Source organism: Protopterus annectens, chromosome 2.part1 (genome assembly GCF_019279795.1).
Source record: "Protopterus annectens isolate FY-2018-M chromosome 2.part1, PAN1.0, whole genome shotgun sequence".
In the NCBI taxonomy this organism is placed as follows: Eukaryota; Metazoa; Chordata; order Ceratodontiformes; family Protopteridae; genus Protopterus; species Protopterus annectens.
This window is the reverse complement of record NC_056729.1, coordinates 930,276,238-930,420,416: the sequence shown is the minus strand read 5'-3', so window position 1 is coordinate 930,420,416 and position 144,179 is coordinate 930,276,238. Positions and strand designations below refer to the sequence as shown.

General features: G+C 39.2%; 1 protein-coding gene across 5 annotated transcripts in view; it reads left to right on the top strand.

Annotated features, from left to right (window-relative positions):
- Positions 1-142,918: 142,918 nt before the first annotated feature.
- The window catches only part of CLCN3 (chloride voltage-gated channel 3), a 1,613,231-nt gene continuing 1,611,970 nt past the window's right edge, over positions 142,919-144,179 (top strand). For 3 of the 5 annotated variants that reach the window (XM_044062565.1, XM_044062560.1, XM_044062562.1), the window contains exon 1: positions 142,919-143,240. The gene's annotated coding sequence lies outside the window, so the exon portion shown is untranslated. The remainder of the gene's footprint in view (positions 143,241-144,179) is intronic. The other 2 variants (XM_044062561.1, XM_044062563.1) reach the window with 1 other exon arrangement.

The window sequence follows — 144,179 nt, the reverse complement described above, 5'->3', positions numbered from 1 at the left end:
TAAATACTCCTGATGATTGGTTGGGAGATAGGAAATACACCCTGGGAATTATCTCTGTGGCTCTGGTTGACAGGGGCAAGTGAAATTAAATTACATGTGTGTCAAAGGTCAGGGTAGCATATGGCTAGGCTGCTGTAGGCCCTAGGGCCAATATCGTATTACCTACTTATGACATGATGCACACACACATGTACTTAGTGCAATAATTGCTATGTGAGGTTGACTGAGTGTGATGGTGAATGTGTGCAAGGTCTGTAAAGGTGTGATAGCTTAGTGTGAAATTGTTTCTGTCATGGTAGTTTGTTTCCTAGCTGTGATCCCAGCAAAAGATGTGTATGCTATTGCTAGTCAGAAAAAGTAGTATGGAATACAGTGTGACGTAGTCCCTTGTTGTCGACTGTGGTGTCTCATTGTAGGCTAAAGCAATACATGTATGCTTAGTGAGTGGTACTGCTGGTGAATCCAACTCCCATATGAACTACCTGAAGCTGTAGGCCTAAACAGTACAGTATGGTGTATGTTCACATTGCTTGGAAACACTGTTTTGTGTGTTCCCTGTAGTCCTCACAGATTACATACCTCAGGCATAAGTTTTTTTAAGTAGTGACATACAGTACTGTATGGTACACAGGTAAAGCTCATCTGGGTTGGCATACATGTGTGTGTTGTATGTATGTCTGATGTGTGTGTAATTATGCCTGTACCATGCCCTCAATCATATGTGTGTTACAAGGTATACATGTGTATCTAGCAATGCCACAGTTGTGGCCACTGACAAGCTGTCTCACCTATATTAACAACTGTGCACATATGTTAGGCAGGGGGTTGGCATCAATGACTAGGGTGGTATACTGGTAATACTGTAACTGTACTTTACATTCATTGCAATGGATGACATCTTTCTTTATGCATTAGCTTGATATATACCTCCTGTGGCTAGGTGGAGCATTGTGTCACATACAGTGTGCCATGTACTGGTGTATAGTCTTACATAATGGCTTCTCTTTGTTGCTGTGCAGAACATGGTTTGATATATAGAGCATGCCAGGCACTGTCAGCCAGTTGTGGCCTTAGAACTAATATGTGGTATTGAACGTGTGTATCCCCTGACAGCCAATCAGATGTTATATATGACAGTTAATTGATATCTGTACTTTAGAATGTTAAGTGTGCCACATGACTTGCTCACACATATTGTTTAATTGTCTTCCAGGGGCATGGCCCACCAACACAACCCATGTTATACAGCTGCAGAGGAACAGGAAATACACAGCAGCCTGGTGCAGCACTACACCCTGCTGTTCTCTAGAACCAGCCAGGACCAGCATGAGCGGACTGCACTGTGGCAAGATCTTGTTTGTTGGGTAAATAACATAGGCATGCATAACTGGACATATGAGCAGGTATGCCATCACTGCAGTGATTTAATTATACATGTCCGGTGGCGTGCATCTGATATCCATAGACAACAGCTTGCCACAGGTGGTGGGGTAGCCATTCATCCCCTCCTCACCAGAGTGGAGGAGCTGCTCATAAGTGTGGTGGCTCCTGGCCAACAACAGGAACAGCAGCATACATGTGTCATCATGGAGGCCGGAGCCACCCAGCATGTTGACATGGAGCGTGCAGGTAACATGCCCTATCTGTAGACTACTTTTACCTGTATTGGTAGATTATGCATATGTGAGATGTATACTGTGTGTTTAGCAGTTGTGCTGCCTAGTGTTGTGCAATACTGATATTTGGAATATAATCTGTACGCCTGTGACTGTCGACTGTTGTACTACTGTAGTTTAGCAACTCACAGTAGCAATGCCACAGTTGTGGCCACTGACAAGCTGTCTCATATTCTTGTAGGTCCAACTGGTGTGACAGCAAAGCAGCCACTGTACAATAGCCATGTTGAGCAACGGTATTCCATCACGTATACATGCACCACTCATCCTGTGTGTATACACAGCATGCATGTGCTAAACCTGTGTCCACAATTATCTGCTACAGACACTGTAATCAGAAATGGATATCTATGTGACACACAGATACACATCCAGCCATGGTATGTATACCTGTGAGTGATGGTGCACAGGACATTGCAGACCTTTTAATACTTGCACAGCAATGTTGTGTCCATGTACACATTGGGTTCCAGGGTGAGGCCAATCACTGAACAACAACACACATGCATCAAAGTCATGTATACTGTTATTAACAAGGGCTGTCTTCACTCACACTGCATGGTCTTGAGCAACAAATTTTCTGCATGCTGACACGTGTGATATGACTGTTTGCCTTGTGATACTGTAACCCACCTTCAACCACTATTGAGTATGTTTTGGATTGCTGGTGGTGTGTGTGGGTATCTGCTGTAGTGAGGAGTGTATTTGTGTGCATGTGTTCATGTGTGCATGTGTTCATGTGTGCATGTGTGTGTGTGTGTTCATGTGTTCATATCTGCATGTGTTCATATGTTCATGTGTACATGTGTGCATGTGTGCATGTGTGCATGTGTGCCGACATCATGTACAGGTCGTAAAGTGTGTTTCCTGTCTTCTTTCCACAGGGGCTGTGTTAGGGCTGGTTCACTGCTGCAGGGAAACTGATGTCACTGTGCCACATAGTGATAATGAAGATAGATGTGTTGAGGCACAGGCGTGTTTGCCAGGGTCTGTCTTTGGGCCACCAATCAACAGTACACAGCTGTCCACCCCATCCATGCATACAGTCATACTGCCAATACATCCATCACCAATGCCCATAGCTGAGGGACAGCATACAGTTGACATTGGCCAGGACAGTGTGGTATCCATGACACATGCATCCCAACACAGCAGCCATACCCAGATGTCTGGAAGGGTACCACATAGGCATATGTCCAGGGTTTCTCATAGGAGCACTGCTGCTCATCATGCCACTGGCAGATGTGCCACAGGTCTGACAACGTCACGCATGTTCCAGGCTGTCATGGAGGCACAGGCACATATGGAACGGTACACCAGACAGGGACTAAGGGCACAGAGGGCACATAACACTGCCATCATTGACAGTATCCGTGACCTAGCAGGTGCCATCCATCATTACACCGAGGTCACTGATAGACATTGGGGAGAGACATTAGATATCCTCCACAATGTCATGTCCATGTGTCAGGACAGTGCGGGGTGGTTGAGATATCGACGTGGACATATGCCAGCAATATCAGCAGCTTGCAGTCACTGCGGATGTCCGTCAAGCCACAGCCACTCCTGTAGTGCCAGTACCAGCCCCAGCAATGTTGGGGGTGGGCTGTCCATAGAACATCCTAGAAGACCACGTGCACATGGCTCTGGACAGTCCCAGCAGGGACCTGTGTCCAGTGTACATCCATCCACCTCTGGGGATAGTACCCAGTCTGGCTTAGTACCTGATAGTGTCAGTAACACCCCTGCCAGGCACAGGTACCGTATCCGCGGCCAGAGAAGGTGATCTGTAAACCCTCACAGGTACAGTCTGTGGCTGTCCCACAAATACCCATATATGGCAGCCACATGGTGGAACTGTGTGCATGCAGACACACACACATACTCCAGACACCTAGGGCTAACACATACCTACACACATTACAACAACATTGGCCCATTCCAGTATTCTTGCCCCCCCCCACACACACACGCACACACACACACACACACACACACACACACACATACATGTCAATTGGATGGCTCACTGTAGGCCTCTGGCAAAACAACAACACACCCTGTGCATATGATGAAACCTGTGCCACCTCCTGTCATCTGTAACATCGATGCAGGAACAGGCTACCATGGTGCTGATGCACAGGGTGTCTATATAGCATTATAGCAATGTTAGCATGTTGTCAGCAGTAGGGTGTAATGATACGCTTGAAGGTGTAGCTGAGCAGGCATGATGCATTAAAGCTATGATTGTCATTGTAGTGCTGTTTACATCAGTGTTGGTTCCAATTGTGTATTGTCTGGCCATGTGTCACTTGACTGATGTGTGCAGTATTGGCAGCATGTGTTAGAGAGTGGACAGTATGTGTGGGATGTGTGTAGCACAGATTTTCAGGTGTACAGTTGTGAACATGGTGGAGGTGCACTGTCTGCATGTACGTGCATAGTGGACACATGGCCAGGGTGACATGCTCTGTATTACACAGTAACACTCCATAGTTTCTATTGGTGGCCAGTATGCATTGTACTACACACATTCCGGAACCTGAGTACACATGTGTGCATGACATGGTTTAATACTGTGCTGTGGGTGATACTGTTACTATCTGTCATTGTTTTGCATTCTGGTAGTATACATCACTTCAACAGCCTGACCATAACCAACCAACACACAGATGTAGGACACACAGCAACATTTGGATCCTTCAGGTACTAGACAATGACAGTAACCACTGGTATTCACCTGCACCTATTACTGAGACCACTCCTGTTTGGCATATAGCTCTCTTAGGTACAAGCAATCACAGTAGGGATATGTCCTTCAACTTCTGGTAATGCATACTGTGGCCTATAATGCATTCTCCAGATGACACACACATCCTCCACAAGGGTAGCATACAGACAGATGCCTGTTGTCAAACCCATGCTGTAAAGCTATAAGCCAAACTAAGCATAGTCATCCACCTTTACGGAACATATTATCCCCACAGTACCACATAGGTAGTAGCCACCAACATGATGAACAGGTACCGATGTGTACATGCAACCAAGTGTTATGTCATCTCTCCTTTGTTAATCACATTTCCAAAGGTATTTTGGAATCCCTTGGTGGATCACATAAGCAATGAGGGGTCTGCATGCATATCCACATAGGTTGTTCTACACCTGTTATGAAAAGTCATCATTGACAGACTTTGCTGCATTTGAACAGGTCTGACATATACCTTGGCCATAGACCCTCACTCACACATTCCAATAGGAACCATAATGACTTTGTGTGACACAGATGAACTAGGCCAGGGATCACTGCAGTGGCTGGGCTTGTCACAAGCATACAGATGTGACCTAAGGTCTGTGAAGCAGCAGCACAGTCTGGCAAAGATGACAGCTGTGGTCTTGGAGAAAGCAGGGTTCCCACACATACATTCATTGAGATAACATGTATGGATATGTATTTGCCACACAGCTAGCTCACATGTGCAATGCATACTGATATGTCATACAGTGGTAAAAGCAAAACCCACAACACATTGACCAACAGTGTCACACACATACAGCACAGACACTCACCATGTGCAGGAGTCAAGCCCCTATGTAACTATTTCATGATACTAGAGGAATATGCATTAACACAACATGCTATGCACATTACTCGGAGTTCTCTTTTCGACAGATATATTTGTAGGATGGTGACATCATCAGACTTGACAAAGGTTAGTTTACTGCTTTTGAGGTCTCTTACTACTCTCCTAAAATGTTGCTCCTTCCCAAGAAAACAACACACAAACACTTGTCCAGTGCAGGATTCAAATCCCTACCTCACTACTTCATGATACAAGAAGAGTACGCATTAACACGACACTCTATGCACATTAGTGGAAGTTCTCTTTTCCACAGGTATATTTGTAGGATGGTGACATCATCAGACAAACTTACAAAGGTTAGTTTACCACTTTTGAGGTCTCTTACTACTCTCCTAAAATGTTGCTCCTTCCCAAGGAGACAACACACAAACACTTGTCCAGTGCAGGATTCAACCCCCTACCTAACTACTTCATGATACGGCAAGAGTATACATTAACACGACGTGCTATACACATTACTAGGAGCTCTCTTTTCCACAGGTATATTTGTAGGATGGTGACATCATCAGACTTGACAAAGGCTAGTTTACCATTCTTGAGGTCTGTTACTACTCTCCTAAAATGTTGATCCTTCCCAAGGAGACAACACACAAATGCACACACAGTTGTCCAGTGCAGGATTCAAACCCCTACCTAACTACTTCATGATACTGCAGGAGTATGCCTTAATATGACATGCTATACACATTACTGGGAGTTCTGTTTTCCACAGGTATATTTGTAGGATGGCGACATCATCAGACTTGACAAAGATTAGTTTACTGCTTTTGAGGTCTCTTACTACTCTCCTAAAAGGTTGCGCTTTCCCAAGGAGACCACACAAACTTGTCCAGTGTAGGATTCAAACCCCTACCTAGCTACTTCATGATACTACAGGAATACACATTAACATGAAGCGCTATACACATTACTTAGAATTATCCTTTCCACAGATATATTTGTAGGATGGTGACATCATCAGACTATATGAAGTGGGTTACATTAGGTGACATTAGATGGGCTACATTGAAGGAATGTCTAAACACTTTGGGCATGTGATCATCAAAGGTGAGTTTACTATCTACCTATGTCCCCAGGGCCATAATGACTTTCTCCGTACATGCTGGATTACCACCTATGTGGTAATTTGTGTGCACTTTGTTTTACCCAAAGGGAATGACTATGCATTCTTTGCCATTCAGCTTGAGGGCATTGTTTTGACACCAGGTATCTGTCTCTGTAAGACAATTCTGGAGGATGTCTGTGTCAGCTGTACAGACGATTATGGACCACAGTTACCATTGATCTGCAAACTTGTTCAGTCATACACCTGTCATGCTTCCCTGTACCTCTGAGCAGTATCTACTGAACAGGTGGGGTCCCAGGACCAAGACCTGTGTGATGCCATTTGTGACTGGCTTAGAGTTGGACATGGCACCCACAGCTATGAACATGTGTGTTTGATCTGTGAGCCACTTGGCCACCCATCCTGTGATATAGCTGTTAATGTTCAAGCTGGTACACTTGTCCATGATGACAGAGTGGGGAATGGTGTAGTAAGCCCTTAGTGAGGTCCAGGTGGGCTGTGTGGACTACTTTCACCTCCATCTATGTTCATGGTAACTGTTTTAAATAACTCAACTAGGTTTGGGAGCCAGGCTCTGCCTTTAACAAGGCAAAGTTGAGTAGAGTCCAGTATCTGGAGATCTCCAATGTCTCAGTGTATGGGTTCCATGACAATTGGCTCAATAGCTCTGTAGACCTGGCTGAGTAGAGATATTGGGCAATGGTTTCCAGGTTCTGTTTTGTCACACCCTTTGTGGAGCTGGATGACTGTTAGTGTATGCCATTCTTTGGGTACATAGCCTGTGGTACGGTTGAATCTGGACAGTGAATGTAGGTGAGTGTGTAGTTCCTTAATGGGCCTAGTGTAAGACACAGCCTGGGACAACATACAGTCACATTGATGCTATGTTCTTAGCTTTGGTGAGGGCTGTCTTTACCTGCATGTCCATAACATCTGAGTCTCTGCACCCTTCTGTGATGGACACAGGCCCTTTTGTGGGTGATGGGGGCGAGTTTACACTGAACTTGTCCCCCTGGATGTGGGCAATGAAAGATGGTTTGGTGTATTTCATTCCTTTTTTCAGTAGCTGACAGCATATTTGGAAGTTGACACCTACATGTCTGGTATAGCTACCGAAGGCTTTGTGGTTGTTATTCTTACATTCCTTGGCTATTTGTCTTTAGAAACCATCCTTGGATTATTTTATGAGAAGTCATTGTTTCTTCCTGATAATGATCAGTGATGCCTTTCCTTTAGTGAAGTTGGATCTATCATGTGTTCGTTTCCTCCTTCTGTTGTATAGCTTTTTTATGGACAACAAACACCTGCTTGTTGTCCTGTTTTTGGAGGAGTGCATCTTGGTTTTATTTGTGATGTCTCATTCCATGCATCCCTGTAGATGCTCATAGGATGCACTTGTAAATGTTTCTGCAGATTGCATACCATTATCCTATAGCAAGAGGTCTTCAGAACTTTCCACTTTGGTCTTGGGAAGTGTGCAGTTTGCTTTTGCAAATGTCTTCACAGTGGTTTCATTGACTGGGTGTGGGGGCGGGATGTGGATGTCCAGTGTGATTACTTCATGATCTGATATTCCCAGTGAGGGGTTTATCTCTGTTGTGGAACACTGGTACCCCATGTTGGTGATGATCATGTCCAGTATGTTGTTACCTATAGTGGGCATGCTGACCAGCTGTTCCAGGGTGTTAGAGTTTCTTAACTGTAGGACATATTGGGCAAAGGACGTTGTATACGAGTAATTCAAACACTCAATGTTTGGGTAGCTGTAATCTCCTCATATAATGGTGTTTGATAGGACCTTTATATTTGCCATTGTTCTCCAGAATACTGAGTGAGGTTCCTGAGACAAGGTACATGATCTGTAGCAGGCTACAATCTGATGGGCAGCTTTGCCCAATGTTAGTTGCACTTGCATGGTCTCCAAGGCCTCATGCTGTGCAAGTAACCTGAAGGTCTGGATATCCATAAGGTACATGGCTACACCCCTTCCTTTGGTATTTCACTTGTGGTTTTGGGTCCAAAGGTGAGAGAGATTGTGAGTGCTTTACATGGATCATATCCAGCAGCTTTATGTCTGACATAGCTTTGTATGTTAGGCAATGAACACCTCTGAGTAGGTGATATGCAAAGGAGTACAGATAGAGCATTTTACGATGGTCTGTGTATGGCATGTATTTCAGGCCACTAATGCTCTTTGTGAGGTATTGCTGCTGGCTTTCCAGTTGTTGTAGTTGTCTTGTGAGGTACATAGCAACAGTGGCGTTGTACTCTTTTATAGTTCTAGTGAGTGGTGAGTAGAGGGGAACAATGTCCTCTTTTATTCTGCATGAGACACATTTTGTGATGAGGTGTGCCACATAAGAGGGTTTCCTGACTACTAAGGGAATGTGCTTATCACAGTTGTATCCACTGTCCACCTATGACCCAGGGTCTCTTGTCACACTTACAGTGTGAGGTATACTACCACCTATGTTGTAGTTCTTGGCTACAGAAATTTTAACAAAGGTGATGATAATGCACCTTTTGGCATTGAGCTACAGCCCATGGCTTGGACAATAGCCATCTGTCTCAGTGAGGCCCTTTTGTAGGATGTCCACATCTTTAGTGTTTACAATGATGGCTCCTAGTTTGCAGTCCTCTGGAAACTTCAGTAGCCACAGAACTTCCATGTTAATGTTTACTTCAGGGAAGTAGATACTACACAGCATGGGAAGTTATCTAGTCCCATGGCTGCTGTGATACTGGCTTCAGAGAGTGTTTTTTACATGTGCAGCCGTGATGACAGCAACTTTGCAGTCTTCCATTATAGACATGTGCTCTTTCATAGGTGAGAGGGGGGGGGGTAACGTTAACACTGATCCTATCTGCCAGGATGTTGCCAATATCAGTTGGTTCTGTACATTTAGTGCCATTGAGCTGTAACTCAGAATAGATCTGAGTGTAACCATGACATAGACCTGTCTGTTGGGCAGAGATCTCCTGCGTAGACAGTATGCAACAGAGTACAGCTTGGGTTACATTCATTCTTGTTGCATGGGGCAACTATTTGAGGCCAGTAATCCTCTTGTTAAGGTACTTCATTGGTCTTTCTAGCTGCTGAACGTGCCTAGTCAGATTCATTGCAAGTGTGTTGTGGTACTCTCTGACAGGTCTGATGACTGCTGAGTAGTGGCAACCTCCTTTAACCTACATGCACAGACCTTGGCAGTTCCTGTGAACACATAGCAGGATTTTCAGACCACTTTGTGAATGTGTTTCTGGAAGTAGAGATGACTAAACACATTTGTCCATAGATCCCTTATTATCACATCCATATTTAGCCTAAGTGTGTGAGTATGCCCAGTATAACCTTTCAGTATCTTCCTGCCTGATATTTGCTTCGTTTCTTTGTGTGTGAGCATGCCCAGTATGACCTTTCAGTGTGATGCTGAATGAAATCCACTACATTTGTTGGAGTGTGTGAGCACGCACAGTAAACACATTTATACTATATGTGTATGGTAAATCAAGGTGTATTTTTACAGCAGGGCTCACCTTTGTGTCATAGATCAACAGGGATCATGCTGTGCCTGCAGGGCTTCCATGAGACACTTTGCATAGACCTATCAACATTTCTACATACAGGGGGGACAGCTATTCTTTGTACATTTCTACCCGTGGGCACACCGGATTGTTACTGTGGGTGTGCATAGGATGTGGGTTTCACCTGACACTTATATACATTTGCTGTGCCTGCACTGCTATGTACAGGACACCATTACAGTCTGTACTGTTGCCTATCGTACTGGCTTGAGGCATACTACTATACTACAGATCTTAGCTTCCATTGTCACATATATTAGCTTGCGACTTCATAGCTTACACAACCCACATCACAACGCCTGGCCTGATGTTCTCTGTCTGCATAGGCGTGTGGGTGAGGTTACCCATTTGCCTCATTAGGGGCATGATACAGCATTGCTTTGTGTTTGCATTAGTGTACAATTGTCCTGCTGTGTCTGTGCCACTGTAATGCTATCATGGCTTAGTGGTTCAGTACTGTTACTATAGTGCACAGTATTCTGGGTTCAAGCCCTGTCACTGCTTTTTATTTTCATGCTGGCCAGACCAGACTGCTTAAGGAACAGTAAAGCAGATATGAGCATGTTTAACTGACTTTGCTTAACTTTGCCCGACCTTGGCCAACATTGCACGAGTAATTTTGTTTACATATACTAGATATTGGTAAAAGCTGCTTAGCACTGCTTTATATTGCTTAAAGAATGGCACTCATGCCTCAGGTGGTGCTGCAGGGCTGTCTATGTCAGATGCACATACTACACTCCCTATACATGTTTGGAAACAGGCAGTGTCAAGTTAAGCATCACTTTTATTTTATGTGTGAGTCAGAGAGAGAGGTATCATTTCCAGGGTTCCTACTGAGCCAGTGTATGTGCTATGTGTTGCCTCTTTGCCAAGGACAAGACATACTGGGCATGCCTCCTTCTGCCTACTGGGGCAGGCTTAGGTTGTTCCTACTCTGAGTCACGCTGTGCCTCTGCAGGCCTTGGCAATGGTGGGGGACTGTTTGGCCCTGCCCCATGCTGTTCTTGCTGCAGCTGTTTTCACAGGATCATATTGTGTAGCATGACACATACCATGACAATTTGGGTACATGTAATTGATGAGTACTGCAAGGCTCCACCAGTTGTGTCCAGGCACCGGAACCGTGACTTGAGCATCCCAAACACACTCTCGATTACATTTCGTGTTTGTGCGTGTGCCTCATTATGGAGTTCTTGTTCAGGTGTTTGTGCATTTCCGATGGGTGTCATCAGCCATGGCTCCAGTGTGTATCCAGCATCCCCCACTAGGTGACTGTCAGGGATGTCCCCATTTGCAAATGTCTGGTACAGCTGTGACAGATGCCAGATATGGGAATCGTGGTAGCTTCTAGGGCAGCCAGCACACACATTCAGTATTATGCCCTGGTCATCGCACACGACCTGGCAGTTGATGGAGTGGAAGCCCTTGCAGTTGATGTAGGCCCTACCCCGCTCACCAGCTGGTGCTTTGATGTGTATGTGCGTGCAGTCAATTGCACCCACTACCTCAGTGTATTCCGCTATTTGCTGGAAGAGATGCATATTGCTGGCCAATACCTCACGGGAATTGGGGAAATATACATGATCACCGACATGTGCTGGCATGGCATTCAGGAACTGGTGCAGTACCCTTGATGCTGATGCCTGTGAAATCCCAATCATATCACCAGTTGGTCTCTGGAAGGTACCTGTTGCTAGTATACTTAGGCCAACACATACCTTTGTTTCCACTGGGATGGGTTCCGCTCTGTTGGTTCTGTGTGTGAGGCGTGGCCTGCACAGCTCAACAATTTGCTGCAGGAGCTCTCTGTCCACTCTATAGTGCTCCACTATCTCCAGCTCATGTAGCCCCTGGTAGGTTACCCTGGGTTTGTACACTCTTCTCCGTCTTCTCACTGTGGGTTGCTCAGCAGCATTCGCAATGGTACCACCCTCAGCATCTTGCACATGTTGCCTTATAACAGCAATGGCAGCCCCTAGCATTTTTATGTCTCAGTTTAAGCTTTTTAAGTTTTCACTTCTCTTTGTTGACTGCAGTGTTGCAGTGTTTCTGAGAAAAACATGGGGGAATGTTGTTTGCAGAGTTTTAGGTGCTGGGTTGGGCTGGGCTACTATACTGCCTGTGTAATTGGCTGATTCTGATTGATTTCACCTGGCAGTTCTGCTAGTTCTCCTTGGTTAACTTCCTACTACTTCTTTTCCTTCATTTTCCCTTTCTGTTTCCACAGGGGCAGCGCCACGCAAACAAGCACAAACACACGCACACGAGCGCACACATGCGCACACAGGCTTACACAAGCTTACACAGGCTTAGGTGGGTGCACATTCGTGTATATATTTTTAGACGGCCTAACACAGGCTTACACGGGCACACACCCGCACACACAGGCTTAGACGGGTTTACACGCGTGCACACGCATGCACACGCATGCACACAGTGTAAGCAACTTTGCAAGAAACTTCAGTGATAGCCACGGCGTACACCTTCAGTTTCTGGATTTCAATTTAGACAACTGTAGACACACCTCTTTTAGTCCTGAGTAACTCACAGCAAACACATGCCACTCTGCTCCAATAAGCTTACAGTCTTTTTGATACATGCCCCCTCATGATGTCACCCATCTTCTACTCTGTTACTCCCCTTATCCTACTCTTACACTCTAGGGACATGGTTCACATAGCAGGAAAAATTGGGATTCACTATCCTTATCCTCATTTGCATAGGATTGCCTATTAATGCTTGGTTACATCTCTCAGACTGAGCTTCCCCCCCTTAGCAACCTCTACTCAGTAGGCATGTTGTCTTCAGCCTGCCACTCACTTGCATGGCAGATGAATATTTTGAATAAAATCCCTATTTGTGGCTTTTATTTTTTGTTTTTCTGTTTTTTAGAGCACAGCACGTTTGTGAGGCGCTGCGCTATGCTTAAACATCGGAGATCGAGGAAAATAATTTTTTTTTTTATTTTGCAATGGAAAAAAATGCCAGTGGCCATATATTTGGCCACTGGCATGCTTCCTCAACTGGATGCATCCTTTATTTGGAGCTGTCATGGCTCCGTTTTGCTATTTGCAGTATGGTACTCAGTTGCCAACCGAGTACATTTCTACAAGTAACACTACTCTTGCTCGGAAAGGTTAGTGTTTCCTGGATCGCAAATTTACCTCATTTGCATAGCTTTCAGCAGCAAATGAGGTAATTTGCATAAACTAACCCTGTCCGTGCAAGAGTCATTTTAGGAGCTCTCTTGCATGCCCCTGCCGGCTGTTCCTGGATCGCTCGGCAGATGTGTTGGCTGCATGGAGTCTTACTCTAGTCTTAGACAACGTGCAAGTCTTCGTGAATCCAGCCCACCATATTTTTATGGCCTGGCCATAAAATAATTTACTTTCAGCTATTTTTCTGAAGTTAACCTTCTGTATTCCAGTTCCTATTGTTAAAATATATACATCTAAACAGTTACAATAGTGCAGGTATGTTTCTGTTCTATTCCAGTAGGGCATGCTGTGGTTACATTTCAAGCACTTTGAAAATACCTTCAAGCAGTTTGATATACACATGACATACAGTTCTAATACATTTGTAACACAGGCATCTTGTATACATCATGTTGATATTCACAAATGACATATAATTATTTAAAAAATTCCATATAGCTGGGCTGGCAGTATCTCATTTGTGACAAGGAGACAGGCATTCTATAACACCTGTTAAAAGTAGAACAGTAGGTGGATGGATGGCAACTCAGATGTTAAGAAAAAAGGTCAATCTTATGTATGCCAAGGAGTGTGAAATTTGGAATTAGAATCTGAGATTAAGGTACAGACAAGGGGCTGTATCTAGAAAGGAATGTGAAATTAAAATAAGAACTGTGAGATGCTCTCACTTACACATAAACTAAGTATTACATAACTAGATGTACTTGAAGTAAAATAAGTGTGTGTGCGTGTGTGTGTGTGTGTGTGTGTGTGTGTGTGTGTGTGTGTTTTTGAGTATATATATATATATATATATATATATATATATATATATATATATATATATATGTACACATATATACATACACACACGTATATGACAGCCACTGATTCAGTTGACTTTCGTTACTGCTGGCATCTGTTGATACAATTTGTCAACAGATATTGGAGATCAACAAACTCCGGTGGTGGGGAATATGACCATTCCCGTAGATTGTGCAGTCTCAGCATTTGTATATATTATTAGTAGGGGGTGTCAATGTTTTAGACATTTTTTGTAGATTTATTTGCATGTTCCAAGGGATTTCCTCTGCATATGTATAGTAACATGTTGACATTTATGTTGTCAGCCTTCTTTGACAATGTTAGCAACTTCTACATTATGCTATTTTGATTGTATTTAGTATATATAGGATCATAGGAGGTTACTGGGTTAATGGCCTTGGGGCCCTTACAAGCCTAGCCAAAAGTTTATCCAACAAAAGAAATCTCAGTCAGCACCTGCCACCCCTATCAATGAGGGACACATGTGGAACCCCTGGGACAAATTTGTGGTTTCCCATCCACTCATCAAGACTGAGCTTGAAGAGGGTCAGTGAGGTACTCAGTTTGACATGTATAGGAAGTCTATTCCAGAGACCAGAAAGCCTCTGGGAGACAAACCTGTCTCGCCAGCAGGTTTTGTTGATGTCGCATATTAGATTCAGGCCTTTTGAGTGGGTAATGCGCAAGGAGTTAGACTTATGGATATGGAGCATGTCTAGCAGGGCAGGGTCCAAGATTCCCTTGTAGGTGAGACACAGATCACCTCTGAGCAATCTGTACAATACCAAGTAGAGTGATAGTGATTTGAGGCTGTCCACATAGGACAGGTTTTGGAGGCCATGGATTCTCTTTGTGAGGTATTTCTGTGGCTTTTCAGTTGGTGTAGATGTTTGGAGAGGTACATACCAAACTGGGCATTATACTAAATTATTGGTCTAATGAGGGAGAAGTATAGAGAGGTAATAACCTCCTTTTTTCTGGATGCAATCCTTTACTTATGAGATGAACCAAGTAAAAGGCTTTTCTGACCACTGCCACTACAAGATGGTCGAATGTGAGATTGTTATCAACCTGAGTACTCAGGTCTCTCACCACAAGTTGTGAACTTAGGGGGTTGCTATTGATGAGGTAATCAGAAGGGACTGTGTTTTTGCCAAATGGGATAATGATACAGTTTTTTGCATTTAGCTTGAAGCCATGACTTTGGCACCAGTCATTAGCTGCTGTGACACCCTTTTGCAGTATGTTAACATCATTTGGGGAGTCAGTGACAGCACCCAACTTACAGTTGTCCTCAAACTTGGTCTGTCACAGGCCTTTGTCTTTGCCTGGACCTCTGAGAAGTAGATGCCAAACAGTAGGGGTTCCAGGATAGATCCCTGGGAAACTCCACTAGTGACAGGTCTGCTATCAGAGGTGGAGGCACCTATTTTGACAGCCAGTTGGCCACCCACCTGATGAGATATGGATTTACGCCAAGTTGTGTTAGCTTCTCGATGATTCCCAAGTAGCGGATTGTGTCAAAGGCCTTGGCCAAGTCAAGGTAAGCTGTATGTACTGACTTTCTCACATCCAGGGCCATGGTGACAGTCTCAAAGAAAGAAGTCAACCAGGTTCAACAGGCAAGATCGGCCCAAGACAAATCCGAACTGGGTGGGGTCAGTGCTTGGAGATTGCCTATGTCCTTGTTTATGAGGTCCATAATAATAATACACTCCATGGCTTTACAGATCAGACTTGTCAAGCTAATGTCCTATGGGTGTGTGTGTATTATTTATATGTATATATATATATATATATATATATATATATATATTTATATATATATATATATATATATAAATATATATATATATATATATATTTATATATATATAAATATATATATATATTTATATATATATATATATATATATATATATACACACACACACACACACACACACACACACACACACACACATATATATATATATATATATATATATAGAGAGAGAGATTAGTAGTGTGTTTGAATGCTCAATAAAATGTCGGATTACAGTGCGAAACAAATCTAAATCCAAGAAAAGCAGATGTCATTCTCCCATCACATAATTCATGTGCAAGGTAACACCTGGAAAGCTCTGTACTATTTTGAAGTCTTGAAGCAATGTTCAGTGTCTACTAAAAGTCTGCAGGTTTTGAAACAAATTAGCTATTCTTCCCAGGATCTTAGAAAAAGGAATGAAAAGTGAGAGAGATCAGTAATTAGTTACTTTGTACATGTGAGACATTTGCAGATAAAAATAACTCAGACAGCTCCTTTAAGAGTCCTGGAACACAGTCTTCTGTAAGATAATGATTAATAAAATGTGGCAGAAGTGCAGCATGCATAAAATAACTGTATATAACACAGCACTCTTCTACCCTAACTGTAATGAAATCCTTGGAGCACAGTGTTCTTCTAGCACTGAGTTATGTGATCATTTTCTTTCTCAGTCTTATACTGTCTCACTGAATGAAAAAAAATGAGTTAGAAGAGTTAAATTCTCCAAGGGTTTATGTACTCTTCGTTTTTCATTGGTGTTCTGTTTTAACTGAAGAATAAGCATGATTATGTCATAATGAGAATGAACTGTGTATTACTTAAGCTAATATTTGTACTTCAAACTGGCATGCAAGAGGTACCTATATTAATATGCTGTTTTCTGAATATAAAGGGTGACAGTCATTTCAGTTACAGACTTCATACGCTTCAGGAAATGCACGCTAATGCAAAACCTGTTATTCTTCAAGCCTTCTAAGTTTATAAGAGCAATATTTAAAAATTGACCTTAATTTTGGGCCTTAGTCTCCCCATTATTTTTGCCTTTGTTCATAATTCTTGTGCCAAGAAGTCAAGAGGTATGATTCACGGCATGATGCCAGCTGCTTCCTCCCTCCTTCCTTTTCTCCCACCCAGCTATGCATCACTGTGCTACCACCAGAGAATGCCAAGGTGTTACTATTGTACTGGACCAGCACTCCTCCGGGGCTCTGGAAACACCATGATCACTTGGATAAAAAAATTATATGCCCAGAGGTCAAACTCTGCTTTATTGAATAAAAACACCAGTACGTGCTTTTGTTTCTGGTTTCCTGAGACTTCAGCAGACTGATGAAATTTCAGGTAGAAGAGAAAGTGCTTACTTGTGCGTTTATTCAGTAAAGCAAAGTCTGACCATTAAGCATCTGAATTGTGTATATTTATCTATTTATTTATTTTACTAACTCAGCAGCAAAAGTGTTGATTTTTGTTTAGTTGTATTATCTCTAGGATGTTAATCCTCACAGCAACACAAGGATTTAGCTGAGCAGAGCCTTTAAATTTGGCAATAACATGTCATGTTATGTGTGAACAGGTTATGAACAAGTCAGTCAGTGAGCATTACAGGGAATTATTTTGGCTGGGATATAAATAACATAACATTCCAAGAGCTGATATGAATGTTTCTGTAAAAACAAAAATGTAAATGTCCCACCAGTTACGCTAGAAATAATAAATATGCATTGTTTATCTATCTTGAAACACACGAGATGCAGGAAAACTAGGACTTTTACTAACTTACTGAAATTCAAAAGCTGGTCCTTAGCCTTAGCTTAACTCAGTTTCATTCTGTTGACAATATGGTGAATAAGTAATAAAAATGAATCATTTATTTATTTATTTATTTTACATTTGTTGACTGGGAAAGTCCGACTGGGTATATGCCTATTTTCAGCGGAGGCCCGGGGAGAAAAGCTCCATATATTCAGACATATGAGATTTACATAATATATGAGTACAATCTAGCATATCAGATGAAAAAAAGAAACAGTATAATTATAGTAAAGACACAGTTCAACAGGAGAAATGACCTATATGTCAGAGTATAATATCACAAGGAAGGCTCCATATATTCAGACAAGCAAAATTTCACATAATATAAGAGTATAATCTAGCATTTCAGAGGGGAAAAAAAGCTTATTTATAGCAAAGAAACAGTCTGACAGGTAATGACATATGTCAGAGTATAATAACAATATAAGGTGCAAGACATTTGCCTAGTAGTATTAATTTCTCACATAGAGATAAGAGTAAACATCATACTGCAATCATCTGCTAGTTAAAGGATATGTAATACTGATAACCTGTTGACAGCTAATAGTAGAGCTGGCAGCTAATTAGTGGTACAGGAGAAAGGGGGGGGTTAGTTGGGGTATGGACAAGGACATAGCCAGTGAGATTTTAGGTGTGCTTTAAGAGCATTTTTGAAGATACTGCTGGAAGGGAGGGTAGTTTTGGCAGTGGGAAGTGAGTTCCAAATTTTGGATATAGAGTAGGAGAATAGCGCTTCCCCTGCAGAGTTGTTGGGTTTGGTGACTTGGAGTAGATTTTTGTTGCAGGAGCGAAGGGGTCTGGAGGATTGGTAGAGTTGGAGAAGTGTATGAAGTGAGGGAATTTTAAGAGGGTGGTTTACAAGTTTATGAGCAAAGGTAAGATGGGTTAGGTGTAGGAGTTGAGGGAGCTCAAGCCATTGTAGGTTTCTAAGAGAGACACAGTGGTGATTGTAGTGGGAGTCCTCTGATGCAAATTTTGCAATTTTATTGTGGCAGGCTTTGAGTTTCCTTAGGTTTGATTGTCGAAGATTTGTGAGCATGGGTGATGCAGAGTAGGGTTGAGATTAGTTGGGAAGTTGCGGTAGAGATTCTGGCTGGTTTGGTTAGGTATTGTTGGTTTCTATACAAGGCACCCAGTTTTTTGTGGACTTTTTTATTGTGAGTGATATGTGAGTGTCAAATTTGAGTTTGTTGTCAATCTGTACACCGAGTAGCTTAGTGTGGGCTGTTGGTGAGATAGAAGTGTTGTCTTTGGCAATTATGTTGAAATGGGGGATGTTCGGGGTAGATTTTGAGGGTTGAAAGACGAGGAGTTTGGTCTTATTTGGGTTGAGGAGGAGTTGAGCATTTAATAACCAACTTTCAACAGAAGAGAAAGATGCTTGAGTGATCTGTTGTAGTTTTGTTAGAGTTGGAGCTGAGCAGATGAGAGTGGCATCATCTGCATACTGTATGAGGGAGGCATGTTTGGTGGCGGTGTGCAGGTCATTGGTAAAAATGGAGAAAAGCAAGGGGCCAAGGATGGAGCCTTGGGGAACCCTGAGAGTAACAGGGAGGTGAGGGGACAGATCATTGTGCCAGGCAACTGACTGCTGGCGGCCGTGTAGATAGCTGTGGAACCAACTGATGGCAGGTATGGAAAAGGAGAGGTTGGAGAGTGCAGAGAGTAGAAGATCATGTGATACAATATCAAAAGCCTTTGATAGGTCAAGAAATACAGCAGAGGAGAAAAGGCCATTGTTTTTATGTTGGAGAATGGTGTTAGTGAAGGAGAGCAGAGCAGTTGTGGTGCTATGGTGTGGTTTGAAACCATGCTGTGTGTAGGAGAGGAGATTATTGTCTAGGAGATAATTGGAAATCTGTGAGTTGATACATTTTTCGAGTATCTTGGAGAGAGGCGAGAGGATGGCAATGGGGTGATAGCTGGAGATGTCTGTTGAGAGGCCACCTTTGTGTAGGGGTATGATGTGGGATATTTTCCATAAGGCTGGCACATAGGACTCAGATATGGAGCAGTTGATTAATATGGAGATGGGATAAGCTAAAACATCAGCTGCTATTTTTAGGTATTCTGTGGGCAGGTTGTCAGCTGCTAGTCTTGTGGGTTTAAGTTTTGTCAGTAGTTTTTTTATGTTGGAGGTGGGTACTTTGGAAAGGAAGAAGGGAGGGAGGGGTGGAGTTGGTTTGGGTGTGGGGAGTGTTGATGTAGGGAAGTGTTTTTTAGTTAGGGATAGAACGGTCTCTGTAAAATGTTTGTTGAAAGAGTCAGCTATGCTACTGCAAATTGTACAGCTGAGTAACTCAAGCAGTAGTCACTGTAGTTACTGAATCTTCCTGGCTAAAGCTATTATCAATCAACCCTGGCAGCTCCAGGTTGTTTTTCTTGCTGGGCACAATAGGGGTACAGTAACTAGATGGCTGGGTATGTAGGACATGTGCAAACACACACACACACACACACACACACACACACACACACACACACACACATGCTAAAACACCATATCAGTACAGTAGAGAAGAACGGATACATGGTAACAACTCACCCATAATACACTGTTAAAAATGAAAGACCATTTACTTGTGAAAAAACAGCAAATGCCATAATCTTACAAATCAAGGCAATGTTTACAACACAGAGAAACAACTATTTTGTTATCCTCATGCTCAAGGATTCTAGTTTGGATGAAATGTTGGTATGCTATAGTGTAGCAACCTAAGAAAACAACCCCCTTAATCAGAACGAGTTCACTATCTAATCTCATAGTAAGTCTATTATTGAAGTCGTCAACCACACAAAGCTCACTGGAGTCACTATCTACAAACACATGAAATTCGACCAGCATATCCAACACAACATTCGCAAACCATATCTTAAACTTGGAATTCTCTATAGACATAATCACTTCCTAAGCTCAGCCACAAAAATAACCTTCACCATAAATTACCTCCTACCCTCTCTCATCTACGGTGCCCCTCTACGTACCAATATCCAAAGCTCTGCTAAATCCAAACTTGAGGCATGCTACAATAAAACCACCAAATTCACAACCAATTCCAAATACTTCACCCATCACTGCACATACTGCTCTGAAGTCACTGAAATGGCTAAAACTACCAAACTATCTCTCCTACTTGCAACTATCCACAGCTCACAAAATACTCTTTAGACCCCTATATTGTCCTGCCCCGAGCTCAACATTCAACTACTACCATCGTAACAGGCCTCTTAGATCAGGGGATCAGAAGCTCTTGGAGGTTCACAAACCTAACCTCCCACCTGGCCAGCTTTTTTATTCATGCTCAGTAGCCAAGAACTGAAATGTTCTGCCTTTGTCCATTAGAACAACTCAAAATCCTACCTCTTTCAAGACTTCCCTTCACAACCACCTAGCCTCAAACTGGAAGTGTACCTGCACCAAGCCTCTCTAGAAAATGTAAACCATGCTATTTCTTATCAACATTATTATTTTTTTTCTTTTTTCTTTAATATTTGATAATACTACTGTAGATAGAGATTATAGAGATAGCACACTATGTAGATCTTTACTCTGTACTGATTGTTCAGATTATACAACTGTACATTTTTCTCATTGTATTTGCTCTAGATTTTTTGTACATACTTTTCTTTGTAATTAGCTGCGGTGGTGGTGCTGCGGTAGCGTTGTCACTTCATAGGAAGACGTCCTGTTCGATTCTCAGCTAAAGCGTCTTCTGTGTGGAGACATGCGTAAATGGGCGTACCTTCATTGAAGGTTGTACGTCAGACCTGGCAACTCGGCACATAAAAATCTACTGCCAATCATTAGCGGACCGGAGTTTCGCTGTGGCGACCCCTAACTGGGAAAAGCCGAAAGATACAACAGCAACAACAACTTTTCTTTGTAATTCAATTTTGTAATTCAAACTGTTAATTTCTTGTACTGTGGAGCTTTTCTCCCTAGGCCTCCACTGAAAGTGGGTTCTGTATGGCCCAGTGGACTTTCCTGGTAAATAAAATGCAAATAAAGAAATTAATTAATTAATGTAGCTACGCATACAACAGAGGTTGGAAATATGCACAAAGACATATGTGCCAAAGTAGAAACGAAAAAAAAAATCATTAAACCAACTTCAAGAACAGAAAGTCAGACGTATTTTGTTGTGTGCTACATTGTAAGGAAAATATTTCTAAAAAAATACAACACATTTTGCCAACATGCAAGATAAAACACACATCTTCCCCCTGCAGACACTGGTGAATAACAAAGTAGTTTAAATGTCTATTAAAATTTCTTTGACGTAGAAGCAAGAGTGGTCAGTTAACAGCTAATGCATTACAGTGATAGTTTTGACCCCTTGCAAAGACCGTGGGAGAGGGTCTGTCAGCACTTGAACTAAAAAAGTGGAAGACTTAAGACATGCAGTTCAGCTAGTTCATTTTGTTGAGCATTTACAATTATTGTTAAAGAGCTAAGAGCTGCTCTGAGAACACAGCAAACACATGAAAATGAAAATAGGTTCCAGAAGCTATGTAAGATGCTTGTGGCACACTACCAACAGTCTGTTTTTTTGGAAGTTAAAAAAAAATTATGTCCTTGTGTCAAGCATGACTTGTATGAAGGGGGCTTTATTTGGATTCTGGGGAAAAAACTCCTACATCACTTTACAGAGGCAGACCCAATGAGATAAACAAACATAGCCATTTAATGATTCTGATGCTTTAAAATAGAATACAAAGATATAATGAAATAATGGAGATATAGTGGCAACTATAAATAAACACATTAGATTTCCAGCCTTCTCCAAGGAAAAGAGCACCAAAAAAGACAAAAGCTGTGCTAAGAGAATGCAGCAACATAAATACCTTAATACTCTGTTTCTGGGTTGCTGAAATAACACCAAAAGTAATAATTTAGATTTGAATGTTTTGGGGTGGCATCATACTTCTCATGTTATTTGGTCAAGAATTCTGGTCAAAGTCAAAAATAAGGGTCTGTATTAGAACACAGACAAAGCCATTAATCTAATGGCCTTATCATCGAAAATGCTAGTGATAGAAGTGTGTTTTGTGAGATCATGGTACAGTGAAGATCGGAAAATGTTCCCATTCCTCACTGTAGTCCGATCTCAAAGTTGTTATATATATTTAGAGGGGGTTGTGAGGGGCATAGCTCCCCACAAAATTGAGTTCTATCACCTGCATTTTCGATGATAAGGCTGTTCAATTAACGGCTTTGTTGGTGTTCTAATATAGACCCAAAAATAAGGGGGGAGGGGATAAAATCAAGAGTAATTTTTAAATATTAAGCTAAAAAACTAAAACCATGCTGTCCCTCTGCAGATCAACTACCTGTCGATTTTCTACAGCTATCAGCCAAATCGATAGCTTTCCCTGTTTCCATTCTGATCAATAGGACAATTATCGAAGGTCACATACCTAGCCTATGGAAAGTCTCTCATATTATCCCTCTCCATAAAGGCGGAAACTCTAATGAGCTCTCCAACTACTGTCCTATTGCCCTTCTCTCCCCTCTAGCAAAGATCATGGAGAAATGTATCCATAGGCAATTACTTGACCACTTAACAGAAAATAACTTACTTTCCAGCTGTCAACATGGTTTCAGACCTTCACACAGTACTACCACTGCCCTCCTTTCCTTTACAGATTATATTAACAAAAATCGTAACCTTAATAACCTATCCTCTGCACTATTCATTGACCTGTCTAAAGCATTCGACATGGTCAATCATCAGATTCTCCTCAACATACTAGAATCACTATCATTTGATGCACCTTCTATAAAATGGTTCCAGTCCTACCTAGATAAAAGACAACAGGCAGTTATTTGGCATAAGACTCTTTCTACCCTCCAACCAGTTTCACTGGGTGTCCCTCAAGGGTCTATACTTGGACCTTTCCTCTTCTCAATATTTATTAATGACCTTCATCTAGCCATCCCCCAAGCCACATGCATACAATATGCTGATGACTCGACACTTATATGCTCAGCCAAATCCACATCTGAACTTCTCTGTCATACCCAGAAAGTATTTAACACAGTTGAACAATGGTTTACACAACGTTGTCTTCTTCTGAACCCCCAAAAAACTAAACTCCTCCTCTTTAATCCCACCCACAAGTCCTCTCCACTTGATTTCTCAGTTATATCCACTAACGGCACCATCATATCACCTGACACTTTTACCAAACTACTGGGAATCACAATTGATAACAACTTGAGCTTTGACATCCATATTAACAACACAATAAAAACTTTCAACAAAAAACTTGGCTCCCTCTACAGAATTAAATCATACCTTTCTCCCACAGCTAGAACAACTATAGCCCATACTCATCTAATCTCTAGCCTCCTTTATGCCTCACCTATTTTTACTAACCTTTCAAAAAATAACCACAGCAAACTGGAAACTTCCTGCAATAATATTGCTAGATTTGCAACAGGTAACCCTTACAGAACCCACCACTGCTTAAATATAAAACAGCTGGGATGGCTGGAACTACAAAACTTGATTAAATTCCATCAACTAACCATCGCCCATAAAACTCTGTATAAACCTTCCTGCACTCCTAGTCTATCTATCCTCATTCCTCATCACTCCATACACAAATCTGAAATCACTGCGTTCTTCTCACAAAACTCTTTTATACATTTCTAAACCTAACAACAAAGCTGGCGAATCTCTCTTCTCCAATACTGTTGGAAAAACTTGGAATCTTCTCCCCAGTGACCTCTCCTCTCTTCTCTCTCTATCACTCTTCAAAAATAGACTAAAACCCTTCCTTAGAACACACTGGTTGTGCCCCTGTACTAAACCTGACTAGGCAACTATCTATCTAATTGAACTAAACTCTGCCTAGCCTTCACTACTCAGAAATTAGTACATATTTTATCCCTATAAATTCTATTTTCCTCCCAAACTTCACTATGCAGAATCTCCCTTTACATTTCCTACTGAAATATATACTTGTTTTTCTTCCTTTTACATTATGTATATACCTTTCCTGCCTCCCCTCTAGACCTTAGTCTTTCTATTTATAAATGACCTATAACTGCATACTGTATAGTAGAAGCATTCTGGCACTACAAGATGTTTTGTTTATCTTCACAGAATAATATGTTTAACCGGCGATATTGTTTTTCTTTTTATATATAATTAATTCTGCTATTTAGTTATCTTTCCTATTTTTTTTTGTGTTTATGTACCTGAAATCTGCTAGTTTAATATGAATTTTTTCATTTAGTCTTATTTTGTATATTGATTACTAAGCTTTTCATTTATCTGTATTGGAGCTTATCTCCTCGGGCCTCTACTGAAAATGGACATGTATCCAGTTAGACTAGCCCAGTCAACAAATGTAAAATAAATAATTTGTTTAAAAACTTAATAGAACAACATGCTTTGAATCAGTTTGCATTTTTTGGACAATAAGAAGTATAAAACTCTAATGATTAGCATTACTGACTGACTGTAAACATGAGAGATTTTCCAGAAAATCAAAAATGTTATGACAGAACAAACATTTGATGCAAAAATCACATACATTCTACTAGAATACAGAGGTAATCCTGAAGGCTTGAATCAAGTCTGTTATCCCGCCTGTGACTCAGAGGGCGACAAGACTAACAAGAAACAGAGTACAAAGGATTAGTCCAGATAAAATCACTTTAGCTAGCAAATCTGGAAACTCTTCTTTCTGATACCCTCACTGTGGGAGGAATAAATACACCTTGCTGAAGTTTCAAGTAGTTTATTCAGTTTAGTAGATAGATGTATGAGTGTTTTTGATCTACTACATTACATTCAATAAGTCAGTTATTTAAAGGTAGTTACAAACAATTTGGGTAGGGTCCAGGGGAGTTGATCGGAGGAAAATCTGGGAGATGGAAAAACAAGGAGCCAATCCCAAAGCTTAGAGGTTAGTTCTTTATTTGAATATTCCTGATAGAACTGTGAGGGTTTACCAGCTCAGCATCCAGTGAAACCTCATTCTTAGTTACAATGTTTTTATTTTTACTTTTTAGAAACAAAACATGACAACACACCATGCATACCTCTCAACATCTTAGTGCAAAAAATCTGGACAAAGCCTGACATAATCGGGGGACAAAGGCCCAAAAATAGGGACACATTTTAAATATTGCTCTTATAAACTTAGAATGTTGCTAGAATAACAGGATTTGTGTTGGCATGCATTTTCTGAAAGATATGAAGTCTTAAACTCAAATGCATGTCATTATTTAGTGACTTTAATCCTTATCTCAGTGATTTGTAAAAAAAACACAATTTTTATGAGGAGAACAGACCAAAAGTATAAGGCAAAAATCTGGACATTCTGCAAAAAACTGTACAGTTGAGATGTATGAATGAGCTACCACTATATGAGTATATTTAAGAAAACTTTTTTGCCTGAGCTTCATCAGGTCCATCTAATACAGTGGTTTATACCTTGATCATTGAAAATGCCTGATTTTATGAGGCTATCACCTGACTTTATTAGCCTGTTTTGTAATACATGTAATATGAGAGACTGTGTCTGCCTTTGTGGGACTCATATTCCTTGGACCTAATTATGAAACTTGTTCTTATCATTGCTTGTAGCGCATATATGAGAGGTTGTACCCACTTTTAGGGGGCTCATATCTCTTGAAATATAGTATGAAAGGAAATTTTCTAAAAATTGATTTTTTTGCTTCAGTAAAGGAAATTTTCTCTTGTATAGCAAAAAGGTTTACAGTGCTGCTTGTAAGAGGCTCATATACATGATAAATGTGAAAACTTCCCATCTTCTTCCTGATGATGACAGGCCTTTTTATCTGCAGAGGAGGTAGTCACTTAGAGCTACACTAGGTTAGTCCCATATTTTGAACAATACATGAATCCAGAAATAACTTACAGTGGAAACAAGTCACAGTGTTCATTTTTATAGCGCTCATGGATGTGTACAAGTAGGTAAAAAAATACCTCCCCTGTTCATAAAAAGGTCTGCTATCATGTTTTAAATTACACAGCTGTAATTTTCTGAATGTATTCATAGCCAGCCTTAGGCATAGACCAATTAGGCAGCCACCTAGGGTGGCGCTTTAGCAGGGGCACTTTTCCAGTATTTATTTGTTGTAGGTAGACTAGGATGGGGGCACTGAGTGGTGTGGGGGTGTGCCATGGACCCCTTTTGCCTAGGGCACCAGCTGATCTAAGGCTGGTCCTGAATGTATTATAACTTTCTAAGAGCAAGTTTCAGAAAAAGACTTTAAGAATTTGTAGATTTGATAACTGAGGAAATGGTATGTATCTTTACATTCCTCAGTTGAGGCTTCTTCATTTTCAGACAGTTTAGAATGGCCTGATATTACCATAACATCCATAGCACCAACAAGTAAAAGGATTAAAGAAACTGTAGTGATAGTCATATTTCCATCATCAAAACACAGAACACTGTATTATCTCTCATAAAGTGAAATAAATGGGCAAAATGTGCAACATTTATGAACAACTATGGAGGGAGGTCATAACATGGTTAAAATATTACTTTGTACTTGTTTTAACACATATTCAGTTCTTCATAGTTCTCTGCCACAAGGCCCTACTCTTACAAGTATACTGAGAATTTTGTCATGGTATAATAGCCTGCAGTCAATACATCTAACTTCAATGTTGCAGGAGTTCTGCTAAAAGGCTCTACTCTTACAAACATACTGAGATTTTTGTCATTGTATGATAGCCTGCGGTCACTACATCTGACCTTAATTCTGCAGGAGCTCTGCCACAAGGCCCTACTCCTACAGAAATACTGAGAATGTAGTCATTGTATAATGTAAGTACATTTATTATGAAGGACCTTGCTATGTATTAACATTAATCAGTCAAATACATGCCTGCTGTGCGATGGAAAGTCTCTGTGAAATAATATATGCACTCTAAAGACCTCTTACTAAGTTGGCCACTGTCCCATTTTTTGACCAGTAGACTATACTGCATATGCCAGTTATTTAGCCTCAAGAAATGACAGAAATCCTGTTTTACTTCATACCTGCTTGTTAATTGCTTTGTACTGGCTATAATTTGATTACTCTTTGTTATATTTTGACCTGAGGGTGGGAAGTCCACTACATTTAGCCTCACTACTCTTGGCTTCTCTTTGTTCCCTTACCCTATCCCCCAATTCCCACCCCCTCTTACTCTAACATTATACTTTCTATATACATATTTCACCTGTGACTTTTATTCCAAAACTCTCCACAGATGACCTTACTACTTCAGTATATACACTTCTGTTTCTTGTTTCCTACTTCCCTATCTCCATTTAAATTTTAATCCCTTTCCCAACTGTCTTTCTCCCTCCCATACTGCTTCACAGTATATCTGTTCATAACCACAACCCTCCCTAATAGTACCTATCTATTCCACATTGTATATTTTTACTTTTCCCAAATAAACCCTCATTTTGTCTTATTTTGACTACGTCATTATACTCTATCCTTTTATATTCCTCTATTCCTTACATTCCACAGAAGATTCCAGGACAACCAAACTCTCTTCTTTTATAGAAACTAATTATTTCATTACCTGTCTTCTACCAGCTTTCAGAATTCATCATCACTGAATTTGCTACTTCCCTGCAACTTCTTCTTTCCATCTTTATCGCTACTTCCCCCTACCTGAAATCTATAAAATACAGATTTATGTACTTAATTATGCTACTCTTCAGCTTATCCTCTATTGTTCTTCTCCTACTATGCCATCTTCCATCATACCATGGCACAATAATATATATTAACATCTCTCCAACTCTTTAATTTTTTTGTTTTGTTTTTATATATTTTTTTTTTTACGAACATTCGATATTTTAACAGTTCGATCACTAAAGGTAGACCTTTAGTGGTTCAAACTGTTAAATGTTTGATGTTCTACTATAGACCCAAGCTGAGATATATTTATGGGCCATTATTTTTTAATTTATTTATTCACTTACTTTCGAGCAAATATCTGATATGCACAGTCGTACAAGTGTTTGTAATTTGTGTTTGTGTGAATGTCTGTGCATGTGGGTCAAAGACCAAAGTATTAGCAAAGTAGCAGGTAGAATGAATAACTGAGATGGAGATAAATGCTAAAGTTGCTTGTTACTGAAAGATTATAACTAGAGATGCTAAATATTGGAATAATTTGTTTCTTTTTGTGTTTGGTGGGCTGGACTTTTCCAACTTACTCTCAAGTCTCTAATGTTTAAAGAGCTGGATGTATAATAAAACACCATATATTACAACTGTTGTATAACATTTTTGTCTTATAAATAATGTAAAAGGAAATGTTTAATTTGTAAACAAGTGACTGTTCTGGCAAGCAAGATGAAATTGGGGTGTATAAAATAACTTTTATAAGTGTAACGTCCACAGTTTAATCATGGTGTGAGTTTCCTTCCAAGCTGGTAGTAAGTGTCACATTTTACCCATCTATTCCACATTGTGTAAAACAGTGTAGTATTTAACCTTTTGAAGATAATAGGTTCATTATGGCTATAGTTTATTTAATTCTTTTGCTTGATGATATTATGTATATTATGGTATTCATGATGCTGCAAACCTGTTTGTATTGTTTGATTGCTCAATGCTGACTGAAGTTGATTGTGTTTTTTTTGGGGGGGATGGGTGTTTGCTTGCCAAGCTGGGGCCTTCTACTTTTACAACTTGAGTTGTTTCTCCTGAGGGCCTCTAATAGGTGAATTTATTTATTTAATATTTATTGACATTTGATTACCGGGAAAGTCCAACTGGGTAAAAGCCCATTTTCAGCAGAGGCCTGGGAAGAAAAGTTCCATATTATAACAAAACATTTTAAGAACAACAATTTTATAGTTTTCAAAAATAAAACAAAAATATGTGCAGTTTAAATAATTATAACAAATTAGTGCTAATATAAAAACATTGGCTTAGAACTGATACAAGTTATGTGACAATCATTTAATATTTATAGAACGTGTAGACAGTTTGTATAGAAAATAAAGGTAAGTTAGTGTAATACAAACAGTAATTGCAGCATGAAGTGAGGGAAAAATAGGGCTATGGTATATTTAGAGAGAAAGTCAGGGAAGAGATTTTGACAGAAATAAGGAAGTAAGTGAAAAAGGGAGAGTAAGGGTGTATGAAGAATGAAAAGATACTTGTTCACATTTAGGGATATAATTTACCCTGTTTTTTTTTTTAAACAAAAAACATCTTTATTAAATTATCATATTTGACATAGGCCATGTTACATTTATATAAATGACAATAAAGCATAGTGACACAATATCAGTTGCAAAACCGTGCCGACACAACTGTAGCTGCAAATATTATACATCACTTTTAACATATCTAGTTATCAGTAACCATTACATATCTCATTCAAATCCTGCATTCTTTTTAACCTTGTTCCTCCTCTGCATGTATTGATCCCACAGTTCCCATTTTCCATGTAATTAGCCCCTACCCTTTTCTAAACATCCAAATTCCAGTTTTAACTCTGTTACTGTCTTCACTACTTCTAATAAAGTCGGTTTAGATTTTGATTTTGATTTTCTAGTAATTGCTTTTTTGGCAACAATAATAATTAGACTCAGCAAGGCCTTACTATGTCTAGGCAATTCCAAGTTTGCATCATTGCTCAAAAAAAAATAATTTCCCTAGTCACTCCAACTTGCTTAGCCAGCATCTCCAACGTAGCAGTCTGTGTGGAATCTTTAAAGTCTACCAACTCATTAACACTCACAGAAAATATGCTCCCAGTTACTTCTTTCTGTCCCCATCACACCTCCAACATTTACTGTTTACACGAGGAAAAATTCTTTGAAGTCTGCTTGGGGTATAAAAATACCTATGTAAGCACTTCCAGGCAAAGATCCGAAATCTTCTAGATTTTGTTGCATATTTGGGAGACATACATATATCTTCTCTTTGTTTCTTTGTGAATTGCTTATGTAATCTCTCTTGCCAGTCCTTCCTAATCTCCTCATTGATTCTTATAGTTATCATGCAATATTTTAATAGCAGTCTTTCTAAACTCATGCATAATATCAAGGTAATCCCTTATTTTCTGTTTAGCATTCTGCACTTATTCCTTATTGATCTGTGGGATTCCCCCTCTTTTGCAGTACTTCAACATTTGCCAGCCCCTCTAAATATTTTTTGTTACTTCTTAACCATATCTCCCTTTCTTTTATTTCCACCCTATTTTAAATTCCACTTTAGCTATATTTTCAGAAGAAATTTCTATCTTCTCTAATAGTTCCTGAATAATTTCCACTACCCATTCCTTAAATTCCTCTCTTTTCAACAGATAGGTGGGAAAGCATCAGTGTCTCATTTTTATTTAATTACATGTGTTTTTATTTTAGTTATTATTAATGCATGATTTGAAATAGTTATTGGGTGCATATCAAGATCTTCAATTAAATGCACGTATTCCTGTGAAATGCAAATTTGTCTAGCCTAGTCCAGTTTTTTTGTATCTTGAGAAATAATATGTAAATTAACTCCAAACTTCTAGCACTGAATTTATATCTTCCTCACTAAATGTTTTCATAAATTTCTTCAAAAATATGTTATATTTTATACAGTCCAAAAGAAAACGCTGTAGAGGCAGGCTACAATATGCTCCAGGATATAAAAACCAAAAACGTCTCCAACTTAATAAAACCAGTACTGTCTTTAATGCAACACAAGCGCTTTCACTCACAGCTTCTTCAGGTGTAATTAACTTAAAGTCATATGATCATTAAACACATCAAAGAACATAAAAAACATCAAAGACATACATATAAATTCAAGAAAATAATATGCATACTGCACTCAGATAAAAACATTGCAACTATCTACGTAATGTTCTTTTCCTCAGTGCTGATTTAATAAAATAAATAAAAGTTTTTATTTATTTATTTATTTTATTAAATCAGCACTGAGGAAAAGAACATTACGTAGATAGATTTAATAATGAAGTAGTTGCAATGTTTTTATCTGAGTGCAGTATGCATATTATTTTCTTGAATTTATATGTATGTCTTTGATGTTTTTTATGTGCTTTGATGTGTTTAATGATCATATGACTTTAAGTTAATTAGTCATGTGCTTTTATTTGAATATATAAGAAGGTGGATTTTATTGCTGTGTATATACACCTGAAGAAGCTGTGAGTGAAAGTGCTTGTGTTGCATTAAAGACAGTACTGGTTTTATTAAGTTGGAGACGTTTTTGGTTTTTATATCCTGGAGCATATTGTAGCCTGCCTCTACAGCATTTTCTTTGGGACTGTTTTTTACGTTTTTTTTCCTGTCTGTGGAGGTACCTGGTGTTTATTGGGCATTTTTTGCATTATTTTATGTTATATTTTATATTTTCTCTTCTGGGCCCCCTAGAGACATCTTCACTGCTGCAGATCAAATTCCATTCTCCACCTATAAGTAATATTCCTTGTTGGAAGCTAATTATTTCTCCCAGAATTTTCTTAAGCTCCATTATTGCAGTTTTCAGTGGGATATAAATACATGGCAGTGTAATCTTCCTCCCTTGCCAGTAGCCACTTAATACTACAAATCTACCATTATTATCTTTTTTATCCTCTTCTATCACTGTTGGAGCTCCTCTTACAATTAATATAAGTACTGCTCTTTTTCTATGCCCAAGGTATTACACTGAATAACCATCCTGGAATCCTTTCTTTATTAAATTCACATATTCATTTCTTTCCAAGTGTTTCTCCTGCAGCATAGCTATTTGTACTCTACATTTTAATACAGTTAACTACTCTTTCTTTTTTGTATTTATCTATGAGACCATTGATGTTTAAAAATATTACAGAAAACATCATTTTCTTGAAAAGTTATTATTCACACCTTTTATGTATAACAGCCTTTTTGTTAAATATCTAGTTCCAGCTTTTGTGCTACATGCATATACTGTTTGGCAGGTTAATCTTTTATACAGCTGTCTCTTGTTATCTCCATTTGAGCCTATGTCACGTCTTACATAACTTTTTGTTTTATTGAAAGCCCACAAACATAAAACAAACACACCTACAATGCTCCCTAAAACGTATTAACTTAATAATAACACACAAAACTATGTACATCTTCAAATATTGAAGTTTTACCCTCCTAATAGGAACAAATGTTCTAAACTGACAGACACACACACACACACACACACACACACACACACACACACACACACACACATAGACTTGAGATAACCTAAAAGAAAGGTTATCCATGCTAAGCTGCATGGTATAGCTTGTGCTTCTTTTAAGTGCTGTCTGGTTATGTGTTATCTTTATAGTTCTCTCAGCTGGGAAAAAAATTAAAATGCTTTCAGAAAACCTTTTCTCAGTCCAGTTCTCTTTATCAGATTGTCTCCTACAGACATGAGAAACAGACACAAAACTACAAAGCATACATTTTTTAGTATTAAAAAATCTTATAATATTCAATATTCTTTTTCATTTATTTGCTTTCTCTTAAAACGTGTTACTAAATTAAGCTAAGGGCCTTAACCCAGTTGCTCCCCTATACAAGAATGAGAAAAAGCACATTAAATTTTCTTTTGTCATGTTCTTTTAACCAAATGTTTCTTCTTTTTTTTAAAATTGCAGTGCTTAAAGTTTTTAAACTGAACAAGGAGAAGGAGAGAAGGAGAGAAGAAGGGAGAAAGAAAAAAAGGAGCTCCTATTTACATTAGTATCCCCATTACACTTAAAAATAGCTGAGAAAACTTTACTTCCATACAAGGGAGCCCGCAGGATTTTTTGCAGGGGGGTGCAAACCCAGAGCCCCACCCACATAGCTCACCCCGACCCCTGCCAACACAGCCCCGCCCAAGTCCACCCACCCAAGCCCCGCCCACACAGCCATTCCAGTGTCCCATTACTTGGCTATTTCTCCCCATTTACTGTAGACACTGTTCAAATCTGTGTGCATACTGTTTTATGCTTTAGTTCTACAATGATTACAGGCAGTTGGATTTAATTTACAACTTTTATTTCAAACATTATAGCCCAAACACTGAGACATTTACTAAACCTAAACAAAGCAATAGTCTTACACTGAAAACAGACTTGGCATTAAAGCTTCTCTACTTTTGAAACTCACATTCAATGAAACAGCATTGAAACCCACATTCAAAGAAAATGCATCTGGCCAGTGGCAGGTTATTTACCTTTGAACTGTTTTCAAGCAATAGGCTCCTTGCACACCGTTAGGGCCATGCAAAAGTTATTAGATTTACCTGATTGTATTAATTATAATATATAATTGAATTATATCCCTTGTATTATACAGCAGCACTTGTTTGAGTGACTCTGCTGAAGTAAAAGTAATCTGAATAATTCCACATTAAAGATATCTGAAACTAATGAAGATGTTGTTGCTGTATATTTCAGTGTTTCATTTACAAATTCAGTGCCTGTTGCCGTCAAAGAATAAATTGCCTATGTTAAATTTAAAAAAATGGTAAGCTGGTATATTGCAATAGAAAATGGATGACAAGCTGAAAAACAGGTTCATAGTTATTAGGCATCTCATCCAAAGGAGGGCATCCTGAGGACTGCAACATACAAATGTATATGCTGTAGGAATAGAGCCTCAAGCCTTTACATTAAGATGCAAGTATTCTACTTGTGGTGCTACTAACATAACTTTAAAACGTTATACCACAATAGAGATACCATTTGCTAAACAAAACAGTTGCACATTGTAAATAGACTTGGCATGAGCAGCAGTGAACTTAGCTTCCCTTAAAACTCACAGTTCCTTGAAAATGCACTTGAAAATTCCACCTGTTAACTCTAACTTGGGCATTTCACTTTCTCACAAACATACCATACCCTCAAGGCCTCAACCTTAGTGCAAGAAATCTGGACAAAGCCTAAAATAAATAGGGACAGATTATAAATATGGCTCTCAGAAACTTAGAAAATTGCAAGAGTAACAGGATTTGTGTTGGTATGCATTTTCTAAATGACATGACATCTAAAACTGAAATGTCTCATTTAGCAACTTCAATCCTTTTAGGAGGAATATGGGGCAAAAATCTGGACAGCTGAGGGTATGCTACCTCCTCTAATACACACACCAAATAATTCTGGTCAGACAAATTAGTTCTGGGAAGGTTGCACTGAACGGCACCGTGCTTGAGCTGAAGTGGGTGAAATCCTGGTAGCCAGTGATAACTGATCTGCAGCTCAGCATTGTGGAGCATTAAAGCATTTTTAACAGAGCATTGTTTCATCACTACCTATTGTGTTTGCACATAAGCTGTAGTTATTTTAAACATTTGCCTTTTTTGATTACTACAGAGTACATTTACCCACCAGAGCTATTGTGTTTTGACTTCAGTGTGGAGCTAGCTGTTGCAGGGCTTGGCTTTTAAATAAGGTAGCAATGCTTATTTACCATATACCATTAAAGCCACCCTGACCCAACTACAAGTGTACTAACACACAGACACTGCTATAAGACACTGGTCTGCAATAAAATGTAATGAGCTTCTGAAAATACTGTAATCCTGTCCTTTTATTACAATGAATATAAAATACTTCAAAATAAGGTAAAAAAGCTCATAATCTTAGACCGACAAAACTACTTTCCCACACTTCAAAATAATAAAATCAAACCCTCAGAAATTTTGGAAAGGTATCTCTACTCTACTTAACCCCAGCAAACCAGATACCCCTACCCCAGACCCAAACGCTCCTGACCAAGACTTGGCTACCCAATTTAACTCTTTTCATTGAATCCATTTCCAAATTAACGCCATCTTTCTCTAACACCACTACACTGCTACTACTTCCTCATTCCCATCTACTAACTCCCATCCCTCCACTCCTCCTACTACTTCATCAGCTTCATCTGCCCCTAATTCTCCCTCTTCACACTCCTTTTTCTCATTTAAACCTATACCCAACTTCTACTATAAAGAAATTCCTTATGAAACTGAAGCCATGCACCAATGCTCCTGATAACATCCCTTCTTACTTTCTTGGCAAAGCTGCTGAAGCAATCGCTTACCCTATTAGCATTTTAATCAACTGCTCTATCCAAGAATGTATAGTACCCCAAGTCTGGAAAAGGGCCTTTATCATACCTCTACATAAAAGGTGGCAACAACAACAATGTTACTAATTTCCGCCCCATCGCTATTCTGTCCCCCATCTCTAAACTCCTAGAAAAGTGTATCCAACTACAACTCCTTCCACATCTCTTAGATAATCACCTACTAACTCCCACACATGGAGTCAGACCACATCATAGCATTATGACCGCCCTCCTCTCCTTCCTTGAAACTGTAATTAAAGCCCGCGACTCTGGCCAAATTGTTGCTACCCTACTACTCGACCTCTCTAAGGCCTTTGACACACTCTCACAGCCTGCTACTAACTAAACTTTACCCATCTCCCTCCTCCTTGAACTGGTTCTCCAGCTACTTATCTAACAGATCTCAAGCAGTCAAATGGAAAAAGGCCACCTCCTCATTTCTAAATACTCCTACTGGGGTACCCCAGGGCTCTATACTGAGTCCCCTTCTCTTAAATATATTTATAAATGATTTCCGCAACTCTATCCCATTCTCAGACATCATCCAATATGCCGATGATTCTGCTATTATCTGCTCTGCCACCTCTATCCCCTCACTCCTAAAACTGACTCAAGATGCTTTTACAACAACTGAGCAATGGATGAAAAGGAATCACCTAGCACTCAATGCCTCTAAAACCAAATTAATGTTATTCAACGCCTCAAAGGCAACTTCTTTCAATATAAACACATTCCACATCTCTAGACAAAATAATCTACTCCTGGAACTGGTGTCAGAGACCAAGTTACTTGGGGTCCAAATTGATACCAGCTCAAATTCAACTCCCACCTACAGTTAAATATCAAGAAAACCCGGTATGCTTTACCGACAAAATCATTACCTTACACCTGCTACCAAAATCACCCTCTACCTCATTTCTTATTCTGCTCCTTCTCTATGGAGCTCCACTCCTAACTAATCTACAGACCTCCAACACAACTTTCCTCTTGCTACAACAAAATTGCCAAGTTGCTACCAACCACAAGTCCTCCACCCACCACTGTTCCTCTCTCCAAAACTAAAATGGCTAGAGCTACCCAGTTATCTCACATATACTCAACTAAATCTTGCACATAAGCTCATTTTCAACCCCTCCCTTTGTCCCTCCCTTTCATCAGCCTTTAAAATGCACCTTCCTGCAAGAGTATCAAGATCCAACAATCAAAATCTATTAGAAGTATATAAACCAACTAGTCCCCCAGGCAAAAATCTTCTCCTTGCATGCCTTTGGAACTCCCTACCACCTTCCATTCGCACCATCCCCAACCATTTTATATTTAAAAGATCTCTTCACTCACATCTAGTATCCCAGTGGGAATGCTCTTGCTCCCACACCACATAACACTTGCAAACTCCATCTTCCTTCTTCCTCTGTTTCCTCCTGCAACTTTCCTAATTACCCACCCTAACTCATACATATTATTCCTAGAATAATCAGAAAGAATATACTAGGCCACACTTCCCAAGTATTGCTTCCCTAATACGTTATTGCTTCAGTACTTTTGTGCATTGCTTCCTAATATGTTATTATTCCTCAATATTGTCATGAAATGCTTCCAAATATGTTATTTCTCAGTGCTTTTGTGCTAAATTTCCCTTTAGTCTGTATTACCTATTAATTTCATCACTAGATTGTACTCGCTCTAGTTGTATTATTTTCAAATTGTTATTTCTTGTATGATTAACTTCTGTGTAATTGTATAATTTGTATATCTATTAATAACCTACTTAGTTTTGGAGCTTTTCTCCCCAGGACTCCATTGAAAACGGGTTCATTTGGCCCAATGGACTATCCTGGCAAACCAACTGCAAATAAAATAAATAAAACTGTCATATGCATTTCAATACCCAAGGCTTATACATTATCTAGTCATGTAAATATTCTCTGCATGGCAACAACGAAAAGGCTTTCAATGCTGGTAATTCTTTAACAATATACTTACTAAAGCTTACTTGCATCTTACAATATCCGACAAGCTTACTAAAGCTTACTTGCATCTTACAATCTCCGACAAGCTTACCTGATGTTCATTAAACCATGGCTACTTAAACAGAGCAACAGGGCACTGTGACAGCATACAGTTCCAGAATAAGAAGCATAAATCAACAGTACAAAAATCTGATAGAAAACCAGAACATTTTGCAAAATCAAGGACAGATGAAAAGCCACGGTCGTATTTGTGATCTACTTTGGATGGGGGAATACTCTGCACATTTACACTGCATAACTGCTCCTTGCCTTCCATGGACACATCCAGAGCCACTACAATGGGGAGAGTGGGGTGCAATAAGTATGTCACAATTTGAAATGTCTCTGGCAATAAGTATGTCACAATTTGAAATGTCTCTGGCTGACAGTGATGGCTCTGACACTCATACCTCTCAACTTCAGAGCAAGAAATCTGGACAAAGCCATACATAGAACTAGAAGTGTGAAAAGCCCAAAAATAAGGCCAATTTTTAAATATTGCTCTTATAACTTAAATAGAACAGGTAGATCTTGCATTAGTACAAGTTTTCTGAAGGGTATGAGATCTGAAACTCAAATGTCTGCCATTATTTTCTAACTTCAATCTTTAATGACTTGCCACTAATTTGCCAGAAAAACACAATTTTATGAAAAACGGACCAAAATGTGGTGCAAAAATACCTGTCAAAAAAGGGACACCTTTTAATATTAACAGTTAACTTGAAGCAGCTAACAAAATAAGAGCATCCACATGCATTTCTGAAATAAAGGTAATCTATAAGTGATCATTACAGTTATATATAATTGTAAACCCTCCACATTTTCTTCCAAAATTGCCATTTTGGAGGAGGGATTATTAGGGAGAGCAACATTTTGAGCCAGAATTGGGGACAATTGAGATGTTTGGATATTCCTAATCTACAAAGTGATTTGCAAGTACCTCTCAACCTCTTAATGCAGGAAATCTGAACAAGGCCAAATATATTGGGGAACATACAAACACTACTAAAAATTGCTCTTGTATAAACGTAAAGACAGTCTTGCATTAGCATGCATTTTTCTGAAGGTTATGACATCTGAAACTCAATGTCTGTCATTTAATGGCTTCATTCCTAAATGATTTGCTAGAAAATCACAAATTTGAGAACAAACCAAAAATAAGCAGCAAATATCTATTCATTCTGCAAAGATATGGACAACTGAGAGGTATAGTTCAACCGGGGCTGTCTGAGCTTGCTACCCCCCCCTCACAAAATCATGGTCAAATGGAGCCTCCCCCCTGCAGCCATTCCAATGTCCCATTTATCATAAACACTAATGTACATACTGCTTCACTTCTGCGATGATTTAGGATTTCATTTGAAAGTTTTATTTTGCATTTTACAGCACAAACCCTAATACATATCTGTTAAAGCAATGCAGTCTCACAATGAAAATAGACCAACATTAAAACTTCTCTGCTCTTGAAACTCGCATGCATTGAAACAGCACTGAAACCCACTTTCAGAGAAAATACATTTTGCCAATGGCAAATATTAACTCTGGGCTGTCTACAAAATCATAGGCCCCTCGAACATAACATACACATGCTCTTGATACACCTTCCTGACTGTATTACATTATATTCCTTGTACAATACAGTACAGTTGTTAGAGGGCATTTTAAATTTATTGTTTTGAACATTTTTCCAGTAAACAATGAAACAAAAGCATCCACTAATGACAAAACTGCCCAATTCAGAACATTTCCATCATAAAAAGTCTACTCAAGTCCACCAGTATCAGTAAAAAATACACAATCTCTGAAGTAGTAAACTCCACATTGAAAAAATTTGTAACTAATAAAGAGGTTGCTGCTAGCAAACACTTTATATGTCATTGTTTAATCTACAAATAAAGTGCCTGTTACTCTTGAAGAATAAATTGCTTTTGTTGCATGCAATAAAAAAATGAAAAGCTAGTAATACCGCAATAGGGAATGGATAGCAAACTGTTAACAGGTTTATAGTTACTAGGTATCTTTGCCAAAAAGACTGCAGCATCCACCCCCTTTACAACACAATACAGCATCAGCAATGCATTTACCTACTGTGGGAGTAGAACCCACAGCCTTCAGCATCTAAAGCAAGTACACTATCTGTTGTGCTATTAACAATGCAAGCAGACTAAACACAAGCAGCACTAAACTTTTGCTCCCCTGCAGCTCTCAGCTCCTTGTAAAATCTACTCCGACACCCAGCTGTATCTCTGAACTTTTCAGCACAAGAAATCTGGAAAAAGCCAAAATTTATTGGGGGCAGGGGGGGGGGTACAAAAGGCCAAAAACTAGGGACACATTTTAAACATTGCTTGTATAATGTTTGAAAGTTGCTAGAATAAAATGCTGCGTTACCACCATACATTTCACTGCCACGTCTTGAACCCAGGGGACCCCGTGCAAAACAGTCAGAGCAACATACCACTACGCCAAATAAACTGTTTTGTGAAAGAGGAAGACTGAAACTTAAATAGCTACCATTTAGTGAATTCAGTTCTCACCATAGCACAGCTGTCAGCCTCTTAGCACAAAAAGACCTGAACAAAGCCAATAATGGGTGACTACTACAACCACCAAACATTCAGTGAATTCAGTTCTCACCATAGCTCTCAACCTCTTAGCAAATAACACCTGGACAAAGCCAGTAATGGGAGAATATAGCCCCAAACATATTCAGTGAAATCAGTTCTTACCATAGCTCTCAACATTAGCAAAAAACCTGGATGAAGCCAATAAATACCTGAACAAAGCCAATACTGGGTGAATACAGCCCTCAGACATATTCAGTGAATTCAGTTCTTACCATAACTCTCAACCCTAGCACAAAACCTGGACGAAGCCAATAATGGGGATACAGTCCCAAACACAGGGATACATTTCAAATATCCATCTTGTACACTTAGAAAATTGCTAGAATAAAAGCTTTTGTTAACATACACTTTCTGAAGAATATGAAGTCTGACAAGTGTCCATTTTTTTTAACTTTTGTTAACCAGGAAAGTCTGACTTTGAAAAAAAAAAAAAAGCTAAGTTTTAGCAGAGGCCCAGGGAGAAACACTCCAGACAGCCAAGAATAAAACTAGAGAACATGTAGCTGTCAGGCAACAAGGACACAAATGCAGAAACCACAGATTTTATGAAGAACAGAAAAAGTATGAGGGAAAATCCTGCAACATTTTCACAAATGGTGGTGGGTAGGGAATTCAGGCTCTTGCCACTTGGGCCCAAGGTACAGGGTTCAAGCCTTATTCACTACCCACCACCATGTACACCTGGGGCATTTTACACACACACACACACACACACACACACCTCTGAAAGTGCCCCATCTTCCTTCCTTCCGTTCGTTTCTGCTAAGTGTCCGGTCCCGCTCCCATCTTCTCTCTTCCGGTTGTCAGGTCCCGCTCCCATCTTCCGGTCGTCAGGTCCCGCTCCCATCTTCCGGTCGTCAGGTCCCGCTCCCATCTTCTCTCTTCCTGAAAGTGCTGCCGCTTGCTAGGTCCCGCCTGTGTGAGTTCCCGCTCACAAACCTTAAACTGACAACGATGATGTCAGCACGCCTGCGACTGGACTATTTGGACTCCTTCTTAAAGGAGAATGTGCGTAAAAAAAAAAAAACTTTTTTTTTTTAATTATCTAGCCGTAGCCGATTCCAGGGGGGGTGCAAGTGCACCCCCTTGCACCTGCCTGCGGGCGCCCTTGCTTGCATACCATACAAAGAAAATCATGCACTATTAAAATAGTACCATTAAGGAAAAAAATGTTTTACTTAACAGTTAACTTTCTCCCTCCTCTTTCCCTCTCCTGAGCATTTTTCCAGACATTAATGACATGAAGTAGGGCATATGCATTAGAGTCCATTACAAGTCTAACAGCATCCAAAAAAGTCCAATATTTCCAGATTTTCTTGTTCTGTTATGTTTCGCAAATATAATTATTACTTTCTAATCCCACATTTATCAACTTCCAAATTACTGTTTTTAATCCTGTTTATCTCCATCTCCCAAATCCTGTTTCTGCTTCATTTCCAATGTACTCTCATTTCGTCTGGTCAACTCTTGTGCTTTTTCCCTTCTCTCAAGCATTTTCCATTGCAATACTGGAAACGGTTTCACTGGCATAGTCTCTCTGTGGTCTTTTTTTTACCAAAAGAACAAGAAGAATCTCCAGCTTACTTTTTGTTGGACAAACTTTTGTAATTCTTCATTAGAATGCTCTTCGTGAAAAAAATATTTTGTTCATCCAGGGAAAAAGATTTTGAAGATAGCTGGGTACAGCAGTTTGAATGTCTCACATGCTTCTTGACATTCCCTGAATGATAGAATAAATGTACTCCTCTTCTGCCTGGTTTACAGTGAGTAGTCATTTTCCACAAACACTCTGCTGTCCCCCAATTTTAGTACTTTGTCCTTCTGCCACATGTTTGTCAGACTCTACTCCTTCTGCTGGTAAGATTGCATCTTTACTATAAAGGTTTAGGTTGCTTTCCTCATAGCCAGGTTTGGAACATTCACATGATGTGCCCTTTCAATTAACAATTTCTGTTGTGGAATATTCATCCATTTGTTTATTTGTGCTTTCATAAAATTAATACAGTCTGTTCCTTCCAGCTTCTCTGGTACAGAAGAAAATCTCAGGTTTTCCCTACGTGCTCTGTCCTCTAATTTTATTATTTTTTGAAACATGTCTTCTTTTGCAGTCAAATATTCAGCTAGCCTTTTCTTAATTTTGACCTCTGAGTTTTGCAGTTTTATCACCTTATCTAAATATCTAAAGCTTCTTTCATTTTTTCCAGCCTTTTATTGTTTGAGTTGATATACTCAATCATGTTTCATTTCTTTTAATCAGTTCTATGTGCAGTTGCCTTATACTTTCCTCTAGCTTACTGGAAGTCATGTCTGGAGCTTGCACTGCTCTTTGCTGCATAGCTGCAGTACTTTTCCCATTCATTGATTCCTCATCAAATTTTGTTGCTGATTTTCCTTCAGGTCCTCTTTGTTTCTTTTTTCCTAGCATTCAAGCAGTGCACTTACTAGCCAGTTACTGAAATGTACCCATAAATTTAGGTCCACCATCTTTCTCTGCTAAGTTTCTGTTTTCATACCAGGAGAGCTAGAATTAAACTATTACTCAATGTGCAGCTATCTTGGAAGTCCCAGGAAATTTATTACTATTATTATCATTTTTATTATTGTTGCTATTACTATTATTATTATTTATTTTTGCTTGTCTTTTGACCAGGAAAGTCCAACTGGTCAAAGCCCATTTTCAGTGGAGGTCCAGTGAGGAGAAACTCCATCACAGTACATTTATATTAACAAGTAAATTTAGACAGTTCTCAGAAAAACAACAGTTAACATTTTGCATAAAAACATACATAGTTACAAGGCAGTTATATAGAGCAAAGTATTTACATCAGTGTGTATAAGTGTATATAGTTCTGGTAGATCTGAATTCTTGCAGGAATTATATTGGTTTATACTTTGTTGTAGTATAGGGTTATCTAGGCAAGCATTTCAAGGAGGTGCAAACAATTTGAAAATATAGCTAGTGTTTAGAGTGTGGTAGAGGAGGTAAGAAGTTAGAAAAAATTTAGGTGAAGTGAGAAAAGACAGAGAAAAAGAGGTCTGTATAACTGGAAAGGGAGTAAGTTAAGATGGATAAGAAAGATGGAGGAAGTGCTGGGATATTGGTGGGTCAGCCTGGTGCCGAGCATGAGCATGACCAAGATTTATTCAGATATAGTTTGAAAACACTTTTTAAAGTGTGGTGGTTTGACAGTGAGTTTGATGTGTTTTGGGATGGTGTTCCATATTTTTGACATGTAGCAGGAGGAAAATGAGTCTCTGGCTGAGTTATTAGACTCAATTGTTTTTAATACAAACTTTTTAGTAGAGAGGAGGTCCCGTAAAGGGGAATAAGGCAATAAGACCTTTTTTAGTGTGGGGCATTTATCTGAGTAGTAAATAAGTTCACATGCAGATACTAATTGTGAATGTTTTAGACGTTGCTTAGTATGAGTCAGTTAGGTTGCCTTGAGGCTTGAGAGTGTTGGGTACTATGTGTTGAGCTAATGGCAAATGTAGTCATTTTATTATAGCAAGAGGCTAGTTTTGATTCATAAGATGCAATCACTGATGATCTCTGCAGACCCTTTGAAAGTGCAAACTACTCCATTCTCCTACATAGACTAAGTGCTGTAGGCTTTTCAGATAACTCTGTATTCTGGTTTAGGAATTACTTTAGCAGAACTATTGTAATACCAGCTGGTGATCAACAAATTGATTATGGTTCCTTTGCTGCTAGAGTCTCTCAAGGGTCTAATCTTGGGTCTGCCTCATTTTCTATTTTAATCAATGGCATTTCCTCTTCTATCCCTTCTGGTAAAATAACATTTTATGCAGATGACGTCCTCATATACAGGCGCCTAACAGAAATTAAAAGCTGCTAGATCACCTCACCCCAGTTATCACTACTGTGAGTAAACAAACAATAAGCATGGTGGAACAGTATAAATACCTTGACCTAATGCTTAAAAATATTTTTTTAGAAACCACATCAACAATGTGATTGCAGAAATTGCTGCGCAGCTAAAATTCCCCTACACCGTTTCACATCACCTCAGCAAAGAAGCCAAAAAGGCTCTGGCAAAGAATGTATTTATCACCAAGGCTAGAACATGCCCTACCAATTATTACTCCACACTCTGCATATAAAAATTCTAAAATACAAACAACTATTATTGTTGTATGCAGATTTTTTTGTCATTCACTCCATCTTAAACATAACTGTCTCGCCCTGGAAAACGCAAACAGGCTTACAGTCAAAACCCATTTTACACTCCTTCTATCCAGCTTTACTTTTAAAATACTAAATAATTATTTATGCCCAGCCATAAAAAGTAACTTACAAATTCAATTCTACCTCATTCTCTCAAAAGCCAAGACAACAACACCGTAACTCTAATTGAGCCCCATTTGACCTTGCCAAAGTTGAAAAGTCCTGTAGGTAAAATTGTCCCTGCTAAATGGGATCATCTCCTAACACAACTCTGGCAACTTACAGAGAACTCACAGTTCATGAAAGAACTACTAGTGCAACTAAAAACACATACAAGTGTACTTGTTTTATAAATAAAGGAAAATCTCCACTACACAGCTATACTCCTCCACCTTGTTCCTATATTCATACATAAGTCATAATTTTGAAAGATTCTTGTCACATGACAGAGGAACATTTGTCTATTGCAAATATGTAAATTTCCATGTAATTTTTCCTGTAGTAGAGTGTATCTACTCAACTAATCGCTAACCTTTCTTCTGCTTTATCTGCTTCTTTCATAACTTTGTACTCTCTCTTCAGTTCTCAGGCTATGCTTTTCTTTCATCTGACATCTCTTCTGTAGAAATGTCTCTGTACAAGTATTATTGCATTTATATGTATCCTTAGTACTCTAAAGTCTTAGATTGTTATACAATAATAAGCTTTAGCCTGTGGAAAAGTTGCACAACCAAATTCTGTGTACTAAGGTAATTCATGAAATAGTATATATGAATCTTTTGCTTGTACTTTTGTGAATTCTGCATGTGGGTAGTGTCTGAAAAAGGCCCAAGGACCAGCCCACCTACCTAGTGAACAAAGACTAAACAGAAAGATAGATTGAATAAAATAAAATAAAATATAATTTCTGCTGCAGGCACTATTTTTTTTTTCTGTAAGGTTTAATGTGTCCGTACTGTATAAGGTTATTAGTAAAGTCTATGCAAAAGGATCTACTATAAACATCCAAATCCTAGGCACTTAAAGATCACTGTCTTACAGCCAGGCAATCAAGTGTCTTCTAACACACTCACAGACTACTGTTTACACTCAAAGTAGAATATGTGTTCATATAAGGTACAGAAGCTGTGAGGATGGGGTGGGAGAGTATGAGTGTAGCTTAGGTTTTCAGACTGAGATCATGAGGGAGATATAGGTTTAAGAAGCAGAGGGGAGATTTAGGATTAAGGAGCAGAGGGGAGGTTTACTGTAGGATTAGGGAGCAGGAAGGCAGTTTAGCTTTAGGAAGTAGTTAGGAGCTTGAGGTTTAGTGATCAGGAAGGTAATTTTAGGTTTAGAAAGCAGGAGAGAAATGTAGAGTTAGAGAGCAGGAGTAGAGCTTTAGGTTTAGGGAGCAACTGGGGACTTTACAGTTAAGGATAGGGAAGTGGAGACTTAGATTTAGAGAACAATTGGGGATTTTAGGTTTAGGGAAGGAGAGCAGAGTTTTAGGCTTAGGGAATGATTAGAAACTTTACGTTTAAGGAGGGCAAGTGAAGGTTTATGTTAAGAATGACTGGGGGTTTTAGATTTAAGAACAGTGGAGCTTTAGTTTAAAGAGTGATTATGGAATTTAGGGCTAGTGAGTTGGAGTGGAAGTTTTACTGTTAAGGTTAAGGATCTAGGATTCAGCTTAGGTTTAAGTATTGGGTAGTAGTTTTAGTGTTAATGTTAAGGCTCTGGTAGTGCTATGCTGTTTAGTAGGGTCAGGTGGTTGGAGAGCTAGGAAATTATGTAGGATTGTGCTAGTGAGAGCTACAGAACTTGCCATTTACAACCCCTGGCAGCAAGCAAATGTGTCATGAGCTACTAGCACGTGAGCACTTGTAGAAGAGTCATGCAAAATTAATAGGTGTACATTTTAGTAAGTTCAGTTCACTGCCAAAGCGATAGTAGTATGTTATGCTGCAGCCTGTGTAAAGATGTGCTTAAAAAATTCTTAGATTCTTGGAAACTGGGTGCATGATTTGTGGTTTGCTTATTTAACCCAAGACCTGAGGAAGATGTGTTTTCAGGTAGCAGTATGTGATACCAATGCGTCATGTTGGTGAACAACTGGCTAATTAATTATTCTTTGAGGAAGGCTGCTGCTTTCTATTGATTTTTCCTGATCATGTGAGATAAGCACTCCTTCATTACTTTTGGTACTGACAGTTATAGTATTTGTTGCAAGAGTTGTGGTAAGCCAACTTTAGCATTGCTTGCCTCTCTCCTTTCCCTCTGAGTTGTCATTCATTCATGATGAAATTATGAAAATATCATTAGTGGGGCTCTTGATGCTTTAGAAGCTGATGTGTTGTGTCTTTGTATAAATGCTACTCTGATTTTTTTTTATTACAATTGAGATTATGTGCTTACAAAATGGGTGGGGGGATTTAAATTGGCACTTGACTCTCAAGAAGCTGTTCCTTCTTTTAAATCCTATGTATGTTTGATAGGATGGATTAGACCAGCATTCCTTTTAAAGAGACTCCTGCTCAACACTTAGTTGAAAGAAGCACAGCAAACCTATTTTGAAGAACATTTAGTTAAGTGTTGAATTTGGTAGAACTAAATGCCATGCAGAGCAAAGCAGGGTTTACTTAGAAATTTCCATTGTTAAGCTTATAACTGTACTGTTACACACCACCCCCACATTAAAAAAAGTGTGTGTATCACAAATGCATGCTTCAATTTTAACAATACTGTTTTTAGATAAACTGTTGCATCTCTCTGCAGTAAACACATATTTATGTGGCAAGTATTTTATGACAGTACTCAAGTATCCTTTTGGCTTCTGCAAGTCAAGCTTTACTCTGGCCAGCACTGGAATAACAATTTGATAATTGATCTGCTGTTATGGAAAAAATGTTTCTACTGCAGTGTTTGTAAATGAGTGTTACAAATATGTATTTTCAACAGTTAGATGTGCAACCATTTAAGATGAACAAGCTAAACTCAAATTGAAAGAGATAGTAAAAATGTGTAGAAATGGAAATGAGTAAGTTAGGACTAATGAAAATGATTCTGGAAATCTGTACAAAGTTCATGAGAATTATATGGGGAAATTGCTGAGATATAAAAAACTCATATAACGGCAGAAATTGTAGGATATAATTGTGAGGTATGGGTGATAGAAGAGAGTTAGTAAGTTGAGGGAGGTATGCTAAAGTTTTAAAAAGATGCAGGATAAGAGTGTTATCGCAGCCAGCATAACTAATTTGCATTTTCATTTTGGAAGCATTGATCAGAATCAATTATAAATAAATCATCCTTCCTAGACCTTCCCATTGGAAACTCTAATTTGTTGATTCATAGCAATGAGACATAATGGCCAAACACAGCTGCAGTTTGATTTTATTTTACTAGACCAGATATGTTAGACACTTTGTAGTTACCAGTCATACTCCATTGTGTGCTATGGTAAATACTGTTTGCTTTTATTAAATCTTACTAAAACGTAAAGATAAGGAAGAATATTCTGTAATGACATGATAATATGCTTACATGTTTTCTGTCATTTTGTTACTCTCAATTTTTTAAACTTGAGCTTCTTGGTCCTATCCACAACCCAATAGAGACAGATAAATTATGCATCCAGATTTTTTATCTAGATATACTTACTTTTCAAGAGGCTTTGCACCTGTTTTATATTTCTGTATGTTAACAAGTATAGTAAAATGGTTATTAACTGCATTGTGGAAATACAGTATATTTCAGTTTAAGTCTTACTTATTTCTCCATGTTGAAAATTTGCAGTATTGCAGTTTTCTGCTAGAGATAGCTGCATTAAGTCACATGATAATGTTTTTATTTTGATTCTGGCTTGATGACATTTACTCTTCCTCCCTTTATTGAGCATAATATTGATATATCAAAAAATATAAGTGTCAGAAGGATTTTTTTATAGTAGAATTATTCCAGGCATTACAACTGACAACTGTACTTTAGATCAGAAACATGTTTGAATTCTGAAAGGCATTGCTACAACAACTGTATGTTGCAAGTTAGATAAAGCTTATAGTACTGATTTGTCATGCAACAAAGGAATAGTATAGTTTTGCTTTGTTTTACTATATGTTTTAAATGAATACAGACTTGTTTGAGTACTGTGTGGATAAAGTCAACAGAACCAGGACAGTAATGAGAATGTGCTGAGATGTAACAATATTGGCAGGTTTTGAATAATGACTGCACATTCATAATATCAGTCAGAGATGTAAATTATGATTGGAATGAATTTTCAAGAACAATTCTAACTTTATTTAATGTAAATAAAAGTCTGTAGGTTTCTATGTTAATTAGTCTAGTTTAGATTTGATGCCAATCTATTCTGAAAAAATAAGTGTCTTGCCTTAAAGTGCTTTTGTTGTCTCAGTGAATTTACTGAAAACAAATGATAAGGAACCTTTTAACATGGGCATATTCAGATAGTTTTCCTAGAAGAACTTAGCATATTATCTCATCTGGCTGTCTCAAAGGCAGATAAAGGGGAGAGAAAACAGTGGCAAACAGAAGGACATGGGAGACCACAGTTCCAGAATTAGCCCATAGAATAGAATGTCTGGACATCCTTATGTAGAGCAGGACTTGTGGTTGCCAAATCACCAGGCATTTCAGTCCACAAGTGAGTATGTTTTGTGGGACAAAAAAAATAAATAAATAACTGAAAGCAGGTACCCCTTCAGTGTTTTTCATTCTGCAAGATATATAGACAGTGGACAAACTTTATTTTTAATTTCATGTCAGCAATTAAAGATAAGAAACTAATAAATAATGCTTTTTAGTCTTAGATAGCATTAATGACATGTATGATCTAGTACAGTAAATTGTAAAATAAACCCTGCTAAATGGTATGAACAACTAAAGAAAGAATACAAAATACACAACATGATCTTTAACTGTCATGCAGACAGTAAACAATGAGGCAAAGTACACTGATGAAGGTAAAATCTCAGGATTCTTGGAAGCTATTGTGTTAAAGAGGGTAGATAAAAGTGTCAAAGTTTGACTTTTTGCAGTGGGCAGTTTAACTGGTTAAAACTCACTGAGCAGTGGTACATGTGAGTTCATCATATGGTCTTTATTTTTCTCAGTTGCCCAAGGAGGATAGATGAAAATATGTCATAGTTTAAAATAAAAGACAGTATTCTGTCTGGCAATGACTTTCAGTGTTACTACTTTGAGATAAATTAAGCCTGAACAGTAAGGTGCTGGAGCTGGACAGTTTATAATGAAAAGATTAGACTGTATTCTACCTGTGATCATCTCATCTGCCATAAATCCCAAATCTCTAGACAGGAAAAGTATTTACTTCAACCTGAATAGAGTTGTGGGCCTTTATTTAATGTTAATGTTTAATGACAAGACTTCAGTTGAGAGTGTAAAAGGTGTTTTACTATGATAATCAAACACAGGAAAAATATGAATTACATGAAAAATAATATGTGCTGATATTTTAAAATAAATTCTTTTGTAGAAGGCATGTGCAATTGTGCACAAGTAATGGTAAATGCACACAAGCTTGTATATACACCCACTCACATGCACTGACATACACAGACTGTTGCAGGACATTTCAGTATGTATGGTGTACCACACCCCCATATGTTGGAGGAGACAACCTAAAGCTTCTGCAGGTATTTGGGGGGTTTGTTTCATATATTTTTTAATGATGAAGCTTTTATAAAGGAGTGTGAGTTGTTTTTTTAATGGGATTTGAACCACAGAATTGAATTGCAAAAATGCATGCATAAAAGATTGCTGAGTTATTGGTAACAGAAATGCAGGCATATTTAAAACATTATTCACTTATAAACATTTGCAGTGTCTAAAATGTAGAATTCATAAATATTACACAGTAAATCAAATGTTTTACCTATTCTAGAAGATGCAATAAGGAAAAAAAGGTGTTTTGTGTTTATATGGGCCCTTAGATATTGCTAAATACACTTGGTTTTGATTTGTTGCATTTCCACTGAGGACAGAACTGACAGCATTCAGGTTTGTTGGTAAAATGTGATTTTTACAGATTGCATTTGTTGGTAGGAAAATAATCAACAAGCGTGTTACATGTTCTACACTGACATTTTAGTGAAGCACTCTAGTTAAATAGAGGATGATTTATGAGATTTGAAATACCAGAATGTTAAATTATGCTACTTAGTATGGTCTCAGACCAGACTATTCCAAATAACACAATTACCAAGGGGGAAGGAAGTATGTAAGTGTAAATCATTTGGCAAAAGTTGCTTTGACTGAATTCATACCTTTTCTTATAGCTATAAGATGGCTATTACAGGTAAACTGAAATCCACAGTAAATTTAATTAATCAGCATTACAAGAGGGACAGGTTTGTTAATACACTGGTATAGTGTTCAAAATCAGTCATTTTCTAATATGCTTTCACAGGGTGGAGATGTAAAGACAAGATAGAGGCATGTCTCCTGAAAATAGTACATACTAATTATAGGATATGTTTCACTTACCTCTGAGTGGAATGGAAAGCAACCTCTGAGTGGAATGGAAAGCAACCTCTGAGTGGAATGGAATGGAATGGAAAGCCATTGTGATTTAACACATAATGAAATAAAGAGGCTAGGAAAGTCATCACTCTTCTGCCATAGTTAAATAAATCTGTAATAACTGAGGACAACAAAGGGTTATAATAGGAGAAAATTCTGTTGTTTCTTTTATTTATCAGCTAGAGTTAAGATCTGGGCAAGTAAACAAGAATAAACTGTTGAATGGCTGAAGTGTTTATGGCTACAAAGTTTATCTGTGCATTGACAGTATAAACCAAGTGAAATATTCACATTATGTACAATCAGAAGTTCCAGGGTTCATTTCTTGGTTAACCAATGACTGCTAATCTTACAAATAAGAGATAAGTTATTCTGTAGTATATAGCAAGTTCCACTAAAACTATTTATTTTGATTCACAAAACCACAATGTTTTCATGTTTCTTCCATGGTTTATGAAGAGAAATTAACATGAATTTTGCAAAATGATTTCAAATTGGCAAATTTATGGGTAGACATATTGAAACCTTCATTCGTATAGAGGGCTGTAACCAACAAGAATTAATAAATGCTTCAAGCCAATGGCAACTAATGTATTGTAACTGTATATAAGTGATCTTACACATATACAGATGTGTGAATTTTCTCAAAAGGTCATTTTCCCTGATATTACAGGGAACTAGACAAGATAATATTCCAAAAGCAGTTTTCATACTCAGATTTTATCTGCATAAGTTTAGTTATGTTATTAGTAACACGGATCATTTTAATGAATATAAAACTAAAATAGGACTTATTAATTAAGTGATTGATTAACTGATTAATTAGAGAAAAAGGGTAACCTAGTTATAAATGGTTAGAGTAAAATAATGGAAAATACTTTGAAAATCTAGAGGCAAAAGTAGCAGGACTACTTGCAGCTTTAAATGTGATGCATCAGACAGCATAAAGAATATTTATGTGTCTATGCATTAGGAGAAAAGTAACTTAGGAAGTATGAGACACTTTCAGTGGTTGTAGTTTTATTCTATAGTGACACTAATAAAGGGACTAATTCATTCATCTATTAAAACAGCTTTGATTGCTCTCTTCTTTTGAAGAAAAGGGTATCAGCAATATGCTTGGAAGTTGACAAAGAGGGTTAAGACTGTGAACTGTGGTTCTTCTAGTTCAGGGTTTGATTCCCTTAGTTCTCATTTGCCTACTGTGTGAGCATGTCACTTAACCAAGCATTGCTTTCAGATTGTTTCTGAAAAGAAACTGTGTACAGTGAACCTACCTGGTCAACAAATGGGTGTCATTAGGGTACAACAAGATTATGTTGGAAATCTGTTAATAGAAAGTGCAGTTATTTTATGTTTAGATTTACCAAAAAGGTTTCACGGTGTGCACAGCTTGTGCATATGAGTTCCATGATATGTTTTTATAAAATGCACAAAATGTGTATATGATTTTTAAAACATGCACAGGATATGCCTGTGGTTTTCTTGATAGGCACAGTATGGACATGTGGCCAAACAGCTTCATAGAACACAGTATTTAGACATCAGTTTAAAGGGTAAAATATCATGTTCATTGTAATATGTCAGTTAAAATGTGTTATTACTACATGAGGAAAAAAGCAGTAAAGGTATTCAGAATACATTCAGAATACTGTAGACCAGGCTTCACTGAGTAGAATATCATGGAATATGGGAAATAAAAGAATACTAGCAGGATGTTGTAGATTCTGTTTGAAGACCAACAGGATACAAAAATGTATGATTTTAATACATGTCAGGATTAAAACAGGGAAAGTGTATGTTGCAGATTGGTTTGTGAAAGTGAACAAATAAGGGGTAAATGCAAACTGACTGTTATATGCAGCAAAACTGATGGAGGACAAATCAAATCATAATCTTTGTGAGATGATGTCAGATAGACAAATATTTCTGAAGTTAGCACATGTCAGATGACCAGATGTGTGTGATGTCATTCTGTATGCCAAAAATAATATTTAAATATTAGTAGGAGATTGTTGTCAGTATTCTGCATTCTGTCTTGGAACTGACAACAAGGATCACTCACCCACATCATCTTACCTTGCTCTATTCAGTAAGTAGGAACAGTAATTCTCTACATCAGTCAGGAATATATAGTGAGAATAATTAAGTATTGTTTTTCTGTATCTGTGTGACTCTTTCCACCTGTGTTATTTTCAATATTTCCTGTGACTGAAACTTTGGTGTTACTGTAAATAGATTTTTAGTATTTTTATGTTCTTTTATTATTTATTATTAGATATATTTGAACTTTACATTGTGGCTGGTCCTTTTAGAAAATGTTTAAGTTTTGAGAGTATTTGTATATATTTATTTGGTGATAACTCTAGCCACTCCTGAAAGCCTTACTGTTTGGTCACCGTTACTATTTGTACTAATATTAACTTCACTCAGTATAATTGGATACCCTTTTAAGAACCTTATAGTAACTGACTGGTGGCAGAGAAATCCAACTTATAGTCTGGGCAAAGTTGGTAGAGCAGGTATTCTGTGCCAGCCTTTCTCAGGTGTGTGTGTGTGTGTGTGTGTGTGTGTGTGTGTGTGTGTGTGTGTGTGTGTGTGTGTGTGTGTGTGTGTGTGAAAATTAAATCTCAAAGACTGTGTATGCCAGCTACTTGGAGCAGGGACACATAGCACTGGTTTTACAGAGAGGGTGCTGGAGGACTTGGCTTGGACACTTGGCTGAGGACCTAACCCTACAGCTGTGCCAGTGTGGAGTCTTATTGGGGACCTGGAGGGAGACAGGTAGAGACACCCAGACCCCTGGTGAGTGTGTTTCTGTCTGCTCTTAAAGGAAATTGTGCTTGATGCAGAGAGGTCTGCACCTGGAAATACTGGGTGTATCCATTTGTATTTCAAGTGACTGTCCCTCTCCAGTGTCAGTGGTGAGGATTCAGGCTCCTTGATTACTGGACCAGAGTACGGATGTCATACTGGTGAGTAGTGGTGTGGATATTGAACTTCTGTAGCCTGTAAGAAGCTGTCACTAAAGGTGTGCATTCTCTCAGCAGCCACATGGTAGACATTCAGAGTTTAATTTCACAACAGTTCTATTTATTTATTTATTTTTTGTTAGTTTAGTTTAGTCAGGGTAAGCAGGCAAAGATGTCAGCAGAGGATTATTGCAAGCTGACAAAGAACCAGTTAGCCAACGTTTGTAAAGTCAAAGGACTGGTGTATGCCAGCCTGACTAAAGAGAAAATTATCTCAGCCTTAGTCACAGCTCAGACCAGCAACCTGGAGGACAACCAGTATAGTGATGGGGATTTGCAGCCTTCAGAAACAGGACAGTTCACTTTTTCCTCAGAGGACTTAAGCATCTATCTGGAGTTAAAGAAACTTGAAGTGGAGGCCAAACATTTGGAATTAAAATCAACAGAGACACTGCAGCATTTGGAGGCTGAAGAAAAGTAGAAACAGATCGAATTAGCATCAGCAAAGAGACTGGCATTTTTAGGCTGAAGAAAATAAGAGGCAGCATCAACATGAGAGGGAGATGCTGACTCTTCAAGTGGGTCATGGAGGTAATTGGGAAAGGAATGACCAAACTTCAGAAGCTATAAAGGTCAGTAAATTTCTTCCACAATTTACAGAGGGTGGTAATTTTGATAGTTTTATTAATTTATTTGAAAGAGTATGTAAACAGCATAATGTTGTCCAAGGGCTTTGGATATGGCTCCTGACCCCCTTACTCCATGGTAATGCTATAATTGCTGTTTCTAAATTGTCTGATATTGTTTGTTTAAACTATGAAAAAGTAAAGAAATGCTTACTTGAATGCTTTAAGTTAACACCTGAAGCTTACAGAAAAAAAGTTTCATGGGCATAGATACAAAGGAAGATGAAAGTGTGTTTGATTATATTACTACGTTAAGCACTTATTTTCCTAGGTGGGTGAGTAGATTTCAGATCACCAGTTATGAAGGGTTGGCAGACCTTTTGGTGAGGGAACAAGACCTTAGCATTTTGTCTGAGGACATGAGAATCTGGTTGGCAGACCAAGAATGTAACTGCAGATGAGCTGAGGAAGAAAGGGAATCTTTACTTAGCAAGCAGGAAATCAATGCACAGGAAGGGGATACGCAGTGCTGCACATGCATATAAGGGAACCCATGGTGGACAACCTAACCCACCTCAACAGAGTCCACCAGTAACAGGCAAAGCAACTATTTCAGGTACATGGCCAGGATCAAGGATTAAATGTTTTAAATGTAACCAGTGGGGCCATGTATCACATAAATGTCCATGGAGGCAAGGTGGGGAACAAAATGTGGGGAAGCCAGCATGTAAGAATAAAAGTATGCCAGGGCTAAGTTGTCTGGAGACAACAGGAGTTACAAACTGTCATCAGAGTTTATATCCATTCTTAGTGGATGGAAACCAGGCCACTGCTAAGAAAGACACAGCCTCTGACATAACCATTGTGAGTCAGTGGTTAAAGAGAAGCAGTATTTGCTTGGGCAGCCATTATAATCAGAGCTTTAGGAGGGACCCCATTCCAAATGCATTTGGCCAAGGTTCACTTTGAATGGGAAGGTGGGAAAGGAAGCAAATAAATAGCTGTGTTTGAGGATATCCCTCCAGGTGTCCTGATAGGGAATGATTTTGATAATGCAATACCTTGTGTGCATGCAGATATATGCAGTCAGGCTTAGAGAGAGGCCTATGGTTCTGGTAGCCTGGGGGAAACCCAGACAGACACCACACCCGAAGCCAGGGCTGGTGGTGTGGTTATTTCAGGCAGGGAATTACCCTGTAGCAGTAATCCTGAAGGTGATTCACAGCTGCTAGTAGGTACTGATGTTCCCTTGGACAGAGTAACTGCAAGGGCAGAGGTGAGTAGTAGTACCCAGGCTGACAGTGAGGCACCACTTTCAGAGGATACCAGGCTTTCCGTAGAAGGGGAGCTGTGAAGAGTCGCAAAAGTAGAGCTAAGACAGGCTCAGCTCTCAGACCCTATACTAAGAGGCTTGAGGGAGTTATCCAGGGAGGCACCTAATTATCAAGAAAAAGGGGAGTCTGCATACTGGAACAAAGGGTTACTGTATAGAGAGTGGACCCCTGAGGGAAGGCTAGAGGGTGAGGTAATACAGCAGTTGGTAGTGCCAAGAGCCTACCATCTGGCACTTCTAGCCATATCCCTTAACATTCCGTTTTGCAGGTCATATGGGCATAAAGCATACCAAGAGACATATTATGCAGAACCTTTATTGGCCTAGGATTACAACAGATGTAACAGGGTACTGCAGGACCTGTGAGCATTGCCAAAAATATGGCAAAGCAGGAGACAAGGTCAAAGCTCCTTTGATCCCTTTGTCTGTAGTTGAGGAGCCATTTCAGAGGGTGGCTATGGATACTGCCAGACCTCTGAGTACCCCACATTCCACAGGGAAGAAGTTTATCCTACTGGTAGTTGATTATGCTACCAGATACCCTGAGGTGGTGGCTCAGTCCTTCATCGAGACAGAGAAGGTGGCAAATGCTTTGTTAGAGAGTTTCAGCAGGGTAGGTTTCCCAAGAGAAATACTGACTGACAAAGGTGCCAATTTCATGTTAGACTTGCTGGCTTGTCTGTGGAAGTGCTGTGGGGTGAAGCACCTAAAAACCACCCCCACCATCCCCAGACTAATGGTCTTGGGGAGAAGTTAAACTCTACACTAAAGACCATGCTACAGGCATTTGCAGATCAATTTAAGATAAAGTGGGACAAATATTTGCCCCATCTGCTGTTTGCTTACAAAGAAGTACCCCAGGTATCCACAGGTTTTTCACCCTTTGATTTGCTATACAGGTTTAAGCTGAGGGGACCTTTAGCTATGATTCACGATGAGTGGGAGGGTGAGTGTAAATCTCACAAGGAGTCTATTGTGGCATATGTCCTAAACCTCAGGACAAGACTCAGGAAGCTTATGGGCTTGGCTCAGGAGAATATGGCAGGAGCCCAACAGCTGAAAAAGGGCTGGTATATCAGGAATGCTCAAGCCAGAGAGTATTCTGTGGGGCAGCAGGTTATAGTTTTCATTCCTGTCAGACACAATTAGCTGCAGGCACCTTGGAAGGGAGCCTTCAAAGTGGTAAGGAAGGTCAGTGATGTTAACTACATGGTAGAACTGCTAGGCAGGAGGCAGGGACACAAATTATACCATGTTAACTTGACAAAACCTTACCATGATAGATAGGCCCTAGTGCTAAGTATTTGCAGTAGGAAGCAGATGGAGCATGAGGGGGATTTGTGGCTACAGGGAGCCAGCCAGCAAAATGCCAAGTTGTGGACCCTAGGGTTGCAGGCATATTATATGACAGTGCAGCACTGTAGTGGGGCCAGCAATACCAAGGCAGATGGGATCTCAAAACAGGGTATGGGATAATGCATTCCCATATAGGCTTATTCCTCTCAAGCAATGTTTCTCAAGGTACACTTGAAAAAGTAGTTTGAGTCTTCAAAGGGGGAAGAGATGTGGCAATAGGAGTTACTACCAGTCATGCCAGAAGAAGTACAGCAGTGGATGTGTAACATATGCCAGCACAGCTAGCTGCAATTTTGTAAAGAATCATATGTCGTTTGTATATCAAACTGATTTGTAGAGATGCTTGTGTTGGAAATGTATTTGTAAAGCTGCTTGTGTTAAAAATGTAACAACAGTGTGCCCTGCTGGAAAGCAAATAATTTTACATGCATTATTGTAACTGTTTAAATGCATATATTGTAACAGGGGATACTGGAAGAAAAGAGGGTAATCTCAGTCCATCCAACTTTAAACTATATCTGAAATTAAATTACTTTATGGGTTAAGCCATAAATATGCTATCTCACAGTTTTGAATGGAGCTAGAGACGCAATGTCTGTGCTAGAGAATAGTTAGTAGTCCTGTAGGAAGAGTAGAATGATGTTATTGTTTTATGGCTGCTAGATGCTTAAATAAAACTTAGCTAAAGGTCTAGTGTATATTGTAGTACATTGATGCAAAACCCTGGCAGCTTCTAGTGATGGGGGATAGTGCGGGAAACAGAGTCAGATGACCAGATGTGTGTGATGTCATTCTGTAAGCCAGAAATAATATTTAGATATTATGGTCTTAATGTTGAGTGTAACTGGAGGTTTTTAAATTAGTAGGCTAGGCTTGTATAGGCCCTAGGGTTGATAGCCTAGTACCAACCTATGAACCTAAAGTATGTGTTTAGTAGTAATTAGTTAATGTAATTGAGTATTTATTGGTTAATTGTTTGATTGATTAGTGTATTTAATTGAGATGAGTTTGTACAGTTTTATACTCCTTGAATGCATTTGCCAAAGTGCTAGAGGTGAATAAATAATTGTGTGGATTCCTGCCTGTTGTTTTTTATATATAGTATTTATTTTTTATTTTTTGTTATTTCACTAATATTTAGATATTAGTAGGAGATTGCTGTCAGTATTCTGCATTTTGTTTTGGAATTGACAAGAAGAACCACTTGCCCATATCATCTTGCCTTGCTCTATTTAGTAAGTAAGAACAGTAATTGTCTAGATCAGTCAGGAAAATATAGTGAGAATAGTTAAGTATTGTTTTTCTGTAACTGCATGACTCTTTCCAGCTGTGCTATTTTCAATATTTTCTATAGCTGAAACTCTGGTGTTTACTGTAAATATATATTTAGTATTTATATATTGTTTTATTATTTATTATTGAATACATTTGAATGTTACATTGTGGCTGGTCCTTTTAGAAAAATAGGTTCATAGGTTCATAGGTTGGTACTAGGCTATCAGCCCTAGGGCCTATACAAGCCTAGCCATAACAATTCCCTGGCTATTTCTTCCCAAATTATTTACTTCCCTGGACCCCTGGCTAGCAGGGTGACTGATGTGATCCCCGGGGTGAATTTCCTTTCTCCCATCCAATCATCAAGGTTCCTTTTGAAGAGGGCCAAAGAGGCGCTCTGCTTGACATGTATGGGCAATCTATTCCAGAGTCTGGGGAGTCTCTGGGTCAGGAACTTATCCCTCCAGCATGTTTTGTTTATTGTGATGACAAGGTTTAGATCCCTGGAGTGTGTGGCTCTGAGGGATAGGGATTTCTTTAAGTGTAGCATGTCCAACAGCTCTGGGTTTGACATGGCCTTGTATGTTAAGCAGAGATCGCATATGAGTAGACAATATGCGACAGAGTATAGCTGGAGTTTTTTAAGGTGGTCAGCATAGGGCATCTGCTTTAGGCCTGTGATTCTTTTAGTGAGGTATTTCTGCGGCCTTTCCAGTTGTTGCAGATGTCTTGAGAGGTACATACCAAATGGGGCATTGTATTCTATAATGGGTCTAATGAGGGATGAGTACAGTGGAACAATGGCCTCTTTTTTTCTGGATGAAAAGCCCTTAGTGATGAGGTGTGCCACATAGAAGGATTTCCTGACTGTTGTGGCGATGTGGTTATTGAAGGTGAGACCACTGCCCACCTGTATCCCTAAGTCCCTTATCATACTTTTGGTGTTTAGTGTACTGCCACCTATGTGGTAATTCACGGGTACATGTTTTTTCCAAAAGGGGATAACTGTACATTTCTTGGCATTCAGCTTGAGCCCATGGCTTTGGCACCAAGCATCTATTTCTGTAAGGCCCTTTTGTAGAGTATCCACATCTCAATAATGGCACTCAGTTTGCAGTCATTTGTGAACTTTGTTAGCCAGAGTCCCTTTGTGTTGGCCTGTACTTCAGAGAAGTAGATGCCAAACAAGAGAGGTCCCAGGACTGAACCCTGAGGTGCTCCACTTGTCATTTGTGTGGAGCTGGATTTGGAGTCAGGTACTTTTACAGTGTGGGTTCTGTTAGTAAGCCAGTTTGCAACCCATCAAGTGAAGTAGGGATTAATGCCCAGCTTAGTAAGTTTATATATGATTCTAGAGTGGGTGATGGTGTCAAAGGCCTTGGCAAGGTCCAGATAGGCTGTGTGGACTTCTTTACCCTCGTCCATGGCTCTGGAGACTGATATGAAGGGTCAGGAGACAAGATTGGCACTTCATGAACCCAAACTGGGTGGGGTCCAGTGTTTGAAGGTTACCAATGTCTTTGTTTATAAGTTCCATGATAATACGTTCCATGGCCTTGCAGATCAGACTCGTCAGACTGATGGGGTGGTAGTTCCCAGGATCCAAGGTGGATCCCCCCCCTGTGGGGTGGGATAACTGTAGCTGTGCGCCACTCAGTGGGCATGAAGCCTGAGGTGAGGGTATGATTAAACATGACACTTAGGTAAGGTGCCAGTTCATTTTGTAGTTCATGTAGTACACAGCCCGGGATGTCATCTGGTCCCATGGATGCTGTATTCTTAGCTTTGGAGAGTGTGTTTTTACCTGTGTGGCCATTATTACCGGAATTTGGTAATCTTCCGGTATTGAGATGGGCCATTTAGAGGGTGAGAGGGGGGAGAAGTTGGCACTGAATCGATCTGCCAGGATATTGGCAATATCCTTGGGATCAGTATATTTAATGCCATTCTGTTGTAGCTCAGAGCAGATCTGAGCATTGCCATTTAGATTCTTGACATAGTTATAGAATGCCTTGTGGTTGTCTTTGGAATCTTTGGCAATTTTATTTTCACAACTAGCTCTGGAAGATTTTATGAGGGATCTCAGCTTCTTACTGAGGCTGGTAAGGGAGGTTTTTGCATCCTGGGATTTTCCTCTTTTCTGCAACAGTTTCTTCCTTTTGTTGTAAAGTTTGTTTATGGAAGGGGACCACCAGATTGGCTTCCTTTTTTTGGAGGAGAGCATCTTGGTTCTATTTGGGATGGCACGATTCATGCACGAGTGAATGTGCTCGTACAGTGCCTTAGTGTAGGACTCAGCAGTCGAACTTTAAGTTCCTGTCTGCATGGCTGTCATGAAGTTTGTAACTTCTGACTTGAGTAGCATGAAGTTGGCTTTGGGGAAGTGTTTTATGGAGGTTTCCTTACTGGGGGTTTGGGGTGGGATGTGGATGTTAAGGGTGATTAGCTTATGGTCTGACCTGACCAATGAGGGGGTGACCATAGGTGTGGAGCATCAATTTCCCATGTTGGTAATGACTAGGTCTAGGATATTGGAGCCCTTGGTGGGACTATGGATTAGGTGATCCAGGGCATTGGAATTTATGAATTCCAAGAACCGTTGGGCAAAGGTGTTGGTGCATGAGTAGTTTTCCCAGTTAATGGCAGGGTAGTTGAAATCGCCCAGTATTAGGGTGTTTGGTTGTATATTAATATTTTCCAGTATGTAAATATTTAAGTTTTGAGAGTATTTGCATATATTTATTTGTTGATAACTCTAGACACTCCTAAAAGCCTTGCTGTTTGGTCAACATTACCATTTGTATTACTATTATCTTCACTCAGGATAATGGATACCCGTTTAAGAGCCTTATAGTAACTGACTGGTGGCAGTGACTCTACCTTATAGTAGTGGCAAACTTGGTAGAGTAGGTAATCTGTGTCACCTGTCCCAGGTGTGTGTGTGTGTGTGTGTGTGTGTGTGTGTGTGTGTGTGTGTGTGTGTGTGTGTGTGTGTGTGTGTGTGTGTGTGTTTGTGTGTGTGTGAAAATTAAATCTCAAAGAATGTGTGTGTGTGTGTGTGTGTGTGTGTGTGTGTGTGTGTGTGTGTGTGTGTGTGTGTGTGTGTGTGTGTGTCAGCTACTTGGAGCAGGGAAACAAAGCACAGAAAGGGTGCTGGAGGACCTGGCTTGGACATTCGGTTGAAGACCTAACCCTACAGCTGTGCCAGTTGGGAGTCTTACTGGGGACTTGGAGGTAGACAGATAGAAACACCCAGACCCTGGGCTAAGTGTGTTTACTGTGTGCTCGTAAGGGAAATTGTGCTTGATGCATTGAGGTCTGCACCTGGAAATACTGAGATTACCCATTTGTATTCCAAGTGAACATCCCTCTCCAGTGTCAGTGGTGAAGATTCAGGCTCCTTGATTACTGGCCCTGAGTAGGGACATTACAGTCTGGAACAGAGAATGCCTTATAGGTTAGGCATAAGCCACCTCTCAATAAACTATATGAGATGAACTAAAGGGATGGGCCTTTAGTTGGTCTGCATAAGGCACGTGTCTTACTCTTTGTATTTTTTAGTCAGAAACCTCTGGGGCCGCTCCAGTTGGTGTAAGTGTCTGGTTAGTTACATGCAGAAGAGAGCATTGTACTCAATTATGGGCCTGATGAAGGCTGAGTACAATGGCACTATGACTTCCTTTGATCGTGATGCCATGCATTTACTTATAAGTTGAGCCACACCTAAGGATTTCCTCATTACCGTAGCTATCTATCTGTGTACCTAGGTCCTTCACTACTGGGTCTACATTTACAGGTGTGATATCAATATTATAATTTGCAGGGATATCTGATTTAGCAAAGGGTATCATTATGCATTTTTAGCATTTAGTTTCAGACCATGGTTTTGGTACCAGTAGCTTGTCATTTTTAGGCCTATTTGTAGGATGCCAACATTGTTTGGGGATTCAGTGATTGCTCCTAGCTTACAGTCATTGGTGAACTTGAGGAGCCCAAGGCCCCCAACATTAACCTTCACTTCAAAGAAGTATATGCCAAACAGGAGGGGTACCAACACTGAGCCCTTTGGGACACCTCTAGTAACAGGTTTCTTATCAGAGGTGGATTCACCTATCCAGACAAAATGTGTCCTGTCAGTGAGCCAGTTTGCTATCCATCTAATGATGTAGGGGTTTATGCCTAACTCAGTAAGTTAATCTATGATCCCTGAGTGGGGGCTTGTATTGAAAGCTTTGACCAGGTCTAGATAAGCAGTGTGTACTGTTTTACCCTCATCCATGGCCCTGGTGACTTTATCGAATAAATCCATCAGATTTGGCAGGCAAGACCTCGTTTTGACAAAGCCAAATTGGGTCTGGTCCAGTGTTTGGAGAGTTCCTATGTCATTATTGCTCAGGTCCATGATAATTCTCTCCATGGCCTTGCAGATAAGACTGGTCAAGCTTATGGGTCTGTAGTTCCCTATTTCAGTTGATGGGCCCCCTTTGTGAAGAGGAACAACTGTTGCAGTTGTCCATTCGTCTGGGACAAAGCCCTCCCAGAGGCTGTGGTTTAAGAGGGTTTCTAGTGTTTCAGATAGATTCTGTTTTCAGCTATTTAAAAAGCATCATGGAATGTTGTTAGGACCCATGGAGGCTGTGTTTTTGGCTTTAGTGAGTGCAGTAAGGACCTGTTCCCTTGAAATGACCAGTAGGGGGGATGGTTGAGAGTATTTCTTTGGGTGTGGGAAGAGGTGATGGGGGTGTTGAACTGAACCTGTTGGCCAGCAGGTTTGCTATACTTTCAGACAGGGTGTAAATGTTGCAATTCATGGTTAGCTCAGAACATTACTGAGCATTTCCCTGAGGTTACTAACATAATTAAGAAAAGCCTTACGTTTATCTTTTACTTGGAGGCTATTTTTGCCTCATAGTTTGATTTGACAGGTTTGACGATCTCTCTAATTTATTTGTTTAGACAGGTGAGTGTCTTTTTGCACTCTTTTTTTTTGTTTTTTGGCTTTGGAGAGGATTTTTTTCCTTTTGTTAAATAGCCTATTTATGCTAATTGTCCACCAGGGTGGTTTATTTCTTCCAATAATCATAGGTTTGACTCAGACAGGTACTGCCTAGTCTATGCAGCCATGAATATACAGTGCTTTTGTGTAGAGCTCAGAGTAGGCGTCAGTGTCATCTGGGCTCAGAGGGACTTGGAAATTTAATAAGCTGTCACTTAGTTTGAGGTAATTGACCTTAGCAAAGTTCTTAACAGGTTTGGAGTTTGACAGAGGGGGCTCTAGTTTAGTTTGAATACTAAAAGGGATCATTTTGTGGTCAGATCTTACCAGGTAAAAGTTAATGCATGGGAGGAGCAGCATCTTCCTATGTTCATGAGTACTAGGTCTAGGATACTTGTATCTCTAGTCAGAGAGCTAACTAGTTGCTCCACGGTATTTGCATTGAAGAAGTTCAAAATCCTCTGAGCAAGTGAATTATGGGTTCTATAAGTATCCCAGTTTATAGAGGGGGTAGTTAAAGTCACAAATAAGTATGGTGTTAGTCTGAATGTTAACAGATTCCAGTAGGTTTAGGTAGGAGGTGTGGTTTTCCAGACTCATGTTGGGAATCTGTAGCTAGCAAGGATATGATAGGGGCCACACCTATGGTTAGTTGGGCATGGAGCAGCTCAAGTGAGTTATTTTGTTGGACCAGTCTACCAGTGTACTTGTCCTTTATGACCACTGAGACACCTCCTCCCTTTGTTTTATCCTGAGCTGAGGGGGATTGAAATTTATAAAAGGCATGGTAGCCTTTGATACCCGGGGTGCTCTCCATGGTTCTGAACCATGTTTCCATGATTGCACATTTGTCAGCATTCTCCAGGGTGAGGAGTGCCTCCAGAGAGTGTAGTTTGTTTTTAAACTCCTAGTATTGCGCAGCAGCAACTTTAGGTAGTCAAGAGTGATTTTTTTATATTGGAGGGTGTAACAACTTGGCACAGCCTAAAAGGCACTCTGGGGATAGATAATGTTTTTGCTAGTATACAGAAGCCATGTGGTGACAAAGGCAAACCATCTCTGGCAAAACATCATGGTTTGTCAGTCTTGCCTCCCCAGGCTGACAGATATTGGATCCCCTTATTGTGACACCAGAAACTAAGCCAATTGTTGAAGTCAATCATTTTTTGCTGGTACTGTGGTATCATCACTGGTGAAGGTAGGATGCTAGTCAAGGCTAGATTCATACTCTCCTGGGACACATATTCAGAGAATTCCATTATGTTTCTCATGTAGTCCAGTAAGGTATGTCTTACGGTGTATACTTTACATGGACTATGACCATGTCATACTGGTACTTGTGGTTTAAAGACCTAAGTGTATGCATGATCTGTCAGATCCTGGCTCCAGACAGACTGATTACTATAATCATCTCCTTGTTTAGCCTGGTAAGGGAGACATCAGTATGTCTTACAATGGTATCCCCAGTAACTACAGTGTTTGGCTGTGTGGTGTGTTGCCTTATGGGCTTGGAAGTGGGGCTACTATGATTTTCAGAGTTATATGTTGTATGAGGTGCTGTCTTTTTTGAGTGTGTGTGGGGCCACTGAGAAATGCTATTAGGAGGTCTTGGAGGTTTGAGTAGATTACAAGTGAGTATCTCTGCATATGTGGATCTATGTGTTTGTTTCTTAGTGTTGGTAGTGAATGCTTTGTGCGTAACGCTGACAACCCGGTTTGCATTTTTTGTGTGTATATGTGAGACCTTTGCCTCCAATGACATTGTTTATCTACATCTCTCACACACTGTGTTTGTATGTTCTATAATTAAATGGTTGTCAGTGGAAATTAGGCAATTACTACACTGCCTCGGGATGCCCATATCTACCAGGCCAGAAACAGGATGACACGAAAGTGCCTATTCATTATACCAGATACTTAATAGATGGGAAGGAGTAGGGGAGAGTCACTTAAAGGTCTAAGTGAGAATGTTTAGTAGCATACTATTAAATGACCTTCAGTGGTGCTGCCCTATGTGCAAACTGGCAGGTCTTCGAGCAGCTATGAACAGTGGGAGACTATGGAGTCTGTTTCCTATAGAGGATTCTAATTTGGAGTGGTTTGTTCAATATACAAGGCACAACCCTGAGAAATGTTCATAAATAGAAAAATACCAGCAGGATGAAAGACTTTTACAAGTTAAGCTCCAAGACCAATCAGATAAATACACAATAAGCCTTCCACCAGCAGTTCCCAACTCGGATGGGTTGACTTAGCACTCTGCTCCCACCAGAGTGCAGCAAAAAAACCTTCTTTGTGTAAAACAAACTGGTTTTGAGTGCATGTGCAGTAACAAATGCTTTGCAACAAAAGGAAGAACTCCTGCAGTATCAGGAATCCTTTGAAATAAGTTCACAAACCCTGAGAGATGTTCGCAAATGCAGAAAAATGCACGCAAGCATAGGAGAATTTCCACAAACCCAGAAAAAACTTGCAAAACTTAGAAATATTTTGGCAAACTCATCAGAAATTTGGCAAACTCAGAACAGCTTTTGTGTCCTGAGGAGGTTAAGAAATATCAGTATACTGTTAAAACGATCTAAGAGCAGTACAGTAACAAACAGATAGTCTTTCTTATAAAGTGCAGGCTGAAAAGTAGTGATAAATTCAACAAAATCAATAAATTCAAAACAGAACTGTTAAATAGCACTGAGATAGTTAGAACAAGTGCAAACAAATGACTTATATCAGCTGTTTTTAATTTCTCCAAATCTTTTGAGTTTCTAATACAATGACAGGAATGGACCCCATTCCTAAGTCAAAGTACGATTAAAGTTCATGAAATTAGTATTGTTTCACTCTTTGATGTCAGCCAAAAGTGCTCTTTACAGCACCCACAATATGCCCAGTAATGACTCCTTCTGCAATTTGTACGGGGTTACATGGATTGGTAACATATCTAAATACAATTGTAAATTCTTTTTTATAAGACCCGTTGTTCCTACTACTACTGGAACTGTATGGGTACCTTTCTTTCACATGGCTCTTGTTTCTGCCTGCAGATTCAGGTATTTTATGACTTTGTGTCTCTCTGTATGTAAGACACTGTAGTCACTGTGTGTGCGATTTCAATGATCAGTGCTACTTTTGTCTTCTTTTCTTGGACCACTATATCTGGTTTTCTAGCATCTATCTTTTGAATTGTTGGTAATGGGTGATCCCATGTAATATAAACTTCATCATTTTCTATGATTCTTTGTGGCTTATGTTTCCAGTGTTTTTCAACCACTTCAATAGCATGTTTACACAGTCTCCAGTGCAACAGTCTCACCACATTATTATGTCTTTCAGTATACAGTCCCTCTGCCATTAGTGCATCACAACAAGGTGTATGACTGTTTCCAATTCGGTTTTACAAAACCTACATTTGTCAGTTTCTCCCACATGTTCAATGGACTTAGTAAACTAGTGTGTATGCAGCCCACTATCTTGGGCTGCCAATATTAACCTTTAATTTCTTGATGTGAACTCACCTCAACTTAACTATTCCTGTGTTCGTTCTTGATCAACATGAAGCTCTTCCAAAAGTTTTCTGTACTTATGTTTTTTCCACATTTCTTGCCTTCTCATCTGGTCCTTCACCTTATATTCTTTCTTTTGTTTTTAGCACATTCAGTTGCTGCCTGGTTGTTATCTACTTCTAGTTTGATTTCCATTCCTGCTTGACATCAATATGCTTCTGCTAAAATAAGCAGAGATGTCATTTTAGATTTATTCTCCTCATGTTTCAAAACTTTCACTACATTTGGATCTTTTGAGGTCAGTAGAGATGTGTGGAGTCCCATGACTGCAGATCTATACATGTAATCAATTTCAAGGAGGCCAGTCCCTCCTTTGGAATGGAGAATATATAATATTGGTATACACTGATTTTTATAAATCATTTGGTGAGCATGAAGCATTCTTCTTGTTTTAATATCCAATCTATCCAACAATTTTTTTGGGGCCAGTCAATCACTCCAAAACTATAAGTTAGGACAGGAAGAGTAAATTGATTTATAGCTTGGATCTTGTTCCTAGATGTCAATGCTGTTTTCAAGATTAATTTAAGTCTTCTAAAGTACTCCTTACTGCGTTTTATTCGCATTTGTTCATGTTTTATTGCTGATCCTTCATCAATTCCCAAGTATGTATACACTCCCTCTTGCCAGAGTTCTTTTATATCACATTCTTGTCCCAAACTGATGTTTTCCTGATGCTGCAGTTGTCCTTTTTTAAAGGTTGCTTTTGCTCATTTATCAAGACCAAATGACATTCCAGTATCATCTGAAAAAGTTTTGACAACCTGTAGCTGTGCTGTCAGTTCCTCATCTGATGAGCTATACAGTTTTTAATCATTGACAAAGAGAAGATGAGAAGTCATTAGACTTTGTTGTTTTTTAGGAGCCAAATTGTAGCCATGGCATAAGCTGTTAAGTAAACAGCTTAATGGATTAATGGCAAGGCAGAAGAGCAACGGTGACAGAGAGTCACCTTGGAGTATCCCCTTTGAATTTTTATCCCTGGGATAATAATCTGTCCTTTATCATAGCTTAATTGCAAAGTGGTCTGCCACTGTTTCATGGTTACTGTAATGTAGTCAATCAGTGTAGAGTGTATCTTATACATTTTAAGCACTCTTTTATCCATTAATGTGGGATACTATCAAATGCTTTTTTGTAGTCAGTCCATGCCATACTTAGATTCTTCCCCTTCTTACAGTTCTCCACTATAATTTTGTTTAACAACAAATGATCCTTTGTTCCCTATGACTTTCTTTTATTGCCCATTTGTTCTACTGCCATAATTGAGTTTTCTTCTAAATGACTATAAACTCTTGTCGGCGTCAATTCCCGTGTATAGTTTATACTTTGTTGGAAGACAAGTTATTGGTCTATAATTTTTGAGTAGCTTGCAGGTTCACTCTTAAGTAAGAGCATTGTTTTTCCTGTTGTTAACCAGTGCAGTGTGTGTTCAGGATGCGCATATAAATAGTTCTTACTCATGGCTAAATCCTTGTGCAAAGAAGTTAATACTTTAAGCCAAAAGTTAGGTACTGCATCTGGGCCTGGGGTTTTCCAGTTAGAGGCTTTTCTCAACTTTATTTCAATCTCTCTGGCTATTTCATCCCATTTCATATCCTGTACCTTTAAACTCCTTAGTCTTTCTTTTACTTCTTCTATATTTTTAGCATCTTTGTTATGTTCCATAGGATCTTCATAGATACTTCTCCAAAATGTATCTACTTCCTCTTTTTTTGGTGGTCTTTCAATTCCTTTTACCTTATTTCTCAATTCTCTATAAAACTTTTTTGGGTCATCAATAAATTGCTTATTTTGTGCTTTTCCCTTATATTTATCTTCATATCTTGTCTTTCCGCCTGTTTTGAAATTTTTAGGTTGTTATCTCCAATAGTGCATAATAGATCCTGGTCTGTTCTAATACTGTGCATTGCTTTTATCACATTTATATTTCTTAGTATTTTTGTTGATCTATTCCCTCTTCTATAATCTTCTAACAACGACACTTCTTGTCTTAGCTGCTTTATAGTTTTCTCTACTTGATATTTCCATGATGGTATTCACTTTTGCCCCCTCTTTTCCCTCGCTACCCTGTGTTCCTGTGGTAGAACTTTATCAGTTGTTAATTTAGCAGCACAGTAATATATTCTGTTTACTTCTGTTATACCGCATGGACCTCTATGGAAATTTCTAATTACTGTGTTCATTTGTTTTATCAACCGTCTGACTTTTGGGGTTTTATTAACCTTCTGCAGTCTATTTCTCTCATTGATACAGATGGGTCTGTCTTTGTCTATTAAATCAAGCAACTCTTCTCTTAACTAATTTCTTCCATACTGACAGCACATCCCTGGTTTTCTGTTTCCTGTGGGCATTCTATAGAAAGTTCTATGCATCTTCTTGTTGCACATTCTCTTCAATTTCATCCTGTGTAATCTGTTGTTCTGTCATATGGGAACTCACTGGCTTATCACTCCTCAACATTGACTGCATCAGAGTTTCCACAGTTTCCTATTCCTTTCCTTGCTGTCTAGCTTCAAATGAACATTTATACTGGTTTCCTGTGGAAGGCTCCCAAATATCTTGATATGGCACCTGACCATTTGCTTCCTGTTCCACTGGTTACCCCTTAATTTGGATAGCCATTGATCTATCCTGTTGTGGTGCTTTCTGTATTTGATTTACTACAGTGAATCAGCTTTGTAGGTAAACAGATGGTTTTACATGAACCCAAAGTCTTGTAGTCACAGGTGTCCAAGCCAGGCACATGGAAGCTCTGAATAAATGAGCACATTCTTACAAAAATGTAAGGCTTTTATGCTACCAACTTATGTTTTAGTGTAAATCTGAAGATAGAACAATCAGATGGCTATCTAATGTAGCTTAGACTCAGATGTCTCATACTTGCTTTCTTAAGTAGATTTTGCATGATTTGTTGATAAAGAATGAATTAAAGAGGGAACTTTGAGCATAATACTGAAAGATCAAAAAACATAAGTGTCAGAATGATTTTTTTCTAGTAGAAATATTTCATACATTACAACTGACAAAATGGATTTCTGTATTTCAGAGCAGACACGTTTGCATTCTGAAAGGCATGGATATCAACAATTGTATGTTGCAAACTAGATAAAGTTCATAATACTGCTTTGTTATGCAATAAAGGAATATTATAGTTTGACCTTGTTTTGCTACATATTCTAAATGAATGCAGCCCTGTTCATGCTAAATTTTTATCCCTATTAGACCTCCACTCCCTTTTCCATAATCACCATCTGATTTTACTTAATATTGTTGCTAAAAATTAATTTACTGTTAAACATAATTTCATTTATTGTTTCATTCTATATAACATAAAGCAAATTTTTATCTATTCTTTTAACATATTAACCTATTCTTTATTTCCCTTCTTATATTATCCATATTTAATCATATAAATACTTATTTTATTCACCTCTTTTATATCTTCAAAAATATTCTTTACATAGTTTTCCCCATAACATATTTATCATTTTACATTTAATAGGATCAAAGGATCATAGCAAGTTACTAGGCTATTGGGCCTGAGGCCCTTATAAGCCTAGCCAAGAGTTAAGCCCATGTTTAGACAAGTCAGCACCCAAAGCCCCTGTCCAGCAGGGACACAGGTAGAATCCCAGGGGTGTATTTTCTGTTTCCCATCCAGTTATCCAGGTTGATTTTGAAAAGGGATAATGAGGTACTCTGCTTGATGTGGAGAGGGAGTCTATTCCATAGATGGGGGAATCTCTGGGACACAAATCTGTCTGGCCAACAAGTCCTATTGATGTCACAGACCAGGTTGAGGTTGCGTGTGTGGGTTACTTGAGTGGAGCTTGACTTGTGGATATGCAGCAGTCCCATCAAGGTGGGGTTTGAGATTGCTTTGTATGCCAGATGGAGGTCACCTCTGAGAAGTCTGTATGAAACTGAGTAGAGGGACAGGGCTTTTAGCCTATCTATGTAGGGTAGCTGCTTGAGGCCCTGGATTCTTCTGCTGAGGAACCTCTGTGGTCTCTCCAGCTGCTGCATGTGTTTTGCGAGGTACATGCTAAAGGTGGTGTTGTATTCAATAATTGGCCTTATAAGGGAAAAATACAATGATGTTATGAACCGCCCTGTCCCTGGATGAGATACCCTTACTTATGAGGTGTGCCACATAGAAAGCTTTCCATACAATGGAAGCAACATGGTGGTCAAAAGTTAAGTTGCTATCAACCTGGGTGCTCACATTCCTCACAACTGATTGCATGCTAGGACATTGTTATTAATGTGATAATATGTGGGGACATCACTCTAGACTAGGATCTGAAGAAGTTTTTTTAACTGAAAGCGCTTATCCTGTTTGACCTGCAACTTGAACAGCACAATTTGTGCTTTCTATTTCTTTGTTTTATTAAAGCCTACATTTTAACAGAATTTCTCAGTGAACCGCTCGTTGTGGTGGAAGCCTTTTTTTCATTTTACTATTTTTGCTTATTAAGGCTTCCTCTGGAGGTGGTTTTTGGTTTGGTTGCTTTTACTTATGAGGTGTGCCACATAGAAAGCTTTCCATACAATGGAAGCAACATGGTGGCCAAAAAGTTAAGTTGCTATCAACCTGGGTGCCCAAATTCCTCATGACTGATTGCATGCTAGGACATTGTTATTAATGTGATAATATGTGGGGACGTCACTCTCCCCAAAGAGAATGATGATGCATTTTTTGGCATTCAGCTTGAGGCCATGTTTCTGGCACCAGTCATTTGTTTGGGTGAGACCCCCTTGGAGGATGTCCACATCACTTGGGGAATTGGTGGGTTCTATCAGTAAGCCATTTTGTTACCCATCTGATGACATATGGATTGATACCTAGTTGAGAGAGTTTGTCTACTATGCCCGAGTGGGGAATAGTGTCGAAGGCCTTGGCTAGGTCAAGGTAGACAGTGTGCACTGTCTTCCCCTCCTTCATGGATTTGGTGACTGTCTCAAAGAAGTTGACAAGATTTAACAGACATGACCTTCCCTTGACAAAGCCAAACTGTGTGGGGTCGAGTGTTTGGAGGTTGCCAATGTCCCTGTTCATTTCAAAAATGCATGTTCTGTATTTTCTTCTTCTTCTTGACAAATTAAACATATTTTATCATTTTTCTTTTTATGTGATACATTTCCTTTTACTGGCAATTTATCTATTACCAGTCTCCACAAAAAATCTTGACATTCTGCTTTCTGATGGCACAGTTTGCTTCTTATTTTTATAGCCTTAACTTTTTCAAATGTTAGATTTTCCCATGGTTTTACATAGTAATGCTTTATCATTACATTCTTATACCATGCTTTTCTATCTTTTTCTATATCATCAATATGTATTTTCCTCAAAAAATATTTCTTGGTAATATTTTATTTCTTTATTTGTATTTTTCATGGGTGTATGCAAGACCTTTGCCTCTAATGACACTCTGTGACATCCCTCCTCTGGGCCAGTAATCAAGAAGCCTCAATCTTCACCACTGACACTGGTGGGGCATGTTCACTGTGAGAAAAATAGACACACACAGTATTTTTAGATGTTTCCCTCTGCACCATGTACAATTTCCCTTAAAAGTACACAGAAAATGCACTCTCCAGTCCTGGGGCTGAGCTTCCACTCCAGGCCTCAAATAGCACTACACACTGACCACTACAGAGGTGAGTCCTTAGCCTGGTGTTCCAAGTCAAGTCCCCCACCACCCACCCTGTGAAATGAGTGCTCTCAGTTTCCCTGTTCAAAGCAACTGTCATATACACTCTTCTTGAGATTTGATTTTCACACACACACACACACACACACACACACACACACACACACACACACACACACACACACACACACACACACACACACATGCACACACACCTGGGAAAGGCTGGCAAAATTTACCCACTCTGCCACCTCCACCCAGACTATAAGGTAGACTGGCTGCCACCAGAACACTCAAAGCCAGTTACTTTAAGGCTCTTACCAGGGTACCCAATTACACTTACTAAAATTAATACTTATACAAATGGCAGTGTTTAACCAAACAGCAAGGTTTTCAAGTACGTGGAGCCCCAGTGCCACTGAATAAATGCAAGTACTCTCAAAGGTTAAATATTTTCTAAAAGACCAGCCACAATGAAAGGTTTAGATATATTTAATAATAAATAAAAAACATGAAAATACTGAATATCTATCTACAATAAATGCCAAAGTTTCAATCACAGGAAATATAAAAACAACACAGATGGAAAGACACAGACAGATGCAGAAAAAACATTTAGCTAATCTCACTATATTTTTAACTGACTGATGAATTACTGTTCCCTATTTATTTACTAAAGCAAGGTAAGATGAAAGTGGATTACTGCCTTGTCAGATACAAAAACAGTACACTCCACACATCTCTCACTAGTATTTAAATACAATTTCCGTGCTGGCTATAGAATGACATCACATCTGGTCACCTGACTCTGTGGTTCCCACATTACCCTCTCACTAGGATCTGGCACTGATGTGTCGCAATACACACATAGAACTTTAGTTAAGGTTTATTAAAGCATCTGGAAACTATAAAACAATTCCAACACTTCCACCCTTTCTGCAGACACTAAAAAGCCATTATCCAGCAACCCAGGGTAGCAATTAGTTCACCACTAAGGACAACAGAGCAGGATCCCAGTCCAAGCTTTTCACAGACATTACGCCTCTGGCTGCATTCATACCTGTAAAATAAAATCTTTATTGCCTAAACCAAATCACTTAATTTCAGACTATTTTTGTTAAGGTTAGCTGGGCTGAGCTTAAGTCCTTCCTTTCCAGTATCCTCTGTTAAAATATGCACAGCTCATCAGTTACAACAATATAATCTGACATACATGTATATTTCTTTTCTGTCTAGCAGGACCAACTGTGGATACAATTTTAACACAAGCAACTTTCCAAATACATTTTACAAGCATCTGTGCAAATCAGTTTGATATTCAAATGACATATAATTCTTCACAAAACTCCAGCTAGCTATATTGGCATATGTTACACATGCACTGCCCTACTCCTCCTGACACAGCTGGCACTACCTCACATCATCACACAATCTTTTTCTGTTTTATTCTTTTGTACCATACCCAACAATTTATCATATTTATATGTAGCCAGTTATTAATTTCTTATCTTTTTAATGTATCCACTTTAACATTTTGTACAAATTTAATGAAGCAGCATATACCACTGGGCTAATTGACCCTAAACCTCCTTGTTCTTTATTTAATGTGTTTAATCTAGAACCCCATAGAAATTACCAAAGTGTTTGCAATAATTCCTTTTCAAATACTGTTGGCAACATAAATACACTTACTAATTATGCTATTTTTCCCGTCAGCAATGAATTTATCAAATAAGCCTTTTCTAAATGATAATCTATATGTTCTCCAGAAAAGACATTTGTTTTATTCCTTCTGTTGCTTTTTCCCACTGAATTCTACTTACATCTTTATTCCCAAATTTTATACCTAATATAGAAATTCCATTCATTGTAAAATACATACCCCCGATCTTCACTACATTACTTAAACCTTTGCTTTTCTCTTTATTTAAAGTCATCCCTATTATTTCTAGACACTCATTTGTGGAAAGTATTACTTCTTTTATCCAAATTTTGTTTCTTTGTGATTATTATAATGCCATCTGCATATGTTAACAGAACTGGAATTCTTAACCCTTCAGATATTATATACCCTGCTTCCTTCATTTTGTAATTTATTTCACATACTATCACATTCATAACTAATGCAAAGCATATACAACTCAATGGACATCCCTGTCTTAAATCACTCTTCATATGTACCTCTTGGATTAACCAGCCATTTACAAGTATTTTTACTTTATTATTACTATATGCTGACATACATAATTTTTTAGCTTTCTCACTTATATTATGTTCTTTCATTATTACCCATAAGATTTCATGTCCAATTTTTGGGGTCTATGTTCGGCTAGAGAAAATAAATATCATTGAACAACTAAATATTGAATGAAAAACGTCTAAAACGTATGTTACCAAAGACAGCTTTTTCTGGAAAAAAAAATTGAATGGCCAACGTTTGCCAACATTGCAAACATAATCAACCAAGGTGGGATTGTCCCCACACCCACCAACTATATATACCAACTCCAAGATAGCACTACAGTGGGGAAAAGGGCAAATTAAAAAATTAAAAAAAGGCTTCCTCCCCTTACCTTATGCATCAGGGTACTTCCATGTTGTTTGCCAACTATGGCCATTTGATGGTTTTAACTTATGTTTTAAATGTTTTCCATTCAATATTTAGCTGTTCAATGCTATTTCTTTTCGGTAGCCGAACATAGACCCAGTTTCTTTATATCCTAACTAGACTCCAAAGAATTTTTCCTCAGGTAGACAGCAAATGTTGGAGGTATGATGGGGAAGAAATAGGTAACTGGGAACATATTTTCTGGAAGCGTAATGATTGGCAGACTTTAAATAATCCCTGTAGGGTGTTCTGTCAGAGATACTGGTTGAACAAATTGATGCAACTAAGGAAATTAATTTTGAGCTATCATACAGAATCAGGATTGCCTAAATATAGTAAGATCTTGCTGAGTCTAATTATGGTGGCTGCCAAAAAAAGTAATTACTAGAAAATGGAAATCTAAACCAACTTGATTAGAAGTAGTGAATATAGTAACAGAGATAAAATAACTAGAAATGGGATCTTTAGAAAATGGTAGGAACAAGTTACATAGGAAAAAAATGGGAATTGTGGGAACAATACATGAGTGAGGATGAACAAAGTTTAAAAGAAGGCATGACTTGAATGAGCTATGTAATGTTTGACTGACAATGACTGGATAGGCTATAAATGTTTACAAATACAATTATGTCAATAATATGGTTTGTGAAGTATAATGTTTGCAACTAAAATGATGCCAATATGGTTTGTTTTCTTTTATATAAATGTATGATTACCTATGTGACAATATAATAAAGATGCTTCCTGTTTCAAAAAAGAATGCATGTCCAATTATGTCAAATGCCTTATTAAGGTCTCCTATCATGATTTTCACTTCTTCTTTTCTGTTCATAATATCATCCACAATTTCTCTAGCTATCATTAATAATTCTTGACAACCCTTCCTATTTATGCTATATATGCTATCTTCCATAATATTTTCAATTTTAGTTTCATATCTCTTTTGTATTATTTTCATAAAGATCTTATAATCATTATTATTCAATACTACTAGTCTCCATCTTTTTAATTTTATTCTATCTTCTTTTTTCCATATGAATTTAAATATTCCGCTACATAATTCTTTACATATAAAACTTTCATTTAACCATTCATTCAACATATTTAAAACATAATTTTTGCCATTCCCTTAAATGTCTATACATTTCATGACTCATTCCATCTGAGCCTGCAGCCAAATCTATATTTAATTGTTATAATACTTTATCTAGTTCATTTAAAGAGATCTCCATTGCCAACATTTTATTCTCTTTTTTCTGATAACATTTTTTACTTTCCGTGTTTTTTCACTACCTTCTTTTTTTCTTTAAACATTTTTGTACATATTGTACTATACTATTCATAACATGAGTTCTTTCTATTTCTCCTTTTACATTTTTTATTTCTCTCATTACACTACCTTCTTAATTTACTAATCTGCTTAAGTAACACAATACTTATTCTTTTTTTCCTTGTAAAATATCTTTGATTATATAACAATTCTTGTATTTTTTCTTAATTTCTTTCATATAATTATTTTTATTTGTCAGGGTAATTTCTGTCATTATGTTCTCAATCATCCAATGTATCATTATATGCACTTTATACTTTTCTTTCTCTATGTTTCTCACATCATATTGCCACTGTAAAAGATATATATTTTTCTTTAAATATCATCCACCATCCAAACCAATTTTTATAAAATGTTTTTATAGCAATATGATCTTTCCATAACTGCATTACTAATCTATTTCCTTTTTCATCGCATGCTTCCTCATTTATCCTTTTTATTCATTTGACTATATTTATATATTCCTTGTTTTCTTTTATCTTTAGCCATACTGCAAGATGATCAGAAAATCCTATTGCAACTACCTCCCCCTTTCTCATAACTAAACCTTCTGATACTATAAAATAATCTACTTTAGTTCTATACATACCCATTTGTAAGTCTATGAATTGTTCTCCCAAAGTTTTAACTTCTCACATGTTATAGCTTCTAACATTTCCTTTATTTTTATATTTGCCCCTTAAATCATAATCAAAGCTGTGTGTTATTATAATATTCATATTTATCACTACACAGTCTAAAATCTGATGAAATAATGTTTCCCTTTCTTTACAGTTAGTATAAGCATATGTTATAATTTTATATACTTGTTTGTTTTTCCATTTTAAATCTACAATGGTTAATCTTCCCATTTTTGCTAAAGTTACATCTAATATCTTTACTGTCTTTCTACAGAATACAAGTATTCCAGAACCTCATCTCATTTTCCAAATTCCAGGTTTCCTCCCCATAGTTTCTCTGTTTGCAATCTTTCTACATTTGTTAAAAATCTTGTGTCTTCTAATATAATTACATCTACATCACATGTATTACACTACTCCAAAATTTCTATTCTTCTTACTATATTCTTAATACTATTCACATTTACAAAAAGCACTCTCAAATATTCATTGTCCCTTTTCATTAGATTCATGGATTAATATGTTCATAGCTAATTACTAGAATAGCTTTCATAATAGACCATTCTAAATCTAAACAATTTACTTCCCAAATGTGAGAATCAACTACTGTAGGTTGTGTCTGTGAGTCAGACACATTAAACATTATACCAAGCCACAATCATTAGCTGTATAAATTATTTTTCATCCATTCTCTTTCTTATTTTCTTTTGTACACATCCCTTTAAATTTTCTTTTTCTGTTTTTTCCCCTTTTACTAATATAATTATGTTTTTCTTTTTACTATCTCCAAGTTTATGTCTTCTTTATCATTTATTTTAGAACCTTTGTCTATGAACTATTTATTATTTTTTCTCGTCTAATGTTTCTACTATTTCTACTACCTCTAAAATGTCTTCTATCTGTTCATTTTCTTCTCTTTCTTTTTCTTTTTCCTTACTGCTATTTTCATTTTTGCAATCCATCCATAAATGTCAAGTTTTGGTGTCTATATCGCAATACAATTGCAGCGAACACCACTTCATCGACAGATTTTTAGCGAAAATTATTTCAGCAATTCACTGAATTTACAGAGGGAAAGTAAATACTTGCCCTACAGCACAACGTTGCCCTTTTCTCCACTGTAGTGGGATCTCAGAGTTGGTATATATAGTTGGGGGATATGGGAGTGAAGACCCTCACTTGGGTGGGCTCAATTTCCATAGCTGTAGGTCCGTTGTGCTGTTGACCAAGTATTTCATTTCCCTTGATAAATTCAGCAAATTGCTGAAACAATTTTCACTGAATATCATTCGATGAAGTAGTGAGTGCTGCAATTGTATTGTGACAAAGTAATATAAACCCCCAATTTTGTTATATTTATTACATTCCAATTCACATTTTTTGCATCAGGTCCCATTTCCCCAAAAATATAACATTTTCTTTTGTCACAGTTACTCATCAAATGTCCCCGGGATTTTAGAACACCCCTATTCCCCTCCCATATTTATCATGATTGGTATATGTATAATTTTTTTCTCTTTCTATTTTAATACATTACAATCGCAGTCACCAGTCCATAAACTCCTTGTGTTATAAACTTTTGCAATGTCTAGTACTTCTTTACATAAAGCTTTCAATTGTCCTTTCAAAGTATCATTCTACCTCTGTTTGAAATTTTAATTGAATCTTCTTTTTTATGCATCCATCATTTGCTGACTCATCTCCATCAACCAGGTTTCTTTGAAAATTTCCTCAGAATTCTGCACACATTCTCTGGTCTTGATATTTGTTTGCTCCTTCATTTTTCCCCTACTCCATCATCTCCTTCTCTTTCCATCTGCTTCCCTGATTCTCTATGCTTCCCTGTTAAATGCTTTTATCACATAAAGATTCCGTGGGCTACAGTCTTTCTTTTTTCTTATTCTCCAAGAAAAATTTTCATTGAAAAAAACAGTCTCATATATAATGTCACAAAATATGTCTTTGTTAGTAAGAATAAATGCTCTTACCTCATGCGCTTTTACACCCAAAAGAGCTATTAAATTGTCCCACACTTCATACCTGTCCATTTATTTGTCTTCTTTACTTTGAATCTGTACCATGTACTTCTGTTTTTCAATTTCTTCTGCCTTCTTTTATTCTACTCCACGTTTGCCTTGTTTTTCTTTCTCTGCATATGTTTCTTTTCCATCTTGCCATTATGCTTTAGGATTGTCTCTAAATCTTTTTTATGTATTTTCTCCATAATGTCCACCCAGGAAATATCTACTTCATTTTCTGGCTCACTCCGAACCACCATTTCTTTAAGTAAATCATTCTGCAACCCTCCTGACTGGAGGGGTGTAATTATACATCCACCATTTGTTGACTCATCTCAATCAAACAGGTTTCTTGAAACATTTCCTCAGAATCCTGCACATATTCTCCAGTCTTGATATTTGTTTTCTCCTTCATTTTTTCACTATTTCATCTCCTTCTATCTCCATCTGTCTCCCTGTTTCTCTGGGTTGCCTCTGTGCCTGGAACAGAAACAAGAAGTGCTCCTCTAAAATGGTTCTCATTCACAATAATGAAGAGTAGGGGAAGTTCCCTGATGCCCTGGCTAAACTTCCCCTAGTAGTAAAGATACCAACTTGTGTCTCTCCTGAAAAGAGGATACTAACCTAGTGGGACTAAACTGGTTAGCAAATAATAATAAATACAAAATAAAAAAGGTCTATGAATATTTCTACTTTGGATTTAAAAGCAAGAGACAGAAAGGCCACAGTGCATCTTTATGTAGAAACAGACAGATTTTAGTTTACACATTACATAGATTAAGCTAACCATTAACTATCTTTGTAGATATTTTATTTCTATTATTAGTTGCAAACCTCTATACTGTCAGTATATTTTCTATGAAAAGAAAAGCTTTTTTATTACAGGTAAAAAAATTTATTTTTTAAGTTGAAATGTTTGAGACTGATGGTGTATTTATTAATAAGGGACTGTGTAATTGATGTGTATCAAGCTGTTAATCTTCCATTCTTGGAATGCAACTGTTTTGAGCTAATTGCTACCACTTAAAAATGTAAAGGCTGGCATATTTTAAAGGTAAACTGAAAGATTTGTTCTTGTCTTGTTAGATTTGACTTATTGGTGGCAGTGTACCTTAGATGTTATAAAGAGAAAGGGTGCTGTAGGGTTACTCCCATTTTGAAAATAGTGTGTGTGTGTTTCTGTCTGTCTTTTTGATCAGGGTGTGTGTTTACAGGACCAGCCTTATGCCATTTGGACCAATTTGGCCAAACAGGGCCCCACTCCCACAGAGGGCCCTGCATTTGGGCTGTGGCAGGGTTATTATGTCTTATGTGGCCCCCAATACTTGTCTCGGAGACAAGTAGAATAAGAGAGGGGAGAAAGCTAACTGTAAGTAAAGAAACATTTTCCTTTCTTAATAATATTAGATTTGTGGTATATGGCTTTCTTTGCAAGCTATTTTTAAGTGTAATTAGGATTGTAAACAGGTGCTGTTGTTTTCCTTTTTCTCCCCATCTTCTCTCTCTCTCTCTCTTTTTGTACAGTTTTGAGAAATATAAACAATGAAATATAAGCCTGGTTAATAAGGCATGACAAAGTTAAAATTAATGTGCTTTTTTTCAATCTTGCATTGGGAAATTACTGTATTAAGGACCTTAGACTGATTAGTTTTAAGAGAGAACAAGTAAATGAAAAAGAATATTGAATATTATGAGTCTTTTTTCTAGCAAATGTATTCATACTTAGCAGCAGTTCTGCAGCTGGTCTTCGTGTTTACATAGAAACAATCTGATTAAGATAAACTGGAGACAGTCTGGTGGAAGGGGATTGACTGAGGGAAAAAAAGAAAAGAGAAATTGGCTAGGACATAATGTTCTCTGAAAGCAATCAGAGGTTTTCCCAGCTGGGAGGGCTTTAAAGATAAGGCAAAACCAATTAGACTTAAAGTAAAGTTTTCTCACTTTTTAAATGCAATGGGGAATACTAATATAAGCATGTGCTTTTGTTTTTTTTTTCTTTTTCTCCCTTCTTCTCTCTTTTTCTTTCTTCAGTTTTAAGAAATGTAGACACTGCAATGTAAAAATGGGGGAGAGAGGAAAGGTCTGGTTAAGAGAGCATGACAAAAGAAAAATCAGTGTGCTTTTTCCCATACTTACATAGGAAAATGACTGGGTTAAGGCCCTAAGCGTTATCAAGTAACATGTTTATTACAAAGCATGTAAATGAAAAAGAATATTGAATATTATAAGGCTTTTCTCTGGTAAACTAGGTACCCTTAGCAGTTTTTGTCTCTGGTTTGCATGTCACTAGAAGATAATTCGATAAAGATAAATGGCTTGGAGAAAGCATTTACTGAAAGAATTCATGTGTTTTCTCAGCTGGGAGAGCTACATAGATAGAAAAAAATCAAATAGTACTTACTAATAGCACATGCTGTACAATGGGTCTTAGCATGGGGAATACTAATATAAACATGTGCTTTTGTTTTTTTTTTCTTTTTCTCCCTTCTTCCCTCTTTTTCTTTTTGGTTAACTCTAGCCTTTCTATGTGGATATCAACTCTGAACGTTTGTTCTTATTAGGAAGCAAAAACTTCAATATTTGAAGATGTAAATAGTTTTGTGTGTTATTATTAAGTTAATAGGTTGCAGGGGAGTTTGGGAGGCTGTTCATTCTGTTTGAGGGCTTTCACAAAAACAAAAAATAATGTAAGATGAGGCATAGGCTCAAATGGATATAACAATAGACAACTGTATAAAAAACCGACCTGCCGAACAGAATATGTATGTAACATAAAAGCTGGAACTAGACATTTAACAAGAAAACAGTTATACATAAATGGTGGTAATAATAGCTATATAAGAAAATTATGTTTTCTGTAATGTCTTTCAATCTGAATGGTCTTACAGATAAATATAATAAAGAAAGAGTAATGAATGATATTAAAAATTGTAGAGTGAAAATATTTAAGCTACAGGAGACACACATGGAAAGAAGTGAACATATGAATTTGATAAAGAAATATTTTCAGGATAGTTATTCAGTGGAATAGTGGGGCAAAGGAAGAGAGGAGTACTTATATTAATTGCAAGAGGAGCTCCAATAGTGATAGAAGAGGGAAAAAAAGATAATAATGGAAGATATATAATACGAAGGTGCTACTGGCAAGGGAACAGGATTACACTGGCATGCATTTATATTCCATCTAAAACTACTGTAATACATCTTAAGAAAATTCTGGGAGAAATAATCAGCTTTCAGCAAGGAATATTATTTATAGGTGGAGACTAGAATTTGGTTTGCAACAGTGAAGATGTGTCTGAGGGGCCTAGAAGGGAAAAAAATAACAAAGGAGGGTAAAGATTTGAAGAATTTTATGAGAATGTTTGGCATGGAAGAAGTGAATTCAGTACTAGGAGTTCGGAGTGAACTTACATATTATTATCCAAGATACAAAACCTGAGCTAGGCTAGATAGAATTTATATCTCACAGGAACATGTGCATTTAATTGAAGGTCTTGAAATGCACCTAATAACTATTTCATATCATGCATCAGTAATAACTAAAATAAAAATGCAAGATAATGAAATAAAAAATGAGACACTGGTGCTTTCCCACTTATTGGCTGAAAAGAGAAGAATTTAAGGAATGGGTTTTGGAATTAATTCCAGATCTACTAGACACAGTAGAAATTTCTGCTGAAAATATAGCTAGGGAGTGGGATAAAGTTCAAGTGGAGTTTAAAACTAGAGTGGGAATAAAGGAAATGAAGACTTGGCTAAGAAGTAAAAGAATTATTTAGAGGGACTGACAAATGTTGAAGTACTGCATAATAGCTGGAGTCTCTCAAAAACAGATAAGGAGCAACTGCAGAATTCTAAACAGAAAATAAGCAGACATCCAAGCAACTGCTACCCCACAACAATGCCCACGTATCACATAGTTCACAAAGTCAGTGTGCCACACAGTCACAGCCCTTAAGGCTAAACAACACACCAAATACACTTGTAATAGGTGACTCTATTGTCAGACACACTGGCATCCCTCTCACCAGGCTGAACAAGGTCACTGTAAGCTGCCTGTCGGGTGCCAGGATCTGCCACATAACACAAGCACTCAGGTCACTCCAAAGCAAGTACAAATATGACTCCGTCACTGTTCATGCTGGTGTGAATGATCTGAGATGTACCTCCCTGGATTACATGAAAAGAGACATAGAGGAGCTCTCTGATCATGTGGCCCAGGCCATTATGACCCTGACCTTGAGTAGCATCTTACCCTCACCAAGAATGATACCACAGTATAAAGACAAAATTATCAATTTCAACAATTGGCTAAAGTATTGGTGTCACTCAAAGGGGATCCAGTGTCTGTCAGCCTGGGATGACATGCTTGACAAGCCACGTTGCTTCACTAGGGACGGCTTGCACCTGTCACCCCTGGGTTTTCAAATACTGGCCACGGCTCTTGCCACCCCTATAGTGCCTTTTTTAGGCAAGGCTCAAAAGACAAACCCACCTCCTTAGACAACACAAGGAAAAAGAAACTAAGGGTAATGCTGCTCAACGCCAGAAGTCTAAACCTCAAGATGCATGCACTCAAGGCTCTCCTCAGTATGGAGAATATCAATATCTGTGCAGTAACAGAAACCTGGTTCAAGGCTCCCGAGAGCACCCCAGCACTACCAGACTATACCTCATACCATGCTTTTCGGCCCCAAAACTCGGACCGAACCACAACAGGAGGGGGAGTATCCATATTTATCAAAGATACCCATACCTCCAGGCTAGTGGCACTGCATGAAGCATCTGAGACCATGCATGTGCAACTAACAGTGGGCAAAACTGCCTTCCAGTTTGTAGCCTGCTACAGACCACCCTCCCAAACTCAGGAACCCCACTCGGCTTTCCTGAAGACACTGGAGAATATGAAGGTCTCTCCAAACACCATTATATTGGGTGACTTTAACTACCCAAACATAGACTGGGAGCACTACTCAAGCCCCAACACCCTAGCCCAACGGTTCCTAGAATTTATAAACTCAAATGCTATGGAACAACTGGTCATCACTCGCACAAGAGGGGAAAACATATTGGACCTGATCATCACCAACATGGGGACTCTATGTTCCATACCAGAGGCATACCCCTCATTGGTAAGATCTGACCATAAATTAATCACTATGGACATCCATATCCCATCCCCACCCCCAGCAAAGGAAACCACGGTCAAAAACTTCTCAAAAGCAAACTTCCCACTTCTCAAAACCAAGGTGGAATCCCCCAAAGCCCCAGGGCCAGTGGAAAATACAGCCCAAACCACAGAATCCTTTACAAACGCATTCTATGGATACCTACAGGAATGCATGGATCATGCTATCCCAAATAAAACCAAGACACACTCCTCCAAAGGCAGGAGACCTGTCTGGTGGACCCCAGCCATAAATAAGCTGTACAACAGAAGGAGGAAGCTACTACATGATAGAGCAAAATCCCTGAAAGGGAAGGCAACTCTGATCAGTACTAGCAAGAAACTACGATCCCTCATAAAATCATCTAAGGCTAGCTTCGAAAGAAAAATTGCACAAGACGCTAAAGATAATCACAAGGCTTTCTTTAGTTATGTCAGAAACCTGGGTGGAAACTCCCAGATATGCTCTGAGTTAGTGCAAAATGACAAAAAATACACTGAACCCACAGACATTGCCAACATCCTGGCAGACGGGTTCAGTGCAAACTTCTCCCCCCCTCCCCCCCAAATGAGCAAATGACTGTCCCAACAGAGTGTAGCCTCCCTGACATCACAGATGCACAGGTGAGAGCTGCCCTCTCCAAAGCAAAAAACACAGCATCAATGGGACCGGACGGTGTCCTGGGCTGCGTTTTACATGAGCTCCAAGAACTGAACCCTCACTTAAAATCACTGTTCAGTCTCAGCCTTACAACAGGATATGTACCCAAAGAATGGCATACAGCAAAAGTGGTCCCACTCCATAAAGGTGGTGCCACAACGGACCCCGGAAACTATTGCCCTATAAGCCTAACTAGCCTGGTCTGCAAAGCTATGGAGCGTATCATCATGGAACTCATTAACAAAGACATTGGGAACCTCCAAACACTGGATCCTACCCAATTCGGCTTTGTTAAGGGCAGATCTTGCCTCTTGAACCTGGTCAATTTCTTTGAAACAGTCACCAAGGCCATAGACGAAGGGAAGGTAGTCCACACCAGCCTACCTTGACCTTGCAAAAGCCTTCGACACAATACCCCACTCGGGCATCATAAATAAGTTCACCAGCTTAAATATCAACCCCTATGTCACAAGATGGGTTGCAAACTGGCTTAGGGATAGAACCCACATGGTCAGAATTACAGGTGCCATGTCAGACTCTAAACCAGTTACAAGTGGTGTCCCACAAGGCTCAGTCCTGGGACATCTCTTGTTCGGTATATATTTCTCTGAGGTACAGGCTAACACAGGAGGACTATGGCTGACAAAGTTTGCAGATGACTGTAAACTGGGGGCCATAATCGACTTGCCAGCTGACGCAAGCATCCTCCAAAAAGGTCTCACAGAGATGGATAACTGGTGCCAGAGCCATGGCCTAAAGCAAAATGCCAAAAAGTGCATAGTCATCCCCTTTGGGAAAAACAAAGTGCCCACAAATTACCACATAGGTGGTAATCCATTAAGTACAGAAGAAGTAATTTGGGATTTGGGGACCCAAGTAGATTGCAATCTCTCCTTTGACAATCACATTGCCAAACTGGTTAGAAAGACATTCTATATAGCCTACCTTATCACGAAGGGGTTCACCTCTAGATCAAGAGAGGTCATTGTGCCCCTCTACTCATCACTCATCAGGCCCATAATTGAATACAATGCCCCATTTGGGATGTACCTTACCCGACACCTGCTACAACTAGAAAGACCCCAAAAGTACCTCACCAAGAGGATCAAGGGACTCAAACAGATGCCCTACACAATTAGGCTAAAGAAACTCCAGATCTACTCAGTTGCTTACCGCCTACTCAGAGGCGATCTGTGCCTGACGTATAAAGCCATGTCCAACCCAGAATTAATGGACATGCTCCACCTCAAGAAATCCAAATCCATCAGAACTACACGCTCCAGTGACTTAAACCTCAGCACAGAAATAAATAGAACATGCTGGAGGGACAGATTCATATCCCAGAGGCTCCCCTCACTCTGGAACAAAATCCCAATCCATGTCAGACAGAGCCCCTCAATGACCATCTTCAAGAAGAATCTTGACGTTTGCATGGGAGATCGTAAATTTATCCCTGGGATCTCTTCTGTGTCACTGCTAGACAGAGGCACAGTAAACTAACCTTAAATGGGCTATCTTCTGTGACCTACTATACAGAGGCACAGTCAACTAATCTAAGAAGGGTGGCAAAAGCCAAACACACTCTGGCTAGGCTTGTAAATGCCCTAGGGCAGATAGCCTAGTATCAACCTATGAACCTATTAACCTAAACCTTGATAATATGCATGAGTTTAGAAAGACTGCTGTTAAACAAATGTTTTTGATAATAAATCTAGAAAAACCTTTAACACAATGACTCAGGCAACAGAAAGTGGAAAGGACTGTCACCAAGCTCAGGGAGCCTATAACAAGTAAGATACCAAGAAACCCTATAGAAGTATTAGAAATATTGATAAAAAAATATGATAGTTTGTATAAGACAGAGAAATATGAAAATCAAGAAAAGGTATAAATGGCAAAGTTTATGGAAGAATTAAATATGCCAAGGTTAGAGGCAGATGAGATTCAATTACTAACAGGATAGGAAGAGATAAAATAAAAATGGCTATGCATAACCAATCTACAGGGATGTCCCCAGAAATAAATGGAATTCCTGTGAAACTTTGGAAGCTAGGAAGGAAAAAACTGATAAAGATCTGGAAGGTTTTGTTTAACAGCATTTTAAGAGGAGGAGAAGTACCAGCATCCTGGAAGAAGGTGGTGGTAATTGTAATGCCTAAAGAGGGTAAAGATCCATCAGATCCAGCTTCATACAAGTCCATTTCAATACTAAACCATGATTATAAAGTGTTTATGTCTATAGTGGCTAAAAGAATGGCAAAAGTGATAGCAAAATTGATAGATATGGATCAGTGTGATTTTGTGGAGGGGGGGGGGCAAACATTTGTCAATATTGATGGAACACTGATGATCCAGAGGGAAGCAGAATGTAAGAAAATACCACTGTTATTGGTAGGTCTTGATGCAGAGAAAACATTTGACAGAGTAGACTGGGACTTCATGGGCAGGGCAATGGAAGCATTTGCTTTCTCTGATACAATTATAAGACTAATTAGGAGTATATATGAGGGATCGGAGGCAAAAATTAAAGTGGGTGGGGTCCTCTCTGATAACTTCTGCTTGAGTAGAGGAACCAGGCAGGGCTGTTTACTTTCCCCTTTATTGTTTGCATTACATTTAGAAGCATTGGCAAAGAAAATAAGGGACTCAGAAATTCAAGGATATAATTGCTATGGTAGTCAGGCAAAGCTGGCTCTGTTTGCAGATGATATTATTTTATACATGACAAACCCAGAAAGGGACATTACAGTGTTGTGGAACATTTTAAGACAGTTTCAGCTCTTCTCAGGATACAAAATGAATGATTCTAAAACAAAGGCAATAGCAGTAAATTATGTACCCACACACAAATTGGTCTAACAATATCCATATTTATAGGGACATGATAAAATGAAGTATTTAGGAGTATGGATTAGAAATTCCTCTGTTGTGAGAGCTTAGTATATGTGGAAAGAGACAAAACAGAAAATAATCCAAAACTGAGAAACTGGAAGCTTTGTTATATGGATAGGTTCATAAGTTCATAGGTAGGTACTAGGCTATTCGTCCTAGGGCCTATATAAACCTAGTCAAACGGTACCCTGGCTTTTGCCACCCAAGAAAATTATTTTCCTGTGCCCCTGTCAAGCAGAGCCACAGAAGTGATCCCCAGGGTGAATTTCCTATCTCCCAACCAATCATCAAGATTTTTCTTGAAGACTGCTAATGAGGAGCTTTGCTTGATATAGATAGATAGTTTGTTCCAGAGTATGGGAAGTCTCTGGGACAGGAATATATCCCTCCAGCATGTCCTGTTTATTGTGGTGACAAGGTTTAGGTCTCTAGAGCATGTAGCTCGGAGGGATTGGGACTTCTTTACATGGATCATGTCCAACAGCTCTGGGTTTGACATAGCTTTGTATGTTAGGCAGAGATCGCCTTTGAGTAGACAATATGCGACAGAGTAAAGCTGGAGTTTTTTGAGACGGTCTGCGTACGGCATCTGTTTGAGGATGGTAATCCTCTTTGTGAGGTATTTCTGTGGCCTTTCCAATTATTGTAGATGTCTTGTGAGGTACATACCAAAAGGGGCATTATACTCTATAATGGGTCTAATGAGTGATGAGTAGAGGGGAACAATGACCTCTTTTTTCCTGGATGAAAAACCTTTTGTAATGAGGTGTGCCACGTAGAAGGATTTCCTGACTACTTTGGCAATGTGATTATCAAAGAAGAGACTACTGTCCACCTGTGTCCCAAGGTCTCTTTTCACACTTTCGGTGTTAAGTAGACTACCACCTATGTGGTAGTTCATGGGTACACAGTTTTTACCAAAAGGGATGACAATGCACTTTTTGGCATTGAGCTTGAGGCCATGGTTTTGACACCAGGTATCTGTCTTAGTGAGGCCCTTTTGTAGGATGTCCGCATCGTTAGGAGTTTTGATTATGGCTTCTAGTTTGCAGTCATCTGCAAACTTTGTTAGCCAAAGACCTTCTGTGTTAGCCTGTACTTCAGAGAAGTAGATAACAAACAGGAGAGGACCTAGGACTGAACCCTGTGGTACTCCACTTGTTGCTGATCTGAAGTTGGATTTAGAGTCTGCTACTTTCACAGTGTGGGTTCTGTCAGTGAGCCAGTTAGCAACCCATCTTGTGACATAGGGATTTATACCTAGTTTAGTAAGTTTATCTATAATTCCAGAGTGGGGGATGGTGTCAAAAGCCTTGGCGAGATCTAGATAGGCTGTGTGAACCACCTTACCCTCATCTACGGCTTTGGGGACCACTTCAAAGAAGTCTATCAATTTTAGGAGACACGCTCTGCCTTTTACAAACCTGAACTGGGTAGGGTCCAGAGTTTGGAGATTACCAATGTCATTGTTTATAAGTTCCATGATGATACGTTCCATAGCCTTGCAGACCAGGCTCATCAGGATAATGGGGCAGTAGTTCCCAGGGTCTGTGGTGGCTCCCCCTTTGTGGAGTGGGGATAACCGTTGCTGTGTGCCATTCAGTGGGCACAAAGCCTGAGGTGATGCTATGATTGAACATGGTACTTAGGTGGGGTGTCAGTTCGTTCTGTAGTTCATGTAGAACGCAGCCTGGGATGTTGTCAGGACCCATGGATGCTGTGTTCTTGGCTTTGGAGAGTGTGTTTTTACCTGTGTAGCCATGATTACAGGAACTTTGCATTCTTCCGGTATAGAGATGGGTCCTTTAGGGGATGAGAGTGGGGTAAAGTTAGCACTGAACCTATCTGCCAGGATGTTGGAAATATCAGTTGGTTCTGTATATTTAGTGCCATTGTGCTGTACCTGAGAGCAGATCTGAGTATTGCCATTGAGATTCTTGACATAGCTATAGAATGATTTGTGGTTGTCTTTAGAATCAGTGGCAATTTTGTTTTCGTAACTAACGTTGGAGGATTTTATGAGGGATCTTGGCTTCTTTCAGAGGCTGACCATGGAGTTCCTCCAATCATGGGATTTTTACTCTTTATTACAACACTTTCTTTCTTCTGTTGTAGAGTTTGTTTATAGCAGAGGACCACCAGATTGGCTTCCTTTTTTTGGAGGATAGCATCTTGGTTCTGTTAGGAATTGCACGATCCTTGCACTTGTGTAAGTGCTTATAAAGTGCAATTGTATAGGATTCAGCAGTTGTACCTCTATTGTCCGTCAGCATGGGTGTCATGAAGTTTGCCACTTCTGTTTTAAGAAGTGTGAAGTTGGCTTTGGAGAAATTTTTAAGGGTGGTTTCCCTAATGGGGGGTGGGGGTGGTATGTGGATGTCTAGGGTGATTTGCTTGTGGATGGATCTGACCAACGAGGAATTGACCTCTGGTGTGGAACACCGGTTGCCCATGTTGGTAATGACCAGGTCTAGGTTATTGCTGCCCCTGGTGGGGGTGTGGATAAGTTGATCCAAGGCATTGGAATTTATGAATTCTCAGAAAACGTTGAGCAGAAGAGTTGGTACATGAGTAGTTTTCCCAGTTAATGGTGGGGTAGTTGGAATTGCTCATTATTAGGGTGTTAGGTTGTACCTTAATATTTTCCAGTGTATCAAGAAATGAGGAGTGGGAATCCTGGGGCATGGTGAGGGATCTGTAACAAGCTACAATTTGGATTGCGGTTTTGCCCAGAGTTAGTTGCACTTGGATAATCACGGATGCATTATGCTGAGCAACTAGCCTGAAGATGTGGATATCCTTAATGAATATGGACACGCCTCCGCCTTTAGTGCTTCGGTCCAGGTTAGGTGGCCAGAAGGTGTGGTATGAATTATAGCCTGGTAATACAGGGGTGCTCTCTGAAGCCTTGAACCAGGTCTCTGTCACTGCACAGATGTCAATGTTCTCCATTTTAAGGAGTGCCTCGAGTGAGTGCATTTTGAGGTTTAGATTTCTAGCATTAAGTAGCATTACCCTCAGATTTTGCTTGCTTATGCCTGTAATGGTGGTGAATTTGTCATTTGAATCTTGCCTAAGAAAGGCACTATAGGGGTGGCAAGAGCCTTAACCAGTATCCAGAATCCCAAGGGTGACTGGTGTAGGCCATCTCTGGCAAAGCATCGTGGTTTGTCGATCATGTCATCCCAGTCAGGCAGATACTGGATTCCCTTAGAATGACACCAGAAGCTTAGCCAATTGTTGAAGTCAATCATTTTGTCCTTGTACTGTGGTATCATTCTGGGTGATGGCAGGATGCTACTCAGGGCTAGGGTCATAACTGCCTGGGCTACAAGATCGGACAGCTCCTCCATGTCTCTTTTCATGTAGTCCAGGGAGGTATGTCTCAGGTCATTCACGCCAACATGGAGAATGACAGAGTCATATTTGTACTTGTTGTGGAGTGACCTGAGTGCATACGTTATGTGGCAGATCCTGGCACCTGACATGCAGCTGACAGTAACTTTCTCCTTGTTTAGCTTGGTGAGTGGAACATCAGTGTGCCTGACTATAGAGTCACCTGTGACTAGAGTGTTGGGTACATTGTTATGCCTTATGGGCTGTGGCTGAGTGGCACACTGAGTTTGTGGGCTATGTGTCATTTGGGTTGTGTTGGGGGGGTGTAGGTTGCTTGCGTTTCTGCTTTTGAGGTCCCTGTTGCTTGGGCAGATTTTTTTTTTTGAGAGTCTCCGTGAATGTAGGTGTGTGTTTTGTGTTTCTATGTGTGTTTTGGTGGTGTAGGTTTTGAGGGACTATGTGATGAGTGTGGTGTGGTGCAAGTGTTTACCCTCTCCTCTTGACTGTCTAGTCCAGTCTTGCGTGAAGAGAGCTTTGCTTCCAGTTTGGCAATATAAGTGCATCTCTCACAGGTTTTAGTGTTGGGTGGTAGGAGGAGAGGGTTGTCTGTGTACATGAGGCAATTGCTGCATTGCCCCAAGATGCCCAGATTCATCAGATAGATACAAGCAATTAACATGTTTTAGTCCCTTTAGTCTTATACACAGGTCAGGCATATTTTTATCAACCAGAGTAGAAGCTGTAGATAGCAATTAAAAAACAGTTGAAGAATATTATCTGGGAAGGGAAGACAGCAAGAGTCAAGTGGGACAAGCTGATTCCACAAATAGAACAAGGCAGACTAGGATTAGCCAATTTGAGGGGGTATTTTAGAGGAACACAGTTAAGGCTCTTCTACATATAGTACAAGCAGAAAACTATCATTCAAAGTGGAAAAGAATGATGATGATGATACAGGGGCAGCTCAAAAAATAAGGAGAGATTGGAATTTTGGAAGCAGACTCTTAAGGAGAACAACAAAAATCATACAGAGTATTATATTCATAAAATAGCAGGGAGTATTCTAAGAACTAAACCAGCATGAGAATGGAGAAAAGAGATTCTGTTGATAGGGATGCCTGTGCTTAGGGATACAGACAATAGGCAAGAGGGGGCTGGAATTTATTGGAAAAAAACTGGCAAAGGAACCAATGTTTTGGGAGCAAATAACTACAAAGGGAAAGGTAACAGAATGGGAAGAAGCCAATAATTTATTTGGACTACAGCTTAGAGATTGCCTTCCCTATCAAGGATTGATATCAGAGTATAGCCAAAGAGAAAGAAATAGGGGGGATAAATGAAAGACCAGCACTGGTAGAGTTTTTAATAGAATCTAGAACAGAAGCTGTTGTTAACAAAGGAATAATTAGTACAGCACGTATAATATTGCCTGATAATTACAAGACTCAATCAGAGGAGCTTAGAAAGGACTGGAAAGAGAGACTGGATAAGCAATTCACAAAGAGACAATGGGGTGATATACGCATATCACCCAAATATGCAACAAAGTCTAGAAGATTTAGGATCTTTGCCTGGAAGTCTTTACATAGGTATTTTTATACCTCAAGCAGACTCAAAAGAATCTTTCCTCAGCTGGATACCAAATATTGGAGTTGTTATGGGCAAGAAGAGGTGGCTGGGAACATATTTTTTCAGACTGTAATGCTCTGGCAGAATTTAGGGATACCCTGTGAACTGCTGTGTCAGAGATGACTGGGGAGATGATTTTTTGAGCTATAATACAGAATCGGAATCACCTAGACATAGTAAAGCCTTTCTGAGTCTAATTATGGTGGCTGCTAAAAAAGCAATTGCTAGAAAATGGAAATCAGAGTCTAGAACAACTTTACTAGAAGTAGTGAATATAGTAACAGAAATAAAACTGGAATTGAGATCTTTTGAAAAGGGATGGAGCAAACTACATAGAATAAATGAGAATTGTGGGAACAATATATGCAGAGAGGGAACGAGGTTTAAGAGGCAGGATTTTGATGAGTCATATAATGACAATGAATAGATAGATTATAAGTGATGTATAATGTTTGTAACTACAATTGTTTCAATGGTGTCTGTGATGTATAATGTTTGCAACTAAAGTGGTGTCAATGTTGTTTGTTTTTCATTTATATAATTGCAAGCTTGCGTATGGCATATATGATAATTTAATAAAGATGTTTATTGGAAAAAATAAATAACCTGTCCCATTTGGTTATAGACTGACATTACCCATCCCATTATCAATAATTATATATTACCCTTAATGAGAATAACTGGGATCATCCCATGGAAGTAAAACAGTCATTATGTAAAACTAATTGGAATGATGTCTTCAGTGGAAAAACTAGAAGAAATGTGGAAAATTTAGAAAAATAAACTGCTTGAGTGCAAAAACTCAAAAATGTTCTTAGATCTCTTACTTTTGGCATAGCTCTTAGAGATATTTTATTAAAAGATTAATTAACTTTGGTTGATAGTTTCCCAAAAGGCATTATAATGCATTTGTTGGCATTGAGTTTTAGGCCATGGCTTTGGTACCAATCACTTGTCTGTGTTAAACCCACTTGCAAGATGTTGGTGTGTTGGGATGAAATCTATAATGGCTCCCATTTTACAGTCATCTACGAACTTTGTGAGCCAGAGGCCTTGAACATTAGCCTTGACTTCAAAGAAGTAGATGTCAAACAGGAGCAGGTCCAGTATGGAGTCCTGGGGTACTCTGCTGGTGATTGGTCTCTTGGTGGAGGTGGTCTTACCGATTCTAACTTCTTGCGTCCTGTTTGTAAGCCAGCCAGCAATCCAGTGAGTCATGTAAGGATTTACACCTAGCTTACAGAGCTTGCCAACATGCCTTAGCCAGGTCAAGATAAGCAATATCTACTTTTTTCCCTTGTCCAGTGCCTTAATGACCCTCTCAAAGAAGTCTACCTGGTTAAGTAGGCATGAACTTCCCTTAAAGCCAAATTGGGATGGGTCCAGTGTTTGTAGGTTGCCAGTGCTTCTTTATCGTTTCCATGATAATTTGTTTCATGGCGTTGCCTGTTAGGCTTGTTAGACTGATGGGTCTGTATTGGTTGATGGTTTGCCCTTGTAGAGGAGAAAGACTGTTGTGGTCATCCAATCACTTGAAACACAGCTAGTCCTGATAGGTCATGTTTTAGACCATTCAGGAGGCAACGGGGATGTTCTTGGGCCCATAAAGGCAGTGTTCTTGGCTTTAGTGAGTGCTGCCAATAGTTGTTCCCTGCATGTGTACTTCTGATACTGAGTCATACTTACAATACATGTTTTGTGCTTTGGTGTATTCAAAAGTGATACTTTATCTGGACCCAGCATTGTGGAACTGCCCCACCTGATGTTGGAGGATTTGCATACTATAATAATGATGGTAGAGATGAGCTAACACAGTCAGGGAGTACAGGTATGTGTGCTGGACACAGAGAGTGTGGACTCTGCATCTCCAGCACAATTTATGGACATAGCTGCTATGCCTGTGGATACCCATGCTACCCACACCTAACAGGGAGGACAAGTTAATGAGGACATTATCAATCAAGGAAGTGTGATTGCCCCCAGTAAACAGATATCAGCATCTGCCCCTAGCACTCACGGGCAATGAAAGCCACATGAGGTGGTGGGTAATGGTGTTCACTGGAAACATGGATACTGCTTGCCTTCTAAGGTTGGTGTGCCAGTCACTGCAACCCAGTGTATGTGGAGAACCATCAAATAGTCACAGGCTGGAACCACCACAGCCATGGTAGAGTTAGTGAGGGTGATGCAGGGTATGTATGATGACTTATGGGAATGCATGTCCTGCATGTGTGATTGGTTAGATTTTAACACATATTCAAATGAGCAATGTCCTCTCTGGTTCAACTGCCAGGGATGAGGGGCCATCCATGAAATTGGGCAATTGCTACATCCACAGATGGTAGTCAGTGTGTCCATGGATAACCAAGTCCCTGCTCCTGCAGTGCTAGCATTTTCATGAAGACATCTGTTGCAGAGGTGTATACTCCCAGGAAAGCTCAGCCCTGTGGCTCTGGCCATCATCATGGTGGCATGCCTCATAGCAGATGTCGCACAAGTCATACAGCACTTCAACGCCTAGTCAGATTTGTGTTACATCCAGTGGAACTCCTGGGTAGGGCTAGCCCTAGTGAGGGGGGTGTGCATGGAATGCTGAACCTTCTGTCATGCATGTCCCAAACCTGTTGAGTAGACTGAACCACAATACTGCAACAACTGCTGAGTCTGTGTCCCTGCCAACCCAAACTCACACCACCACAGCCTCCCGTACATGACTCACCTCCACTGAGACTGGTCCTTCTCAATCAGAATTACATCAAAGCCCCCCATCCCGTACTGATATTTCATACAAATATACATTTTACTTTCATACTCCTCTGCATTCAAACATTTCCCTGTGAAAGATATGCTATTCTGTGATACGTTCTCCCCCCCCCGTACACATGACGTTTACTGTACCCTACCCTTTGTACATTGTTACTTAGATTGCTTAAGTCTGATGCAGAGCATGGTCAATCTATGCATGGGTAAGCACAGCCTGGTGGTGGTTTTACATGCATCATTTTTATTGTAGTATATTTTCTTTGTTCTTTTATGGTATGCATTAAAGCTATGCGCAAGTTGCTGCCTCTTTACAAGTATCATGTATACTGTGCCCGTGATCATCCCATGCTGCTGGTTCCTCCACTGACTCCTCATCTGACTCAGCCTCCGCTGCCTGACCTGCTGGGAGCTGCTGCCCCTGCAAGTGCCTGCCTTACTGTAACTGATTATTAAGTGTAATATTATGTAAAATTGCACACACTGACACTGGTCATACTCCAAGGCACCACCAGATGAATCCAGACAGCAAAAGTGGGCCTTCAGCAGCCCACACATATGCTCACTAATGTTTCTGGTTTGTGATAGTGCATGGTTGCACCCATGGTCTGTTGGATTTTGTGGATTTCTTATGGGTATCATAGGCCAGGGTTCCAGGGCATATATGGTGCACCCAACAAGATGTCCCCTGTGAGAAGTCACCCCTTGAAAAACATTGGTACAAGCCAGAGGTGTGGCACATTGGTGTAATTCATGACAGCTGCCTAGGTTACCTGCACACTCATTGTAGAATACACTCTGTGCATTAAAGACCACCTAGCAGTTAATGAAGTGGTACCCTTTGCAGCTGACATGTCTGGCAGTTGGTACAGAGGATTAAGGAGCTATTATCAAGCTGTTTCTTCTGTGGTACAGTGGGCCAGGGTTTGATTGCCTCAGCCTCCATTGCCATAACTGCCTGACTCTCTAAGTCACTAAATCAGACAGCGTTCTTGGGCTGAATCTGAAAAAAAGGTTTATGGAGATCAGTTCTCTATCCAGCAAACAAATACAATTAAAACAAATATTTCCTTCCCAGTAGACTAGATGGCACCTTTATTTCAATTTAGGTGACATCTATGTCTCCAGAACCTCAGGAAAATGGGCTATGTCACAGAAATTCTGCATGTGCTGGTTCTCTCCTGTGGGGTACATGGGAACTACAAATGCTCTACCACATGCTGCAGCATGGTATCGAGAAACTGATAGACTATTCTTTTTTTTAAACACCTTTAAAGAATTATAACTTGTGACACAGGTAAATTTACATTTATATAAAAGCAATCAAACTCTATTAACAAAGTCACATTTACAAACATTATACTTCACATATATTGCTCTATAGCATATAATCTAAACAACATTACATAAATTATTCAATTCCTGCCCCTTTTTTAATAAGAAACATCTTTATTAAACCAACACTTATGACATAGGCAATCATACATTTCATCACCATTACCATCATCAGCCCCCTTTTTCCCATTTTCTACATGAGGACGGGGAATCTTGTTAACTGTCACCATCTTTCTCAATTCAATGCCACACTCCTGCTTTCTTTGACACTCATGTCTGGCTGTCACAGATCATTCACACAATCCATTCACTTCTTTACTGGATGTCCTTGTTTCCTCTTACCTTCTTCTGGTCTGTCCCAAATCATCTTCACCAGATAGTCTTCTGCTTTCCTGCACATGTCCAAACCACTGTAATCTGTTCTCTTTGATCTTTTCTGCAATTGGGACTACTTTGGCTTCTGCTCTTATGTTTTAATTTCTTCATCTGTCCCACAGAGTGCATCCTACCTCCCCCTTCTCAGGCACTTCATTTCCATCACCTCTAGCTTCTTCATCTGCTCTGCCTTTACTGCCCAGGTTTCTGTACCATACAGTAGTACTGGTCAAACCACTGTCTTGTACACCTTACTTTTCAGCTTCTTTGACATTCTTCTGTCATAGACTACACCTGACATTCTATGCCAGTTGGCTCCAGCCCTTCTGATAATAGCTTTGACGTCTTCATTCAGACTTCCCTTCTCCTCAATCACCCCCAGATACTTGAAGCTGTTTACCTGTTCCACTGTCTTCCCTTCTATCTCAATTCTCAGCTTCTTCTGACTTCCCCAGTTTGCTGCCATTACCCTGTCTTATCTGTGCTTAGTTTCATCCCATGTGCCTTCAGTTTTGCATTAAATCGCTCTATACTTTGCTGAAGTCTGCCTGTAATGCCACATCATCTGCATACAGCAACTTTGTTGATCTGTCCCCACCAACCTGTTTGCTATCACCAGTATGAACAGCAGTGGGCTCAAAGCTGAACCTGGTGTACACCCACTCCCATTGGGAACCCCTTTGTGAGGCCAACTCTGTTTGTACTTGAGTCATTGGGTCCTTGGACATAGTCTGCACTTATTCTACCAATGTTTCTGGGACTTCAAACCACCACAGTACTGCCCAGATCAGTTTTCTTGGGACCTTGTCATATGCTTTCTCCAAGTCTAGGAATGCCCAGCTGGACTCTTTCCTCATCTCTAGCTTCTTCTCAGCTATCTCTCTCACTGCAAGCATTGCGTCAGTTGTGTTGCATCCTGCTCTGAATCCAAACTGCTCATCTCCCATCTTACATTCTACTACTCTGTGTATCCATTTATCAATCACCCTCTCTAGAACTTTCATGCAATGTGATAGGAGTTTGATTCCTCTGTACTGCCCACAGTTGTGGATGTCCCCTTTGTTCTTGTACACTGTCATGAGTATGTTTATTCTCCAGTAATCTGGGATATGCCTTTCTCTCCCTACTGCTATGAGTACCCTCAGGAGCCATTTCTCCCCTTTGTTACCCAGCATCTTTATCATACCTGCTGTGACCTCATCTGAGCCTGCTGCTTTACCTGACTTCATCTTCCTTAGTGCTGTTCTTACTTCTTCCAAGGTGGGCTCCTCTTCTTCTCTCATCATGGGCTGTTTCTGGGGCAATACAGCTTCTGTGGGGCTTTCTTCTTTCAGAAGCTGCTGGAAATACTCCTTCCATCTGCCTTTGATGCCCGGTGGAATGGTGAGCAGGTTGTTGCTGGCATCTCTTATGAAGGGTGTCTGACTATCTTCTTTATCTTTCTGTCTTTGCCTTGCAACCTGAGATAGTTTTTTTGTGCCACCTAATTAGTCACTTTCCAGAAGTTGGTAGAGTGCCTTTGATGCCCTATTCTTTGCTATTGCAACTACTTTCTTAGCTTCTTTGTTAATCAACCAGTATTCCTTCCTAGCCTGGTTGGTCTTTCTATGTCCCACTTTTTCCTGCACTCCTTTCTTTTGATGACTTTCTGGACTTCTGCATTCCACCACCAGCTTTCCTTATGTACTTTATTTCCATACCTGAATCGGCCACATATCTGTTCTGTAGTCCTCACACATGCTGTTTTGAGGTGCTGCCATTCTTCTTCAACTATACCTATTTCCTCCTCTTCTTGGGGTACTAGAGCCCTAAGTAATGCCTTGAACTGTTGTATTTTCTCTCCAGTCAACTTCCAGGTCTTCAGCTTGGTCTCTGTTGACCTTAGAGCCTTCTCTGACCACTGCTTGCAGCTGATTGTGGCAGCCAGTGGTTTATGCTGTGGGCTGACCATTTCACTGGGGATGATTTTGCGATCATTGATTCTTCCCCAGTGCCTTTTCCTTACTAGGAGGAACTTTATCTGAGTTGCATATTGGCTACTCTTGTAAGTGATATTGTGACTGTCTCTGTTTCTGAACTATGTATTGGTTACTGTCAAGCCATTTGCTAGAGAGAAGTCTAGAATGGCCTCTCCTTCTTTATTCCTGTTGTCCCACCCATGTGGACCCAGACAGTCTTTGTATCCTGTTCTGTCTGTCCAGATATGTGCATTCAAGTCACCCATTATCAACACCAATTCATGTTGTCCTGCTTTATCTGGTAGGTCCTGCAACTGCTGTCTGAATGCACTCTTTTCCTCACTATTACAACCCTGCTGTGGGGCACAGGCTGAGATTATGAATACTGCCCTATCATAGGCTGAGATTATGAATACTGCCCTATCATAGGCTGAGATTATGAATACTGCCCTATCATTACAGAGGAGTTTGATTGTCACGAGTCTGTCACCAGTTCTGATGATATCCATCAATGCCTTCTGAAGCCTCTCTCTCACCACATTTCCAACACCATTTCTAGCCTGTCCCCCTCCTGAGTAGTAGACTCTGGATCCCAAGATAAGTGACTTTGCTGCAGTGCCCTTCTATCTTGTCTCTTGGATACATAGGATGTCCAGCCTCCTCCGTATCATCCACTTCCAAGCTGCGTCCCATCAGTGAACCCACATTAGTGTAGCAATTCTTAGATCATGTTTGGCAGGTTGATTGGTTTTACATCCAGCTTTCACTCAACAGATCTATCCCAGGTAACTTAGGCAGGGCAACTAGACACCATTATTGACCTAGGGCTGCTGGGCATTATGGCGGGCACACACTGGCCAATAGAGGCAAATACACCTCTCTCACCGTTAGCATAGGTCCCTGGTGTAGGTCAGAGTAGTCCGATAACTACCCATGCCCATTTGGCAACATTAGTCAACATGACCAAATCATCTAGAGCCATATTTTACACTGTCGAGTGGCTAGCCCTGCCATGGCTTGCAGTCCATGTTCTCCTATCTTGAGGATGCTGCGCACCACAGTAGATGCCCAAAAGCAGTTGGTCTGTACAACTTTTCCCCCATAGGGCATCATATAGAGGCTGTGCTGCTACCCACAGCTCTATTCATTGGTGAGTTTGAGATGGTAACATTCAGCATGTGTTTTGGAGGTGGGAGGAACCCCACAGAGACACAGGGAGAACATGCAAACTCCAAACAGGCATTGGTAGGAGGTCAGGATTGATCATTGTACCTTGTGCATGGAAGGCGAAGACCTTAACCATTATGCCAACTGGTTATAAATTACATTTATATAAATGAAAACAAACCACACTGACACAATCCTAGTTGCAAGCATTTTACATCACAAACCAGACTTACACACTCCCATTTGCAAACATTATACATCACTTACCCAATCATTTTCAAACATTACATAGCTCATTTAAGTCCTGCCTTCTTTTAAACCTCATTCCTCCCTATGTGTATTGTTCTCACAGTTCCAATTTTTTCCTATGTAGTTTGCTCCTATACTTTTCTTAAGATCTCGATTCCAGTTGTATTATCTCTGTTACGATATTCACTGCTTCTAGTATAGTTGATTTAGATTTTGATTTCCATTTTCTAGTAATTGTTTTTTGGCAGCCACCATAATTAGACACAGCAAAGCCTCTCCATGTCTAGGCAACTTTAATTCTATATCATAGCTCAGAAAAATCATCTCCCTCATCACACCAATCTGCCCACCCAGCATCTCTGACAGTGCATCCCACAGGGAATCCTTAAAGTCCACCAACTCACCACACTCCCAGAAAATATATTCCCAATTGCCTCTTTTTTCCCTGTCACACCTCCATAATTTGATATCTACTTGAGGAAAATTTCTCTGAACTCTACTTGGGGTTTAAAATTATCTCTGTGAACATTTCCAAGCAAAAATCCTAAATTTTCCAGAGTTTGTTGCATATTTGGGAGACATACATATATCATCCCCCTGTTTCTATGTGAAGTATTTATACAGTCTCTCTTTCCAATCCTTTCCAACCTCCTCTGATTGATTCTTATAGCTATCATGCAATATTTTATATGATTTACTAATTATTCCTTTTTTAATGGCAGCTTCTGTTCCAGATTCTACTAAAAACTCTGCTCGTGCTGGTCTTTCATTTAGGACCCCTTCTTTTTTCTTTCTCTTTGCCTATACTCTAATATCAATCTTTGATAGGAAAATCAATCTCTAACTTGCAGTCCAAAATAAATTATTGGTGTCTTCCCATTCTATCATCTTTCCATCTCCAGTTATTTGCTCTCAATACCTTGGTTCCTTTGTCAGTTTTCTCCAATAAATTCCATCCCCTCTTGCCTACTGTCTATATCCCTAACTGCAGTCTTCTCTATCAGCAAAATCTCCTTTCTCTATTTCCATGCTGGCTTAGTTCTTATGATACTTCTGCTACTTTATAGACATAATATTCTGTATGATTATTCTTATTCTACTTAAAGGCTGTCATCCAAAATCCTAGTCTCTCCTTGTTTCTTGAGCTTCCCCCAGTTTCATCATCATCCCTTTCCACTTTGAATTATAGCGCTATGTATAGGAGCCTTAACTGTGTAGCTCTGAAATACCCCTTCAAATTGAGTAATCCCAATCTGCCCTGTTCAATTGGAAGAATTAGCTTATTCCACTTGACTCTTGCCATCTTCCCTTCCCAGATAAAGTCTTTCAGCTCTTTATTAATTGCTATCCCCAACTTCTCTGGTTAATAAAAATATGCCTGACCTATGTATAAGACTAAAGGAACTAAAACATTTTAATTGCTTGCATCTTACTATCCATATCCATATAACAAAGCTTCCATTTTCTCAGTTTTTGTATTATCTTTTGTTTAGTCTCTTCCCACATATCCTTAGATACCACACCAGAATCGTTTTAATCCATACTCCTAAATACTTCATTTTATTATATCCCCATAAATATGGGTATTGCTGAACTAATTCATATGTGGTTTCTGATAGAGTATTCTTGAGGCAGATGCATTAGATACCCTCACTTTGACCCCAGTAGATCACTGAAAGGTCTGTGCAAATAATATACGTAAAGCTAAACATACCTTAGTAGCCATTGCAATAGTTAATCTATGACTCCCACCTCTCAAGCTTCAAAAAAAAAAATATCCTTGTTTTCCCGCTTTTCTGAACTAGAATAGTCCAGTCTTCAGATTTTGCTGATCTCTGGGCTTTGTCTTAGTTCCTGTGCTATCCATATCCTTATTTGGATAAGAGGAAGCTTCTTTGTTCACCAGTGGGAGTGGGGAGCACTGAGCAACTTATTTGTCCCTAGATGATTGGTTCCAGCCCAGCAACTTGTAGTTTATTGGCCATTTTGGGTAAATTCCTGGCTCTTTTCAACCCCCTGCTATAAAGCCCGCTTTTGCGTGCTTTTTCACTTGTAAAAGACTCAGCACAGCTCCTCGTGGTGTCCTGCAGAGTTCTACAAGCAGCAGAGAGTGAAAGAGTGACTTTCCTGGATTTATAAGTATTTTTTCTGGCTTTCGCTTAAATTACTGCATCTCAACTGCATTTCGCTTAAAAACAGCTCTGCATATTGTTTTTACTGTACTTGTGTTGAATTTATACTGTTAGCACTTTAAAAAGTTATTTTTTGTTTAATTTAATTGTTAGGCTAACACACTCAAGTGCGCCAGCCGTTTTATAGCATTTACTGTTTGTTACTGTATCTTTTTCTCCTTTCTCTGTAAAAAAAGAAAAAAAAAAAAATATCCTTGTTTTCCTGCTTTTCTGAACTAGAATAGTCCATTCTTCAGATTTTGCTGATCTCTGGGCTTTGTCTTAGTTCCTGTGCTATCCATATCCTTATTTGGATAAGAGGAAGCTTCTTTGTTCACCAGTGGGATTGGGGAGCACTGAGCAACCTATTTGTCCCTAGAGGATTGGTTCCAGCCCAGCAACTTGTTGTTTATTGGCCATTTTGGGTCAATTCCTGGCTCTTTTCAACCCCCTGCTATAAAGCCCGCTTTGCTTTAGCTGCTTTTAGCGTGAATTAGCACGAAGTTGCTCATAGAGCAGCATCGGGCAGCGCCGGTTAATCAAGTTTAAACTATTTCTGGCTCCGTAAAGTCTACTCTTCAATTTTTGCCTTAGAACTGCTCTACTTGCAATCTAAACAGCCTATTCTCTAACTGAAAAGCTCAGCACTTGCTCCTAAAGCATTTTTTATACAGGTAAAGCACTCTTAAACAAAAGAAAGTACTTCTTTCACCTAAATTCCCTTGAGTACCCATTTCCCTATAGATCCTTTCTGACTCAGTTACACAGCAATCTTTCTCACTATTCTAGCATGTCGAAGGGTCAGTTGCTGGCATCCTCTCCTGTTCAGCTGGTGAATCTGGGAATCTTGAGGCAATGTTACAATTGCCTCATGTACACAGACAACCCTCTCCTCCTCCCAACAAATACAAATATATGCGAGAGATTCAACTATATAGCCAAACTGGAGGCTGAGCTCTCTCAATTCAGTACTGGCAAGACCAGGCAGGAGGAGAAGGTAACCACGCACACCACAAACCCAGTCTCACATAGAACTATCACAACTGCAAACCAAACACATAAACACACAAAAACATACTCGGAGGCGTTGATTAAAAATCTACCAAAACAACAGAGGCCTCCAAAGCAGACACCCAAAGCAACCGCCACCTCAAGACATAGCACATGCAACACATAGTTCACAAAGTCAGTGTGCTAAACAGTCACAGCCTTTAAGGCCAAACAACATGCCAGACACACTTGTAATAGGTGACTCCATAGTCAGACACACTGACGTCCCGCTCACCAGACTGAACAAGGATAGGGTCACAGTAAGCTGCTTGTCGGGAGCTATAATCCGCCACATAACACAAGCACTCAGGTCACTCCACAGCAAGTACAAATATGACTCAGTCATTGTACATGCCGGTGTGAACGACCTGAGATGTACCTCCCTGGACTACATGAAAAGAGACATAGAGGAGCTCTCTGATTATGTAGCCCAGGCTGGTATGACCCTGACCCTGAGCAGCATCTTACTCTCACCAAGAATGATGCCACAGTACAAAGACAAAATGATCAGTTTTAACAATTGGCTTAATTACTGGTGTCATTCAAAGGGGATCCAATGTCTGTCTGCTTGGGATGACATGCTCGACAAGCCATGCTGCTTCGCAAGGGATGGCTTGTACCTGTCACCCCTGGGCTTCCGGATATTGGCCAAGGCTCTTGCCACCCCCATAGTGCCTTTTTTAGGCAAGGCTCAAATGACAAACCTACCTCCCTAGAAAACACAAGTGGAAAAAAAATAAGGGTAATGCTGCTCAATGCCAGAAGTCTAAACCTCAAGATGCACGCCCTCGAAGCTCTTCTCAGTATGGAGAACATTGATGTCTGTGCAGTGACTGACACCTGGTTCAAGGCTCCTGAAAGCACCCCAGCACTATCAGGTTTTACCTCATATCATGCTTTCCGGCCCCAAAACTTGGACCGAACCACAAAAGGAGGGGGAGTATCCATATTCATCAAAGATACCCACACCTCCAGGTTAGTGGCAACGCACGAAGCATCAGAGACCATCCAGGTGCAACTAACCATAGGCAAAACTACCTTACAATTTGTAGCATGCTACAGACCACCCTCTCAAACTCAGGAAACTCACACAGCAGACACTGGAGAGTATGAATGTCTCTCCAAATACCATCATATTGGGAGACTTCAACTACCCAAACATAGATTGGGAACATTACTCAAGCCCAAACACCCTAGCCCAAAGGTTCCTAGAATTCATAAACTCAAATGCAATGGAACAACTAGTCACCATTCCCACAAGAGGAGACAATATACTAGACCTGATCATCACAAACATGGGGACAAAATGCTCCACACCGGAAGTATATCCCTCATTGGTAAGATCAGACCATAAATTAATCTCACTGGAAATCCACATCTCGCCCCCACCCCCTGCACAAAAGACCACAGTTAAGAACTTCTCAAAAGCCAACTTCACACTTCTTAAGACTGAAGTGGTATCCTCCAAGGTCCCTGGGCCAGTGAAAACCACAACCGACACTGCTGAATCCTTTGCAAATGCCTTCTACGGGCACCTTCAAGAATGCATGGATCATGCAATCCCAAATAAAACCAAGACCCATTCCCCCAAAGGCAGGTGCCCGGTCTGGTGGACCCCAGCTATAAACAAACTTTACAACAGAAGGAGGAAGCTACTACATGACAGAGCAAAATCCCTAAATGGGAAGGCATCTCTGATCAGTACTAGCAAAAAACTATGATCACTCATAAAATCACCCAAGGCCAACTTTGAGAGAAAAATCGCAAAAGACACAAAAGACAATCACAAGGCCTTCTTTAGCTATGTTAGAAACCTGGGTGGAAACTCCCAGATATGCTCAGTGTTAGTCCAAAATGACAATAAATACACTGAACCCACTGACATTGCCAACATCCTGGCAGCATACCTCTCAACCTGGAAACATCAAAAATCTGGACAAGGCCCGTGAAAAATAGGTACAAATCTGTACGCTGATTAACATCTAATTTGCATACATAATTATGTAACCCCACCCACTCCAATGGAATTGTGGGATACCAACTTTCGAACGCAAATTGAAGAACAGACAACCAAAACATGGCACCAGACCAGAGTCCCCCTGCAGCCATTCCAGTATCCTGTTACCTGGCTATTTTGCCCCATTTCCCATAAACACTAATGTATGCATACTGCTTTACTGTTTACTTCTACAATGATTTGAATTTTATTTTTACATTTTACAGCACAACAATGCAGAAACACTGAGACACAACATCTGGTAAACAAAGCAATACTGTCTCACAATGAAAATGGGCTTGACATTAAACTTTGCCCTTGAAACTCACATTCATTGAAACAGCATTGAAACCCACACCATATCCAAAGAAAATGCATCTGGCCAGTGATGGATAAAGATTACCTTTGGTGTTTGGGCTATTTTCAAATCATTGGCCCTTGCACACAAAACAAGAAACATACATGTGTTCTTTTCTTTATACACCTTCCTGACTTTATTAAATTATATTCCTTCCTTGTATAATACAACACATAATGTTAGAGCACATTTTAAATTTGTTTGAACATTTTACCAGTAATCTGTACTGCAGGCAATGAAACAAAACACATGAACCAATAATGACAAAACTGCCCAATTCAGAACTTTTCCATCATAAAAGTCTGCTTCCACACCCACACTATAAATAGAATGACAGTAGTGTAAGCCATAGGCATCTTGCACAGCGTTTCACACTTATTTTCAATTTCATTTTTTTTGGGGGGAAGGGAACAAAAGGTCAAAAACCAGGGACACATTTTAAACATTGCTTGTATAATTTTGTAAAGTTGCTAGAATAAAATGTGCTACCATCATGCATTTCACTGGCAGGTTTTGAACCCAGGACTCTATGCACTACATTCAGAACAACATACCACTATCCCACATCAGCAGCTGCCTGAAAAATAGGAAGACTGAAACTTAATATTTCTCACTTCTCAACATAGCTCAACCTCAACACAAAAAATATGGACAAACAACAAAGCCAATAATGGGGGGGAATACAAATTCAGTTCTCACTTCTCACTCACCATATCTCTGAACTGTTAGCACAAAAAAACAATAGGGGAATACAAATTACAATAGGGGAATACAAATTGTGTGCTCACTTCATATCCTAGCTCTAAACTCTTAGCACAAAAAAAAAAAAAGTATCATGTGAAATATGTGTGAAACTGAAAGCAGATACTTTTTTTATCTTTTATGTTACTAAGTATTCGCTGATTTCCATCTTCTTAGCACCACCTATATTCATGTTTTATTATATTTGGTGTTTGGGTTGGCTGCTAGGAGATTCCATTACACTCTTTTGGGTGCTATCAATATAATTTACCTCTTAGGTCTGTTTCTGATAATCTGCACCTAGAAGTCCTGATGTCCTTCTACACATAACTAGTGTCCTTTCTTCTTCCATAGAAACTACAACTATAACGCAGTCCTTCCTTTTCTAATTTCAGGAAGTTCTCTTGTTTTTTTGGATTTGTAGACATTCTGCACTTCTCTTCTCCCATGTATAGATAGATGTGACTTTAGAACAGAGCTTTCCTCATTTTCTCATGGTGATGTTCAGCTAGACATGAAGAATAACAATCACTAATGACATTGTCACTCATATCAGACTTAATCTCCAGATACTCCATATATTACAATGGTTACTGCTGCACATCATTTCTGCTAAACACAATAATTCAGCATTACTTTACTATTGTTTCTTTATACTGCTGATATTTAGAACAACACACACACACAGTCTGGTAACCTTACCCTGAGTAGTGCTCCATTCCTCGGCTTTCCTCATGTTGCTGCTGTCCGCTCCCGCTCCCTGAGTAGTGCTCCATTCCCCGGCCCGACTCCCATTCTGTTCCTTTCCCCTCATGTTGCTGGGCTCGCTGCTGTCTTTAATCCCTTCCTCATGGTGCTGCTGTCCGCTCCCTGAGTAGTGCTCCATTCCCCGGCCCGGCTCCCGTTCTGTTCCTTTCCCCTCATGTTGCTAGGCTCGCTGCTGCCATTAATCCTTTCCTCATGTTGCTGCTGTCCGCTCCGTGGTCTCGCTGCTGCCATTTATCCTGGTGGGCTCCTGTTCCCCATGCTGCTGCCATTAATCCCGCCGTTAACTTAACCGCCGGAAATGATGATGTGAACAGCCAGCTAGCCGGAAATGATGACGCGAGCTCCTTGAGCTCAATTCCGACTGGCTGGTAGCCTGACGGTGCTGACGTCATTGCGCACGTGATGACGTCAGCTCCGACAGCGGGATATTTTAAAAAATTTAGAAAACAAAAAGAAAAAAATTGGAAATGAAGGGGTGCCACTCGGGAATCGTGGCACCCCTTCATTTGGACCCCAAAACTCGGTAAAAACCGAGTAATTCGGAACAGTTGGGAGGTCTGCCTGGCAGATAGGTTCAGTGCAAATTTCTCCTCCCCCCCCCAAAAGGAGAAATAACTATCCCAGCAGAGTGTAGCCTCCCTAACATCTCAGATGCCCAGGTGAGAGCCGCCCTCTCTAAAGCTAAAAACACAGCATCAATGGGACCGGACGGTGTCCCGGGCTGTGTGCTACATGAACTCCAAAAGGAACTAAACCCAAACATAAGGCTGCTGTTTAATCTTAGCCTTACTACAGGATACGTACCCAAAGAGTGGCGTACGGCAACAGTGGTCCCACTTCACAAAGGCGGTGCTTCTACGGACCCTGGAAATTACCGCCCCATAAACTTGACGAGCCTGGTCTGCAAAGCTATGGAGAGGATCATTATGGAACTCATAAACAAAGACATCGGGGACCTACAGACATTGGATCCTACCCAATTTGGCTTTGTCAAGGGCAGATCCTGCCTTTTGAACTTGGTTGACTTTTTTGAAACCGTCACTAAGGCCATTGATGAAGGTAAGGCAGTTCACACAGCCTACCTTGACCTTGCAAAAGCCTTTGACACAATACCACACTTGAGCATCATAGACAAACTCACCAGCTTAAATGTAAACCCATATGTCATGAGATGGGTTGCAAACTGGCTCAAGGACAGAACCCACAGGGTCAGAGTTGCTGGAGCTATATCAGACTCTAAGCCAGTCACAAGCGGTGTCCCACAGGGCTCAGTCCTGGGACCCCTCTTGTTTGGCATTTATTTTTCCGAGGTACAGGCAAACATAGGAGGATTGTGGCTGACAAAGTTCGCAGATGACTGCAAACTGGGCGCCATAATTGATACTCCGGCGGACACAAACATCCTTCAGAGAGGACTCATAGAAACGGATAATTGGTGCCAGAGCCATGGCCTTAAGCTTAATGCCAAAAAATGTATAGTCATACCCTTTGGGAAAAACAAGGTACCCACAAATTACCACATAGGTGGTAATCCATTAATCTGGAAGAGGTAATCAGGGACCTAGGGACCCAGGTTGACAGTAACCTCTCATTTGACACTCACATTGCCAAAGTGGTTAGGAAGACCTTCTATATTGCCCACCTTATCATGAAGGGTTTCACATCTAGATCAAGAGAGGTCATTGTGCCCCTGTACTCATCTTTTATTAGGCCAATGATTGAGTACAATGCCCCATTTGGGATGTATCTTACCCGACACCTGCAGCAGTTGGAAAGACCCAAAAGTTCCTCACCAAGAGGATAAAGGGTCTTAAACATATGTCATATGCTGCCCGACTGATAAAACTCCAGCTCTATTCAGTCGCATACCGCCTACTCAGAGGTGACCTGTGCCTAACGTACAAGGCCATGTCCAATCCGGAATTAATGGACATGCTCCACCTCAAAAAATCCAAATCCATCAGAGCCACGAGAGCAAGAGACGTAAACCTCAACACAGAAATAAATAGGACGTGCTGGAGGGACAGATTCATAACCCAGAGGCTCCCTACACTCTGGAACAGAATCCCAATCCATGTTAGGCAGAGCCCCTCACTAACTCTATTCAAGAGAAGTCTTGACGAGTGGATGGGAGATCGTAGGTTTACCCCGGGGGGTCATCTCTGTGTCACTACTAGACAGAGGCACAGTAAACTAAACCCTAAATGGGCGTAGTATTCTCATCCTAAGGGGTGGTGAAAGCCACACACACTCTGGCTAGGCTTATAAATGCCCTAGGGCAGATAGCCTAGTACGAACCTATGAACCTATGAACCTATGTTTGAGGTGAATTTCTTGACATCTATGACTCAAACACATAGTATCCTGGTTGTGATTGGATACCCAATCATGACCCCCTGTGTGTATGTTTTTAAAATGGATGTCATGATTCTCTCTTAAACTTTGCTTCACTGTGCTTTTAAGGTGAATTGATCTGCTGTGATATCCCTGCTGACATGAAGAAAGGTAAAAAAATCAAACTGTTAGGATATGCTCACCCACACCCACCATGTAGGGCTTACACACCCATCCCACCATAGGATCATAGGAGGTTACTAGGCTAATGGCCCCTGGGCCCTTGCAAACCTAGCCAAGTTCAACCCATGTTCCCAAGGGTGTCTGGTTCAAGCAGACACTAAAATCAGCACCTATTGTCCCTGTGCAAGAGGGACACAGGTGGAACCCATAGGGTGAATTTCTGGTTACCTATCCAGTCATCCAAATTATGCTTAAATAGGGCCAATGAGGGGCTTTGTTTAACATGAATAGGACGCTTGTTCCAAAGGTGGGGAAACCTCAGTGAGACAAATCTGTCCCAACAGCATGTTCTGTTGATATCACATATCACGTTAAGGTCCTTTGAGTGAGTGACCCATGTGCTATTTGACTTGCAAATGTCCAGCATTTCCATTAAAACTGGGTCAGAGATTGCTCTATATGCAAGGCACAGGTCACCTTTGAGCAGTCTGTATGACAAAGAGTAAAGTGACAGTGATCTTGAAGACCTTGAATTTTCTTTGTAAGCAACCTTTGTGGTCTCTCCAATTGCTGCACATCTTTGGAAAGGAACATACCAAAGGGAGTTTTGTACTCTATTATTGGCCTGATGAAGGAAGAGTACAGAGGGGTTATAACCTCTTTTTTCTGTAGGCAATGGCCTTACTTATGAAATGAGCAATATAAAATGCCCTTCTTACCACTGTGGTTGAAACATGGTGATCGAAGTTAAGGTTGCTGTCAACCTGTGTGCTCAGATCTCTCACCACTGACTGTGTGCTTAGTGTACTGCTATTGATGTAGTAGGTTACAGGACTATTACCCTTACCAAAAGGGATGATAATACAATGCACTGTTTTACATTAAGTTTAATACCATAACTTTGGCACCAGCCATTCATCTGCTTAAGGCCTTCTTGTAGGATGTTGACATTGCTAGGGGTTTCAATGATCGCTCCAAGTTTGTAGTCATCAGCAAACTTTGTCAGCCACAGTACTTTAGTTTTAGGAAGCTTTAGGAAGTAGATTCTAAACAGTAGGGTTCCCAGAACCAATCACTTTGGAACACCACTGGTTATGGGTCTGCTGGAAGAAGTGGAGTTCCCTATTTTGACCGTATGAGTTCTATCCGTGATCAAGTTTGCAACCCACCTGACAATATATGGGGGTGTTTATCAATGATGCCTGAGTGGAGGATTGTGTCAAAGGCCTTGGCTATGTCTAGGTAGGCTGTATGCACAGACTGACCCTTGTCTTGGGCTTTGGTGACTATCTCAAAGAAGTCCACCAAGTTTAACAGGCATGATCTCCCCTTGACAAAGCCAAACTGGATGGGGTCAAGTGGTTGGAGATTTCCTATATCTTTGTTAATAAGGTCCATGATGATTCAGTCCATGGCCTTGCAGATAAGGCTGGTCAGGCTAATGGGTCTGTAGATCACAGGGTCCATGGATGCACCCCCTTTGTGCAAAGGGATGACAGTACTTATTTTCTATTCTGCTGGGATGAAGCCAGTGCTTAGCCTGTGATTGAAAATCTTGCTGAATGGTGATGTTAATTCCTGTTTTAACCCATGGAGAACACAGCCTGGGATGTTGTCTGGTCCCATAGATGCTGTGGTTTTGGCCTTGGAGAGGGCATTTAAGACCTGCTCCTCAGAGATACTAGGTGAGGAACAGGCGTTAGGGATGCTTTGGGGTATTATGTGGCAGGGACAGGGTAGTCAAGTTTTCACTGAACCTGTCAGCCAGCAGGTTTGCTATATCCTCAGATTCTATATATATATATATACAGTACCATTAACTATGAGTTCACTGCAAATCTGGGCCTTACCTTTGAGGTTACAGATGTAACTAAAGAACGGCTTGTGGTTATCCTTAGTTAGGGAAGCTAACTTGGATTCATAGTTAGCTTTGGAGGACTTCACTAGGAGTCTTATTTGCTTAAGTTCAGGAAGAAATGTTTCCAGTTTTGAGAGCATTCCTTCCTACTCTTAGACAGCAATTTCCTTCTCCTATTGTATTGCCTATTAATGGCAGTTGTCCACCAGGCAGGTTTGTTTTTCCTTGAAGATCTTGCTTTGGTTCTATCAAGTACGGCAGAGTCAATACAATTGCACAGGTGCTTGTATAAGGCATTGGTGTATAACCGAGCATAAGTGTCTCTTCCATCAGTGGGGAGAGGGGCTATGAAGTTATTTACTCCATCATGTTAAGAGATAGTAATTGGCCTTGGAGAAGTTTTTTAGTCTAGTTGTTGCTATGGGGGGGGGGGGGTTGTGTTATAGTTACTTCTAACGAGACTGATTTGTGGTCAGATTTCACCAGGGATGGCCACACACTGGGGTTGGTGCAATGGTCTCCCATGTTGGTGAGCACCAGGTCCAGGATGATTGAGCCCCTTGTGGGTATGTTAACCAGCTGGTATAGGGCACTGGAGTTAATGAAGTCCAGGAGCCTTTGGGCAAGTGAGTTAGAACCTGTATGATTTACTCAGTCTATGGTGGATAATTAATGTCACCCAATTCCAGGGTGTTTGGTTGTATCTTGATTGACTCAAGCAGATCTAAGTAGGCTGAGTGGCTGTCCTGATTCATGGAGGGGGTCCTATAGCTGGCAATGACCTGACGAGGGGTCTTACCTACAGACAATTGCACCTAAAGTAATTCAATAGAATTGTGCTGTTTAACCAATCTAGAGGTATATTTATCTTTAAGGAATATTGACAGACCAACTCCTTTAGTTCTCATGTCTTCAGCTTGTGGTCTGAACATGTGGAAGGAAATGTAACTTGGCATAGCTGCGGTGCTCTCTGCAGCCTTAAACCAGGTTTCAGTGACTGCACAAATGTCAACATCTTCCAGGGTGAAGACTGATTCCAGTGATTGCATTTTCTGGTTTAGACTGCTCGTGTTTACCAGCATAACCTTAAGGTTGTTTTTAGAGGGTATGTTTATGTTGGGAATTTTGTTCTTATGACATTTCCTAAAAAAGGGATTATGGGAATGGCAAGAGCATTCGCGAGTAACTGAAATCCCAGGGGTGACAGATGAAGGCCATCTCTGGCAAAGCATCGAGGTCTGTTGACCATGTCATCCCAGGCTGATAGATACAGGATTCCCTTTGAATGACACCAGAAACTAAGCCAATCGTTGAAGTCCATCATTTTTTGTTTGTATTGAGGTATGATCCTAGGTGAAGGTAAAATGCTGCTTAAGGCTAGGGATATACCTGCCTGAGACACATAATCAGACAGTTCAATCATGTCTCTCTTCATATAGTCCAGTGAGGTATGTCTCAAGTATTTCATACCAACATGGAATATGATGGAGTCATAACAGTGCCTGTTGTTGAGAGACTTGAGTGTATGTGTGATGTGGTGGATCCTGGCACCAGACAGACAGCAGATTGTGGCCTCTTCCTTATCCAACATGGTGAGATGGATATCTGTGGGTCTCACAATTGACTTGCCTATGACTAAGATGTTTGTTTTTGTGTTATGCCTTAGGGGCTTGACTGGTGAGACAATGGTGTGTGACATAGTATGTGTAATATGTTCTGCAGAGGACGTATTATGTGAAGCATGCTTGTGTTTGTGTTTGGGAGGTCTCTGATGTTTAGGTAAGCTTCTTATAAGGACCTCCACATATGTAGGTTTATGTGTTGTTGGTCTGGTAGATGCAGGAGATGAGGTGCGCATGCTGACATCCTGCTTAGTATCAGATGAACTGACTGGTGAGAGAGAGCCTGGATTCTAAGTTCTTGATATAGATGCATCCCTCACATAATGAATTTGTGTGGACTAGAAGAAGTAGGTTGTCAGTGTACATGAGGCAATTGCTACATTGCCTCAGGATGCCCTTGTCGACCAGGCTGGATGGAGAAACTGTGTGAAATTGTCTGTCCTTAATGCTAGGTAAGTTGATGTGGGCAGAAAACAGGGAGAAGACAGGAAGGACCAGGTAATGTAGAGGGTAGGAGAAGTGGACAGAAAATGCAAAGGACTAGTGAGTAGGATCTGTGTTGGTACCTCAGAAGCTTTGCTGAATGTATCATCTGTCAGTGAGGTACAATCACAAGAACTCACCGATGGAGCACCAGCAGAGTACTAAGGGAAAATTTGCAGGAAAAGTGTTTGCGTCTATAATCACCAACAGTGCCCACCTCCGTGTGAAATTGCATGATGTGCAAACGAGTGCAAACCTGCTCAAAAGCGGTGCTTATGTAGCAAATGAGAACAAACTGATTTAAACAAATTAATCAATAAAAAGCTCAAATCTGAGCCATGTTCCATCAACCTTCAATCAGATGAGTTTTAACTGAACATCCCTGCCGCTAGGGTGCAGGAGCACCCTCTCCAACAAAATATAGCGCTCAAGTTATAGAAACAGAAGTAGATTTAGCAGGTCTGAATCTAGTTTATGTTACAGCAAACAAAGTGCAACAATTTCTGAAAACAAAAACAGTTCAAATAATCAGTGATATGGTAAAAATGAAGTTCAAAAGTTCAATATACAGTGAAAAATTCTTCTTAAGTTTTGCAGAGATCAGTAGATGGCTTGGATTTGCTTATGTAGCACATGAGAGCAAACTGATTTAAACAAATTAACCAAAAAAAAGGTCAAAACTGAGCCCTGTTCCAGCAACCTTCAATCAGATGAGTTCTAACTGCACACTCCTGCCACTATATGTATAACAACCTTGTGGCTATGCTGACACATCTACAATTTCTTGAATGGTGTCCCTATCTACACGATAGTGGTCCACAATGTCAGTATTGTAGAGGCAATGAAACGTTAAGCTCAGATGGATGACCCTGCACCTTCACAGGTGATGTCATGCACCATTCAGCATGGCAGCAGCACTAAGAACCTCTTAAAGATTCACATTTACTAATATTGCAGTAACCCATAACATTGCTTAATGATTCAGTCAGTCTGAACAGGAGCATTCACCTGAGTTCAAATATACAGCATATATAGCGTTATTTTTTGGCATTTTTATGTTTCTGAACACCACCATCTTGTATTGGGGAATTAGAATACAGAGGCACTTATAATAATAATGTTACTCATTAGGCATTATCATGTCATTATACAGCTATTAGCACATAACACACCTAAAGGTGCAGCTTGGTGTGGCCATATTGCAGAGCTTGTTTTCTGAATCACATACACACCCTGCACATGGCTACTCGTTATGCAAATTCACTTACCATGATGCAGTATAGGAAAGTGTATTGCAGTCTTTAAATCTGTACAGGTGTTTCATGGTGTTTTATTTTGGTTTTATGACTGTTCTCTAAAAACTATAACATAAGTACAAATAAGTATTTGGAATGGATTCACTGTGAAATCCCCGCAATGACATGAGCACAAGTCCCCAACTCAATAAATCTATATATACCAGTTCCATGGCTATGCAAACACAAAGAAGGAAGTTATCTCCCCCCAAAAAAGAGGAATCACACTCGGTGCACACTACAATACTGCATCAGCAGTGATCTCCCATGGGAAGCAGATATTAGCATTCTGTTCTCTGGTGTCTTGTGATTTAGACATTTAACCCTCTGGAAATTTAATCTCAACCACCTATAACAATACCATTTGTAATAGTTAACCATTTACCAATAATTATTTCACATAGTTGTCATAAAAAAAACATGAGCGCAGTCTGAAAGGACCTCTTCCAGTCACCTATTTAAGTGGTCTGAATAATATACCATAAATGCAAGCAGATACCTCATACAGCATAAGATTATGATTGAGTGTCTGATCATAACCAACTTGTTATATGTCTTAAGACATGTACATTAAGAAATTTACCTCCACAGCAAAGTGAAGCAAAGTTCGAGAAGAGAATCTTGGCATCCATGTTAGCAACATGTAACATAGGGGATCATAATCAGGTATCCAATCATACTCCGGGTGTTATGTGTTTCAGACATGAACATCAACAAATATACCTCAATAGTGAAGCTTGAAATGTGAATCTTGACATCAGTGTCAAGAACACATAACATTTCAGGTTATGATTTGTGAGACCTGATCATACAGTAGTCTATGGAGTACAGAAATCATAAAGAAAAGAAAAAAATAAACAGTGTAGAAGTTGTAACAAGTGTTTTACAGCTGTTAATACAGTTTGATTACTTTTATATAAATGTAAATTTGCCTATGTCACAAGTGATAATTCAGTAAAGGTGTTTAAAAAAAAAGAAAGATGTAACCCAATTACCGCTGCTACACAGAGAGCGAACACCCAAGAAGGGCATAACGAAATTAGTAAACACTTCATTTGATTTAAAAAAGTCTTAATAAAGTGTTTATGGCTTACCATCACTCTTCTGTTGTGGTTGTTGAGCACTGTTAATGCTCTTGAAAGAGACTAGTGCTTCACCGTACTGAGGGAGTGCATAACAGAAACTTGTTAAGCATCTTTCTGATGTAAAAAAGTTGTTTTTTTCGGCAACTTTGGAACTCCAGGCAGTGCAAGTATGTTATCATATGACAGACACAATCATAATTCTTAGTATTACATGGAGCATTAGCTGCCCTAATTTACTTCTTTATATTTTTTTATTTATTAATTTACACTGTGCTGACTAAGATAGCCCCATTAGGCCAATAACCTCTTTTTGGGGGAGACCTGAGAAGGTATTCATACTGACTTTAGTTACAATAAAAAAATAAAGGAGATCAAAGTATTCTAAAACTCTGAAAGTTGAAAAAGACTTTCTGTTGCTGCACAGACAGAGGTTAGAAGCTAAATGTCCCTGTGATGAAGGAATAGCTTTAAAAGCAGCTAGACATTTCAGTCTGTTATATTTTTGTTTGCTTCTGTAATAGGAAAGTATATTACAGGATTTAAAACTATGAAAATATTTCTGATACTGTCCTGCATCGGCTTTTGTTAGGGCCTTATCAAAAGACATTTAATAATATTGTATCTTGCTCCACTCCAACAGCTCTAAAACACACAAACACATGCTTGTGTATGTGCCCATGCACAAGTGTGTCTGTGTATGTGTATGTGTGTGTGCACAGGCCCACACAAACACATACACTCATGCATGCACCTGTGGACTTGCGTGTCTGTGTGAAAGCTGATAATGGCTGTGTGTGTGTCTACGTTATATATATGGAAACCCCATTACTAATTGAATATTTGGGTCTATATCACATTGCTGAACTCTTAAAAGTTCAAACGTCATATGGTCGACACCATAGGATCGTACTTTTAAAAGTTCGAACGTTTCAGTGGAGATCTCTGTACAGTGCAGAATGGGAACATTTTGCTTTTCTGCACTGTTGTGTGATCTCGGAGTTTGGTATATTTAAAGACTGGGGGGTGTGGTGGGTGCAGGCGGCCTTGCCCCCCTGCTTAAACTGTTCAGGTAGGTTTTTTCTTTGGTTTATTTTTTTTATTACATTTTTGAACTTTTGAAAGTTCGATCATATGGTGTCGACCATATGACATTCGGACTTCTAAAAGTTCGATTATGTAATATAGATGCGAATATTTTTCCATCAGAAAAGTGCTTAAGAAAGTTGTCTTTTTCCTGAATTTGGAGAATAATTGAGGCAGTCTACATACTAAATCCAGTTAAATTCAATTTATATAAATTACTCTATAATTTTCCATGATTTTCTACCTACTTGTATGATTAACACTCACTACACTACAAAATTAGGAAAAGCAAGATATTCAGTATACTAAGGCCTTTTTAAATTTTATTTATGTTTTCCAAACTTCTAGAACCATTGCTATTAACAAGGTTGAATTTTAAATCTAGTATTTCATTCATCCTCATCTACAGACTTGTTTTATATACTAACATATGTGCAGACAGGCCTTTGACGCCTATTATTAAGGCAATCAGTCTTCACTTATACCCATTAATTACTGTCCATTATCTTACTGATAAAGAGAACACAAAGGGATCCAAGGACAGCGAGGAATTCCAGTATAACTTCACTTAAATATAAAAAAACAAGTACATAAGCACATTCGTAGCAAAGCTACTTCATCAGATGTATAGTAAAATAACACATTTAGCTCATTCTCATTAAATACCTAATTCAACACATAACATGACTAACCACAATCAATATTAAAAGGTATACTCACAATGGAGCACTCCAAAAAATTTTGAAAAACAAAACTACAACTGTTGATGAACATCATATTTAACTACACCAAAATGATTCTATATAAATGCATATATATCATCATCATCATCATCTTCTTTTGGCTGTTCCCGTTAGGGGTCGCCACAGCAGATCACCTGTTTCCAATTCTTCCTGTCCTCTGCATCTTGCTCTGTCACACCAACCACCTGCATTTCCTCTCTCACCACATCCATAAACCTTATCTTAGGCCTTCCTCTTTTCCTGTTACCTGGTGGCTTCATCTTTAGCATCTTTTTCCCAATATACTCAGCATCCCTTCTCAGCACATGTCCAAACCAACGTAATCTTGCCTCTCTGGCTTTGTCTCCAAACCTTCCAACCTGGGCTGACCCTCTAATATACATATTCCTAATCCTGTCCACCCTTGTCACACCCAGTGCAAATCTTAACACCTTTAACTCTGCCACATCCAGCTCATACTCCTGCCTTTTTGTCAATGCCACTGTCTCCAACCCATATAACATAGCTGGTCTCACTACCCTCTTGTAGACCTTCCCTTCCACTCTTACAGGTCTGTCACAAATCACTCCTGACACTCTTCTCCACCCACTCCATCCTGCCTGTACTCTCTTCTTCACCTCTCTTCCACACTCACTGTTACTCTGAACTATTGACCCCAAGTATTTAAACTCATCCACCTTCGCCACCTCTACTCCTTGTATCCTCACCATTCCTCTATCCTCCCTCTCATTCACACACATATATTCTGTCTTAGTCCTGCTGGCCTTCATTCCTTTATCACCTTTACCTGCTGCACATCTTTCCTAGCTTGGTCCCTCTGTCTAGCCAATCGGTACAGGTCCTTTTCTCCCTCCTTAGTGTCCAACCTTTCATACAACTCTTCATATGCCTTATCCTTAGCCTTTGCCACCTCTCTCTTTGCCATGCACCTCATCTCCTTATACTCCTGTCTACTTTCTTCATCTCTCTGACAATCCCACTTCTTCTTTGCCAACCTCTTTCCCTGTATACTCTTCTGTACTTCCTCATTCCACCACCATGTCTCCTTGTCATCCTTCCTCTGTCCCGATGTGATACCAAGCACCTTTCTAGCCATCTCCCTTACTAGCTCTGCTGTAGTTACCCAGCTATTTGGTAACTCTTCACTGCCACCCAGTGCCTGTCTTAACTCATCCCTGAACTCCACCTCACAATTACCCTTTTTCAATTTCCGCCATTTGATCCTTGGCGCTGCCCTCACACTCCTCCTCTTCTTGATCACCAACATCATCCTACAAACCACCATCCTATGCTGCCTAACTACACTTTCTCCGGCCACCACTTTACAGTCTCCAATCTCCTTCAAACCGGCTCTCCTACATAAGATATAATCCACCTGTGTGCATCTTCCTCCACTCTTGTATGTCACCCTATGCTCCTCCCTCTTGTTAAAGTACGTATTCACCACAGCCATATCCATCCTTTTCGCAAAATCTACTACCATCTGACCTTCTGCATTCCTTTGTTTAACACCATACCTACCCATCACTTCCTCATTCCCTCTGTTCCCTTCACCAACATGCCCATTTAAATCTGCTCCAATCACCACTCTCTCACCCTTGGGTACAGTCATCACCACTTCATCCAATTCACTCCAAAATTTTTCTTTCTCATCCATTGCATACCCAACTTGTGGAGCATATGCATTAACAAAATTAATCATTACACCATCGATTTCCAGCTTCATAAACATCACTCTATCCGACACCCTTTTCACCTCCAAAACACTCTTCGCATACTGTTCCTTCAGAATAACTCCTATGCCATTTGTCCTCCCATCCACACCATGATAAAACAATTTGAACCCACCTCCGATACACCTAGCCTTACTCCCCTTCCATCTGGTCTCTTGCACACACAATATACCAACCTTCCTTCTGTCCATCATATCAGCTAGCTCTCTCCCTATACCAGTCATACTGCCAACATTCAAAGTTCCGACCCTAACTACCACAGTCCTAGCCTTTCTCCTTTCTTCCTGCCTTCGGCCATGCCTTCTACCTCTTCTCCTCCTTCGGCCAACAGTAGCCCAATTTCTGCCAGCAACCTGTTGGCTAACAGTACTGGTGGCGGTCATTGTTAACCTGGGCTTCGACCGATCCGTTTTGGAAATATTAACTGGTGACTGCATGAAAAGATTTGGCAAAGTTTTACGCCGGATGCCCTTCCTGACGCAACTCTCCCCATTTATCCGGGCTTGGGACCGGCACGAAGAAATTTATTTATTTATTTTATTTTACATTTGTTAACCGGGAAATTCCGACTGGACCAGGTCCATTTTCAACGGAGGCCCGGGGAGAAAAGCTCCAACATCAAGTTATACAAATACAGTACATCCAGCATAATACACAAAACAGGTTACATCATGTATGCTGAGCATAGTAATATAACAAGAATTAATAAAAACACTCCAGGTAAAAGATATAGAACATGGGTAAAAAGACAATGTCAGTCATACTTTGGTAAGAAAAGAAAATATATCAAATAAGATTCTACAGTTAAAAGTACCCTTTCAGATGACCAAGCCTACAGGGGATCAGAGCTCCAGCATGTGATCAGAGAGGAATTTGGGGAGTTAATAGTAGTATGGGTAGGGTTATGTGATACAAGGGCATAACCATGTACTAAGAAGGTGCGATTTGAGGGAGTTTTTGAATATGGATGTGGAGGGGGCAGTGGACACAGATAGGGGAAGAGAGTTCCAATTTCTGGCAACGGTGTGGGAGTAGAGCGCTTTCCCTGCATTATTGTTAGCCTTGGAGATGGAGAGGAGAGATTTTTCACTGGATCTTAGGTATCGGTTTGTAGTATAGATAGTAAGTAGGTTGGATAATGAGGGAGTTTTTTCAGGATATTTGAGAATATTGTAGGCTGTGCCCAGCTGGTGATAGTTAAGTAGCTGTGGTAGCTCAAGCCATTTTAGTTCTTTTAGTGCAGCACAGTGATGGGTTCTATAGGTTGAGTTAGTAGCAAACTTGGCTATTTTATTGTAACATGATTCTAGTTTGTCTAGGTCACATTGTCTGATTTGGGTAAAGATTGGTGCTGCATAATAGAGTTGAGAGGAGGTGGCTTTGTGCAAGAGTGACTCTTGCTTTTGTGAGAGAAAGGAGTTATGACAGTATAGGGAGCCTAGTTTTTGTGTACTAGTTTTATGGTATGTGAGATGTGAACATCAAAGTGGAGATTATTGTCTATTTCAATGCCCAGAAGTTTGGTGTGGTTAGAAGGGGAGATGGTGGTGCCGTCATTAGAGGTTATGGTAAAGGAGAGGGTTTTTTTGATCTATTTGGGGTAAATAGTAGCAGTTTTGTCTTTTTGGGATTTAGAATTAGTTGGATCCCAGATATCCATTTTTCTACTGAGATAAAGGTATCTTGATTGAGTGTATGTAGGGTGGTGGAAGATGAGGCGGAGCAGATCAGAGTTGAATCATCTGCATATTGTATGAGTGTGGCATGTTGTGTAGAGCATTTGAGGTTATTTGTGAAAATAGAGAACAACAGCAGGCCCAGTATAGAGCCCTGTGGGACACTTATGGTGGCTGGAAGTTGTGTAGACAGAGTTCCTTTCCACTGGACTGATTTTTGCCTGTCAGACAAGTAGCTTCTGAACCAGGCTATAGAAGAGGAGGTGAAGGATAATGATGTTAGTGAGTCTAGTAGAATGAAGTGGGAGACCATATCATTTGTGCATCCCCAGTGGCTGGGTTATAAATATATATGTGTATGTGGAAAATAAACGTGTAAAAAATAAAAAATATATACAAATATAAAAACGCATATATATTTTTATCAAGAACATGATAAAAACAAATATAATAATAATAATAATAACGAATGACATCTACATGTTCACTTCTTACTCAAAGGTCTAGCTTTGAGCTTAGGCCTAATGGGTACTCTATCATTAAGGCTATGCCCAGAGTCCCCCTTAATCTAATTATCCATTTGGCCGCTGCTTGTTCAGTCAGATTCCTAATATCACCTTTTCTAATATCTTCAAATACACGTCTTACTACCATACATTTAAAGTAGTGTGATGTATCAGTCTTTAATATATGTTTATAGAGTGCACTTGCATTATTACCCTTGCTCGTGTGGCAATAATGTTCTTTAATTCTCTCCCTAAGGGTCCTATCGTTCTTACCCACATAATATTTGAAACAAATGGGACAATAGGCTAAATAAACCACATGGGCAGTCTCACATGTAGCGACAACACTAAACTTGTAGATTTTGCCTTGGTCAGGATGTTTAAACTCACCACTGCGATCAATGTACTGGCAGCAGTTGCAATGTCAACATGGTGTCGTACATTTATTGATTGCAACATTTCTCTTCTTCTTAGGAACCCAAAGGCGTCATCTCAAAGATTTCATATTCTTATAGATGTATTTAGGTCTATCATCTACTATATTTCTAATGATATCATCAGTGGTCAAGACCTTCCAGTGTTTCTCAGTAATATCGTTATAACACTTAACATCAGTGGAATAGTGTAAACATACTTTTAATTTATCATCTTGGTTATTCATAGAGGAAATGTTACTCTTAGTATATTTCCTACCATAATAGGGTTTAGCTCTGTTGTTCCTTAATCCTGTTACCAACTTAACATTCTCATGGATTTCATTCTCAGAGTAACCTCTAGTTATAAATGCTGTCTCCAGCTGTTGTGTTTGTTGTACAAACTCTGTGTCTTGAACACAACCTTGATGCCTTAAAAATCTGACTTCTAACTATGCTCTTAAAAACATCGGTAGGGTGCATGCTTTCTCTGAGCAAAAGATGGTTACAATAACAGGGTTTCCTATATTGTTTTGTAAGTACATTACCTACTGGGTCTACTGAAACATTCACATATAAAAAATCTACTGAATGTTCAGAGACTGTAGAGGAAAACCTTAAATATGAAGTAGTATTGTTAATATATTCCTTAAAGTTATTATAGGACTCTTTTGAACCTTCCCATAAGAAAAAGACGTCGCCCACAAAACGACGATAGAAGACTACTTATGAGCCAAATGGTCCATTAAAAATATGTTCACATTCCCATTCCACTAGAATGGCATTGGCATAGATATTGGCACAAGTTGTGCCCATAGCTACGCCATGCTTCTGCCAGTAGATGCAATCATTGAATACAAACAGATTATTCTGTAAAACACATTACAATAAAATAATATGTACTTCTACCTCTCTATCAGAATACTCAGTGTACCTTTGTAAAAAATGCCCAATGTTCAGTATACCATCACTATTAGGGATTACAGTAAAAAGTGACATGATATCCATTGTCACTAATAATAAATCATTTGTGGTAGAGTTTGTTTCCATATACAAAAATAAATCACTTAAAAATTGTTGCATGTCCTTTAACACATGCATATTATTTAAAATAGGTCTGAGTTTCTTCTCAGTGTATATGGAGGCAGGTTCAGTACACCAGCTTCTGCCTGCTACAATGGAATGTATTGGGGGATGTATGGGATCCTTATGGATTTTGGGCAGGCCCTGAATGATGGGTATTAAAGGATTCAACACCATTAGGTAGTGAAATAAATCACTATCAATCAAACCTGTTTGTAATAAATTCCTAATTACATTATGTACAGTAGTAATCATAGAATCAACATGTTTATGAGAAATTCTCAAGTAAAAGTGGCTGTCAGATAATAATTCAATCACATCATTATTGTATCTATCTAAATCAAATAACGCAATGGGACCGCCTTTATCCGCAGGTCTGATGATCAAATTATCATTGCTCTGCAGATTTCTTAATGCAATATACTCATTTTTTGTCAAATTATAATTAATGCATTTACCCTTATCACCCTTACCAGTGTTCAAATAATACAACTTGTAAAAGTCATTTAAACATAACTTTTCAAAGGCGGTCACTAAAGGGTTAGCATTAGGTAAATACGTACTTGGTTTCCTAAATTCACAAACATTTCTACTATAACATCCAGCATCTTTTAAATTTAACTTCAAAAGCAAATTCCTAATAAATATTTTAAAATCAAGTATTACTTTGGTAAAATATTGTTTTTGTGTAGGTATGAAAGACAAACCTTTCATTAAAACTGAATACTCCGCATCAGATAACACATGCAATGATAAATTCCAAACTATGTTCTTTGTTGCTTTCATATAAAAATTTCCAGTCTATCACCCCATCTTGCTCCAGGGATAGCATGCATATCAAGGCATCTTTTTTTCCTTGAAATTACATTGAAGCATTTGCTTCCTTCAACCCAAATGTCTCTTAACCCTTTTGCTCAACCTGAGAAAACTACTTGACAGGTTGAGAAACACATCTTTACAAATAGCTTCATCCAATATATCAAATTTCAAAGATGTTTGTATCCCCAGAATCATCAGTATAGGCAGAAGTATAAGCATTGCTTTAGCGTCTCTTCAAATTAATTATTTTCCACAAACACAAGACACCCCTTGATAACTTCCAAAATATTTGCTCTTTTTATAGCATGTCAAACTCAATCATACTTGGCATTTCCTTCTCAATTAGCTTCATTGTCTGGCAAATTTGCTCCAGTTTTTTTTTTTTTTTTTTTTATTTCGTTAGTATAAAAAAGCATCTACCTTCTTAAGGCAACAGTTACAGCATATGTACAGTCGTCATAAACACTTTTTTAATATTAGTTTTAAAGCAACACTTTAATTTATACTATTTGCTCACAATATTTATATAATGTTAAATTATTGTCAGACACTGTTCTGGTGAGAACCACGTATATACATAAACATGTATATATAAATATATATATATATATATATATATATATATATATATATATATATATATATATATATATGTATATATACACATACATAGATATATATATATATATATATATATATATATATATACACACACACACACACACACACACACATATATATATATATATATATACATTTTATATATATATATATATATATATATATATATATATATATATATATATATATATATATATATATATAAACACACACACATATGAATGTAAGCATATATGATTACTTGCTGTGAATCTTATACCAATGAGTAGCTAACTCTGAATTGAGAGAGGGGTGTAAAATTTAGTTGCACTACACTATTCAGGTAATCTGTACCTTTACTCAATGAAAACACTGAGATCAGTTCAGCTGTTAATGACATTCATTTACTCTGCATACAAAGTAGACATCTAGTTTAGCAATGAAAGATATACACAAATAACAAAGCCGTACTTCAGCTTACAGCATCAGATCTGTAAGGACAGGAAAATCAAAGTCTCCCATACAAAAGAAAAAGTCCCAATCTTTATAGTGTCTTTCCTGCCTGCATCAGCAGTTTAGACAATTTACCAGAATAATAAGTATTTCTTTTGAAGCTGGTCTGCTGACAGTTTGTTTTCCTTATTTCACACATTCTGTTCCTGAAGGATAACTCCTCGGTCTTAAACTTATCTTGCACGTCCTGTTGACGAGACACAGCTGCATACAAGAGTTAATCTTGACCTGCTTGTAGATAATAAATTTTACAAACTGCATAGTTTATAAAAGATAATATATTTTACTTCTGACTCCTAATAACAATGAATGCCAAACTATATGATTTTGCCAAATGCACTCTACAAACTGAAATACAGAATATTTATTTTACATTTTCAGAATAAAATCCACTGAAATCCATTTTTAACCTGTTCGTTACTCTCACAATTCCCTCTTTTCAATTAAAAAGCAGAAAATGACTGTCCATTTTCGACTTCAGTTGTACACATTGAAACCTTTTCCAATTTACATAGGTTAACCATCATAATTTGTTGGATTCTATACGTTTTCCGCAAATGGCAACTTAGATAGCAATTTCAGATAGTTAATATGACTATAATGCCTAACACTACTAATATAGGATGTATCAACTAACTTTACATTTTTTTTCCTGATTTTGACCAGCCAGTAAAGATATCCCACCAGTTGGGAACAGTATCTTTTTGGTCTTTTCAGCCAAGCTAAGTAATTTATCTTTTGCAATGATGCTTAATGCTTCATAATACAGAATACTTTTATTTCTTTTTTCCAAGTACTATCTGAGAATCTTAGTATTGTTCATTATGTTTTTTTAAATTATCCAAAGATACAGACATATTGGAAAGTTGTATTAAGTCATAATTCCAATTTTTGAAAATATTTATTTCTATGGTTTCAGTAAACACATAGCTCTTATTATTCCATTTAAGGAAATCAACATGTAATAAACATCATACAAAAGGTAATTTTAAATTAACAGAATGCTGCAGTAAGCATGGTTCATAGATAGGCGAATGCTGTCCACAAATTAATCCATCTTGAGTCTGTGTACAATACTCACATTTATGTGTTTTCCCGTCATATATACATGATTACCTTCAAATTGTGGCAACCAATACTCATACCCTTCTGGTACAAGAAATATCATAGGTAATACCGTAAATTGACAAATAACAGTGGTATCAGTAACATTATATAGAAAGATTGCATAGTGCATTTTGTCCAGTTTACAAAAATTGTCATATTACCATCAAATTTCAACTGATGTAGCTGCATAGCATCCAAGATGCTTGTAAATGTACAATCTGAGAGACATGCATCTGGAGTGTTTCTCCCTGGGCCTCCACTGTAAATTGGCTTCATTCCAAGTCGGACTTTCCCGGTTAATAAATGTTAAATAAATAAAAATAAATAAAATCTTTCCCCACTATTTTTAAATGATTAGTTAGAATTTTAATATCAGCTGCATTAATAACTCCAATGCCTGTACCTAGGCCTCTTAGCAGAGTATTATACTAAGCTCTTTTATTTTGCATAATATTGTTTTGGACTTTCTCCAACAAGAGTACATTTTTCTAACTCTTTCTGCAGTCCAAACTTAGTTTGGATCTGCAGCAAATCATGCTGCAAATTCATTCTGAGCTGAAAATGTCTGTAAGGCATGTACTGCAGTGGTTTTATCTGGTACACCAGAAAGATGTTCTGTAGGATACAATTGCATTCCTTCCTTGGCTGTTTTTTTTTCCATTTGATCAGCATAGGTATTTAACTGAAACATTTAATTTGTAGCTTTTTGATGAGCTTTTACCTTTAAGATACTGTAGCAACCCACAAGGGACTGACTATGAACTAAATTTTAAATAATCTGTAACACAGAAGCATGCTTGAGTGGTTTGCCCATATTATCAACAAACCCTCTCCTTGCCCATGTAGACATATGCAGCCGCAGAGAATTAACTATATATGCGCTGTCTGAAAAAAATTTCCTTCATATTTCATGAAGTTAGATAAGTAATACCCTTTATTGTAACTTGCTTGACACTAAATTATGCCAACCATTTTGCAAACACTGCTTGACTGACATCATCAATCAGTTTATTTAACTGAGTCTCATTTACCAAAGCCTGTATGGCATAATGTGACGTCTGTGCTATAATGTCTTTGGAAAAAGCTGTTAAGTATTCAGTTTGTTTTAATCCCCAGTAAATGGCCAAAAGTTGCTGAATGCATGGGTGATATCCCCTCTCAACACGTGCCATCTTTTTACTGAAGAATGTAAATTCTTTTTCATTTTAGCATCAGAGCTATGAGGCCACTCCTGTGGCACAACAGAGAGTGTGTTGGGTCCAGCTGCTGCCTGTAACACAAAGGGACATGTTAGACTTGGAGCTACTAATTATGTAGCCTTGGCTAATGCTGCCTTTAAATTACAAAAAGCTGTATTTTCCTTTGGTCTCCACTCCAGAAAGGGTAATTCTTTCTGGATAAAAAGCATGTCATGACATGAACTGTACCTTTTTACTTTTAACCTTAAACCCTGCCTCCTGCAGTGTTTGAAGGACCTGTATCACTTTAGCTAAATGCTGTTATTTTCTTTCAGACACAGTTAGTGTAAAATTGAAAGCATCCCCTTCCCCCTGTAGTATACATCATTTTATTGCAGTATTGTTTATTTGTTTTATGTTGTGAGAATTGAATGTATGCTTGCCCTTTGGCTGTTACCTAGACTGTGACACTTTGGTCTTACACATTTGCTTTTTTATTTGATTGTACCATAGCCCATGTACTGACTGTACTCAGTGTAGTATTTACTTGCAAACAAATTATTAATGACATGTATGCACAAGTATGACATCTTATTATGATTACCAAACAGGATTTTTGTTAGGAAAAACGTAAGCCATTTGGCCTGGCAACCAGTCTTGTTTCCTTGACCTTATAAATTTCAATACCAGTAACATTTTATGTTATGCAACATTCCTTGTAACTATCCATTTCAGCCTAGAAAGATTTGAGCTTACATACTTTTTTTTTTTCCTTTCTTTCTGCACATTCCAAATGCTTAACCCATAACTCCTTCAGCACTTACTCGTACCTTCAGTCATTTGTTAATATACTTGGAACTTGATACTAGAATGCAGTAGTAATACACATTAACTTGCTTAACTATGCATAATATTGCTTTTGAATACTTTTTTTGCTGGAGTCTTTGCTATTTTTATGCCATTATACAATTACAAAATATTGTAAGAAACAAAAGAGATTTTGACTTAACTAACACATGCTTAAAACAAATATATTTACATGATTTAATTTTGCTGTTGTGTGCCTTTTGCTGCACTTTAGGTGAAAAGAAAATACATGCATGTCAGTCTTGTGACGTCGTGTCTTTACTGCATTTAACTACTCTCATTTGATTTTTATGTCCTAGAACTGTTTTGTTATTACAATTTAAGTGCCTTGCTGTAACTGAATGAAAGTTTGTGCTGTGTACCCTTAACCATTTTTGAAAGGTAAAATAGTACATTGTAAATTATTTATCAGCGTAGTCAACTGCTGTTGCTTTAACTCTTTAGTAGCCAGATTATAGTTGTCAGTATTCTGTTCTGCTGACGTTAAAGCTCTTATGCACTTTTGAAAAAATGTTTGCATATGTTGTCTAAACTTTTTGAACTCACTCTGACTGTGTCTTAGAAGTTTATTAAATCTTTTTGTCAGTTTACCATGAACCTTGTCTCTCTTCTTATCTGTTTTGTAATGTGAAGTGGTTTTATGCCACGTTTGTTGTATATAAGCCATGAAACGCTGAGAAATAAAATTCCAGAAGCAACGCTCAAGTGTATCACTGCATACAGTGCCTACAGTTTTAAGAACCCAAGCTCCAAATGTAATCGTGTTATTAAAAATACCCTTCTGTTCATCCCACTTAGGGAGAGTTTCTAACTTTAGCTAAATGTGCTGCTCTAGCAGCCTCAGATTGTTGTGTCTCTAATTGAGCTCGTAATGTGTTAGTCTCCTCCCTTGCAACACTTACGATATGCTGTGTGTCAGCCAGTTGCTTGCCATATGTTTTTGCAAACAGATAATTAACCCTTTTATTATACCAATAGCTTTACTGCTTTGTTCAGTAACAGTTTGTGTAAAGGTCTTAATTTCAAAATGTGAGACTTTCAAAAACTAAGAAAATTCCTTTGTACATTTAGCAGTGTCAGTACGCATTTTACCAGACGCATTCCATTTATCACAGTAAGTCTGAAAGTGACCCAAGAGGTCAAGATCTTGCTGGTTACTAACTTTAGCAATCCAATCTTTAAACTCTTGCAAATCAGACTGTAAAGTACAAACTTTGACATCTACATCACCCTCTAATAAATCTTTTGCAACAGGATATATAGAAACAGGAACTACTGTCTGTGCTTCAAGCATTACTTTATCATGGTTGTGTTCCAGGTTTTGTACAATACATACAATATGTTTATGACAAGGCATGCAAAAAGCAACATTTAAATAAAATATTTCTGTACATTCTGTGACACTTCTGCCTTTACATAGTAAAGACTTACAGGTGCTAAAATGCTGATTATACTAAATATTTAAATAATTCCACATATCTACACATGATTTAGATACATCAACAGTAAAATACTTAGTGCACTTCATGACATTTTCATAAATTGCATTCATTGTTAAAAGAAAAACAGAAGAAAATATTTACCACAAATGTTCAGGACAAGGTGGCCAGTCTTGACACGAAGATCAGTTGTGGGCATACCTCTCAACCTGGAAACATCAAAAATCTGGACAAGGCCCATGAAAAAGACATACAAATCTGCACGCTGATTAACATAAAATTTGCATACATGATTGCACAACCCTGCCCACTCCAACAGAATTGTGGGATACCAACTTTTAAACGCAAACTGAAGAACAGAACCAAAATATAACACCAGAGTCCCTCTGCAGCCATTCCAATGTCCCATTACCTGGCTATTTCACCCCATTAACCATAAACACTAATGTGTGTATACTGCTTTACTTCTACAATGATTATTTGGATTTTATTTTTTTTTACATTCTATAGCACAATGCACAAACACTGGTATCTATCTGCTAAACAAAACAATACTGTCTCACAATGAAAATCGACTTGGCATTAAAACTTCTCTGCCCTTGAAACTCACATCACATTCATTGAAACGGCATTGAAACCCACACCACATCCAAAGAAAATGCATCTGGCCAGTGGTGGCTAAAGATTGCCTTTGGGCTGTTTTCAAATCAGAGGCCCCTGGCTTGCACACAAAACAAAAAACATACATGCGTTCTTTGATACACCTTCCTGACTTTATTAAATTATATTCCTTGTATAGTACAGCACACTTATTGTTTAAACATTTTTCCAGTAGGCAAGGAAACAAAAATGAACCAATAATGACAAAACTGCCCTATTCAAAACATTTCCATCATAAAAATGTACTTCCACATACAATTGCATTTTAAATTTATTGTTTGAAATTTTTTTTTCCAGTAGGCAATGAAGAAAAATGCATGCACCAATAATGACAAACAGTCAGAACATTTCCATGATAACAGTCTACTTCCACACACAACTGCATTTTATGTTTATTGTTTGAACAGTTTTCCAGTAGGCATTGAAGCAAAATGCATGCACCAATAATGACAAAACTGCCCTATTCAGAACATTTCCATGATAACAGTCTACTTCTACACACAAAATATATATACATAAAAATATAGAGTCACTAAGTACTATGAAATAAATTAAGCAGGTAAAGCAAGAATTAATGCACAAATACACAACTAAACTGCTGAACTTCATACAAGTTGTTGTACCTGGTGTAAAGGACTAATGTGTCTCCTCTTGAACAAGTCTTACAGCTATATTTGTTCAAACTGACAAGTGAATTCACAGTATATAACATGTTTAAATAAATAGATATAAGACCGTTATCTTAGTCAAGCAGGGAAAACTTCTCTTATTTTTTTTTAACAGCACCCAACAAATGGGAAACTTAAATTCTGTTCCACAGTTGCACTAAGGTCTTTGGAGAATGGTATCAGGTGAAACAGGTAAGATAGGTGGTAGATATAACCTCATTATACTTTATATCCAGTCATGAATGTGTACAGCAAACAACACCAAGATACAATAGACACACACAGACACACTGCAGTTCCCGGCTTACATAAAGAAGTTCATTATCTGCTGGCATGTTACCATAAAGAAGTTTGTTCCCTGCTGGCATTCTGAAGATAAATTGTTCATTCCTGGCTTACATAAAGCTTTCCGCTCGCACTCAGACCGGTAAAGCTGCTTTCTGAGGCTCCGCATTTGGACCGGAAGAGCTGCTTTCTGAGGCTCCATTCCCGGCTTACATAAAGTTGCTGTTCCCCGCTCGCATTTTGGACTGGTAACTCTCTTTCATATTAGAGCTGCATTTGCGGCCAGCCAGAAAAGCTTCCTCCAGCTCAATTCCGACTGGCTGGACGGCCTGACAGTGCTGATGTCATCGCGCATGTGATGACGTCAGCACCAACAGCATGAAAAATTGAAAAAAATTCAAAAACAAAAGGGAAAAATCGGAAATGAAGGGGTGCCACTTGGGAATCATGACACCCCTTCATTTGGACCCCAAAATTCGGTAAAAAATGAGTAAATTGGTATGGTTGGGAGGTATGATTGTGGGAGGATTTCTTTGCTGTCTTTCACTAGATGCTGGTGAAGCAAAATCTGGCAGTACGACCTGCTCCGTAGCTCACAAACTGTCTGAAGAAGAATTACTGTACTGCCCTGTACTGCGCTGCAGTGTTTGTCCTCCAGTCAATGGACAAAGTTTTAGAAAAGAAGAGTCGACTTCAAAAAAAAAGTCTGCACAGGAATGTTGCACTGTGAGAGACACCTCTGCAGGTCATCTCCCTGGTTGTTTCGACTGATCTGGTCTCGCCACTGTAAAATTTAAAGTTGCACTACACTATTCAGGTAGTCTGTACCTTTACTCACTGAAAACACTGAGATGAGTTCAGCTGTTAACGACATTCATATACTCTACATACGAAGTAGACATCTAGTTTAACAATGAAAGGAGAGGATTACCGACCTCAAAGAGATGCCCTATGCAGACCGTCTCAAAAAACTGCAGCTTTACTCCATTGTATATTGCCTACTCAGAGGCGATCTCTGCCTAACACACAAAGCTATGTCAAACCAAAAGCTTTTAGACATGCTTCACTTAAAGAAATCCCAATCCCTATGAGCTACACACTCTAGGGACCTAAACCTTGTCACCACAATAAACAGAACATGCTGGAGGGATAGATTCCTGTCCCAGAGACTTCCCATACTCTGAAGCAAATCACCTATCTATATCAAACAAAGCTCCTCATTAGCACTGTTCAAGAAAAATCTTAATGATTGGATGGGAGATAGGAAATTCACCCCGGGGATCACTTCTGTGGCTCTGCTCGACAGTGGCACAGGAAAATAATTTTCTTGGGTGGCGAAAGCCAGGGTACCTTTGGCTAGGCTTATATAGGCCCTAGGGCCAATAGCCTAGTATCTACCTATGAACCTATGAACCTATGAAAGATATACATAAATAACAAGGCCGTACTTCAGCTTTCAGCATCAGATCTCTAAGGATAGGATAATCAAAGTCTCCCATACAAAAGAAAAAGTCCCATTCTTTGTAGTGTCTTTCCTGCCTGCATCAGCAGTTTAGACAATTTGCCAGAATAATAAGTCTTTCTTTTGAAGCTGGTCTGCTGACAGTTTGCTTTCCTTATTTCACACATTCTGTTCCTGAAGGATAACTCCTCAGCCTTATACTTATCTTGTACGTCCTGTTGACGAGACATGGCTGCATACAAGAGTTCATCTTGACCTGCTTGTAGATTACACATTTCACAAACTGCATAGTTTATAAAAGATAAAATATTTTTCTTTTGACTTCTTATAACAATGAATGCCAAGTGCACTCTACAAACTGAAATGCAGAATATTTATTTTACATTTTCAGAATAAAATCCACTGAAATCCATTTTTAACCTGCACGTTACTCTCACAAGGGGGTTGAGAGTTGACACTCTAACCTCATATAAAAAAATTGGGAAAAATTAGTTTATGATGATGATATGCATATATGATAACCCCAATTGTTATCAACTATTGTGATTCATCTATTTTTTTTTACTCAGTTTTAATCCTCTTTCTCTATGAAAGCAAAACCATGGAGTTTGGTTATGGGACTAAAGCCCTGTAGGCAAAAAAAAAAACTCATTCATTTATAATTAATGTACACACACACACACACACACACACACACACACACACACACACACACACACACACACACACACATATATATATATATATATATATATATATATATATAGATAGATAGCCATTTATAGGTAGTTCACACACATACATATATATGTATATATATATATATATATATATATATATATATATATATATATATATATACATATATTAATGTATATGTCTATACACACACACACACACACATATATATATATATATATATATAACACACACACAGACACACATATATTATGGTGTACTGATATGACAATGAACCTGTGAGAAGTAATACTGCCTGTTGTCACTGCTTGGGACTGATCTGAGAAGTTCCTCCAACATTTAAACTGAAGTTACTTCTTTATTCCTCGGAAAATATGCAATGCCTTTCTTTTTTATGTTGATTTTAAAATCTCTTAGTAAATGTAACACTTGTATATGTTGTAAATTTCTAAAGCCATATACACACTTTGTCTCTTGGGAAGGAATTTTCCTTCTACAGCGCAGCAGTGAAATGAACTGACATTCCATTTTAAGAGTATGAGGAAGAGTCTAGAATTAAAATGAAAAAAGGTTTTTCTATCAGAATAAATTCAGAAAAATGGGAAATTTCCCAAAAAGATAAAGTAAATAAAGGTAAACGAGAGATAATGAAATAATCCTGAAGAATGCATTCTCTCAAAGATCATAGTTGTTTTATGGAAATATTAAAAGGCAGTAGAGGTTCGTCTTCCTCATCCTAATGCTAGTCTGAAAATGAAAATCTAGTGAGGCTGAATGTAGGTTCATAGGTTCATAGGTTCATACTAGGCTATCTGCCCTAGGGCATTTATATGCCTAGCCAGAGTGTGTGTGTGGCTTTCACCACCCCTTAGGATGAGAATACTATACCCATTAGTTTGCTGTGCCTCTGTCCAGCAGTGATACAGAGATGATTCCCGGGGTAAACCTACGATCTCCCATCCACTCGTCAAGATTTCTCTTGAACAGAGTCAGTGAGGGGCTCTGCCTCACATGGACTGGGATTCTGTTCCACAATGTAGGGAGTCTCTGGGTGATGAATCTGTCCCTCCAGCACGTCCTATTTATATCCGTGTTGAGGTTTAAGTCTCTTGCTCTCGTGGCTCTGGTGGATTTGGATTTTTTGAGGTGGAGCATGTCCATTAATTCTGGGTTGGACATGGCCTTGTATGTCAGGCACAGATCACCTCTGAGCAGACGGTATGCGACTGAATAGAGCTGGAGTTTCTTCAGTCAGGCATCATATGACATATGTTTAAGCCCCTTTATCCTTTTGGTGAGGAACTTTTGGGGTCTTTCCAACTGCTGCAGGTGTCGGGTAAGGTGCATTCCGAATGGGGCATTGTACTCAATCATTGGTCTGATAAGTGAAGAGTACAGGGGTACAATGACCTCTCCTGATCTGGATGTGAATCCCTTCATGATCAGGTGGGCAATGTAGAAAGTCTTCCTAACCACTTTGGCAATGTGAGTGTCAAAAGAGAGGTTACTGTCAACTTGGGTCCCCAGGACCCTGATAACTTCTTCCGTGTTTAATGGATTACCACCTATGTGGTAATTAGGGGTTACCTTTTTTTTCCCAAAGGGTATGACTATACATTTTTTGGCATTTAGCTTAAGGCCATGGCTCTGGCACCAGTTATCCATTTCTATGAGACCTTTCTGGAGGATGTCTGTGTCTGATGGAGTGTCAATTATGGTGCCCAGTTTGCAGTCATCTGCAAATTTTGTCAGCCACAATCCCCCTATGTTTGCCTGCACTTCAGAAAAATAAATGCCGAACAAGAGGGGGCCCAGGACTGAGCCCTGTGGGACACCGCTCGTGACCGGCTTAGAGTCTGACATGGCACCAGCAACTCTAACCCTGTGTGTTCTGTCCTTGAGCCAGTTTGCAACCCATCTTGTGACATATGTGTTTACATCTAAGCTGGTGAGCTTTTCTATGATGCCCGAGTGGGGTATTGTGTCGAACGCTTTTGCTAGGTCAAGGTAGGCTGTGTGAACTGCCTTACCCTCATCAATGGCCTTAGTGACTGTTTCGAAAAAGTTGACCAAGTTCAAGAGGCAGGAACTAGCATTTTAGGACAGGGCAGCCTGGGACAGTTTAACTCACTGAGTGGTTGTAACGTTTGTCATCATTAGTTTTGCTGTCATAAAGGATGCAGATTCTTATATTATCAGAGTTTGACAGAAAGGAATAAAACTACATGCTGCTAGTGCATTTGTGTGTTTGTGTATCCTAATGTTCTACATGTTTTTTACATCATGAAAACTTAAAAAAACGGTGATACACAGATGGAAAATAGCATCATAAGACATCATGTTCTATCACTATTCCTTTTGACAAGTACCCTGGATAAGTATAAATACATTTCAACAACATATTTGCATAATAAAGACATAAATGGTAGGAAACTGCAAACAATCTGATATTTGTTGTGGTTAATGTAGAGCAGGACAGGCCTGTGAAGGCAAATTGCTGGGTTACTATGGCTCAGAGTATATTGGTGCTATTTGTGGGATGTTATTCAGCTATTTTCTCTTTTTCCTGTGTCCGTTACATTGAACTGTTTAATATTATATGGGCCCTGCTGTTGAACACAGATATCTAATTCTCTATGAAACTAACATAGCAGAGTAATAAGTCTTTGAAAAGTGCACAGTTGTTGTTCTTAGCATTTGATACTACCCAAATGTAGAATAGCAGATAATATTAAAAGCAATGCCCTTGCTGTTTTTATTTTTGTATTTGCTCATAATTGAAGATGACTGTGGCTTGGATTCTCATACCTTTTCCCACTCTTAAAACTATTGCTTATGTAATCGCAAGACAAAGTATATGGAAAAAGAATGAAAAGGATGTTGGTCAAACAGATATATGCACTTATGCAGGAAAACAGAAATTGTACACAATGCGAGCATGTTCAAGTGTGGTTCACTCACACATACGTTAGGTATTCGTCAGTGCTGTGGCAATATTCCTGTACTGCAGCTTTCCTCTCTTGTGCTACATTAGCAGGTTAATAATCCCACATCTAGCTAGTAGAATTGGACATAATGAAGAAAAAAAAGTTTTTTATAGATACTTTTAACTGTTTTAGTACATTAGCATGGCATACAAGGTCTAAAAACATTATTTTGGGAAAGAAGCATATGCCATTTTATTTTTTCCGGTGCAGTTCTAGCTGCAGTAATAATAGCAGCTGATGCTGAAAGCTTGCCATCTGTGCTAGTGGGGAATTCAGGCAGTAGCTGTTTACACCTAGGTAATAAGTTTACTAACAATAGTCTGCAGAAAGCTACGTGCTGTTATTACATCTCTGTAAAAGTTCTATCAGGTTACTGAAAGATTTTTAGTACACTTGCTAAACATGCATAACTTGTACTACAGCCAGTATTTAGAATAAACTTTTCAAATGTCACATATTATGAGATACATCATTCATTTTAGCTCACAAAGAACCTATTGACAGCAGGAGAAAGGCAATTTACAAACTCCCCTAGGATGTATTAAACAGTAGACGTCCAACAATGTATATTCCACTGTAGTCCACAGGCATTATAAACAAATCACTCTGTTTCATCATATTACTGCATTTCCAGTTTCAAGCTTGATCAGGTGTCAGATACTAGCCCACCTGCCACACGTTTTGGTGAACAAAGGATAAGAAGTATGCATGTTTTGCATGTTTAAAAACTGTTTAATTGCAGTGAAGTTATCATTCTTGTCCTCTTTTTGCAAGAACTCGACCTATAAGTACACAGTGTATCCACCCACAGAAAAAGAAGCCAGAACCTTTTGACTTGTAACTCAGTCACACACTGTAAGCATTTAGGCTCATAGCTAAGTTTTAGGTAAGCTGCTGTTGTGGGCCATTTTAAGCCTAGCCAGTTTTCCCTTTTGGTGCTCTCAATAACCTATCCAATTTGGTCTTAGATTGGACTTACCTATCCCATGGTTGTTAATTAGATCCTTATGTCTTCCTTGTTGGTATAATGGTGAGTATCCCTGCCTGTCACGCGGGAGACGGGGGTTCGATTCCCCGATGAGGAGCGTGTAACTTTTGGTGGGAGGTTGGCATAATGGTTAAGGTGTTTACCTTACAGACACAATGTGCAGGGTTTGATTCTCAGCTAAGGTAATTGGCTAGGCTTAAATGGCCCACAAGGGCAGTTAGCCTAGTACTAATCTATGAATCTATAATCTATATATTACCCATAATGAGTATAACTGGGATCATACCATAGATAATTTGAAGGGTCCCATTTATTGGATAAAGCATTTAGGAGCTGCATCTGTCCATTAGACGCACAGGGGCAAATTTTCTGTTTGTAATCCCAAAGGGACAGACCACTGAAGACAGTCAAAATCTAATAAACAAAAACCTTCAGTAGCAAAGCACCAATGAAGACAGTCCCACAAAATTGTGAACATAACACACCATTTATTCCACAATACAATTCCCTTCTATTTTGGAATAAATGGTGTGCTACATTCAAAATTTTGTGGCACTGTCTTCATTGGTGCGTTGCTACTGAAGGTTTCCTGTTTATTTGTAAATTTTCTGTTTCCCATCTATAGATCCAAGTTGGTTTTGAATATGGACAGGTATGAACTTTTCTTTTATGTGGATGGAGAGTCTGTTCCAGAGCAGTGGTATCCTCTGCAAGATATTCCTGTCCCTCCAAACCATTCTGCTAATGTTCCAGAATAGATTTGAATCCCTAGACTGAGTATTTTTGATGCCATTTGAGTTGCTGACATGCAGTAAATCCATCAGTATTGGATCGGAGGATGTCTTGTATGCCAGACACTGGTCACCTCTTAACAGTCTGTAGGATACCAAATATAGTGACAGGGTTTTGAGTCAGTGCATGTAGGACATGTTAAGACCTTGTATCCTTTTAGTAAGGTGTCTTTGTGGGTATTCCAGTTGTTCCATGTGTCTGGAGAGATACATGCCAAAAGGGGCATTATATTCAATGATTTACATAAGGGGGGCTGAGTAAAGAGGGACAATGTCATCCCTAGATCTAGACACAATCTCTTTGTTTATAAACTATGTAATATATTAGTACTTTCTTACAACAATGGACACATGTCAATCAAACGTTAGATCACTGTCCACATAAGTTCCCAAATCCTGAACAACTGGGTCAACACTTGCAGCCGTATTTTTAATGTTCTAGTTCCCTGGGTTTGATGATTTCCTAAAGGATAAAGTAATGCATTTTTTGGCATTTAGTTTCAGTCCATAATTTTGGCACCAGTTATTTATTTGGGGCAAACCTTTTTGCAACAATAACTAGATCACTTCATTGTTTAGTGTATACACTGTAAAATCTTACACATACATATAACACTTATCTGTACTTACACAATACATGACTCAGGTGGCAAAGCTGTAGTCCACACATGTTGCAGGCTAATACCATACATGCTGAGGGTGAACATAGGCACACTTGACAAATCACAGACTGTCAGTAGGTTGGGTAAGTGTCTATGCATGCATCTATTTGTTTATTCTGTTTGTGTTAAACAGGAATATTTGCAAACACAAGGGAGAAATGTTCAGGGTGTAAACATCATGACTATGAATATTATGGACATAGTACTAATGAATACCATTACAGCCACCCATATATCCATTAATTTTCTAAATTCTGACAATTTAACTACCCACACACACATGGACAAACAGTTGCACATCTCCATGCATACATTCTATGCTACTTAATGTGCAGATTCTACCCACCAATGAAACACACATGTTCTACACTTTTTAACTTGCATAGTACAGAATGTAGGACGTTGGTAGTACATGTGTATCCTAAGGCAGCAGAGCACTGGACTATTTATGGGGCCTCATTACATAGATCCTGTGTCAACAATTGCATTTAAATACAGTGCCAAACCCTCACTACCCTGTAGCACAAAGATGAACTTCCAGGCAATAACTATGAATCACAAGAGGGTTGCCCAATACAAAAGTCACTGTGTCTGACTTCGTATACTAGGCAACATCTCTGTGAATCTTCTTGTACTAGCTTTTTGTCTTATCCGTCATTTTTACAATATTTTTTTCCTCCAGTTTATAATTTTTCAACCTACTAGTAGCGCTGAAAAGCTAATTGCACATATGAACTGGACATGTTACCAGTTTGTTATATCTGAACTATTATTTATCTATTTTTTTATTTGTCTGTTTTTTACTGGGAAAGTCCAACTGGGTAATACCCATTTTCAGCAGAGGCCCGGGGGGAAAAAAGCTCCAGCTCCATTTGTTTACAATGTATTATACTTAGTTCCAGTTAAACACAGAGTAGTTACATTTCTATTTATATTTATACACATACAGTAGTTACAGTTACACATTGCAAGATTTTACAGAGGTAGAAGTTACTAAAGAGAAAGCCCACATGCAACTTAGTGGATTGTACAGACAGCAGTTATGTATAAAAATTATTTTGTCATTTCAGTGAGAGGTTGAGAGTAGTCTGTTTAAGGATAGTATATGGAGAGCATTGTACAGTGAGCACAAACTCTTAACCTGGTGATGAGCTTGTGCAGGACCAGGATTGGTTAAGATGTTGTTTAAGCAGTGGTTTAAAAAATATTGAAACTAACTGCAAATGCTGAAAGAGAGAGAATTTCCTAACGTCAGTTACCTGCCACTCAAATGTCACAAAAAGTGCATCCTACCAAACTCCTACATAGAGAATTGTAAGTGTTGTAATAAATGCACTACAACCTTCACTAGCTGCAGGCTTTCTTCCACTGGGTAGAGTATTATGTATCTGTGGAAAGTTTTAGATCATTACTATAGTTTTAGGAAAACACTGTGTGCATGGCACAATGGCTTTGTAATTATGTTTTCTCTTTTGGGCCCATATTTAGCCCTGTCCTTCAGTTACTCTTTGTGTGGGACCTGCATAGTCTGCCCATTTCCATGAGGTTTTCCCTGTGCACTATGTTTTTTCGCACAAAAACAATTTGGTTGAACTGTCCCTGCATACTACATTAACCCATGTCCATGTGGAACAAATTATGAAAGATAAGGGTCTACAACAAATGAATTTGCTTATTCAGTTAACAATATGTAAGCAATAGAGATAATGTGATACTTGTAAATCTGTCATGGCTAGGAGATAGGATGTGTTTTGCATACAAACCTGTGTCTGTTAAAGGCGATCATAACTATTCCATTCTAGTACTGAACATTAACTGGGTTTAGATTTTTCTTGTTCCGGTAATTAGACCTATCATTGAGTACAATGTCCCCTTTGCTATGTACCTAACTAAGCATGTCCAACAATTGGAATACCCACAGAAGCTCCTCACTAGTAACATGTCCTATGCAGACCGCCTCAAGGCCCTATCCCTATATTCTGTCTCTTACAAGCTGCTGAGGGGAGATCTATGCCTGGCATGCAAGGCATTGCCATACCCCATCTGATGGTCCTCCTGCATATCCGTAAAACAAACAGAAGAATTGCCCATTCTAAAGACTTAAACCTTGTCTGTGATATAAACAGGACCTGCTGGACATACAAGTATGTATTCCAGAGATTACCCCTTCTCTGGAATAGGCTCCCCATCCATGGGAAGCAGAGTTCCTTCCTAACCCAATTCAAGTATAACTTGGACGGGGAAAGGAAAATTTATCACTGGTTTTGCACCTAGATATCTTGTGGACACAGGCAGCCTGTAACTGGCTCATCTTCCAGACCCCTGCTTGTAAATGGTCGCCCTCCACCCTCACCCCCATGCCCCTGCTTAGATTTTTCAAGGGCACCAGAACTTGTCAGAGATTTGGGATGCATGGCTAGACATAAAAAGGCCTTTGTGGTTGTTAGCCTAGTAAAGACCTATGAAACCTATAAATTCAGTGTGGGATCATGCGGCTAAGCTACAAATGTTCTACCGGATCAACCTATGCATCTATTTTACTTATTTTGGTTATCTGTCAACTTTTTTACGTAAAGGTGCCAGGTATTTACACTGACTTAAGGAAATCTGACCAGAATACAAAGGCAATGTATATTTTACGGTAAAACAAATGTCTTTGGATGAGGAAAACCCAACAAAATAACCCTCAGAAGAATTACATGAACAAAGCGGAACAAAGAAACAGCGTGACATGTACAGCCTCATGATCTTTCTGCAGCAAAACTCAAGGTTCAGTGACTGCAGAGGCAAGAACATGACATCACGCAAGTGAATCAAAAGGCAAGAGCAACTTGTAAGTCAGTGAGAATAACATCACATTTAAACATGTGTATCAAAGAGCTACTGAAGTAAAAAACAGTACAAAATTGGTGATGGGACTGTGGTGACACGGAGATAACCTGCCTTAGTTGCAATACAATATATGAATTGCATAACTATTTCACTTGAAACTATCCAAATTAATCTCAAAATAGGGAGTGACTATGAAAGACAGAGGAGGGCATTCAAACGACAACGCTGCGTTACAGTTCAAAGAACTCAAAAACTGTTCCTCGGTAGTCTGAATTGCCATCCGTAAGGTGGCGGCGTTTCCATGGTCATAGTAGACTTTCTAATTCTGTTATTTCGGATCTGTGCAGAAAATTATAAACCCGGAAGTACGCGTCATCAGTAACTAGCATTTGAGATAGCAAAAGCCCGAATGTAATGTTACTGGCATTCGCTGCTGAGGGGCTGGCGATGGACTCCTGAAACACAGTTAAAGCTTTCCGTCTTTTTAACGCGGGGCGGCAGCAATTTGAGAGTATGCTTGGTGCGGCTTTCTTCCCGGGCCGACAGCACAGCTGAGGTAGGAGGAGTTCAGCAAACAGGGTATGTCTCTGCAGCACAACCCCGAACAGGTGCTTTAAGTCTCTCAGCGTCTGAAGTCGGAATTATGACATGAAACCAAAAATAATATGACAGGGCTAAGGCCCCTGTTTGGGATACTTCTTAAAAGTATCACTATTATTCATATTAAAAGTTGGTGGAATAAAATAATGTGTGCATTTTCTAGAGAATAAGAAGTCAGCAACTGTGATGTCTGTTTTTAGTGATTGTGATCTTCGCTGTTCAGGGATGGCGCAAAATGTGGAGACGTTCTTGATGATTAGGCATAGCTTGAGAGTTTTTTTCTGGGGTGTTTTATTTTTGAATGGAGTGGATTGTAAGGTGCCACAGCACCAGAGGGCGCTGGCAGTGATCAGTGAGGTGCATTTGCCGTAGTAGGAAATTTTTAATTTAATACTGTTTGTGTTTCCATACCAGTCAACCTCAAGAGCTTAATAGGAGGAGAGCCAAGCCATTGACACGAAAAACACTGAAATAGTTTCTGTCCCACCGCTGTTTGATCCAAGACACCTTGAAATTGAATGGTGGTAGCTTTTTTTTCCCCTGCCAAGAACATTGCTTGTTTTTGTATGGTTGACAACTGTGTTGCATCTCAGTAATGGGAATTGGATCAACCCTTTCAACTGTCCAGATTTCTGCAGCATTTGCAGATTTTTTTTGCCTCATATTTCAGTCTGTTTTCATAAAATTGTCTGGCAAATCACTGAGAAATGAATTCACTACGTAATGATGGTCATTTGAGTTTCAGACTTCATATTTTTCAGAAAATGCATGCTAAAGCAAAACATACTAACCTGCCCCTACCTTTGGTCCTTTGCATTCCCTTTTTTTGGCTTTGACCAGACTTCTTGTGCTAAGTGGTTGAGAGGTATGGACTGACTTAAACTGAATGATATAAATAATTTGTATTGTCTTCGCTAT